This window comes from Rhinolophus sinicus, chromosome 16 (assembly GCF_057876585.1).
Source record: "Rhinolophus sinicus isolate RSI-liver-muscle chromosome 16, RSI-T2T, whole genome shotgun sequence".
Taxonomy (NCBI): Eukaryota; Metazoa; Chordata; class Mammalia; order Chiroptera; family Rhinolophidae; genus Rhinolophus; species Rhinolophus sinicus.
The window spans coordinates 139848765-139992943 of record NC_142516.1 but is presented as its reverse complement, the minus strand read 5'-3'; the positions used below and the strand labels follow the sequence as shown (position 1 = coordinate 139992943).

At 39.9% G+C, this 144179-nt stretch overlaps 1 long non-coding RNA gene across 1 annotated transcript; it reads right to left on the bottom strand.

The window, feature by feature from the left end:
• Positions 1 to 51047: 51047 nt before the first annotated feature.
• Positions 51048 to 142441, bottom strand: LOC141571298 (uncharacterized). Its single transcript, XR_012496059.2, has 3 exons — positions 142232 to 142441; positions 57393 to 57522; positions 51048 to 56027 (listed from the first exon to the last, which is right to left on the bottom strand). It is a non-coding gene; the product is annotated as an uncharacterized LOC141571298 (long non-coding RNA).
• Between the last annotated feature and the right edge of the window lie 1738 nt (positions 142442 to 144179).

Sequence of the window (144179 nt, the reverse complement as noted above, 5' to 3'; positions counted from 1 at the left end):
ATTCATTCTGACAATCTCCGTCTTTTAATAGAATGGTTGGTATGTTTGGTTTTTAGGTCTGGCTTTTTATTACTTGTTTTCTGTTTGTTACCTCTGTTTTTTTGTTTGTTTGTTTTTTGTTTTTATTTCTCCTTTCCTGCCTTTTCTTTTTTAGTTATTTAAACATTTTATGGTGTGCTATTTTAAATTGTATATTATGTTTTTTACTATATTGACATATTTTTCAAGAGGAGAATAGTCTATTATATGTACCCAGATATCTTCCATTTCTGTTTCTCTTCCTTTATTTCTGTTGTTCTGAGTTTTCTCCTCATGTCATTTTCCTCTTGTCTGAAGAACTTCCTTTGGCAATTCTTTTTGATTAGGTCTGCTGGTAACATTTTTGAGTTTTTCTTCATCTGAAAATGTCTTTATTTCATTTTTCCTGAAGGATTTTTTCACTGGACATGGAATTCTGACAGTTCTCTTCTTTCAGCAATTCAAAACTTTATTCACTTCCTCGTCTTCTGGCCTCCATAGTTTCTGATGATAAATTCTCAGTCACTGAAACCATTGTTCCCCTATAGATAATGTGTTTTCTCTGGCTACTTTTAAGATTTCTCACTGTCTTTAATTTTCAGATGACTGATTATGACATATCTGGGTATGGGTTGTGTTCTCTGAGCTTCTTGAATCTGTAGATTTATGTCTTTTTCCTATGGAAAATGTTCATATTTTGGGCAAGTTGTTGATCTGGGTAGGTTCCAGGTTCCAAGTTCCATCTTATCATCTGAGCTTTGTGTTCTAATGTCAAATCAGCTCTTGCAGTACGGCTTGGGTCTGTCCCGTGTGAACGCCACCCTGTGGCCTTGTTGGAGTGTGGGCGGTGTGGTCAGTTCTCAGTCTTTAGCACGTTCCTTAGAGTTAGAGCTTTTCCTGCACAGATAAAAGATGAGGCCAGGAGTTCATAAACAACTTTATAAGATTACATTCTGAACGTCTATCCTCTTCATGATCTTCCCATTACTTTCCAGGTTCCTGATGTTCTTCAGTTTGATGTTTTGTCCCAAAAATGGGGTCTTTACTTATCTCACTCTGCACACACTTCCTGTGACTATAGCTAGGCCTGGGCCAAATGGCAGGAGGACAGGAGCAAATAATAATAATAATAATAATAATAATAATAATAAGCTCCCCACTGGTTTGGTGGTACATCTAAATCATTCCAAGTTTGCCTGCTGCTATTTGCTTTCAGAGTCTCTGATAACTGCTTTATGGTAGGAGAGAGAGGCTGGGGTTTGCTACTCATATTTATTGGAACTGGTACCAACCACAACAGTTATTTAGAAGCATAAATAGAACTAGTTTTGACAGTGTAAGTACGATAGTGATGTACACAAGAGAAGCAAATGATTTGATTTGCTCATTTTGAACAGTTTTCCACTCTCATTTCTAATACTTGAATGTATTATAAGTTACTGGTTTAGTTAACTATTATGCAAGTGCTTTGCTATGTTAATAGATATATGTCGGGTCTTCCCAAACACTTTTTCGTTATAGCTAACTGTACATTAAATAATATACATTGACTTATTTTGGGTACTATCATTTTCAAAATACCAATGCCCTCCAGTCAAACAAATCTCACAGCACCTCACTCATTTATTCTTTCTCATTTCACTATGAAATGCCTCTGTGGATTCTTGATCTTATCTGTCTTCAAAACTCACCTCCTTGGGGCAGCCTGCCATGGAAACCTCCAGCACTCTCAATCCTCCTCTGTTCACTTAACCCTCTCTCACGGCCCTGTCATGCTGGACACACCAGCAAATGTGCCTGCCTGGTAGAACTCCTTTCTGCCGACACCACTCCATCAGTCATCTCTGTGGAACCCAAGGGACAGAGTCTATGGGCTGACCCGAGAAGTTACCTAACGTGAAAGGACAAACTGGGCCAGTCAGGATCCCTCCCTTGGGAGTTTAGATGTGGAAATAACAAGAAAATAAAGCAACTAATGGCATGACCTGAAATTGGAAAATTCCATGAGGTAGAGGCTGGGCCATAGCAGATCGTGGTGAGCTGAAATTAGGAAGGAGCACTGATGAAAGGGAGTAGAAAAACAACCACAAGTAACATGCACAGGAGAAGATGAGAAGCCACAGTGAAGAGACAAAATAGAGCAAACATATTCAGACTCAGAAATACTAAGAAACAAAATCAGGCAGCCAATGAAAGCGGGACCCAGGGGATGGCCACTCACTAGCATTGACTCATTCCTGATGGCTTCATGGCTCAAGTTATTCTGAGGGTCCCTGGGACAAGTGCTATCCTGAGAGCACCATCCTGGCTCAGCCTCTGTGAATATCTCACGTAATGGTCCTCTGAGTTAGCAAGATGACACTCTTTGCTGCATCTGATAGAACTAACTCAACCTATGTTGCAAATAAATATGTTAAAACGGTACTTTATGACTGTCGCCAAACTAGATTTTTAGAACATTTGATTTCCTCTTAAGAGTTTGTGACCTTTTTTATTATTTCTCTAATGTCTATTTCTTAGACAAATTTTAAGAGAAACAGTTCTATGTCAAAATACTGTACAAATAAATTACTCTCACACTGTATAATCTATTTTTTTAAATCTATGTTCTGTCCACTGGTAACAATTAGTAACCTTTGTGGCTTTCAACAGCTCTGTTCAGTGGGAATTCAAAGTCTCTTCGTGGCTCTTCTATAAAAGGTTTTTTATTTTACAATGGCACATGCAAGTATGTATGATAAAAGACCAAAGAAATGAATGTCTCAATTCTGAAAAAGCCGTGCACAGGAAGGGGAAATCAGGCCTGACCAATGGCCAACAACCACCCTGTCTGAGTGCCTGGCCCCTTCCAGGGTCCAGACCCAGCCCTGTCCGGCAGCTCCAGCAGCCATGCCAAGAAGGAAGCCTCCCCCTGGAATATCAGGGAAGCTGAGCTAACCTCATCTCCGCTAGGAGTTACTTCACACATAATCCCCAGAGCCACTGCTTTTCAGCACTCTTGCAGCTGACTTCAGGGTTGCAGCTGGCATGAGACGCTCCCCGGGGGTGCCCATCATCTGAGTCTGCATTTTCCCCAAAGTGCAGGCTTAGAATCACAAATCACACTCTTCGGAGTCTCTGTCTCCCTGGCTGCCTGCAGACATCGTGTGCTAACCTCCATCTTAACACGTTCTTCTAGTGTTGAGGGTGCCATTAATTTTAGTTTTATATGCCTGTAAATCTTTTTTAGATATGTGTTCCCTGGTCACTTGATGTTCATAATTAGCATATTTATGAGCTGAAGCAATCAGAAACGCACATTGCAACGTAACTTAGAGCCGGTGATACCCAGGAAGCCAAACTGAGTCCCAGACGAGGGGTGATTCTCCCTGAATTCATATCATAACATTTGTGGTGATGGCTGCATCGTGGCTTCAGTCATTCATAGTGGATTCTAAACCAACCCAATTATTCAAAAGGCACCAGTGCAGATGGCTTTATGATTTAGAAGTGTGATCTGAAATACCCCAGGTGAAATAGAATTTGCACTTCTGATATGGATTGGGAATATCAATGTGGTCAGGTCCAACTTCTCAGGGCCAATGCCACCGGCACCTTTGATATAAACTAGGGAGGTTCACAATTACTTCACCACCTGCGTGCATACAATAGCTCCAAGGAAGCTTTAAGCATAAACTTTTCTATCACTTGAGATGACTCAGCTCTTGCTTATTATCCAGTTCATGGAAATACTGGACCTCAATCAGGCGGTATTTTGATCTCTAAGTTAAGGAACTTGGGAATTGCTAAGTTAGACTACTAGTGTTGCTCCTTATAACTCAACAATAGGAAATCTGGGAGTTATGTTACTCAGTTTCCTACATTGTTCCCCAAGACATCCTAAGTTTGGACTTGCAATAAATATTATATTTGTGTTTGCATAATACATAAGAGGAAAGTGTTTAGATTATACCCAAAGTAAGAGAACTAAATATATTGAACTTATTATCTCAAAACACATAAAACTAGAGGAAGGCAAATATGAATAAAAAGGCGGCATCACCCAAAATGGGAGTATCTCACTTGTATTTAAAACATAAGTGAATTTTATACGAAATTATTTGCCTACACTTTCAGCAATACGTCTAGTACATAAAGAACATGACACATGGTGGAGAAGAGAAACACAATTGTATGTGGCACTGCTTTGTTGTTCTGCCAATTAATCAGTGCCAAGGAAAGAAAAGTCTTCTATATTAAGGACCACATTTAGATGGTGAGAGACAATTGTTGCTTCAGATGTACAAACACCTAGTTCACAAAGACTGTGAACACAAAGCGGAGAACGGAAACTGAAAGCCAACATCACTTAGGAGAAACCCTTGAATCAACCAACGTCTCTCTCAATAAAGTTGCTCCAGAGACTGTGACACCAACTGCCTTTTGGGACAGGAGCTGTACTTGAGGAGAGACCTTGGTCCCAATGGGATAAGGCTCTCGTGCTACCATCTCTGTGTGGGTGGGTGACACCACCCTGCCCCCTCAGAATCACATCAAAGGGGCTGATACTTTCTGAGATTGCCGTCTTTCCAATATCAGCAGTGAATCAGCAAGCAGAATGTGATCTCTCACTTATTTTCCATTCAGGGCAAAAATGTGTGCTTTATAATTCAAATGGAAAGAATGCACCTATACTGAGCAGACACACCATCCCAGTTGTCAAGCATGAGTTACTGTGAGCTATTTTATCCAAGTCCGTCACATGCAGATGAACTGAGATCACAGATACATCATTTTCACATTTTGCCGGAATTTTTGTGTGACATAATATGATAAACATGAATGAAATAAATTGATTTAAGTTTGCTTCTTGCCTTCAGGTTGATGTAAGGAAGGAAAAAACAGAGACTCTTTGCCTTGCTTTTGACACAGGGGCTGGCCCATGTTGTGCTCCATGAGTGTAGTCAGTTAATTAGCTAATTAACACAACATTCAGGGTGGAAAGATCTTGAAAAAGATGATAGCACGTGTTCTCCCACCACCTCGTGTGCTGGGCTCATCGTGGCAGAAGCAGATGCCATGACTCCATGATGAATGGGCCTTTGATGAGATGGGCACAGCTTTCAGATGTGCCCATGTGTGTCATACAAAGTGCTCTTCTGAGGTGTTCAGTGACGGCATACTTTTCCCATGGGCTTTCAGATACTGGATTTGTATATCAGTAGAATGCAACATTTCAGGTTTCGTATCTTTGATTCCATAGATGCCATATCCTTTCCCCGTTCACTTTCCAGGGTTTTTCTGCCTGACCCTGACAGGTCCTCTCCTCCCTCCACATGGCACACTTCCAGCATGGCAATCTTGCCTTCAGAGAACATTCAACTAAACCCTAAAAAGACGTTAACTACTGTGGGGTTAGGTGCTAGCCTTCCTACTAAAAGTGCATTTTAATGGGAGCTTCTTTGTAACTCAGAAGAATACATCTCTAAGGGAAAATCTCAAGTGAATACAGGAGATACTTCTGAGCAAAGGGACAGTCTTAGCACCCGTACCTCACATCCTGTGGTCAGGTGCCCACTGCCCCTCATTGGAAGCTTGATCTGTCACCATTAATGGAAAAACATGGGGCATTGTCAACCAAGATATCAATGAATAAAGCTCTTATTTTAATTTAAAATTGTTCCAATAACTAGGACATTACTTGGAAAGGTTAGAAAAAATTAACTAGACATGATGTTTAATATACTAATCATAAACAAATCAGGATTTGGGCCGCTAAATGGGTCTCTGGTGGGTTGGAAGGAATTGGAAGAACAGTCTGTTGGTGTGTGTTTACAAAAGAAAGGTTAGCACAGACCTGAAGGCTGTTCTCTTTTTATTGATATATTTGTACCCAGAAACCAATTTACTGACTGTACATTCAGTCCACTCCTTTTAGAAGTTAGTTTTTATTGACTCTTAACAATCAAAACTTAGGAATCTCAGATCTCTACATTGGAGCCTCTCAAAAGGACAGCTGGAAAGTGGGTAACATGTAGCCTATTATATTTCTATTTTTTAAAGGAAACAAAAGGAGTATCCCAGGAATTAAAGGTTGATCAGATTCACTTGGGAACAGGAAAACTGACTGAGGATGTAATTACAGGCCATGAAGCCCAACATTTGCAGCAGTATAATGTGAAATCATCAATGTGCCTGACTTCTTAGGAGAGAAATAAATAACACTGTAAGTTCAATGAGAATTCTCTTGATGAAATGTAAAGAAGAGTGTGTCGTTTCAATTTGCCATGGTCAAATCCATCCCTATAAATTTTCCCCATTTATAATTTCTCTACTTTACAGATCAACTAAGTAAGATTTATGAAAATGTTTCTGATGACAGCAGTGACCACAGCAACCTGGAACAACATGTGATTGATATTGACATTGACATGATATTGACACCTCAGAGTCGAATCTCTGAGCAGGCTCTACTCCATCAGATCCAAGGGCACCTGGCATCAGGGCCATTCAAATATTTCCTACAAAGGACAAAAACTTGTAATTGACTAGGTGTGAAAACATCTACGCTAGGAATATTGTGCTCATGTGGCCCTTCCTGTGTTTACTTGCTGTGGTGTAATGGAAAAAGAATCCAGGCTTTGGCATTACAGGAACAGGACTAGGATTTCCAGATTGGCGTCTTTCTGGCTCTAAGACCTTAAACAGTTCACCTACCTTGCCCCGGCTTAGATTTTTTTCCTCAGCGTGTGTGTGCTTGTTTAATGTGAATAATAATTTCTATTAAGAACAAAAATACAATAGAAGGTATATATTGTAAATATGTAGGATGTGGCATATTTCATATTATTGCTTTTTCTGAAGTTTATATCTTTAAATGAGCACTATACTTGGAAAAAGATATGACCCAGTTCCAGCACCTAGATACATTCTCTTGGTTTCCCTTTTGGTTACATGGATTAATAAATAGGTATATAATATAAACTGGAAGCATTGCAATCAATACATTCACATAGTTGTTATTCATCAAAACACAAAAGGAAAGAAACTGATGGCAACTCAAACAGTGTCAGCAAGACCCCCAGCATCACTGCAGGGTTCCATTAAGATCCCACCTTCTACCCAAATCACCTGGCTCATAAAATCATATGTCACCCCCAGGCGTACACAGCAAGGAGGGCACACTTGCTCATGGGCCATGAGTGATAGCTGATATGTCTTCTGTTATTTATTACAGTCATTTGATTTTTTAAAAGATCTGTATTTTTAAATGTTTTCAGAAACTTCTTATATTTGGCTGATGCTCTGTTTTAGACTCTCCTTGATAAACAATCTTCAACTATATGAAAAGAGTTGTAAATTACCCTCCCTGTGGTGCTCACATTCTTGAATTCACATTCAAGAAAAATGTTAATTTTTCTTTCTTTCTCTTTAGAGCTTACCCTGTCCTTTAAAACAGTAGTCTTCGTGCTGGCATGTGCATTTCCATGAACATTATCCAAGGTGTATGGGGCACAAACAATTTTAAGTTGGCCAATCTCCAGATACCATTTTTCATAGGTGTTCTTTCCCAAAACCTTGCAGCCGTGTATGTTGCTTTTACTTTTCCACCCCCATTTCATAACAGACATTCTTCCACTCCTTAGAAGAGAGCTTTCCATTTCTCCCTTTCTGAATCTCATGATGGTACACTTTCCGGGGCATAAACCCTTCCTCCTCTCAGGTCAGAGAGAGAAGAAGGGAAACAAGCAGTTTGGGCACTGTTTTATGTTGTTCCCTGTCTGATTCATCTTATTTCACTTAAGAATCAAGCATAAACTTACACAGGGGCTATTTCGGCCCATAGTGAGATTTCTGAAGTTTGAAGTGACGTAGAGTAGAATGTGATAAGGATAATTTTGATTACATGGCATAAAGCCTTTTAGCTCTCAAATTTTTGTCTAATTTTTATTCATTTATGGCAGCCTACTGAGAGAATATAACAAAGAGAGTGAGAGGAAGAAATACTGAAGGCAATGGTAACTCATCTCATCTGGGCAAAAAACCTGATATTTAAACAAGATATTTCAGTACTTAAAATTATGAAAATAAAAATTCGGAATTGAATTGATGCTGAGCCTTGTCTCATTCCATCAATACATAACAGTCATCTATGATTACATAAACTAATTGAAAAAAAGCTCCATCCATCTCATCAACAGATACATTTGTAATGAAACTTTACTTTTTATGTTTAATAATGATATACAAGATTTTGTAATATATTTGTTGTTTTGATCAATTTCTACAGTTAATAATTGTAATGAATTCAATTCGAAAGAAAAATGAAGAGCACTGTGGTAATTAGAAATGACTAGGGAATGCAGAGTTTTTCAATTTTCTATACACAGTTTTTGAAAGTAAGTACATAAGCTGATCAATAAACTCTATTACATGAACATAAAATGTTATGGGAAATTACAACTGAGATAAAGAAAAGAGAATAGTGAAAAAATATTCTGTAATGCCTTTTAAATGGATGGTGGTAGATATCAAAGTACTGAGATATTTTAGAGTCCACTGTTGTTTTTTTAATGATGTACGAGTTTGATTTTAAAAAATTAATATGCACTATACACAAAAACATTATAATTTTCTAAACAATTAAAATTTTGAATAAAGTATTTAACTACCATCTTAAAAAGAGTAGGTAGTACAAAGTTTTTCAAACGTCTTTTACGGCTGGCAAAGAAAATTTAAGACTACTGCTTTGGAATATTATATTATAAAAGGGAAGAAATTGAAAATTTGCCAGGTCATAATCTATATCCTTCTCTGTCTGATATATCATATTTTAGCTAAGAAAAATGTATGACCTTATAGTTCTGCACATTGGAGGAGTAAAGCCACAGAACATTTATTTTCTTTCAAAGAGATTCCCAGAGAAGAAGACTTTCATCTCCTCTTGTTGAGATGTAGCCTTGATTTTGGGTCTCAGGATTTTGTGCAGTCTCTGACCCACCCTGTGGAGCCTTTCTTGCCTTCACCTTCCCCAACACCAGAAACTACTCTGCATGTGACTACCTCCTCATACATCCTATAGTCTGTGAGTTTGACTGAAGTTAGCATCAGGAAGTAGGTTTTCTCTTCCCTGAAGGATGTTGGTTCTCAAATTATTTGAGTAAGGTTTTCACTGAAGTAATTTATCCCTTTTATTCAATTTAATTTCGTGCTATTTAATTCACAAGAAAAAAGACATTTCAGGTGTAATGGGCCACCGCAGAGAGGCAAAGACAATATTCAGGAAGAGAACAAACATACACATACATATTATTTGGGAGTTTATTTGTAATGTAACAATCTTTAAAGTACAATAAGAAATTTTGCCAGAAAGCCAACAAATAAAACATAAAGTAAGAAAAGATTTAACTTTGGTTATTAAGCTGAAGAAACTGTTATTGTCTGGAGAGATTTGGCAGACAGTTCTATGCCTTTTAGTGTTTTGATAAAAGTATACTGGAAATCACCTTTCTGAAAGGAGAATGAGTGTTTCAATGATTAAAATTGTAGCTTTTTCTGCAATAGATGTTGACACCTTAAGTAACACAGTTAGGGACAAAAAGATGTTTTAAAACTTCATGCTTATAGAACAGTGGTTTACAGCACAGACTGGAAGTCAGATAAACAGTTCTCCACAGTCATGAACTTGAACACTTGGTGCTGGGCACAGTTCTAAGTTCTTGTTATGTATAAACGCAAATGAAAAGAATGAAATCTTACCATTGAGACAACATGGATGGACCTAGAAGGTATTATGCTAAGTGAAGTCAGTCAGACAGAGAACAATAAATACCATATGATCTCATTTACATGTGGAATCTAAAGAACAAAATAAATGAACAAACAAAACAGAAACAGACTTATAGATACAGAGGAAAAAACCGATGATTGCCAGATGGGAGGAGTTGGGGGTTGAGTGAAAAGGTAAAGGAATTAAGAAGTACAAATTGGTAGTTACAAAATAGTCATTGTGATGTAAAGTACAGTGTAGGGAATACAATCAATAATATTGTAATAACTATGTATAGTGCCAGATGGGTACCAGATTAATAGGGGGATCACTTTGTAGATTATATAAATGCCTAACCACTATGCTACACACCTGAAACTAATGTATAAAATGATATTGAATGTCAACTGAAATTTAAAAAGAAAACTTCCATTTGCATGTTTCTAGAATGGGTACACAAAATTATATAACAATATCATGTGCTGCTAAGTGCTGAAATGAAAGATAAAACAAAGGGACAGAGTGACAGGTGTGTTACCTGAGAAGTGGTCAGGGAGGACTCTTTGACAAGAAAAAGGTAGAAGACCAAAACACAAATGGTGTAGGCATTTTTCCTTGATGTTATTAGCTCAAACAAAGTAAACAGAAGCAGTTTAAAACTGCTGGTAGCTGAAGACAAATGTTATTTAAGGGATAGTAATATCAAGTTTACCTGGAGTCCAAGAGTCATTGAAGATAGTCTGATTCCAAGTTAAGAAGTCATTAAAAAGAATAAACATTGATGGATAGATAGATCAATAGATGTGAGGACATGTGTAGTAAAATGTTTATGGTTGAATCTAAGTATTGAGTGAATGTACAGATGTTTCTTGTAAATTTTTCAACTTTTTTTATAGTCTGAAAGTTTTCAGACTATATTTTAAGGGCATTAAATATTTTAAGGGCATTAAAATAACACATTAGAAAAATTTATTCTTCTCGAGTTTAGAAATAACTTTTAGGTTAGAACAAGCCATAAATAACAATTATTAAAAATAATTACTAAAGTTCACAATATTTGCATTGGTGTTTATTTATTTAAATCCTATTCCATACAGTTATCATCTATTAAACTAATTTGCTATTGTCTGCATTCAGTTTTGTTTTTGTCTTAAGACAGACTATTAAATTAAAAGACAGGCTAATGTTTCTTTCAGTTATAAAACATCTATGGATGATACAAGGATATTGAGACTATGAAAATAACCCATTATCTGTGCACTGGGTAGAAATATATTCTAATTTCATAAAACAAACAATACAAAGTTTTCAGTATTAAATGCTGATAAAAGTGTTAAAAGCTCTCATTCTTAGATATTTAATTAGTTACTTAAATTTAATAAGAGTAAAACAATTTACCAAGTAAACCCTAATCAAAAAACCTAGAGTAGTTATAGTAATATCTGAAAAAGTGAACTTCAGAACAAGAAAAATTACTAAGGATAAAGAAAAAGATCAATTAATCAGAAAGAAATAATAATCCTAAATATGTATTCATCTAATAACAAGTTCCAGAATATATGAAGGAAAAACTGAAAGAAAAAAAAGGACAAATCTGCAATTTTACTTTGAGATGTCAACACTCCTTTTGCAGTGGTTTATCAAACAAGTAGGCAGAAAATTAGCAAGGACATCAAAGACCTGTACAACACCACTGTAGAACATTAACTCATTGACATTATAGACTCCCCATTCAACAAGCAAAACATATATTCTTTTCAAGTGCACGTGGAACATTCATCAAAATAGAACATAGTCAGGGCCATAAAACAAACCTTAATGAAATTAAAAGAATTTAAATCATACAAAGTAATTTCTCTGGCCATATATAACTATAAATAACAGAAACATACTTTAAAAGTGTTCAAATATTAGTAAATTTAGAATCACAGATTTAAATCCTTTGTCATGGAGGAAACTCAAGGGAAATTAGAAAATGTTTTGAAATAAATTTAAAGGAAAATGCAATATATATCGAAATTTGTGGGATGCAGTTAAATTGTAGCTTAGAAAGAAATATATAGAATGAATGTTTATATTAGAAAAGAAAGGTGCCAAATCAATTATCTATGCTCCCACCCAAAGAAATAAAAATAGAAAAGCAAGTTAAATTCAAAGCTAGCAGAAGAAAAACAACAATACTAGGGGGAAAAGAGCAGAAATTATTGAAATAAGAATCATAAAAATATTTGAGAAAAATCACTGAATATGAAAGATAGTTCTTTGTAAAGGTCAATTAAATTAATAAAACTCTAGATAGACTGATCAAGGTAAAAGAGAGGAAACAAAGATTATCAATATCAGAAAGGAAAGAGATTATATTACTTCAGACCTTACAGACATTAAATAGTTAATAAGGAATGCTAGCTACAAGCAACTCTGTCCATAAATTTGACAAGTTACATGAAGTAGACCAACTTCTTTAAAGATTAGAAAAACTCACTCAAGAATAGATAACTTGGGGGGCCGGACTAGTGGCTCAGGTGGTTGGAGCTCGATGCTCCTAACTCCGAAGGCTGCCGGTTCTATTCCCACATGGGCCAGTGGGCTCTCAACCACAAAGTTGCCGGTTCAACTCCCACAAGGGATGGTGGACAGCACCCCCTGCAACTAGCAATGGCAACTGGACCTGGAGCTGAGCTGCATCCTCCACAACTAAGACTGAAAGGACAACAACTTGACTTGGAAAAAAGTCCTGGAGGTACACAGTGTTCCCCCAATAAAGTCCTGTTCCCCTTCCCCAATAAAATAATAAAATAAAATTAAATTAAATTAAATAAGATGAAATAAAATAAAATAGCTTTAAAAAAAAGAATAGATAACTTGGTTAGGCTTATACCTATTAAAGAAATCAGACGCTTAGTAAAAATCTTCCAATAAAGAAAATCCCAAGCTAAGATAGTTTCAATGGTGAATTCTACCAAATATTTAAAGATGAAATAATGCCAATTCCACACAATCCCTTTGGAAAATAGAATAGAACACTCCTTAGCTCATTGTACAAGTATGAGGCAAGCATTACACGATACCAAAAGGAATCACAGATATTATAAGCAAAAAAAACAAAAAACCATAGAACAGTATTCCTCATGAATATAAGAGCAAAAATCTTCAACAAAATATTAACAAACAAATGCAGTGACATATAAAAGGGGTGATGCAACTCTGTGAGTACACTAAAAACCACTGAATTGTACACTTTAAATAGATGAACTTTATGGAATGTAAGGTATCATTCAAAAGTTTTTTGCTTTGGTTTTTAAAGAAAAACCTATGTTTACATAAAACCCAGTGCACAAACATATGTATAGCAGCTTGATTTGTAATTGGCAATAATTGGGGACAACTCAGATATTCTTCAAACGGTAAGTGGCTAAACAAACTGTGGTACATCCATACAACAGAATGCTACTCAGCATAAAACAGAATAAACTCTAGATTTCTATAATAGTATGGATGAATCTTAAATTCATTTTGCTAAGTGAAAGAAACCAGATGCAAAAGGCTACATATTGTTAAATTTTCATTTATAGAACATTCTGGAAAAAGCAAACTGTGGGGATAAAAAATAGGTCAGTTGTTGCCAGAGTTTGGGGATTGGAGAAGGGATTGAGTGAGTATAAAGAGCAGCACAGAGGCAATTCTGGGTGACAGGACTCTTCAGTGTGGCCCTGTAGTGATGTCTACATGACTCCATGCACTCTTCAGAACCCATAGAACTGTACATGGGAAACAAATTTGGCTGTCCATAAATAAAAATTAAATAAAAATATGTTATAATCTATGACATACAGCCAAATTAGGAAATACTTACAGTCTCAAAAATTATGTCAACAGCAATAAAACACAGAAATAAATAAATTCAGCATCTAAGTCAAGGAGTTAACAAAGATTAAAATATATTGAAGGAATCCAGACAAAAGCATAACATAGACTAAGAATAGATCCAATGGAAAAAATAAATAAATACAGTGCCCTGCAATTTCAGTAATACTAATGAACCTCTGGCTATCTCAATCAACGGAATAAAAGGAAGAAGAGGTGATGAAAGTATAAATACAAAATTTTAAATGATTGAAGACAAATAACCCTCAGAACAGAGGACATTTTTTAAGTCAAAAGAAACTATGTATTACTTTGTGCAAACATATTTTAAAGATTAGAAATGTTGGATAAATTACTGAGAAGTCCAAGCAGAGCATAGATGAAATAAAGAAAAATCCCATTCCTAAAAAATCAGGCCTAGAACTCAGGGGAGTTCTACCTAAACTTTAAAGAGCAGGCCATTCCAATAATATTTAAACTGTTCACTGGAAGAGCCTAGAAGCACTGGCTTCTAGTAACAATGACCACCCCAGAGCATACATCTTGGTTCCAAGACATATTCCCAAATAAAAGGGACCAGAGGCCCCACGGAGACTGGCTGCTGCCAGGACTGGAGCTGACAATCCAACCTCCCTCCAACAACTTGCAGCAGAGAACAAGAGCACATTATAGGGTTAATGGAGGGGTGCTGAGGTTGCAGGGGCCAGAATGGAGGGATGGCCATGACCACATGTGGAGCAGTTAGAGCATCAAGAAGCACAGTGACTGAAACTGTAAGGAAAACACTGATTTAATAAATATAAATTAAATCATTGTGGAGAAGGGGGGGAGAGAGAGAGAGAGAGAGAGAGGATTTGCTACTATTGGATTTCGTTGTTATATGCAATGACCACATGTCTGCATTTGCTGGGCCTTCCTGATCTATGTCCGTAATAATTAATAGTGCTTCGTTTCACTTTTCTGAATATTTGAAAAAATATCATAAAAAGTTGGAAAAACAAAAGACTTAAGAGATGAAATAACCAGATGTAAAGCAAAAGTGCTGATGTGGATAGAACAGCTAAAAAGCACATTTGGAGAAACAATTTGGAAAATTTGCATCTGTGCTGAATACTAGAAGATATTAAAAATTGTTACTAACTTGAGGTGTGATAATGCTATATTGGCTAAATAGTAGGATTTCCTAATTTTTTAAGATGGTTTCTAAAGTGTTTTATGGTATAATGTCATAATGTGTGCAATTTACCATAAAAGAGTTCAGCATAAATGTGAAACAATAAACTTGTGAACATAAGGACATGTATTTGTATTTCCTTGATTTACATAAATAAATTCTTGAAAGGATGTACAGAAAATAATAATGGTGACTACCTATGGTAGTTCATTTTATTTTTTTATTTTTATTTTTTTTTAATTAAATTTATTGGGGTGACAATTGTTAGTAAAATTACATAGATTTCAGGTGTACAATTCTGTATTACATCATCTATAAATCCCATTGTGTGTTCATCACCCAGAGTCAGTTCTTCCATCACCATATATTCAATCATTTTATTTTCCATGAGGGGACTGAGGGGGTGGAAAAAGAAAAGATGGAAAGTTTCAAAGATATGCCTGTATATACATTTTTTTAATTCAATAAAGTAAATATCTTTACTATCTAAAAACTTCAGTCTTTAACAGATAAGGAATAAGAAAATAAAATAAATCTTTAGGTGCCTAAATGATTTCATTATAAGGGTAATTGAAATAATATATTTCTAATTTTGTTCCCTATAGAAAAATATATTTTTTTAGGGGGTCCACAGAATATTTATAAAAATTGATTATGCATCAGACCACATATAAAACATATAAAACCCCACTGAATTTCAAAAGGCAGAAATTGTGCAGGCCAAATATTTTGACCACAGTGAAATAAAATTAATCTGTGTTCAAAGACAGATTTATATCCGTAAAAGCTTTTATTATTAAATAAGAAGAAATGAAAATAAATGAAAGTATTCAGTCCAGGAATTTAATATAAGGAAAACAAAGCAGGAGGAAGGAAGTAATTTCTAAAAAAGAAAATTCATGGCAAAAATAGAATAAAACCAGATTTGATATACACATCCAATAGCTCATACTTTGAGAAATAAAAACTAATTAAAATGCCAAACATCTGGCAATCTCTTCAAGGAAAATGAGAAAATATACATATACAAAATAAGGAATGAGAAAATAGCTAGATAGAAGATTAAATTAATAAGATGGTAACCGTGTCATAATAAAGATGGTTAACTCTGATAACAATTTGAAAATCTTGCAGAAATGGATGATTTTTTTAGGGAATGCTAATTTTCCAAAGCCTATTGAAGACTAAGTATATATACCATCTAAATGTATAATGATTATGGAAAAAAAATTGAAGCATTTTTTTATCAAAGCATTATTCCCCAAAAAGGTGCCAAGCCCAGACATTCCGGGCTAAGTTCTTTCCAACTTTCAAGGAACAGATAATTACCATGCTATCTATGTAAACTGCTCTGGAGCAGAGGAAATTACAGGAAGCTTCCCAGTTCGTTTTACAAAGCCAGCACAATTCTGATCCCTAAACCTGACAAAAGTAGCACAAAAAAGATAATGACAGGCTATGAATAGACTTATTAAAATTCTAAATAAAATACTAGCAATTGCATACCACGTCTATATTAAAATGAGAATAGTTCATGATCAAGTAAAATTATTCAAGGAGCACAAGGATATTTTAATATATCCCATTAATAGATTTTTTAAAACCATGTGATCATCTAAAAAGATATCTGAAAAAAAAATACAACATCTATGCTTAGGTGAAAAAAAAAGAGAGAAAAAACAGGAAAAATAATCTTTAGGGAAGCAGAATCCGAAGGTTACTTCACTCATAATGTGTCATCATTTAGACTTTCTCAAATTTTAGCCAGCAAATCACTTACATTACGATTGGCTGTGTGTTTGTTTAAAACGTAGACATATAGTCTTTTCTGTTAAATTATTGCGACAACAATGCTGTGTAACAAACCTCCCCAAGACTCAGTGGCTTAAACCATAAATGTTTATTTAGTCTGTGATCTGTGCATGGGCTGTTGAGGGAGGTGCTTCCTCTGACTGTGGCAGAGTTCTCTAGGTCTAGGGCTCAGTGGCCAGAGAGGGGCAGTGACTGGGGCCCTGGAGCTCTGCTCTACACCCCTCCTCCTGTTCCTGGGGCCAGTACCTGGCCTGGGCAGCTTTGCATGGTGATGGCAGAGAAGCAAGAGACAAATACCAGCACAAAGTCCCCTTTCAGGCCTCCACTGACATTGCATCTTCTAATATCTCATTAGCCAGAGCAAGTCACTCGGGTAAGCCCAGTGTGAAGGGACTGGCAAAGCATCCCCCAGGAGAAGTGCCCTTCAAATTCCAACAGCAAAGGGATAGACAAAGGGGTGAAGAATCAGGCCATATCTGTATTTTCCAAATTTCCTACAATTATCATGTCACTTTTGCAGTCCTTTTTATGAAAAGAATATAGATCACGGATTTGAGAAATCTTAAGTATTTGCCTCTGCAAGAGAGACCCCAACACAGGCCTGATCTTGGGCAGCATGGTCTAATGCCCAGCAGGAGGTAGGGAATTTGAGAATGAATGTGGGGTGTTTTGTTTATCAAAAGGGGAAAGGGACAAGAAAGAAGAATTATGCGTGTGCTCAGATCAGAGGTGTGGGACAGCTTGGGTGGCTGCTTAGAGAAGGATTTTTCAAACTGTAGTTTGCAATTCATTATTGGATTAAGACAACAATTTAGTGGGCTATTAAAAACTTTTTTTTAATGAAGTAGAATAGACTAGAAAATATCAGAGTTGATTGCAGAGCGGATGGAAGTATGCGGGTGGAATATGTACCATGTGGCAATGTAAAATGTCTTTCTTCTCTGGAAGACTTTTTGTAGAGGAGCGTTAAACGTAAGCTCTAGAAAAGGAGACAAAAGGGCACACGTTGGCTGTGCCAGGGAAGATGTGGACAGCATGACCATGTGTCCTAAATTAAACCTGGTGGAATGATAAAAAACACTTTAGTGTTTCAGTTCGGTCAATAATGATATGGTCACCCTAGCGATAGGTGGGTCCAGGCAGCTTTGTCAGGGCCTAAGTGCCCAGAGACAGGGGTAGACTCCTCAAAGCTTTCCCTAGATGGAAGCCCCCAGAGCAGCAGACAGGCCGGGATACTGGTCAGTCTGATGTGTCATCATGGCCAGGCTCTGGTCCCAGTGATTTAAACAAACACTAAACTAGGTGTTGCTGGGGAGGTACTTTACAGATGTGCTTTATGTCTATAATAAACTGACTTTGAGTAAAGTAGATAATGTGGGTAGGTCTCATCCAATCAGCTGAAGGCCTTAAGAGCAAACACTGAGGTTTCCCCAAGATGAAGGAACTCTGCCTCAAAATTATAGCATCAAATCCTGCCTGAGTTTGCCTTGGGGATTGCATACTTGTCAGCCCCATTAAGCAACCCAATTCCTTAAAATAAGTGTATATCCATATCTATGACTCTATTTATCCATCTATAGCTATCTATATAGCTTTGTCTCTGTATATCTTATCTATCTATCTATATCTGTTTAAATATCTACATCTATATTTATTTCCCATTGGTTCTGTTTCTTTGGAGAACCTGGCTGATACAATGGCTGAGAACCAGAACCGAGGCATCAACTAGAAGAATGTCCAATCATGCAGGGAACTGAGTTGAGAGACTCAGCTCAGGTCTGACTGTGTGAAGGGCTGGATTAATTAGACTAGATAGTGGTCATGGGATTCATTAGACAAGATAATGGTCATTAGACCAGATAATGGTCATAGCTAAGGAAAAGTCCTTGGATGAGATAGACACACCAATGGCCAGGCCTACAGCTACTGTTTAACTCTTACAGAGTTAATGGAACTAACAAGGTACAGTGCTGGGTGAGAAAACTCATGGTTTACTTCATGGTTTATTATGGTTTGTATTGTACTCTGCTATTCTCTCATATTACAGTCACAATGTTAAAAAAGCCTGGGTGAACTATATGTGAGAAATAAGGAGTGATAGATAGAGAAACAGAATCAATAGGCAATGGGTGGATGGATGGATGGATGGATGGATGGATGGATGGATGGATAGATAGATAGATGATAGATATTAACAGATATAGACAGATAGATCTATATCCATATATCTATATGATATATGGAGAGAGAGAGAGAGAGAAATGGCAGAAATCCTTCCTCTTTGGGAAACCTCCATGTTTGCTCTTAAGGCCTTCAGCTGATTGCATAAGACCCACCCACATCATTGAGGCTATTCTGCTTTACTTAAAGTCAACGCATTGTAAGTGTTAATCACATCTACAAAATATCTTTACCGCAACATCTAAACTGGTGTTTGACCAAACAACCACCATAGCCTAGCCAAGTTGACACATACATGTAACCATCTCAAAGTCACATAGCTTTGGATGCAGGCAGACCTGGAATGTGTGCACCCAAGCTATGTAACCTGGGCCAGAGCCACTTCTATAAGCTTCAGTTATCCTACTTTTAAAGTAAAAATAAGAAAAATTACATAGAACACCTACTGAAAGAATTGAGTACCTGCTCAATAAGTGGTAGATTTTGTTATTTTGCCCCATTGACCACACTGGGGGATGGCAAATGCTGGTGAAAGATGAGAAAACAGGGACAAGCTGTGAACCTGGTATTCCAGCTCTGGAGGAAACCATTTTCTCTTATAACTCAAGGTGGTGGCAGCACAGACTTCCGGTTTGGAAGATGGGACTCCCACTGAGATGTGCCCCTGGGACCTGTCCCACTTTGTCACAATTCCACAAGCTACTAAACAAGTGCCCGATTACCATCTGAGGTCACCGGCCTCTGCCAGCAAAAGAAGGCTGGCTCTCAATGGAGTCAGTTAAGGCCGCGGGTTGCTCTCCCTTTTGGTACCCCTCTCCCAGCACTCTCACACACAGCCTTGTTGTTATTACCTCATATGCCTGGCAGGAAAGAGTCCTGTTTAAACCCTAATTCCTTTCTAGGAACAACCAGTTGACTGAAACGCAGTGTTTTCCTAGGAAAGTAGGTCTACCGAGCAGATCCTATTACAGCACATCCAGGTCAACGTGAATGAAAACCAAAACAATTCATAAAGCAAATAAAAACTAAAATTCTGCTGCTTTAACTCCCTTGACTAGCATCAAAACACAGGTACTGATGAATTCCTCGGGTGACGCACAGGCTATACGCCTAGAGTGTTATGATGTGTTACTTAAGTCATAGCTGACTGTGTGCCAGGGCTGCAATCGTTAGAGCAAACAAGTCAGCATTAAATTTCTTTGCCGTTATGTAACTGCTTTTACTTAAAGGATTACTTGTACTCATACAAGAATGAGCCATCTACCTTCTTAAAGTACCGAGGCTGTTTCCCGAACTACAGACATACATAGATAGACTTCATATGTACACGTTCGCTCCTTTAATTGATGACAGAAATGGGAAACTAACTTCCCTTTGTGACCACATTCAAAGGCTTCCCTTTGCTTTTAGCTTTCTGGATATTTCATTTGATTATAGAGTAATTCTGAGCCCCTAATAATATCATCAATCAGCAAGATAAAAGGGATAACTATGAAATTGTATGGAGGACTCATTTCAGTGCCCTGACACAGATCTTTCCTCTTCTAGTGAGTTGAAAACAATTCTTGAAAAAACATTTCAAAAAGAAACGTTTTTTTCCCCCCAGAGATTTCAAACAGGATGTTATTACTGCTGGTTCTATTACATTAGAAAACCTTTATTAAAACCACCTTTCTCTGGACTTTTAAATAGAGAGGCATGTAGCAAATTCGGCAAGCACAAAAATACTTGTGTAATGCCAAACAGAAATACATGTGCATTTGTAACATAAAGCAAGCTGTTGTGTTTTTAAAATTCTGGCCTCTTCCTGTACCTTGTTCTCTTGGCTTCATGGAAAAATAAGCTTTTAATCAAATTGAGATTTATCACCAAACTTTGGAATTCATGTAACAAAAGGGAGATTGACTCACCATTAATCAGATAATTTCCACCTTACATTCTTTGTGATTCAGGATCCAAATTTGCTTTATTAAAGCCTACATTTGCTAGTTTGATGGCCAACAAGGACAAACCTAATTAACTAATTTATAAATCAGAATTTCAGACTGTGTAACATGGTTCTTATTAAGCTGAGTGGGGCTATAGAGCAAGCTGGGTATGTGCTCTGAGACGTTGCCTTAATTTATTCATTTATTTTTCAACATTTCTCACTTGTGTTGTGCACATAGCCCGGCCCTTAATGAGTTGCCATTATACTGAGTTAACCTAGTGGATCAGTTATCAGTTATCTAAATGCTGAGTAACAAAAACCTATTGAATTACACAAATAAATGCTTATTTAACTCACAATTCCATGGACTTCAGCAGACGTGGACTTCTCTGGGCTAATCTGTGCTGGGCACACTCTGTGTCTCATGTGTGGTCAGTCTAGAGAATTCTGCTGATGTTGACTATATGTACCACATGTCTGGGGGTCAGCTGCGGGTTGGCTGACCTAGAATGGTCTCAATCATGATGACCATGATGGTAACACATCTCTGCTCCATATGTTCTGACTCCTTTGGAAGACCAGCTCAGACATGTTTTCATGGCCATGGCACAGCAGCCAGGACAAGAGCAGCTCTAACTGCTCAAATGGTTTTCAGGCCTCAGCTTACATCATGTTGCTGCCAAGGGAAGTCACATGGTCAACTGAGAATAAAAGTGGCAGGGGTTTGCAAGGTGAATTGGCAAAAGGCTTGGAAATAAGGAGGAGAGGAGAACTGGAGCCATTTCTATGATCCACCACACTCGGTGCATGAAGACATGCTTAAGTGAAGAACAAAGCAATGTCCAGGCTCAGAGAAACAAGAGATAGAGAACTCTCTGAGTATCAGAGAAGGCTTCCTGGTGGAGGTCACAGAGTCAGACACACATTGTCATATCACAGATGCCATCCTGGGCACTGCTCTCACTCTGAAATAATAAACTGCAGGACGCCCAAAGTCATGCCTCACTCACACTGCACATGGCCTTGGCTTCGTGGGCCTCCCCACCTCCCTGCTCAGTGTTCTTCCTGTCTCTCACCAACCTCTGTGCCCTCAACTGCCTCTCTTCCTTCCTGTCCGTCTGTAGCACATGAGAAGCAAAATTCCAGCTCCGGGTAGATATAACAACCTGCCTCCTGGAGAAAACCCCTAAAATGGGCATGTTGGAGCCGTGAATTATTGTTCCTCTCCAACTTCAGCTTGACGCTCAACCATATTTAATAAACTCTTTACTTATAGGTGGTCCATTCCCTGCCTGCCTCAAGTGATGGTTGCAAACTTTCACTCAACATGGCAAGCTCCCCTTCGTCCCCTAACCACCCCCTTATTCATCTTCTAGACAGGTTTGGAAAAGTGGGGCAGTCTGTCAGCTCCTATAAATTCCTACCCACTGCCTACAAAATTTAGTGGCGTTCCCTCCTTCCTCTTGTCCACCCTTCCCTCCTTCTTCCCTTCCCTTCTTACTTCTGCTTTCCACCTTCCTTTCCCCCTGCCTCATCTCCACTCTCAGAAGCTCAAACCCTTTCCATTTTCAAGGACAACTCTTTTAGCCTCCTGTATCTTCAGAGAAGTTGGTTCATCAATTACCCCATTTCTCTCCTCTATCATCAATTTCATCTTTTATTACCTCTCTCTCCCTTCCCCCCAATCTATGAACTACCTCTCCTGTTAAAAAAATAAATAAATAAATAAATAAACCACAAAAAACAAATAAAGCCCCCATGGACTCAGTGCCTGCTCTCTAGCTACTGCTGTCTTTTTCCTTCTCTCAGCCAAGTGCATTAAAAACCAGTCTACATTTTCTTTCCACTTGCTCACTTCCCGTTCACTCTTCAAGCCCTATAATCTGGTGCACATCATTGAAACTCCTGTTGCAAAGGTCACCAATGACCTCATTATTCCCAAATCCAAGGGATGGCTTTCCATTCTTATCTGTCTGGTCATGTCTGCCGCCTTTAATCCAGGGTACTTAAAATTTCCCTTCTGCTTGAAAACCCAGTCTCCTTCCAATTCACTTTTTCCTCTCATCCCCTCCCTGATTGTTCTTTTCCTGGCTCTTCTGGGATCCCTCTCTGCTGACCCTTTCACTTTTGCAGTTCCCCAGAGAATTCCCTCCACAGCAGACTGTTTTTCCACATTGTTTATGCCTTTCACGGTCAATTGCACATATTTGTAGGAGTGTACTGTCATTTATGTATGGTTGACATTCACGTTGCTATTTCTAGTTCTAAATGCTTCCAAGAGTCATAACTCTATCTCTTCCACTGTGGCTTCCTACGTAGACACCACTGCCTCTAGGTGTGTCACACACCATGTGTGCACAGCTGGATGCTTCATCTCAATTCGAAGCTTCTCTCTTCTTCCTCTTCCTACTTAGCTTCCTTCTCTTGCTGCTTTTTGGCCTCCTTCTTTCCTTTTCTGCAGACATATCTAAAATGCAAATCCCATGTTCCTCTTTTTTCTTTTCTTTTTTTTTTTAAAGATTTTATTGGGGAAGGGGAACAGGACTTTATTGGGGAACACTGTGTACTTCCAGGCCATTTTTTTTCCAAGTCAGGTTGTCCTTTCAATCTCAGTTGTGGAGGGTGCCGTTCAGCTTCAGGTTGTTGTTCTTTCAGTCTTAGTTGTGGAGGGCGCAGCTCAGCTCCAGGTCCAGTCGCCGTTGCTAGTTGCAGGGGGCACAGCCCACCATCCCTTGCAGGAGTCGAACCGGCAACCTTGTGGTTGAGAGGATGCGCTCTAACCAACTGAGCCATCTGGGAACTCAGTGGCAGCTCAGCTCAAGGTGCCGTGTTCAACCTTAGTTGCAGAGGGCAGAGCCCACCATCCCTTGCGGAACTTGAGGAGTTGAACCGGCAACCCTGTGGTTGAGAGACCACTGGCCCATGTGGGAATCGAACCGGCAGCCTTCAGAGTTAGGAGCATGGAGCTCTAACCGCCTAAGCCACCGGGCCGGCCCCCCATGTTCCTCTTTTAATGAATATAATTCCTCTTTCAATGAATATAATTTCATTTCTAAATGGCATGTTTTTTGAATGAAGAAGAAATTTCAATGATTTTGAAAGTGAATCTTCTATCATTGAAATCTTCCATACATCTCTCTAAAGAAATGAATTCCTCATCACTGTTATCATGATTAACTGTCTATGCATCCTGTGCCATGTGTTGCATGAGAACCAGTTAAGGTAAGTCTATTTTCTGTTCACTATAAGCTTATGATGAAAGTGAGACAAACTCATTGCAACTGTATGTAAAATTTAAATGACTATAACATCAACATAAATGGAAAGATTTTCATTATATAATCATTTTTGTGTTATAATGTCCTGTATGGGCAAAAGTATAGGTGAAATTTTATGTTTAGGATTTGTAGCCTCAGCACAGAGAGAGGAAACATTGTTTTTCTGTCATGGGGTCTTAAGGATTTTGAGTAGGTGTGATGGACAGACCCCAAGCTGATGCCCAAGGACCCTGACTTCTGGTCCACACCCTTGTATAATCTCCTCCCCCAGTGTGGGCAGCACCTATGATGTGATTCTAACTAATGAGCATGGTAAGGGTGATGGGCTGTTACTCCTGTGATCATTCAATGTTTGTTATTTTCCATCATATAGGACACTGGGACCAGGGATACTCCTTCTTGGCTGCTCAAGTAGGTAGCCATTTTGTGAGAGGCCTGCATGGCAGGAATTGTGAGTGATCTCTCAGTCCTTTAGCTGCAAGGAACTGAATTCTCCTAACAACCAGTGAACTTGGAAGAGACCTTCAAATTTCACATGAAGTTGCAGCCCTGGTCTACACTTTGATTTTATCTGTGTGAGTTGCTAGACTTTGAGCAGAGACACTGTTAGGTCATGCCCAGATAGATACATTAGGTTGGTGCAAAAGTAATTGCAGTTTAAAAGTTTAAAAATAATTGCAAAAACCGCAATTACCTTTGCATCAAAGGTAATTGCATACATCTATGCATACAGAAATCCATAATCTGTAGTGCAGACTAGCAGACTAAAAACTCAGAAAGGGTTTCTATACTGCAGTCTTGAGGCAGAATTCTGCCTTCTCTGGGAAACTTCAGTTTTCACTCCCAACACCTTCAACTGTTTGGATGAGGCTCACATGATAGAGAGTAATCTCTTTTACTTAAAGTTAACTGATATTAAATGCTAGCCACATCTACAAAATACCTCCACAGAAATACCTAGGTTAGTGTTTGATTGAATAATGGTACTATAGGCTACCCAAGTTACCACATTAAATTAACCATCACAACTATAGACAAATGTCAATTCCAAATTGATAAAAGATTTAAAAGCAAAATACCAATCAAAAAATAATTGTAACAAAACAAGTTAAAGACTTTTTTTCTTGATTTTTCAATGGGGAAGTCTATCTAACTGTGACTTAAACATCAAGGAAACAATTAATTAATTGACCCGACTACAATTTATAAAAGTTTGTGTGGAAAACTCATGCCTTCTTACTCCACAAAACTGCATATGCAAAGACAGACGTCACTTTTGAAATAAATATTTGAGATTTGTATTAGACAAGGCTAATTTTATAAATATATAAAAAGCTCCCACAAGTCAGCGGGAAGAAAGATCAAGAGCACAATGCAGAAATGGAAAAACAATAAGAACAGAGTTTATAGAAAAGAATGAGATTGTACTGAAAATGATCAAAATACACTCAAGTCTATGCATTAAAAAATGGAAACTAAATTTACAGTGAGAAACCATGATTTTTTTTTTAATTATAAGATTAGCAAAGATTTAAAACTTTGATGTCACAATGTGCTGGGAGAAACAGCAACTTTCATGTATGGCAGGTGGCAATGTGAGTGAGGACAATCCTGAGGTGACATGCCACTATCTATTAAAATTATCAAACATAAGCCCTCTGACACTGTCGGGATTTTTTCCTACAAATACAGTCACACAATGTGATGCTTTCCACAGTCAAGTTCTGGGGAACTGTAGAGGAAGGAATGGGGAGATGGGTAGGGATTCTATTTCATACTTCTAGACCTCCTGGCACCAAGAAGAACGTCAATCCTCATTTTCTCCAGGAGAGTGAACAGTAACGATCACTGAGAGAACCACAAAATATGTCACCCCATTGCATTTTCCAAATGGCCCTCCATAAACACAAATGTCACCAATCATTTCTGATCTGTCTCACAGCATGATCCCCATTGATTCTCAGTTCTCTCTGTCAGCCTCTTCTCTGACCCTGAACCCGGATTTTCTAGTTGTGCTTCAAATGACCTCAGTGAAATGGTGACAGTGTCTGTGATCACATTGGGCTTTCTTCACACAAAGACACTTGTGGGTTGAATTGTGTCCCTCAAAAAGATATGTTCAAGTTCTAGGTACTGGTTCCTGGGAATGTGACTTTGCAGATGTAATTAGTTAAGATGAGGTCATACTGAAGTAGGGTGACCCTAATCTAATATGACTGGTGTCCTTCTAAGAAGAACGCAAAGATAGAGAGGAAAAGACCATATGATGACAGGGGTAGAGGTTAGAGTGATGCATCTATAAGCCTACAAACACCAAGGTTTGCTGGCAACACCAGAAGCTGAAGAAAGGCAAGGAAGGAGTCTACCTAGAGTCTAGAGGGAGCAGTGCCATACGGACACCTTCATTTTGGACTTCCAGCCTCCAGAACTGTGAGAGAATATGTTACTTTTGTTTTAAGCCTCCCAGTTTGTGGTGTTTTGTTACAGCAGCTCCAGGAAACTAATCTCTACTCAAAGGAGAGAACTAAACTGCTGTGATGAATAAATTAATGCCTTCTGTGTCAGAGATTTGAGCACCTCTGATAGGTCTAGCCACAACCAGAGCTTATCTCATCTCTCCCTCAGACCCTTTACTCAACCCCAACTCTAAAGACGGAGTCCAGGGTTGGAGAGGGAAGGAACAACTGTGTGAGGAGGAAACGCTGCTTCTGCTCTTTCCATCTCCAGACTGTGCACCCACCCACACGGCTTCTGCCTGAATCATTATCATTCTTTATAACTGTCCACTTCTTCACCTCAGCAAGCCGTTAAATAGGTTGGCACCATATTTAACAATAATAAAGGAAATATGGCAGCTCTATTTTCAGCTTAATATGATGGGTCTCAGGAAAATATATACTTTTTTTTTCTTTTTTTTAGTGTCACCATTCCTTGTATTCCTACACAAATAAAGAAGTTTTGGATTTTTGGGTTTTTTTCCTATGATGGTTACTAAACCCTGATCAATGCAGAGAAGGATCATATATCAATACATTGTACTTAGTCTCGTTTATCATCTGCTCTAAACACTTAAACACAAGTGCCTCCAATGCTTCAAAAAATTTACTCTTGCTTACATTCCCTAGAAGGGAGTAGTCTATAACTTTAATTCCACATACAATATCCTACAGATGTTTCCAGGACATAATTTTAAAATATTACACTTCCTGTATGAAACCTTATTCACAGTCAGCTATCACGCCTTAAAAGTGAAAGATGTTTATGCACATGCATTTGATAACCAGGAAATTAAGTAATACTGTGAGGAATCTGGGTGCCTAAGAAGAGTATAAAGTATTTTCAAAAGTGAAAAAGAGCCTTGGATAACATAACCGTAATACATGGAGTCATTCCATCAGCACACACTCCTCAAAGGAGCAGTCGCAAATTAGAGGATATTTTCCCACCTTCTGTCACTTTCCTGTGCTCTCTACACTGGCTTTAGAAGAAACTGAATGTCTCAAATCCTTTATATTCCACATTCACACCTAATGGTTCAAAAAGAGGCAGAGGATATCTAAGAAGGGGAAAACAGAGTGTTTCACCCCCCACCACCTCAATGCTGGGGAGGCTGATGTGTTCAGGACGTGAGAGTGCCACAGACAAGAGGATCTCACCAAACTCACTGGGCCACGCTCATCCTAGGACTAAAGAGGCAAAAGGAGAATTACAGAGACAAGACCTTAATTAGTGACAGAAATGAAGTGGGCTTTCTCCTCAAGGCTTTAAAAAAACGTAAGTTTTTGAGTCAACTATCCTGAATGCCATCTTTACTCCAAGGTTTTCGAAAATGGAGTTTCTTTCAATTCATCTATGTTGCATGTCAAATATTGAAAGGCCAGGCCCCATGGCTAGGTAAGCAGAGAGCTGAGGCTCTTATCTGGATAATTCAGAAGAGAAAATAAAAACCTCCTTTGCTCCAAATTGCCACAATCATTTAGAAGCAAGAGTAAGGTGTTGTCTGAAATAGCCAGGAAATTGACACGTATTTCCTTCTCCCATTTGCCAGTAAAGATCTGGCGAGACGGGGCCCCTGCAGTCAGTTTTTCATTCTGGATTAAAATAGAACAAATTGACACTAATAGAGGACTGTCTGGGAATGAAGGAAGACGTTGTCTTCTTTGAAGTTGATGGGAAGCAGAGTTCAATAATTGAAACAGCAGAGCTTTGACTCGACCGTCTCTGCTGTTTTGTCAATAAGCAAAGGAAGCACGTGTGCACTTAATCATTTTTTAAAGTATTATTTTGAAGTGCATTATAATCTTTTCTTATCAATGTGTATATTTCTATCACCGTCTCTTCCAATATGGTCCTTCCAAAATGTTATACGTGTGGGTTAATAGTAAACTTTTCTCTGTGATTAGGTTTTCTTCCACTGATCAATCTCTCTGGGTCACTGAGGGTGCTTCCTTCACATAACACAGCCGAGAACTCCTCTCAAAGGTACTTTTTGTTTGTTTTAATTTTCTCATTTGAGTTGTTTCTCCTTAAAACTAAACAGCCCTTGTTATAAATAATACCTTCCATAAAAGGATATTGAAAAATGGTATCACTGACTGCAGCTTAAAATACTAAGAACAGAGATACATCATACAGATTTAGACAAAAATATGAAAAGGTGTCTGGCTGTAAATCGATTTTATAATGTGGCTCTCGGGCCTCTTCGATCAGAAAGAAGCTGAGGTACCAGGTTATCACATACAGCAGGTTGTCACATGGATTCAATTAATCTGATGTGCTCTTTGTCTACACTGCATGCTAAGTGGGCAACAAAGCTATTCTTGTATTCTTGGGACACATGATAAACCTGGGGGGCCATCACATTGTCATGGGTGGGGGGGACAGGGATTCCTACCACGTACGGAAGAAACTCTCATTTATTTTGATATCCAAAACTCAATGGGGGCTGACCCCAGGCAGGAAAGATACACATAAGAGGTGGGTGGTGGAAAGGAGTGGGGTGAGGGCCCTCAGGACAGATTCCAAGAAAAAACAGTGGCCTCCCCCGCTGTGGGAACTCACTGCAGTTCTCCTTTACAAAGAGATGAGGTGAGAAAAAGGAAATGACCAGAAGCTGAAAGTGACTTTAAAATGAGAAGACAAAAACTACTGTTTATAAAGGAAACAACGCCATACTAAAATTACTGATTAATTTTTCTGAAAACATGAATGAAATGTTGGAGCTCACTGCATTGCGCATTTAAGCACAAAGCAAGTCACGCTCGTAAACAAAGAAATTCACTGCACTCCTGATTTTTTTCGTTCACAACTGTATTTGGATCCAGCTCCCAGCACTAACTAAGGAAGCAGCTGGAAAAGCTAGTCAGTAGCAGAGAGCATACCCAGTTGGGCTTTTGGGGGCCATTATGTTACTCTAGAAAAAGAATTTCAAACATGAAGGTGCATTTCCAAATTTACTTAAGCTTGTTTTCTGATATTCTCCTACTGCAAGAGCTAATGCAGCACCGACTAGGCCTTCCTGCTCTATTCTCACCAAGGAGCTCGGGCCTGTGCTGAAAGTTATTTCATCCAGCTTACTGGAATATTTGAGGAACCATCAAAACATAACTCCAAGGGCTTTACGCTGGCCCTGCTGACACGCCTGACATTTCAAATCACAGAACTATAAAAGTCTAAAAGTCATTCTGCAAAGGTGTCAACCAGCTGCGGAAATGTGTGTCCCCCCAGTCGTGTCATTCTTTATTTGATCAGAGATGAAAGCAGCCAGTTTTCAAATGAAAGTGCATTAAAACATCTGATTCCTGGGACATATTAAAGACTGCAGAGTCTAGCAGAGATCAAGGTGAAAGATATAACCAGCCAAGAAGGGGAAAACACTTTGTTTTAGAGGAAAATTCAAGAACAAAATGAATCTGGTGCTGCCTATACAAATCTACTGTGCCGTTTCCAGAGCAGCGAAATACTGTATAATCCCAGGGTTGCAGTGATAAAGAGAACTTAGAGATCATTTTGCTTAAGCCTCTTCTTTACATATTGGAAATATGGCATCCAAAAAGCAAGGGACATAGGCTGTAGATCTTTTAAAAAATACATACATAGGGGAAAAATTAGAAAATGAAAGTTTCTACTTGTCTTGCTCTGAAATACATGTTGTTGTGTCTTTTTTTAATTGTTTCTTTAATGTGTGAGACCCCCTTTTTAGAACCCTTTGATTTGTAATCATTTTGGATACTCAGAAAATCGTTGATATCTGAAGTAACTGTGAATTTACTACTACATCATTAATCTACACAGTGTTCCAGACTTAAAGTTCTTATTTGTGTTTCTCAGTAATTAAAAAGAATGGCTTTCCCTGGTGCATGATTTTAAAATCAATATGTTTTAAAACTCCTAAATAAACAGTTTGGAAGCCCAGATCTGCTTGTGCGATTTAGATACTCAAAGTGCAACTTTTTTTCATGTTATAAAAATGAAAAATTTCCAAGATAACCTATGTATGATTTAGTCATGTCAAATGGGAAGGAATGAAAAGAAAAGGCTTCTTGGGCACATAATACCCAAAAACAATGTTTTTCTACCTGGAACCATTGACATATTGGGTCAGATAAATTACTACTAGATGCCAGTAGCACCCCGTCCTTCTAGTGTGACAACTCAGAATATCCCCAGACATTACCAAAGAAGTGTTCCTTGGTAGCAAGGGGTGAAATCAACCCTGGTTAAAGAATCACTGCCCTCTAGAAACGAATATCTTGAAATTGATGCATTTAAAGCAAGAATTGAAGTGGCAATTTTGAACTATACAGCGTCAGTCATAGGGATCTCATTTCAATTGAAGACTTGGAGTACAAAATTGTAGGCATGATCACTCTATGAGAGAGTGGTGTTATGGTGATTCAATCCTGGAGAACATGTACACTAATAATAAAATATGGATAATAATTGAGTCTCTAACACTCTACCTGAACAGTGTCATTTAATCCTACCAATGGTTCTTTAAGGGGGTAGTATTTTTATCCCCACTTTTCAGATGAGGAATAGCAGTCTTAAAGAAGGCACAAACAACTTCTCACACAGCTAGGAAGTTGGAGATGTAGAACCCAGATTCAAGTCTAATGAACCCTCAGTTCTTTTGTCTTCCCCACCAACTCACTGTCATCTCTAGGTCTCATTGGTGGCCTTCTGGGAGGTCATTAAAAAAAAAAATTCTGACTTAATTGCTCTAAATTATGTTGTTTTGTTGTTATTTTGACCAGCAACAATGATCCAGTCTGTTTTTGTTTTACTGCTGACTCTGTGACTCTAGGGAATTTGAATGTTTTAGCAATTATCATATGGATAAAAGCAATATGAAACAGTCTTCAGGTTGACAAGTAGGATGGCTCCATTTACACAGGTCACAAATAATATCTCTCTAGAACTTCCCCAAATCATTCATTCCAACCACTTCGGCCATGGACAACTGTTATTTTCAAAGGTATGTTTAAAATATTCTTTCTTTTTCACTTTTATTCAAAATGGAAAAGAAATCTAATGCTGGTAAAGTTAGACTTAGATTCCTGAATCACCAAGGCATCCATAGGACATATTCTTTAAATAAAATCTCAGCAAACTGGCAGCATCCAACCCCAAACAGCCTAATGGCTATGAGGAAATCTGAGCATCTGGCAGTTCAGATCCATAACCAGCTTTCAATGGGGCCTCATGACTGATGAATAAACATTAACATTATAAATGAATATCAATAAATATTATGTGTGGGTGATTAATCATATGACAACAAAAATAATTGCAGGGGCACATGTCTAGATCAGACAAATGTTTGGAACTGAAAATAATAAAATATGCCTTGCCTATTAGAAACTGTAGAAACAAAATTTATGTAAAATCTTTCTCTTCTATCTTTTTCATTAATATTCTAGAAATTATGGAGGAGCAGAGTGGTAGACGAAAAAAGTAAAAATACCAAATGCTAACCACATAATAGAAATTAATCAATGAATGTGACTAAAAGGTCACATGACTAAGTCCTAAAACTGGTCATTACTTTAAAAATATTTTTAGGTACATTTTCTGTACCACATAGTGCTTGACACTGAGATGGAAGTGAACGAGTCAAATATGGTCCTTGTACTCATGAAACTGATAATTCAGTGAGACATACAGTCAGTAAACAAGTTAAGTAAGTGAATTTTTGAAACATGAAAGTGTGGCAAGTGTTATGGAGGGAACAAAGAATGACTATAATAAAGGCTAATGGTGGTGGTACGTTTCATGATACAGCCAGGAATAACCTTTCAGGAAGTGAGAGTTAAGATCCAAGATGGCAGAGCAGATAAACACTGTGCCTGCTTCCTTCTGTGAACACATTAAAATCACAACTAGATTATAGAACAATCAACCTGGGGAACCATCTGAAGTCTAACTAAACAGAAATTTTATAACTAAGGATATAAAAGAAGCCAAGCTTGGGAGGAGGGGCAGAGACGCAGAGCAGGCCCCACAGCGGCATGTGGTGGATGAGAATCAGGAGGGACATCTCAGCTGCAGAGATTTCCCCTGGAGTAGCGACGGACCCCAGCCCCACACTGACCTCCTCAGCCCAGAGTACTGGTGCCAAGCAGAGGAGTCCTCACACCATGTGGCTGTGAAAAACAGTGGGGTTTCCAACCATCCAGGTGGGATAAAAGGCTGCAGGAAACCCAGGCATCCCCTTAAACGGCCCGCGGACAGACTCCTTTGCTCGCAGACACTCACCTGGGACTCCAGCGATGGGACAGTGACTCGGGGGTCGTCCAAGGCATCTGGGGAGCAGACTGAGGTATGTGGCTGCAAAGCAAGAGCTGGAGGACGGTTGCCATTTTCTGTGTGGGGTCCTGCTTCCCTGCAGCTAGCAGGCAGGCACCATTATTTCCTGTGTTGAGCCTGCCCTCTACGTTTACGGCCAAAGCTGAATCTGATTGGCCTGGTGAGCTCTGCAGCTCCATTCTGCTGACTCACTGGGACCCCACCCCACCCAGCTCCCTCAATGCCAGAGGCACTTTCTCATAAGCAGCCAGCCCCGCCCTCATTGCACTCTTTCTTGGAAAACTATCAGAGTTTGTGGAACCCAGGTGGGCAACAACTGGCCTCAGTGTGCTCTGAGACTTTTGCAGAGGAGCTCCAGCCTCAGCCCTAGCACCAAACCAGAATTTACATTAGCCTGGTAACCACAACTCTTCCCACTCTAGTGAATCCCTGAGACCCTGCCTAACCCAACTTGTGTACTGAACAAGGTTTTATCAGCGTGGAACCTTACGGAAGCAAGCAGGTTACAGCTGGCTTAGGGGTGTCCTGGCTTTTTGCAGAGCTACCCCAGGTCTGGTAGTGGTGGCAGACATCCTTGGTTTGCAGTATGGCTTCGCCCATGCACCTCCAGATTCAGCATAAGCAGTGAACAACTGCGGATCTTTTTGTAGCTCCTATCAGGTAGTCCCCAGCTGATCACAGGCAGTGAGGGACCTGGGCCTGCACTGGAGCTCCTCCCAAGAGGCCCCAGAATCAACACACTTGGAGGCTGGCTTCAGACCACAGCACAGCACCACCCAATTAGCCCCACAAGTGGCCAGAAGGTATTGGCACAAAATATTCAACATGATGAAGAGCAAGGACATACACCCAAGATTACTCTGCCCAGCAAGGCTATCATTTAAAGCAAAGGACAGATAAAGAGCTTCCCAGACAGAAAAAGCTAGAAGAGTTCATCACCACCAAACCAGTATTACAAGTAATCTTAGAGGGATTTCTTTAAGGCAGGAAAAAAAATCAAAATTATGAATAATAAAATGGCAATAGCTACATATCTATCAACAATTATTTTCAATGTAAATGAATTAAATGCTCCAATCAAAAGATATAGGAGGGATGAATGGATAAGAAAACAAAACCTTTACATAGGCTGCCTGCAAGAGACTCATTTCAGGTTGAAAGGCACACAGAGACAGAAAGTAAACGGATAGAAAAAGATATTTCATGAAAATGGAAATGAAAAGAAAAAAAAAGCTGTGGTAGTAGTAGCAATACTTATATTATACCAGACAAAATAGACTTTAAAACAAAGGCTATAACAAGAGACAAAGAAGGAACCAGTAATCCCACTTGTGGATATTATCTGAAGAAACCCCAATTGCTACTTCGAGGGAATGTGTGCATCCATATGTTCATTGCAGCATTGTTTCCAATAGCCAAGATGTGGAGGCAGCCAGGGTGTCCGTTGATGGAAAAACAGATAAAGAGGAGGTGGTACATATATACAATGGGATACTGCTCGGCCATAGAAGTTATTGGGTTCTTGTCTTCTGCGGTGGCATGAATGGACCTGGAGGGTGTTGTGCTGAGTGGAGTACGTCAGACAGAGAAAGACAGATGCAATGTGATTTTTGCTTATATGTTAAATCTAAAGAACAAATAAATAAACAAAACAGAAACTCATAGATATAGAAAACATTTTGATGGTTGCCAGATGGAAGGGGTATTTGAGGTGTGGTTGAAAAAAGGGGAAGGAATTAAGAAGTACAAATTGGGGGTGGCCAGATGGCTCAGTTGGTTAGAGTGCAAGCTCTTAACAGGGTTGCCAGTTTGATTCCCACATGGGCCAGTGAGCTGCGCCCTCCACAACTAGATTGAAGACAACGAGCTACCGCTGAGCTTCTGGAGGGGCCGCCAGATGGCTCAGTTGGTTAGTGCACGGGCTCTCCACAAGGTTGCTGGTTCAATTCCCACTACGGGATGGTGGTCTGTGCCCCCTGCAACTAAAGATTGAAAACGGTGACTGGACTTGGAGCTGAGCTGCACCCTCCACAACTAGATTGAAGAACAATGACTTGGAGCTGATGGGCCCTGGAGAAACACACCGTTCCCCAATATTCCCCAATAAAATTTATAAAAAAAGATTTTTTTAAAATAATCTGTTACAAGGCTGTTACAAAGAAGAAAGTAGTTATAGGGATATGGATTACAGCAGAAGGATTACAGTCAATAATATTGTAATAACTATGTATGGTGTCAGAGGGGTACTAGATTTGTTGGGGTGATAGATGGGAGGGGTTTGCGGGTAGGGTGAAAAAGATGAAGGGATTAAGAAGTACAAATTGGTAGTTACAAAATAGTCATGGGGATGTAAAGTACAGCCTAGGGAATAGAGTCAATAATATGGCAATAACCACATATAGTGCCGGGTGGGTACTAGACTAATCAGAGGGATCACTTCTTGAAGTACATAAATATCTAACTACTATGCTGTACACCTGAAATTAATATAAAATAATATTGAAAAAAAATAAATAAATAACAGAAAACAAAGAAACATTTTTTCAAAACTGAGAGTTAAGATGAGTACTGCAGCAATACTAAGATCTATCATGGGAAGAGGGAAGCAGAAAACATTCAGGAGGATGAATAGCACGTAAAAGATTCTGGCAGGAAAGAGTTTGCAGGAGCTACAAGAAGACAAGAGTCGTGAACACAGCGGGTGAGGAGCATGCCTTCTGAGGAAGGCAGACAGGAGGCCAGATCATGTTGGGCCTGGAAGGCAACCGAAAGAGCTTGGCTTTTCTTGTAAGTGTGCAGGGAAGCTGTTCAAATGTCCTAAGCAGGGGAGTGACAGAACCCCGTGAGCTTTGAGGATCTGGCTGGTGGCTGTGAGGCAGAAAGGACAGCAGGGTGGATGGGGGAATGGTCAGCAGGGGGATTTAGGAAGCTCTTGGGGTGGCATAGGTAAGACAGAAGAGTGGCTTGGGTGATGGGGTGAAAGAGAGAGAGTGGTTGGAGATGACACATCACTTAGGGGGAGACTTGGAAGCGTTTGCTGATAAGATGGGCCACAGGGACCGTGAAAAGGAAGCAGAGAAAACCATGTAATTCTATCCTGAACAGCCATGTGGATGGTGATTCGTAGAAATGGGACGGACTGAGGGAGAGAGTGGGAATTAGGAAGTCTGTTTTGAATAAATATGAGATATGCATGAGACCTCGAATTAGAGAAGTTCACTAGGAATCTGCACATCGAAGCCTGGATCTCAGGAGAGAGCCAAGGGATGAACATATAAATTGGGAGTGTAGGCTTTGAGTCCATTGGGAAATGAACAGACTCACCTGTGAGGTAGTCCAGGCTGGAACCCTGCAGAGTGCTAACACTGAGCAACTGCAGCGGGAAAGAGGAGCTGAATGAGGAGACAAGAAAGAGTGGGGCGTGAGTTAGGAGAAAAACCCCGAGTGCAGTCTTGCACAAGTCAAGCCACAAAACAACATGTCCTGTTTATTCAACAATATTTTTTGCACACCTATAAAGTCAGGCACTTTTTAAACTGTTGTGATACAATGGTCAACAAGACAGACAGGTTCCTGCCTCCTGGAGTTTCCTCTCTAGGGAGAACTTATGTTCCAAAATGTGTGATTGGTTTGTGTTGAATGATTCTGAGATACGAGGCAAAAGAGGACACAAAAGTATTGTTTGGAGTTCGCTACATGGAGGCCCCTGGTGATGCTGACGCAAGCACATCCAGATTTGTATCTCAATCAGTGGCCAAGTAGTGAGGTGATGCAGGCAATATATGTGGATGGGTCTTTTGACAAATTTAGCTATGTGAGCGGTGTGCACAGGTGAGCAGGTCTAAAGAGTAGGTGATGTGGGGCCATGCAAGTATTTATTTAAAGACAGCAGACCCTAGAGCACATGGAAATGCTGATGGAAATGATTCCATGAAGAAAGAGAAATGAACACAGACAGAAAGGACCAAACCATAGCAACATTCCTCTGAGAGGGTGAATGTGGGTGAAGTCCAGATCATCCTTAAAGAGATGGGCTCCTGCTAGGGAGGAAAACAGGAATAAAGAGAGAATGGGTTGATGCAGGTGGATTTATCACTGCAGAGCTGGGAGGATGAGTGTGTTCTCACCTGATGGCTTCTGACATCCTGGTGAAGTGTGAGAGCAGATCGACCGTCAGAGCAAGAGACAGAAAAGAGGACGTAAGAGAATCAACATGGGAGACATCAAACAGGCATCAGGAAAAGTGGAAAAACATTTTCTAAACACAGAGCAAGCCAGTTGTGACTGGCCATTTGAAGGTTTGTCATTGTGAATCCAGAGTAAGTCCAGGTGCCTGGTTGTGTCATTTTCTCCCATCGTGTTTGCCACTTGAGTGGGAGTGGACAATGGCGGGAGTCATACAAAGTTGGTGTGTGCTGGGTGAGTGCGGCCATGGAAGAGAGGCAGGAAAGTCCCAGAAGTCAATGGAATTTGTAAGGGCTCACTTATAAAAGTGAACCATGCAAGATAAAGGGACAAGATAGGAAGGTAAAGAAAGAACTGGGTGCTAGACAGGAAGCCAAGACTCTGTAGGGCTCCATCAGATTCTAAAGCAGAAACTCCGTCTGTCTCTGAAGGGTTTGACCACACTTTGCCCACGACTCCGGTGGTTACTTATTATTCTGTGCCCATGAGTGTATTGCCCAACAGGGATGATCTCAGGTGTCTAGCTGACTTGTTTCTGCTTGATGCCCCACTCTCATTTTTGTTATCTTGGAATCATCCTACCTTTGAAAGGCAGGCAGGGTTGATGGCTTCCTATTAAGCATGACTGGAGACACTGCCTGCAAATTACCTCCAAACAAGCACACTATCTAATTTACCTGGATTAGTACTTGTTATGTACCATCTAAAACATGAACAATTTAGCTGCAATAAGGCATCTGTTTCCTTGAAGAAAACATACATTAGGATGCTGAGAATATGGTACGTGACTGAGAAAAAAGAGAGTGCTATAGCTGAGAGGAAGAGATTCAATTCAGTTTGTTTGGGGAGACGAGGCCAGGAGAGTATGTCTCTGAACAGCCTGAGTGGAACAGCACTGTAAATAAGGCCAGTAGCAAGGGGGCATGAAAGAATGGATTCCACCAACTTCTTTCATCTTGCAGCTTTGATTGGGTTGACCCCCCCCCCCAATGAAAACTGCTATTTTTCCAAAGCTGCTCTAAAACTGCCACCCAAATGGAAATACTATGTTTCAACATGGCAGAAACTAAGTTCTAAGACTGACATAATGTTCCTGGAAAGTCAGCAATGCTTTCCTAAATGATCTCTTTTATCCTCCTATATGTTCATTTGCAAATAATTAAATGCACACACGCACACACGCACACACACATACACATATGATAGCAACTCAAGGAATATTAATGTCATCGCCAATGAAAGTAATTCACAGGAGGAAATTAAAAGAACCCAATAAGACCCGGGGCTGGGGTGTGGGTGGGGGGTGGGAAATCTAACAGATTTAATCAGGAGAATATTCTCCAGGTCCTCTTACAAACACCCTTGGTGCCGCACCCCGCACCCCCAAAAAAAGTGGCAGAAACGGGACAATTCAAATGGATGTGGGAAGGGGGTGACAGATACACAAGATGAAGTAGGGATGCATCTGAACAGAACTAGTAGCCCCAGCAGCATGGAAATGAGAGATTCAAACCTAAACAAGAGTTGTGCCCAGCGCAGAGGAGCAGCACAAGAGGGAGTAATTGAATCTGTCCACGGCTGTATTGCAGGGAAACTACAAGTCTCCCAGGCAGATCCCGTGACATCAGGCATCTTATTGGAGTTAATTACAGGCTCCTCTCTATTGCCATTGTGCGTGTCTGATACAGAGTCAGGATTCTGGAGCTGTGACAAGCCATTGGCAACGATTAGTCACCTTGTAGATAGGCAAACCCATCTCGGCCTCCTGAGCAGACAGAACTGATCGTTCGTGTAATGCAGAAAGGGATTAGACAATTTGACTTCCCTATTAGAATACTTATCATGCTCAGTGATAGATGGGCTCTTGACACATTGATCATGGCAGCAAGCATTTAGCAATATTATGAATGCCTGTGTTTAGCGAGTAACTTTGTCCTTGAGATATTTATTAGCGCATGCTGTCGACAGCTTCATATTTGATCACCTAATCTACATGGGGAAAGAGAGATGCTGGGGCTCCCTTCTCCTTCAAACATACCCATCAAATGGTGGCGACATTAATGGAGTACCTACTATATCAGTTCTTCACATACATTTTTTCATTCGTCAATAAATGTTATACAGTGTCTTCTCTATGCTGAGCACTAGAGGGAGCCAGGAAGGAGGTAGGTAGGATCCCTGTCCTCAGTGGGCTTGAAGTCTAATCTGTTGGGCAGTCTGCTGACAAAGTCCTGTTCTTTTGACTACTCACTGCCACCTCTTGTGTACATGTAAGGCAGCATTGTTCAATAGAGCCTTCTGCCAGGACAGAAGTGTTCTGTCATTCTGCACTGTCCAATATGGTAGCCACAGGCTGCATGTGGCTATTGGGCACTTCAGCTGTGGCTACTGCAACTCAGAAATTACATTTTCCATGTTATTTCATTTTAAATTTAATTTAAATAGCCACACTGGCTAGTAGCTACTCTATTGAACAGTGTAGAGGGAGACTATTGACCCAAGATATTCTACCCACAGATAATAATTTTAAAGGCAGGGATATTCAGAAGATGGGGAGCTATGGCAACAGCTATTCGGTACCTGCGTGAGAAGTGAGCTGAGGGGAAGGCCTCCTCCACAGCACACTTGCTACTTCTCCCTACAAAACTGACATCATCATTCCCCTGAAATTAGACCATCATTTAATGTTTTAAAATGTCTCAGGCCTTTGAATCCCCAAGCACCATCTTTATTTTATTTTTAAAGTATATGTTTACTGCTTTGTAAGTAGTCCATGTCCATTATTTTTTAAAAAATAGAATATATATATAAAAGGGGGAGACAAAGCACCCATAATCCCATTATCTTGTCTAAACCTCTGTCAACATATTAAAGACATTTTCTGGCCATCTTCCTACAGTACGTATGCTTACTTACATACTCATGTTACCATCTCCATTTGTTTTTTAACTTTCTAAAAATTAGACTACTCTCAACTCTTCCAGGTCCTGCTTTTCTCAATTATCAGCAAGTCATGAATACCTTTCGAAACATATAATTATTTCAAATAGTTTTCCACTTTATAAAATGTATCTAGGAACATACATTTATTTTAAATTTTTACAGAATGTTCTCTTTTCTTGGTGTACCTTAACCTATTTACTCAATTCCCTATTTGGGGAAAGTTGGGTTGCTTCTAATATTTTGCTATCACAAATAAGGGTGCAGTAACTTCTATGTTTATAGGCATTTGACTATTTTCTTTTGAAAAATTTTTCCAAATAAAATTCCTGAGTAAAAAAGGGATATTTTTAAGAATTTTAATTTTTATCACTAAGTTGTCCCCTAAAAAAAAAAGGTATCAATTTATACTCAACTGCAGACAGCTAATCTGAAGGTGTTCCTTGCATCGCGCCTACATGTCTTTCTGTAATTTTTCCCCGCGTTTCTACTCTAAGACTCGCAATCAACTGGAACAAATCTCATAGCTCGTCAATCTGACAGGCTGTGACTGTTTGAAGACAGCTAGCACATCTCCCCAAAGTTTTATCTTTTTAGTCTAAATATTTCACATCCTTTAGACATTCCTCATATGAAATGGTTCTTAATCCAGTTTGTTCATGCCTCCATTAAAGTAGTGCCCGGATTCAAATACAACAAAATCTAGATAACTATAATTAGCATTTAATGAGTACTGACCTCCTGTGAGATCATATTCTAAATGCTTTTAATTTGCTTTGAATCTATGATCCCTGTCGCGGACTAAATTGTGTTACCTCAAAATTTATATGTATAGACCCTAACCGCCAATGTGACTATATTTGGAGATGCGCCTTTAGTAGGCAGTTAAAGGTAAGCAAAGTCATAAGGGTGGGCCCTGAATCCATGGAATTAGTGTCCTTACAAGAAGAGACACCAGAGCTCCCTCTCCTTCTGCCATGTGGGCACAGTGAAAAGGTGGCCATGTGCCTGCCAGGAAGAGAGGTCTCATCAGGAACTAAGTTGACCGGCACCTTGATTTGGGTCTTCCAGCCTCCAAAATTGTAAGAAAATATGTTTCTGTTGTTAAAACTACCCAATCTAGTGTGTTTTGTTATGGCGTCCTGGGCAGACTAAAACAGCCCTGTAATGTTTAAAGCAATCTCAAAAGGTAGTTACTATTATAATTACCATACAGCAGATGGGGAAACTGAGGAACAGAGGGGTTGAGTAAATGACTCAACTGTGTGTGAAGACACAGCTAGGAAGTAGTAGAGGTGGGATTTGAATCCAGGCAAACCAACTCAAGAACCCAAATTCTTAAATTCCATGCTGTGTATACTATCTCTCATCTCTAGACAAAATCTGTCTCGTCAAGATTAAATATGAGCATCTCCCTTGGTCTAAAGCTGATACCTTTATTAATGTAGCTGAAGTTGCGTTAGTCCTTTTAGCAACTACATCACATGATTAACATACTTAACATTTAGTCTGTTAAAACCTCTAAATTCTATTTCACATAAGCTTTAGTTAAGCCACGATTTTCCCATACCTGAAATGCAATTGGGATTTTTGTTAGCAAATGCACTTATCATAATTATATTCTATCCAATTATAGAATTGCCCCACATTTCAACACAATAAGACCTTTTGGGATACTGGTTCAAATCCCCCCTTAAGCTCTGTGCTACTCACAAATTAAGCCTGCTTTTTATAAAGCAAGGTGCCTTGTAACTTCTGAAATGCTATGCATATTTGTCATTGTTATTACATATTTTCATCTGAGTCATTGATTAATGTTTCCATCTCAGGGCCAACAGGGAACCCTGGAATATAAAAGAGAAAACGTCCTTCTCCATAAGTGTTTTCTGCAACTTTTACAACTCATTCTCCCTTTTTAAAAATATTACAATTTTGTGTTCCCCACCTTTCTTTTCCTCCATGAAATATTATTTTTTTCTTTAAAAGAGAAAACTCTTGCTATGTATGTGACATATGATGAATTCCACCATACTTGCATAACACACACTGCATAAAACAAAGATTTTATTGCTCTTTGCTTTCTATTTTTGCATTATGAAAACAGTATGTACATGTTTTGGTTTCCAAATATAACTACTCCATGCACCACCTCCGCCCTGAGATACCAATGTTGCAGCTTAAATGGGGAGTTTCCACCCTTCCTGCCTTCATGCCCCACCCCCACCACCCTGCTGGGCTACTGAGAACCACATTCCTCCTCAAGGTGAGCGAGCACTTTGGGTGAGATAAACACTTTCCTAGGCTGCATGTCATCGGCCCGTGCAGTGTACTGCTAGAATAATACGTGAGAGCTGTCAGCTTCCCTTCAAAATGCCCAGAACCTGACAGAGCTCTGAAGCGTGCTGATCGAGTGGAGTTGGGAAAAGTGGAGTTTGGACACTCTCTTTGGTACATTTGGGATCCTTCTGCTGTTACACTCTCCCTTTCTTTGTCCTCCAGAACCCTCTTGCAACATGCCCACCTCTAGAGCAAGCATGAGGCAGCCCTGTGAGAGAGTGAATCCACAGACAGTAAGGTAGAGGCAGGCGACCTCATGTACTCAGGTCGGCACACATGTACAGCCAAAGCCACAGGATTCCTCAGGGGATGCCTGGCCCTGTCCAGTCCAGGGTTCTGTGTCCTCCTCCGGTCTCAACCTTGGGGTCACATTCCTTCCTTGCTGTCCTCCAGGTTTTTAAGCGAGCAGAATTCTATTATCTCTGAGCCCCAAGTCCACCATTTTGGCTCTGCTGCCCACATCAAAGCCCTTACGTTACATTTCAGCAGATCCCCAGGGTCTGTCCCGTGGCTTTCCTGGCAAGTCTCTCTCTTCTGACATATGAATCTGATTTGGAGCCTTTGCTTAGTCTCCAAATAATATCTTCACATTAATTAATCCAACTCTTTCTTTTTCTTTAAAAGCTTTGAGCCAACGTTGGTTTCCAACAATCCAATCTCCATCACGACCCCCAAAAAGACAGCTCACATCCACCAGGCATAGACTGACTGGTAAGTGTTCATCCAAGGCGCACATTCTGTCCAGGAAGGCACGTCAATCGTGGGTTCCCCAAAGCATAAGGGGACATTGCTGATCCGCTACACATCATTGGATCCCACGTTGATGTGTATTTACAAATGCACATGCCATCTCTGCGAATCCTGACAGGCTGGAAGCACTTTTAAGAAACGTAAAGGTGACAAGCTACACACTGCCCTGCATGGTGGAGAGTCTTGATTTCAGAAGTCACCTCAGCATGTCCTCAGACGCATCCTATCGCCTGTGAGAGTGCATAGTCTTTCCCTAATGTCTCTCGCTCTGTTTTGGTGATTAGCCTTTTACTCTTATTGACTTTTATTGGTTGAGTTGTGTCCCCTTTAAATTCATATATTGAAATCTGAACCTCAGTACCTCAGAATGTGACCATATTTGGACATAGAATCTTTCCAGAGGTGGTCAAGTTAAAATTAGGTCATTGGGACCTAATCCAATATGACTGATGTCCTTATAAGAAGAGGAAATTTGGACACAGATTGATGCATAGAGGAAACACAAGTAGAAGATGGCCATCTACCAGCCAAGGAGAGAGGCCTCAAAAAGAACCAACTCTGTCCACACTTTGATCTGGGACCTTCAGCCTCCAGAACTGTCAGAAAACAAATTCTGTTGTTTAAGCACCCCCATCTGTGGAACTTTGATGTGGCAGCCCAGCAAACTAATGCACCGATGATTTGTGAGCATATTTTTATCTGATGGTGTGATTCGACAGTATACATACTTTAATGCAGACTCTTACACATTCACAGCCCCCAGGCATTTACCAGTTTCAATAGTTACAGGTGGACCCAAGCCTGTTGTCACCTCAGGATCTTTGCTTGTGATCTGAACTTCTTGGTCGAAGAGGCCAAGTAGTTGCAATCTCCTTCACATAAGGATGCCCAGAAAGTGCCCTGGGTGGATGTTTCTCTCTCCTCTCTGCCAGGGAGCCCTCCTCTGACTCTCAGAGAAAAGCCATTTATAACAAAAGCAGGAGACGCAGTGTGATGACTCTTAAATAATGTGCTGGCTGAAAGTCTTTATTCTCTTGCTGCTGTAAGCCTTGTCCCCCAAGAAGAAACTGTGACACACATAAGGTTCAGAAGTAATGTGTTTGGAGGTGACAGGGATCTTGCTGAGTGGAGAAGATGGCCTCTGAGGCCAAGTCTCACAGCTAGAGTTTCCTCCAGCAGTTTTGTTCTGTGCCAGGAAAACATGGATCAATTCAGCCCTACAGTGTCACCTGCCAAGCCTCTGTCATAGGAACATGCAGAGGAAATCTCAGGCTCCCAGCATATGGTCTTATTTCTATATGGAAACTTTTCTTTTCTTTTTTTCCTCCTAAAAATGGTGGATTTTAAAAATCCAAACACTTATTTTCTCAGGAAAAAAATCAGAATGTTAGAAAGAGGTGGGTCCCTGGAAGCTGACTCCAGCATGGAATGTAGCCTGCAGATGTTTACAAGGCGCGCCCTGGGAACAGCACGGGCTGGGCAGGGAAAAGGGGAGCGGCCATGCCAGCGGTGCGGCAGCCTGGGCACCTGGGGCTCGCATGCCCTTCAGGGTGGATCGGAAGTCCTGCTTCCCCATCCTGCCACTATCCGTTATCGGGTGGATGTGGGCATCCCAGGAGCGCAGCAAAGGGTAGACAACCGAGGCCATCTGTCACCAGCACCCCTAGCAGCTGGGGCAGCAAGTGGTCGCTGACCAGGGCCTGGATAACACTTTACAGGGCTCCACACAGGGGAAACTAGCAGTGGATGATTTACATTACAAAGTGTTTACTGCAGGGTTTTTCTAAAAGGTGTAAGTTCTCAAAGTACTTTTCAAGCCTTTGCTCCCTCTGGTCCACAATACAATGAGAGGGAGCTGCCTGAGTGCTATGCCAACCAAGGGTCAGGATGGGGGCAAGAGGAAAAGTGAGAGGGCACCAGCAGCTGGGAGCAAACCCATTTTCTTCTGTTTTCACATATTAGGTTTTTTTTAATGGAGATATAATTGACATATACCATTACATTAATTTCAATTTTACAGCATAATAATTTGATATTTTTATGTATTTTGAAATGATCACCACAGTAAGTCTAGTTAACGTCCATCACCACCCGCAGCTACAATTTGTTTTCTCGTGATGACAAGTTTTAGATCTATTTTCTTAGCAACTTTCAAATATACAGCACAGTATTATTGACTATACTCACCATGCTGTACATTACATCCCCAGGGCTTATTTATGTTATCACTGGAAGTTTGTACCTTTTGCATACTAGGTTTTGGTATAAAATTGTATTTGAAAAACAGGTTCCGCGGTTTTAAAAACATAGTTGAAGAACCACCAAGATTCATTTTATAAAAACGGAAACCAAAGCCCCAAGAATTGAGAAATGACTTCTCCAAGGTCAACAGTGACCCATCCAAGGTTGACGTGGACTTGAACCTGGGACTCATCTTCGGGCTCCATCCAGCACCAAGCCAGGGACCAGCAGAGTCTGAGCCTGGAGGCCTGGCCGCAGAGAAGAGGCTGGTTCAGGATGGGGGCATGGAAAAGAGGTGAGGCTACAAACAAGAAAGACAATGTGGGGGGCCTGGCACCCCTGCTCCCATCCTGGCTCCAAGGGTCATACCTGTGTTTTCATTCTCCCACCCCTTCTGACCCCACTAGCAAGGCGGCAGGAGCTACAGGTGGCAATGACAAAGACACATGGATGTTTTCCAGGCATAGACTGGGCCAATGCTAGTACAAACGTGTGCCTCTGGCCTTCATCTACATACTTTTCTTTGTGGCCTCACTGTTAATGCACCATCCCAAGCACACAGCACCCCCTTTTCTCCCAGGGTGCCCAGAGCCTCATCCTAATCTCTCCTCTGTCAGATAAAGACTGTGCCCCTGAAGTTATCTCTTTAACTTCACTCCACTTTTGAAGTTCCCTCTCTTTAGTCCCTACTTCTTATAAGCAAAATGCAAGTGCAAGACCTCTGATATCTAATTTCAGTGGAAACTGTAAAGACAGTTCAGATTTCTACAACACACACACACACACACACACACACACACACACCCCAACTGCACTACATTTTTCAACTGGAAGTCCTTCCTGTGTCACACCAGGACTGACCTGCTGTCATGAGGTCGGCCCTATAACCACAGACTGCAGGGAAAGCCCTGTCTCAGGGCAAGAGCTAAGGTCCAAACAGGTGCAAGGCATAAAACATAAAACACCCAAGGTGTTTGAATCTTGGATGTTCCCAGAAGCATCAAAGTTATAAAAGCAAGCAGGCAAATAAACAAAGCAAAACCCTCTCAGTGATGCCAGAATCTGGGATGGAGGCGGGCAGCAGTTAACTCAGAACTCAGGAAATTTTCCTCAATTTACAAGTGTTTTCGCAGTATCTCCTTCCGGATGACATTTTTAGCAAAAGCAAAATGTGCTTATTTTTCTTTCCCCAGGGCTTTGATTGGGGGTAAGGGGAGATGAACTGAATCTGATTTAAAATTCTAAAGATATAAATATTGGGAAATGAATTAAGACATTAAGCATAGGGTTGTGACTAAAAATGCCCCTCCTTCAGGAAATGCCAAGATGCGGAGGGAGCAGCATATGTTAAATTTAGTAGATTGTTCTCAAGTTACAAAAATTGGGAAATTAATGAAGATGATACTGGTATGGAGGCTAAGATTTCTTGTACTTTGTCAATAAAAAGACAGCTTATGTAACTGAGTACTGGAGATTTTTACTATTCACAGCCAGAGCTTTTGTGCATGCGAGTATTTGAGAAGTGTTATCCCTGGCTGGGATGGGGATATTCAGATGGCTTTCCCATTTACACTTAGTCCAGCCATGGAAATGACGTGCATTCATCAGCTTGGGGCTGAGCAGAGATTAGACCACAGTTGTAAAAGTCGTAACAGTGTTACGCGTAGTTATAGGTAGGATTGATTGGCATACTGTCTTAAATATTCCTAAGTCAAGGAGACATTTGATTTCTTTAGTCCCTTTAGAATGATAAATTATATAAATTTTAAATTCAACTCCAAGAAAGTATGCAAGTATAATAGGTTGCTAGAGCTGCCATAACAAACACCACCAACTGGGCAGCTCAAACAGCAGAAACTTATTGTCTCCCAGTTCTGGAGGCTGGAAGTCCAAGATCAGTGTGTCAGCAGGGTTGGTTTCTTCTGAGGTTGTGAGGGAAAAACTGTTCCAGGCCTCTCCTAGCTTTTGGTGGTCTGCTGGCGAACTTCGGTGTTCCTTCCTTGACTTGTGGGAGCATCACCCCGATCTCTGCCTCCAGGTTCACATGGCATTCTCCCTGCATGCATCCACATTTCCTCTTTTATGGGGACATCAATCACATTGGGTTAGAGGCCCCCACCCTACTCCAGTGCGACCTCATCTTAATCTAGCTAATTATATCGGCCATGACCCTATTTCTAAGTAAGGTACTGGGAGTTAGTGCTTCAACATATGAATTTGGGGGGTGGGGGACACAATTCAACCCCTAATAGTAAGTAATCCTATAGAATAAACTAGCATAATTTTATTCTTACCTGGCATGAAAGTAACTATTTACAACCTAGAATCTATAGCTTCCAGTCCCATTGTCAATAAAACAGGAAATGGGACCTCCATTCTTTTGAGCACGTAACAAATTCTTAGAGAGGCTTACGATCATTCTTGCAGGAACAATTCTTTTGGAAATGATGTGTGGAGAGGTATAAGCAGAAAAGACTTCTTTTTAAAAAGGAACAGCTATCAGAAACATGTCTCCCTAGTCCAGCCTCTGAAAGCGAGCCAGGCCAATGAGGAGCTGTTCATCAACCACCAAGGGCTCTCGGGGTCCAAATGGAAGCTGTGGAAGCCAGGGCACTGGGGGTGTCTCTTCAATGCTTTTGAGGTTACCCTGCCTGGAATCTTGCTAGGCACATGGGGTTCAGGCTGCAGCTCTGCAGGAACTCAATCCTCTATTTCAATGACACACTTCTGTGCAGTTTTAGAATAGGGCCATCTGAATCTTTAAAGTTCTTTTTGACTTTTTAAATATATTTTCTGAATAAGTCTTGCTAACCCAGTAAATGCAAAATGTCAGAAGCTATTATTCAAAGTCTTGAAAATGCAGAACATTTCAGCTATAGGATATAGTGGTAAAGGCTTAATGAGAAGGCAGTTAATTGAAAATGGAGGCTAATTGGAGCACATTTTATGATATGATGCCGTATAAAATTATCATCTCATTCAGAAAACAATATGAAAATATAACGCAGGGTAATAAAATTATTTTGCACAGAATCTCAAGATAAATATTTGCTAAATTTTTTCATTTCAAGGAAGTCATTGGCAATTTCTCTATAACAGGGAACCTAGTTAATCGACATCTTTCACTTTTAGATAGGGCACTTCCTTATTAAAGGAAACAAAGACGACAATAGATATTAGACTTTTTAAAAACTTTTGTGCAAAAAAGTGGCTTATATTATATTATAGATGCTATAGTTTCTTTTTCTTTATACAAGGCCTTTTTATATTTGGTTTCCTCTCTTTTCATTTTGCTTTTTAATTTTTAAAATTGTTCTATATGCTTTCCTTTGCTTGGGTGGAAAATTGGAAGTCTGAGTTTGTGTGGAGGAAAATGAAAATAACAAAACCAGAAATAATCAGAAAAGTTCAAGATAAATGTGTTGGGGGGCACCCAGTTTCCGCTTGAAGATGTAAAGAGTGGGAACAAATGTTGCTCTCACTCTTATAGGAAGGGAAGTGTGACAAACTGGAAATGAATGACTTCTCTTGAGCATGTAACTGGGGTTACAGAGCAAACAACTAACCTGCAATCTGTGGAGAGAATGGCATCTGTTTAGGGAAACAAGACCCAAGTATTTGCTTACCTGGGGCAGAGACAATGGTGGAGCCATACGAGCCATGGCTATGGACTAAATTGTGTCCCCAATACCCATATGCTGAAATTCTAACCACAAGGGTGATGGTATTTGGAGGTGGGGCATTTGGGAGATAATTAGGTTTAGATGAGGTTATGACGGTGGGTCCTCATGGTGGGATTAGAATGCTTATAAGAAAAAGCCCCCAGAGAGCTTGTTCTCTGACCATACAGCACCCTTACCTCGGACTTCCAGCCTCCATAACCGAAGTGCAGCAGGTAGAAATGTGTGATCTGTCACTGTGAGGAAATTATGCCCAGTCTCTATTCCAAATGATGTCAAGTGTTTACAGGATATTTTAACGTGTAGGCTGGCTGGGATAGAAGTGCCTTATTTTCTAATGTCATCAAGGAAAGTTAACCAAGTGCCATCTCTAAAGCTCATGCCATGGTGCCATACAACAGTGGTGGGGGCAGATTTCTGGGACTGGGTGATCCTAGGACTGCCCATCAATCTGAAACATTCTGCATTTCAACAGAAGAGCTGGTTACGTTAATCCCAGATTTGATGTCTTATAGCCTGAAATAGCATGAGATCTCAAGACATGAAAGACAATGGAGAAGTCCCCTGGTGGTGATCATTCATGAGGAATGTGGCATCAGTGAGGAGTTTTTTAATTTGCATCCAAGTTCCCCAAACTAATAGAATATTCGAGATTAAATTCCTCTCCCACTATGATCTGTGGGTCCGAAAATTTGCAGAAGTGGTTGTACTTTCAGACTTCCTAATGGATGCTATTGTTCTATTCAACATTCACAGATTCACATTGTTTGGTCTATGTACCTGTATGTCAGACTCGCAAACCTTAACATAAAACTGATGTGAGGAAACACTGAACAATGGCAGGACGTTCAGGTTGTGTTATTATTTTACCCTTTTAGCACAGTCTACAGAATTGCAGAGCTTAAATATCAACATTCTTAAAGCACTTCATGCCTTGCTAAAAAGTAGTGAAAAAAAATCTCAGTGAATCTAAACCTATACTTAGCACTTATGTACCAATGTAAATAGGAAGTACTTGGCAAATCGCTAATTTTTGACAGTGTAACTGAAAGGTAGGACAATCCAGAAGAGAAAAGAGTGAGCACACGCTTTGTCCGATAGAAAAAGATTACAGGGTACTAAGTGTAAAACCCTGGTTAGCCATATATCATTCTTTTTTTTTCAGATTTTTTTTTTTTTTTAATTGGGGAAGGGGAACAGGACTTTATTGGGGAACAGTGTGTACTTCCAGGCCTTTTTTTTTCCAAGTCAAGTTGTTGTCCTTTCAATCTTAGTTGTGGAGGGTGCCATTCAGCTTCAAGTTGTTGTCCTTTCAGTCTTATTTGTGTCGGGCGCAGCTCAGTTCCAGGTCCAGTTACCGTTTTGTTTTGTTTTCTAGTTGCAGGGGGCACAGTCCACCATCCCTTGCGGGAGTCGAACCGGCAACCTTGTGGTTGAGAGGACGTGCTCCAAACAACTGAGTCATCCAGGAGGCAGCTCAGCTCAAGGAGCCGTGTTCAATCTTAGTTGCAGGGGGCGGAGCCCACCATCCCTTGCCGGACTCGAGGAGTTGAACTGGCAACCTTGTGGTTGAGAGCCCACTGGCCCACGTAGAAATTGAACCGGCAGCCTTCAGAGCTAGGAGCATGGAGCTCTAACCGCCTGAGCCACCGGGCCGGCCCCCATATATCATTCTTAATCAAAAGATGATCAGTTTGGATCTGAGTCAGACATCAAATTTATACCTAAAGAAAAAAAATCATTTGATTCCACTTTGCCTCCCAGTAAAGTGACCCCTAAATTATCCTCATCAGATGAGATGCTATTATGCTTTAAAATATTTCTAGGATTGGTGGTATCACCACTTCCTGTGCTGGGACCACAGCTCCTGAAAGCAAAGTGCAAAACTGCTGGGGCTCAGTGTTGTCTTTTCACCTCAGTTGCTGGTCACCAGCTGGCAGAAAGTGACGATGCTTCCCTGTCAGTCATTCCCCAGTAGGTTACATGTGTGCAGCAGAATCTGGGATTTATACATGTTGTTCTTGGGGGAAAAAAATCAAGATTTATTCTATTAAAAGTAACCACTAGAAATTTACTCAGCATTTAACATCTGCCCATGATTGTGCTCTATTCTTCTCAGCCATGACCTCATTTACACATCACACCAATATTCTCAGGAGTTATTATCATTACGCTAGTTTTATAAATGAAAAAGCTATGAATTACAAGGTTTATATAAGTTAACCAGAAGCAGAGATAGTCACTTAACTTTTCTGAGTTTCAATTTCCCATTGTGATAAGAATTCTTATAAGACTAAATACTTCCGAGGGTTGTTATAAAGATGAAAGAAAATCATATATTAACCTCTTTCCACAGTAACTGATGCACATTAAGCATTCAACAAAAGACGTTCAAGAAATCAGAATGTTTTATTAACTAGAATATATCCTGGTTCCAAACAGGACACATAAATAGAACTCAAATAATATATGAAAAGAATGTGTTTTAAGGTTATCAACGTCTTTAATTACATTCCTAGGGAAAGGGGAAACTTGCTTTCACAATGCTTTTGACAGCAAAAAACAAAGTGTTTTTTTTATCCCTCTCAACCCACAGTGCTCTGTGTAAGGGAATGATGTCTGAGAGCAAATGCTAAATGAAGGAGGGAATCATTCTGAGCGCCCAGATGGAGACTCATGGGAATAGGCCAAAAGCTTGTCAAAACTTCAACACAGTTTTAAAAAAAAATCACAAAAATCATTTACCACACAATTTTTAAAATAAATTCTGACGATTGCCTTAAATAAGGGCTGTGTCTACAACAGACTCAATCTTAAATATATTTTACGCATTCGATTGTCTAAAATCAACTTCATTCTGCACAGACTACCATATTTTTTCATAGCAAATTATTGTAGAAAACATTTTTATGAAAGCCCACCCATAATATGTTATTTAAGAAATGTTGATACTTTTCCAGAGTTTTATCATTTGTGTCACTCAGTTCATAGAGGCAAACATTCTAATTTAGGGGAAGCAAACAAGTGGCTAGACTCTGTTTATTCTTTCCAGGTATTTCTTCTCAAGCATTTATAACCATTAGAAAGAAACAAACTTTATATTTGCACATTGACAACCAAGCAGAACAAATAAGAAGAAATATTTGTCACAATTCTCCCAATACCCTAAATAGACTCCCAAAAAGAAAAGAAAAGAAAAAGGCACTAAAGGAACTTCTCTAAATACAATCAAATGACAAATTAACATAAAACTCAAATAAGAAAAGAAAGATAACCTTTCTTGCTTCTTTAACACTTCAGTTGAATTGAGACTAATTGAACTTCAGTATAAAAAGGCTTGGGGTGGGGTTTTCTTTGATGGGTAATAGATATGTTCCTTTCACCAGAAATGGTTTTGGCAAATGGCTTACATATCTTCCTGCAAGTGTTCCTATCCACTTCCGGAATGCTAAAAGACGTTAACATGTATCTTCAGCAAACACTACAAGTTCACATTTTGAGGAGTAATCTGAAAAAACTAATAATGCGTTTATCCATTCAACAAGCATTTCAATGCCTCTGATGTACAAGCATTCTGCTAAGTATTTAGGCAAAATAAAGATGACAATGGCAGTGGTGTAGCATCCAGGAACTTGTGATCTAGTTATGAAAAGTATACAAATAACTTAATTATATGCCCCCAAATATAGTAAGTATGGAAAAATGTAAGCGTGGTGAGAGTTCAAGATGTGCAAGGAGTTTTGGGTGAAAGAGGGTCTTTATACCATCTATGGGCTATCAGATCCCCTGGTCAATAAACCTTACCTTCATAGTTCAGGGTTTGTTTTTTTCATCTTTTTTTTTCTTTTCTTAAAATGCCTTCTCCTTTTCCTTAAGTTACATTTGTTGTCTGCTGTCATTTCTGTGAATTATGTGAATGATCTTATGCTATAGATGTTAAAGTTATGAAAGCAATTTTCTGATTCAAAATCAACTGAAAATCTTCATTCAGAAAGAAAATGTTATTTAAAAAGAAATTAAACCTGCTGTTGTAACATCTAGAAGCGTGGTTTGGCAATATATGTAAAAACATTAAAAGTAGGCATACCAAAAACTCAGCAATTCCCCTTTATCTCAGGATTTTACTTAAAGATGTGAACTGAGACTAATGTTCACCAAGTTTTAAATATGCTTACTCAAGTGCTGTTTATAATAGAAAATAATTGGCGGAAGGCTGAGTGTCCAGCAGCTGTGGCATAATTAAATGATTGAGACTTACATTATAGACAGCTCCACAGCCACTAAAAATTACATAAGAGAAAATATGTAAAGCCATGAACAAGTTTTGAAGTTATATTGTTTGGTGCGAAAGCAAATAATAAAGTTGGTTATAATTATATGGATATCTTCAAATCAATAAAGGGAGAGAGAGAGAGAGAGAAATGATTGCAGTGTGTATCTGTAGGTATTGGGATCAAATAGAGATATGGGGCATTTCTACTTATCTGTAGTTTTGTTTTTTTCTCTAGACCATGAACAAGGATTGATTGAAGAAAAAAAAAACTGATCAAGTTAAAATAAAACAGTTAATTACATTCCAAAGTAAAAACAAAATAAAATTAAAAAACAACCAAAGTACAGAAATGTCCATTGCACAAACTCCAGATTAGCCCCGTTACTCCAACCTCATGAAATTCCTTCCTTCATTGTCTCTGAAATATTGTAGTACCTTCATGTTTGTGGCATTACAATCCCATCCTGGAGAAGTCACCAGCTTTTGGGAACTAGAACATCCAACCCCATGACATCTTCCTCACCCCGGGCTAATTCTGAATGACTGAACTTTGAATCAGAAGTAGACCTCAGCCAACTATTCTGGAACATTGTGGGTCTTTCCCACCCACAGAGATGGGGAGCTGGGCTGTTTGGAAGATGCTGGAATCTTCAGAGAAGCAAGCCCTTTTCCTACCCCTCTCCTCCTCTCCAAAGGTGAAGGCTGTACTAGCTTCTCCCAGAGGGTTCTGCCTCACCCAGTTCTGGGGATGGTTCCACTGCCTTCCCCACTCATAAAGTAAATTCAGTTGGAGGCTCAAACACAGACTGGCCGTAACTCTGAAAACTCTTAAGATGGGAAAACTATAAAACATATAATTCACTTGCTTTGACACCTGCTTCTTCTTTTCAGTACTTCACAGTCCATCAGCTTCAATACCGCCCCTAGCTTGCTGCATTCCTAAGAACGCCATAAGGATAACGAGCCAACTAAAAGGAGGTGGATGGCGTACTAGGAAAGCTGAACATGTAGTGGACAGAGTCAATGAATTCCCTATTTACTCCGAGCTATCATAGCACGCCCTTTCCAGTCGCTCCCCTGTTGACTAAAACACACAGATGTCTGAGCCGGCCCTCTGCGGTCCAGGTATGGTATGACCCCCAGAAGATTTGCATTGCCCTCCAGTAAGGATACTCCAGCAAAGTCCATTGGAAGCACTATGAATCATCAACTTACCAATAAGGCAAAAATAAATTAATAATGAGCAATCTAAACATACAAGGACAGCCAGGAATGAACCAAAAAAGAACAAACAATGAGAAGTGTCAATAAAAAAGAAAGCTAAGAAAAGCAAGCAAAGAGAACAAAAGGATTTGCATTTCTTCAGACTTTGCTTATACTGTTTTTGAAAGCTAGCAATATTTTTGAAAGGGGAGTTTGAGGAAATTTATATCTATTCCCCACATTTCAGATGCTTTTTATACCACTCTCCAGCTTAACCCTGCACCATCATTTCCCAGATGAGAAAACTAAGGCTTCAGAAGCCAAACAGCCATAAATGATAGAGCTGGACTGGAATTCACAGACGTCTCCCAGACTTAGAAGCCCCTCTTCTTTCTACTAGATCACACAGAGGTACCTTATATCAGTTAATTGGTTGATGATCAAATATGTTTTCATTTCCATGTGTCCATGGGAAAAGTCTGCAAAGAAACCAGCACTTGGGACCGATGAAATGATTTTGATATTCTTAAAATCACTCTAAGGTGTTTTGTTCATGTCATTATTGCCATTTACACTATTGAAAGCACACACCTTGCTTAATACTCAACAAGATGACTGACATTGTCCTAATTAGCCTTTTTTCTAGTAAGCTATAAGCACATTTAAAATAAAACTTCAAGTCCTTCTTCATTTAGCAGTTGGTGACCTAAAGAAGTTTGTTCTTTACTCATTCAACCAATACCGATTGAGATTTGGGTTTTGTAAGCGATACTGGGCCAAGCTGCTTATGGCATCATTTCTCGCACATTTAGATGTGGAATTTAGTCATGATTTGGCTATGTCAGCATTTAGGATGATTAAAACAAATATTGCTACTGTTTTGCTTTCCAAGATGGCTGGAGTATATGACACATTATGCATATTTCAACGTAATTCCCTTAAGAAGCAACATGGGTAAAATTTAGTTCCATGTTGAAGGGCATCATCAACTCAATGATTCTATTAGTCAAAATGCCACTTTGCAGTCTCTCTGGTTTCTGCTATTCAGTTCTTTGGCTGAGGTAGAAGTCACAGATTTACCCTGCCTTTCAGCACTTTACTTCAGAAATACCTAGAGGCTGACACCTACGCCGTAGGGCCCATCTGTGAAACACGGGGCCATAGGTGGTATCACAGCACACTTTTATTTTAGTCCTCAGTAATAAGAGATATTTGGAGAGGCAAAGAGATGACCTATGGATGGTTGTGAGTATTTCAGCTGGCCCTACCTAAAGAGGCAGCTGAAAGAAATAGTGCCCGGGGATTGGCTTAAGTCCCAAAGCCATGAGACGAGAGCACTTGCTCATTTAGTGTAATCCCCAACTTGTCAACCAATACCTTACCCACATTGGCAGTAGAAGGAAAGCCAATTTTTTATGAAGAAAACATGGGCAGAGGACAACAAGAGACTGTTCCATTCAGAGGCTTGAAAGGGACCAATCAGACAAGTCATTTAGCCTTCCCTTCTGAGTATGCCATCTCTTCTTCGGCTTCTCCATAGCTTGTCCTCCTAGATCTGATCAGCACTTCACCACCATGAGGATGGCGGGATGGATTTCCTCCACACTGATTACACACAGAAAATATCAGTCAGAATTTTCTCAGTGAAAACCAAGTCCATCATATTACTCAGTTCTTCAAGGAATATTCCTGGGTTCCCACCACCTGCAAAAAGTATAAACTCCTGAGCTCAATTTCCAAGATCCTCCATAATCTAACTTCATTTCTCTATCACCCTCTTTTTCCAGCTAGCTATCAAATTTCTTTCAGGAAAGAAGACTTCTCCGATGGACTTCATTGGAAATCCCACATATGAGGATGGGTTTCTTTTTTTGGAGGAGGGTAATAATTTTCTTATTTTTCAATTACAGTTGGCATACAATGTTATATTAGTTTTAGGTGTTCAACACAGTGATTAGACATGAAGTGATCACCCTAGTAAATCTAGTACCCCTCTGACACCATACATAGTTATTATATTATCGACTATATTCCCTATGCTGTACTTTACATCTCCATGACTATTTTGTAACTACCAATTTGTACTTCTTAATCCCTTCAGCTTTTTCACACACACACCCCCAACTTCCGTCCTAGCTGGCAACCATCAAAATGTTCTCTGTATCTATGACTCTGTTTCTGCTTTGTTTGTTCATTTATTTTATTCTTTAGATTCCACATATAAGTGAGATCATATGGCAATTATCTTTCTCTGTCTGACTTACTCCATTAGCACAACACCCTCCAATTCCATCTACGTTGTCACAGATGGCAAGATTTCATTACTTTTTATGGCTGAGTAATATTCCATTGTATAAATATGCCACCTCTTCTTTACAAATTCATCCATTGATGAGCATCCAGGTTGCCTCCATATCTTAGCTGTTTGTAAATAATGCGGCAATAAACATATGGATTGTTTGAAATAGTATTTTGGGTTTCTTCAGATAAATAACCAGAAGTAGTATTACTGGGTCCTTCTTTGTCTCTTGTTAGAGCCTTTGTTTTAAAGTCTATTTTGTGTGGCATAAGTATTGCTACCTCAGCTTTTTTTTTTTTTTTCCCCATGAAATATCTTTTTCCATCACTATACTTTCAGTCTCTGTGTGTCTTTCAAGCTAAAGTGGGGTTCTTTCTAAAAAGCCCTTTCAAGTGCAGGTTTGAGACAGAAGCCGAGTTCTATAACATAACCAACAATGTTCTAGTTTGGGTCTTGGTGCTGTCCAAGAGATTGAAATCTTATGCCAATGACTGATGTTGCTTCGTGAATCTTCTCAGAAGTCCCAGGATTAGTGAATTAGGACAGAAAGAAATCATATTACCATGTATATTTAGGAGCAGACTGTCCAGAGTCTAGAACATAGTGGCTTAAGGATCTTCTGTTTTGTTTGGTTCAATCATAATACATGTGCTATTAACAAAGTACTGTACCTTCTTGTCTGATGCTCAAACAATCCCTGAGAAGCTGGCAGAATACACATGATAGTCCTTATTTTGCAATGTGAAGACCGAGTCTCTGATTCTCAGTCATCTGACCAGTAGGAGACAGAATTCGGGTATCCTGTTCCAAACATAGCACAGATATGGGAAACAGGCAGGTGGAAAATCAGCTCTTTAAGATATATTACCAACACCCATTGCCATTTTTAAGAGCAAGGAAAGACTCCAGGAGACACTATTTAAAAGAGTGTGAATTGACTGCTTTTGTAAATATTTGTCACATAATCTCACTTTCATCCCCACCTCCAGATGAAGACTTGTTATTTTTGCTATTTTGCAACCATTTAAGGTTCTTCTGATAATAATTTCTTTTTCTGGAATCTCAATTCCAGAAAAACTCCCTCTTCTTAATCTCAATTCATGAAATTTCCACTAGAGTTGACCTCAACCCCAATCCTTGGGGTGCAGTGGCTTGTAACGCATTCCTGCCCAATGAGCTCATTGTATCCCTCAGGCCATAGCGCCTGATTCGTGGATGGCCATGACCCATGCAGAGCAAACGAGACTTTTACTAGGACTGTTGAGAAAGGTGGAACTCTCTTTTCTCTGTGAGATTTGAATGTTGATGGAACTGGTGGTAGTCTTTTGCCATTTCATGAAGTCTGAAAATGAAGCTACCACTGTGGAGAATAGAGCCAAGAGGTGTCGAGAAGTTGCATCCCAATAACAGGATTTGGTCTCTGAATCCAGCCATATATAAAGTTAATGTTACCATAAACTTGTTTGTTATAAGAGACAATAATTTCCTTTGTTTTCTTTAATCCAGATCATTTTGAGTTTTTAGTCTCCTGCCAACTTTGATACAGATATTTTGGAAGGAACTACAGTAATACCTAAAGACAGGCATGCTCATCAACCAAAGATACCCCAGGATGACAGTGACAGTACCCTAGCCCACCACACCCAACACAGTTACCACCTCAGCCAATCCCCAAGCCCCAACCACCTGAAATCGGTCCTGCCAGAAAGGCCCCATGCAAAACTCACTATAAAATTCTCAAGGACTTGGAACATATGACTTTATTAAAACATGATTCACATAATTCAGATTCATGTTGGTTCTGAACGAATATATGATCATACAAAGATTGAATTCCCAAAAGTGTTTATTTGAAGAGGCAGAAACCAGAAAGTGGAATATTAAAAATAAAATGAGAGAAAAATGATAACTACTAAAGATCCCTGAAGTCATTTCCACATAAAAAACATTCCAAACCCAATCAAACTCTTTGGGAGAAGCTATTATATGAACAGTGATTTTACCGTGCTGCTTTTTATGATTCTATCTCTTAAGTTATTGTTTATTTATTGTATGGTTCTGTCTTGGTTTCAGGCACATAACAATGAAAACAGTTATTATATCTTAAATATGTGTGGATTGTTTCTAAGGTAACTCTGATTAAGGCTGAAGGCTTTAATTAAATGAACAATTAGCTTTGAGCATGGATGTTTACACAAAAAGAAAATAAGTTAATTAATTTGGATAATTATTTGCTGCTGTGAACATTAGCCTACCCTGGGCTTTGCATGGCACCAGGGGTATTGTGTAGTGCAGTTAAAGACTGAGTGGGGAAACGGCAGGGTCGGGATAGAGTTTCAATTGAGGGAGAGGCTCACGCTTCATTATTCCTAATTGAAAAGGCCTAGACCGTAAGTTAGCAACCTTACTACCGTCTATCCTTCCCACATTGACATCTAACTCCCAACCTGCGGGCTGACCTGCCTCCTCTACTGCAGGCTTTCCCCACTCCACCTCCTTCCATCTGCTGTCTTATTGTACTAGGTGCTGAATTTATGCTTAAGTAGGCAAGGAGAGAGAGAGAAAAAAAACACTGTGGATTTATTCACCAAAGGTAAAACAACATTGAGAAGTAAGGTGACACTTGAGTTTCTCTTCAAAAGACATTACTTACAGAGTGCTAACGTTGACTAGTTTTAAATTTTGCCAGTTCTGAAAGCAAGTAACTAATACTAATTTATTTTCTCCCATATTTGTAGATTAGAGCTTGCTATGTCATCTCTTTAAAAAGTTTACATTTTCTCAATCTATAACTTAGAAGGGAGGGTTTCAAAAAAGGACAGGAATGAAAATTGCAAAAGTAATTTGGACTAGACCATATCTTCCTACTCACATGCTCACATAAACATTTTTACATCCCGGTTTCCCTACAAGTAATGCTCTTAACCTAGCAGGGGCCAGGGAAGCTAATGAGGATTCAAAGTTGATTGCCTCATCATAGGTTCTCAAATCTACTGAATGAATGAGAGAGAGGAATAAATGAGAAGAATGATTGGATGGATGGGTTACAGACATAGTAAATCAACTGGAAGATTCCAGTACTCTGTGTCTCAACAATATACTGTTGGACAAATTATCAATATTTAGTATTACTCAAATAATATAAACAGGAATATTCAAGAGAGAATATGAGAAATGTTCTTGAAGAAATGCAATTAAAACAAAAAAAGTAATGTCATTTTCTCAAAATACAAACATTTAAAATAATAATAGTTGTCTATTTATTATCAATCAGTATGTGATGATCTCATATCTTAACCCCCAGCATACAAATTTACTCAAACTTCTCAAATGCAAATATAATTTGATCAATTAATCTCACTTTCATCGGAATCCATCCTATGAAATAGCTGTTAAATACGGAAAACATTTAAGGCACAAAAATGTTCATTATAGATTCACAATAGCTATCTAATCTTTTCAAATGAGGATTAAGAGGAATGTATATTAATGTAGAAACACGTACATGATATGATATTAGGGGATTTTGTAAGCAGGATCTAATATGAGCAGAATTGTGTACAAGAAACATTCATACAAAAAGAAGACTTCAACAAAACACACAAGGTATTTATGATTGTGTTTGCCTGTAGGTGGCAGGGCCATGTCTGATTTATTTTCCCCTTTTCTCTTTTCTAATTTTCAAATTTCTACACTATGTATGTATTACTTTTGCATGGAAAAATATTTTAATTTAGGGTTTTTGGCATTTTATGCATGGGTAATATCAAGAGCTTCCCAATATTCTCCTCTTCTATGCACTCTTTGGACATTTTCCACATCGCAAATGATGTTAACTATTTACAACACAGATAACATTAGGTAATTCCCCCTAATTAATTAAGAAAATGCTGATGTCTCCCCATTGCTTATCCTACAATCTTCACTCTCCTTAGGCTAATATGGAAGGTCCTTCTCAGTGGGGCTCTGACCGTTAACAGATGAATTCCACTATAACCTACCAATTGTATAAACTAATGCTTCCTGCACTAATGATCCTAGTCAACATGTATTTGCCTTTTACCTCACTTCCCTTATTCATTTTATCCTCTTATCCCTGTGAAGTATTATTATCATTCCAGTTCCCACTTCTTGAACCAAACCTCTGAGCTGTTGGGTGGCAACCCTCTCCCAAAGAGCAAATCATGGACACAACACAGGGCCATCTCATTCCAAACCAATCCATTCTACTGTCTCCATCGTGGGTCTAGAATATGGTGTATACTTTTACTTCTATTTTCGGAATCTATTGTTTCCCTTCCAGGAATGCCCTTGTACTTTCTTTACTACTCAGCAAACCCCTACCTATTCTTCAAGGCGTGGGTCCAACTGCCTTCAGTATCATTGTGTCACCTTTTCAGATCACAAAATAAGCTACTCCTCCTTCATTATTGCACAGCACTTGGATTTTAAATATATTTTATCACTCACTTTGGTCAATTTTTAAAGAAAGTTCTTTATCTTTCTTATTAGTTTGAGAGGGAGGGTTGATTTCTTATTTATTTTTTTCAGCACCCATTAGCTTCTTGTGATATAGACGACATTTGATAAATATTTGTTGAATTAATTCATTAAATAGGAGTTGGTCCAGCTGCTCACTTTGCTTTTCTCTAGTGCTGGCATCATCTGCAAATATGTAACCTACCCACCTGAGTAGGAATGAAACAAACATTAACATGAAAGCAATTTTTCTCAGTGCTTATTAATATTATTGACAATTCTATTAGCCTACATATTTCAGGGTAATTAAACACTTTGATAGTTCAGGGTAATTAAATACTTTCATATTTCAGAGTAATTAAATACCTTCTTTCTTTTAGAGGTCAAAATCAGACTCAAGATGAAAATTAGTGATGAATATCATGGATGTAAAGGAATTTATACCTCATGGCTGAGTAGAGACAAGATTTAAATCTGTACTTCTCCCACTTCTCTATTATAGGATGAGGTGTATTATTTGTGTCTTCAGGATAGGATTCTTTGTTCTGTCAGTGGCCTCCCAGGAGAAGGCTTAGAAAAGATGTTGTCTAGTCTCATTTAGACTGAAGGCACTCTACTGAGAGAAGGTGCTCCATGATCCAGGGGAGGTGAGCTTCTCTGAGAATAAAAACAAACTCAGGATACTGAAGGAGACAGGCATGGGATAGACAAGGTCTGCTGGGGCAATGCCGATCCTGCAAGAGGGGCAGGCAGGCTGCCTAACTCAAGGGAGAACATTTGTGGAAAGAGAGCATAACTTTGTTTCCCAGCTTTAGCTCTGGCACCAAAGAAATGATAATGCAATGAAGGCTGTCCTGAAAGAGTGGTCACCCTCAAAACTGGACAGGTATCCAGAGATCCACAAACAAGGGAATATGTTGAGAAGAACCAGAGAAAAGCTCTTTCCAAATCTGGAAAAACCCAGTTGGAAATACTTTATTAGTAACTTACTTATTTATTTCTTTGTCTACAAAACAGAGTAAAAATGGATTAACTGTTTTTTTTAGCAAATGAGGTCTTTACCTAGGGACTGGAGATCAAAGTTTCCATTTCTGGAAAAACCTTAACCTGAGGACCTAGAACTGAAAGTATTTGTCTAGATGAAGAAAACGTCCTCATTCTGATCCATGTTTCACAAAGTGGGAACCTGTGATGAAGGATCATATAGAACCTAAGAAGAAGGAAGAATTCTTCCTGAGTCTCTAATTATTAAGTGAAACTTGCTGGAGGCCTTAGGACATGAAATGATTTCTTATTCTCTTTTTATGCTTCAGAGTCAAACGTTAGGAGGTAATTATAAATGTAGTGTATAGTACTATATTCACAAAGCAGTAATTTTCTTTCTCAAACCCACCCAGTGAATTGGAACTCATTTTCCATACTTCCCTGACATGTCACTCAAGCTTGGTTAGTCTCCACTCTTCTTATTCACATCCTGGGATCCTGCCCTTGAGTTCAGTCTGTTTTAATTCACATAAAAAGGAAATTTATTGATTAACTTCTGAGCTGATCAAACATGCCATTTTCAGGCAATTTGGGAAACTTCAAAACTCCATGAGATTGACACGTAAAGAAGCAATGGGAATACCTTCATCCTTTAAAGCACTTTTCTTCAAACCTTGTCCTTTGTATAAATATAAAAATGGTTTTACAAAAGGTATAAGTCTATTTGAATTATTTATATAGTAAAATAAAAACCTCATAATGTATAGTTACTTAACAGCTCTTATTATAAAAATCATAGCAAACATAGATGCCATTACACTTAGGATCTTGTCCAAGTGGCTCATGGTGGGTAAATGTCAAATCCCCTTAAGGTTAGTGTGGGACAGAGGATCTTGCCATCCTTCACCAGTTTATTTTTGTATTGTTTCTTAAAATGTAGGTAATAAATATGATGACTTATGCATGACATTCTATGACATATTTAATATATTTTTTGGCATCTAGTCTTACAAAAAGAGAGATAAATGTCCACCAAATTCTCCCACTTGAAAATAGAAAATCAGCAATAGGTGTCTCTGGGACTAAGAGAGACTGGGACTAACTCTGAAGAAGCATTAGGGGACTTTCTGGGGTAGGAGAGGAAATAATCTAACATAAGCTGTAGTCATATACCAAAAGTCAACACATACAGAGGGCGCCAAAAAATATATACAAGTGGACACTTTGGTCAACTGCTCAAGCAGTAGTTCGCTATAATCAGAAGTGCCTGGATGCTGATTGTAACCACTTTGAGCACCTCTTGTAATTGCAGAATTCAAACGTGACTTATATTCATATTTTGTTACCGGTATATATTGAGTATTATAATTTTAATACAGTTCTTCCTTCTTAAAATGTGTATACATTTTTTGGCACCCTCTGTGTATTAAAATTTGTGCATTTCACTGTATGTAAATTTCACATCAAAAGAAAAATCAGTAAACAAATATTGAACTTAGTTGAAGTACAGAGGAAGGAATGTACTAAAATCTAGGATGAATTAGTGAATGGAGATTAGCTAGCTAGATAGATGATGATAGATAGATAGATAGATAGATAGATAGATAGATAGATAGATAGATAGATGTCAAAGAAAGTATAGTCTCATATTAGCAGCAGAATCTAGGTGATGTCTATATAGGTGTTGACTAAAACACTTTCAACTTTACTATGTGTTTGAAAATTTTTATAATAAAATGTTGGAAAAGTTATCCCATTTCATCACACCAGGTTTGAACTTCAGTATGAGCTTCTTCTTAACACAGAAGCTCTGTCCATTGTACTCAAAACAAAATGTATTTATTGCCTAAAACATAATATGAAGTAAGTTTACAGAGCATAGGGATATGTTAGGCTCCAAGAATCATACGGCTGAGTGGAGATGAGATTTAAATCTGTACTTCTCCCTTTAAAAACTAACAACAAACTTTGTGTTTGCAATCTCCTACTGGAGTCTAAAATTTCCAATAATCTTTGTTTCCTGAATGCCAAAATACCCTCAGGGGGAAAACAGGCAAGGTTTACTTAACCACTTAGAGAGAAGTCCACTTGGTGGAATAACTAGCCCTGGGGTTTAGCAAACAAACAGCATTCCCACTCTGCTTGACTCACTCCAAGATATTTGTTCAAAGCATCACCCTGAGTAATGTAATTGGCCATATCACACACTTCAGTAGTTTTTCTACCCTGCATCATTTTTGTACAATAGCCTACTGAGAATTTCTTCCTGACAAATCACCTATTAGATCATACCCTGCCCACCTTCCTTCCACCTCATCTTCTCTCCTCAATGGCTCTGTCATTGACAATATGTGTTTGATGAGTAATTTCAATACAGTTTATATATTTATGGCTTCCTTCTCCTACTTGTTAACTAATTCATAAAATGGCTTCCAGTTAATTAAAGATGAAAGGGCTCCATCTAGCTGTTTGGGAAACAGGCGTGTATTCAAAGATGAAGGCAGGAAGGGAATACGTTTGTTCTCAATGCTCCTCCTTTTCTGATGATATCTGTGGGGAACAATAAACTTCAATCCCTTTCTTAAAGCAATAGGAAATGCAGACATCTACGATCCGCAATAAGTAAATACTAACCCAAGGTATTCTAGAGTAAAACTTGGTAAATGTCCTGAACTTCTTCAGTGCGTCCCAAATTTCAATCATATTTATTCTCTTTCTCTCCCTCTAATCTATTTTAAAAGGAGTATTTGGTATGCTCACCAAAATCTGCAAGGAAAAACAGATGCAAAGTTTGCAAATATTTGAGTTCAATTATACTAATTCCTGATGACTATGTAAAAAGAGAATCAACACTACTTTGCAAAAGAATGTCAAAAGAGCTTAGGTTGGTTTGTGCTGTCACTTTCCACAACTTGTTAGGTTACTCTCACCATTGTCAATTGGTAATCACCCCTGTGGGCTAGCTCCAGAAGGCCATAAATGATCAACTGGGTGTGTTTGTTACAGGGTGCTATGGTAGACAACACAGAAGGCATATAATTGGATGCCCTGCCATTGCAGCGATTGGCTTCAAGTGCAGCTCTGATATGAAATTGACAGTCAGGGACTGGGGTGAAGAGCTGTGATTTCTCAAAGATGTCTTCTGTGGGCACAGAGGCTGCACTGAGGGAAGGAACATCAGCTGAAATGTCCCTGTGCTGCAGGAGGTGAGAGAAAAACAGAAAATTGGCTGGAACATCCCAGTGAGTTTGGAAAATGCTGACTTGAGTCATGTGACACGAGGCTGTTGGACTGTATCGTATCATTCTGTGTCTGGAAATGGTGTGAAGCAGGGACACATGCAGGCATTGGCACACATTCTAAATGTTGTCCTTGAAGGAGAAAAGTAGCTAGAGTCGCCGAGTGGAAATGCCTGTTCAGTAAAGGCTATTTTAGAAGAGGATTTGCAGAAGAGACGCCCAGGAGTTCTAAGAACTCAACATGCATGCTTCACGGCTGCCTCCAGGCACTCATTTCCAAAGAGCGTGGGGCCCAGGCTTCTCTCCAGCCTGGCAATGAGTTAGCTTTTCACCTGAGAAAAAGGTCAGGGTCACATCAGGCCATCTACTCAATGGCTAACAAACAGCCACTGGGCTTCATTTCAATCATGTGCCCCACACCGGACCCCCTGTATTGTAGCAGTCAGCAGGTAGTGGGGGAACGTCCTACAGCTCCAGAGGAATTACAGAATAGCACAGACTAAGGAGAGAAAGTGAAAGGACACCAACTTGCAGTGGACTAGGAATTCAGACATGGGAAAGCCATTGCAGGTGGCAGCAGGACTAAGTAAAATACAATTGATTAATTTTAATCAAAAAGTGCTATGGAATTTTACTTGCTTAAAACAATGATCCCAACGAAACACTCTTCTGTTTTTCTCTGCATGCTTGTCTTACAGCAATATTAGGCAGTTAATTCAGTACGTGCCTCCCCATGCCACAGCACATGGAAGGGACATTGTAGAACAGTCGTTTCAAAGTTAGTTTCAGTGTAGATACATTACTTTGCTGCAGTGAGATAGCTTAGCTGAAGTATATTATTTGACAGATGAAGAAGCTGGGGTGTATGAGCTGACTGACTCGTCAAGGTTACTATTGGTGACAGAATGAGAATCACAACCCTGATGAATTGGTTTGAGTGCCTTCTGAATCAATTCTGAACCAGTGTGCATGGGACACCTCCGACTTATCCCATTTGGGGGGTGAGGGAGTGGAGGTATTTATACTCCAGCTCCTGATAGTGATTGGTTTCGGGGTGATCTGGGGGTGGAGTGGTGGGGGAGCAGTGTCCCAGTACTTCCAACCTATTGTTAGAAGTTGTGGTTAGAAGTACTAGCTCTCACAGCCAGAAAACGCCCCAGGGCAAAGAGATGCAGGTGCTACCAGGTGGAAATTAAAGCATCATGTACTAAACTAATATGAGCCAAAGCAATCCAGGCAGGTATAACTCAACTCCAGTCTGTATTCCATTTTAATCGGTTAGAAATGTGTTACGGCCACAACAAAACCTGCCCCTTTTTTTTGTCCATACCACCTGAAAGGAGGAAGATCCTTTATTCCTCTAATCTACAGTGCACCTGCTTCTCCCCCACACCAAGCTTAGCTCTGATTGCCAGGAGCTCAGAAATACCTGTTTCCCATAAAGAGAGGATGTTGACTAACTCACAGCATCTCCTGAAATTTCCTAAACAATTAAAGGAAGGATAATCATATAGGGAGAACCAAAATGACTTTGGTTTCAGTGTTGTTATAAAATATTCAATTTCCAAATTCCCCAAATATGAGTTGGGGTGTGCGTGTACCATCAAGTACTATAAGAAAAACACACATTGATGCCCTTTTGCAGAACGTTCCATGGAAATTAAATCAGATAAGTCCCCAAGGGATCTGAGCCCTGGGTTCTGTTGTTGTTGTTGGATACAGGAGGAGAGGGAGAAAATGTCCCCTAGACGCCAACGTTGTAAGGTCTTTTAGATCAGTCAGGTCCTGGGGTAAGATCTGTAAACATTTATGCAACGTCAAGTTCCCCAATGCTTAGTAGAAAGAAGAGGTGGCTATTGGGACAAGAAGTAGTATAAATCCTAGAGTTAAAGTGAAGAAAATGGTCCAGAATGATAGAAGAATGAGGGTTTTGTTTAGGTCTTCCAAGCACATAGCAAGGGAGAAATGAAGACTTGAGAGGTTTCTAGGAGAAATTCGAGGACAGTTACTGAAAGGGAGGGATACGGCTGTGAACGTGAGGCAAAATGACCTCAAGATGCCATTTCAGAGAGAACTGTGTGTGGTGTTGACCGTGGGCTGTGACCTTTGTGTAACGGAGATGTTGGAGGTGAGACAGCACACCCAGCACCTGGGATGAAAGCCTGCAGGAAAATGATGCCCAGGCTTTATAGAAAGAGCTGGCCCTCCCAGAGTCTCCGGTCTCATTCAGCAAAGTTTCAACCCATGTAAGTTCTCCTTCTCTCGGCCATGACAGAAAACTTGATTTCCAAGCTTAAGTTTGCATCTGCAGTAAGCTCTGACTCCCACATCCACATTCTTTCAAAATAGCTGCAAGTCCCAGAAGGGGAAAGACTAAGTGCTCAGAAATGATAACACGTAGGTTCAGGCTATTCAGTTCCCTGCACACTCAGATCTCTCAGATTCTGTACAATTTTACTACCGATCTGACAGGAAAAATAATGTTTGTCTGTGTCTATCATTCCTATAAAAGTATGACAGCACAGTTTCCCAAACAATTACCATTCGTACTGCATGTACAAAGTGGAGTATTAAGGCATCATATTTTTGTTCCTCCCAGCATCCATAAAATTCAAAAGCATATCATAACCAGCAAAGTGTTCTCTCCTATCATAATAATTCATTACATTATTAATAGGCTGGTGCTCTCTGTGCAACAAAATGCAGAACGCCAGTCCCCTACATAACACAATCTGAGTTCCCTCGGTCAGAGAATCAATCAATAATGGCAAACTGTCCTTTCTTTATATATCTGCCACAGTGAAGTGGGGCTTTATGGGTATAACACAGAAATTCCACTCATTTTTTCCCATCCAGGACAAAGTTTCCCAATTAGAATTTTCTATTTGTTTGAACACCAGAAGCAGCATTTGTGTGTGTGTGTGTGTGTGTGTGTGTGTGTGTGTGTGTGTGTGTGATTCTACTGTTGGTAAGAGACACAGAACTCATTCCATATCTGGAAAATGTTCTACAAAGACGAGTCTGTCATTTTCCTGAGCACACCATCTCTCCATTTGAAAAGCCCCATGGTCATCCCAACGGGAATACTTTCTTAATTGCCATGACAAGACTAGACAAAGTGATTTGGGCCTGAAATAGCTCAGAACAGGAATGTGAGGGCATGGAGGTCCCAGGTGAAGAATGAAAGTGTGTGTGGCCTCCAGTCCATCTCAAAGGCCCAGTGTGATGGTTGATTTTATGTGTCAATTTGGTTAGGCCATGGTACCCATATTTGACCAGAGACATCTGGATGTTCCTATGAAAGTATTTTTTACATGAAAGTAACATGTAAAATCAGAAGACTTTGAATAAAGCAGATTACTCTCCCTGATGTGGGTGGGCCTTATCCAGTCAGTTGAAGGCCTGAATAAAACAAAAAGACTGACCCTCTCCCAGCACAGCATCTTCTTGGACTGTGCATTTCTGTACATCAGCTAACTCCTAGTGAAGGTAGCCTGGCCACTGAGTCAGGGCAGGGCCCAACTCGTTGCAGTGGCTTCAGGAGATTACAAGGGGCCTGGGAAACAAGTCTGTAAGCAGATGCTCAGAGAAGCACGGTCCTGAGGGTGACCCTGCAGACAGCAGGTTCCCACAGCTGCCACCACAGAAGTCCACATGGGGTTTTCTAAGAGGAAGCAAATCACCGACATGGGAAGCGCCATAGTAATTGCCGACACTGACTGAATGCTGTGCATGGCTCAGGCATGATTTAAAGGCATTTACAGATCACACCTCATTGAATCTTCCCGACCCCCTCTGAGGCACATATTTATTAGGATGTCCACTTTACCTAAGAGAAAAGTGAAGCACAGAATGTTAAGTAACTTCCCCCAGGTCACAAGCAATGAAATGGAGCCCAGAGACCCCCACTCGCAACCACCAGGCCAATAATAGGTGATATTGGAGACCTAAGCAGGTAGTTGAAAACAGGACCACTTGTCAGAGAGTAGGGTTCAGACTCAGTGAACTCACAGACAGTGTCTGTGCTAAAGGAAGACCGGACCTCAGTACTAGGAGTGGTACAATAATAGAGAAACAAGAAAAGGCCCTGCCTCAGAAAGCCAACCCTCAGAGTTGAAGCCAAGAGAAGGCTGGACCTCGTGCTAGATTTAAGTCCCAGGATCCTAACTGTTAGCATTGAGACTTGGAGCAACTCTTAAAACCTCTGTGAGCTTCATCCGAATATCCAGGATCCTACTAACCACTCACATGGCTACTGTGAGGATTAAGTATGAACATTAAATGGTTCTGGGGAAAGTGGGTGCTCAAGATTGTGCCAGGAACAAAATACAAGGTGGTTATGATGACTGTGGCATGTAGTCACAGCCAGGCACACAGTGAACATCACTTGGCTGGATTTCACAACCACACTAAGAGTTCTCAGAGCACCTGAGGTCCAGTTGGCACTGGAGTCAGAATAGGGCAGAACTAGGGCGAGGTGAGGGAGCTGCCTGGATGGGCAAGTCCAGCGTCAGCACCAGAGAGCGGGCATCTCCTGAAATCTCGCTCCCAACACATCTCACTTCCCTCACTCTAACCTGGGTCCTGGACAGAATAGGCCTGGAGTGAGACTTCGTCAGATGGGGAGGGAGGGTACCTTTAGGGAGGAACAATCTATAGAGAAAACAAACTGGAGAAACTGGACCGTGGGCTGATCCAAGGATTCCAACAAGCTTCCTGTGATTTGAGCTGATATATATGGTCAAAATAATTCAGTCATGCCTCAAAGTAGACTTTTTGGCTTAATCATTTGAGTGGTTATCTGTACTGTCTTAATAAATCAGCCAGCCATTCAGATTTATGCTACATTAATAGGTGGACTTGACCTATGAGTTGATCTATTGATATAATAAAGCACAGTATCTTAAAGAGAACATAAGAACAGCCTTTGAGACTTGGATTTCCGTATTATATGTTGACCTGTTGGGTAACTTGCTGACACAAATAAATCTTACATTCACAGGAAACCAATCTAAAATCCACTGATGAGTACAAAACAGACTGTAATTAGCATGCACAGTAAATATTTGTAGTTACATATCCATTAAACGTCACTAAGAAATTTGGTGCTTGAGCACAAACACTCTACACCACATTCTAAATTATTCCCACTCAACTTCCATAGCACTAAATCACTTTAAAACACAAGGAAGTTTTTACTACCAGGAAAATTTTACCAAGCTTTAGTTATAAAGGAGTTGAAATGTCTGAGGTAAATTGGGTTCTATAATGGAACAACTAATAGATCCTAAAATGAGATAGCATTGCCAATCCAAGCCATAATAGTTTCTATTGTAATCATCCTGGACATGCTCTGTAACACCTAATGACTCAACAGCTCCATACTGGCAGCACCTGAAGGAGACTTTCTCTCTGCCAGAAAGACTGTGTATTAAGTATTATGCGTATGTCTGGCCTGGCCAAGGAGATGATGACAAGCCTTTCCTCATTTTTGAGCAAATCAATTTCTTCGGTCTCTGTGTCACACACATACAGTTCACAGAAGCATTGTTTCAAGCCCTCTCTAAATAATTGCTATATGTTGTCTACCAATCCCTCAGCTTTCTGTCTCTAGTTTCTTCCTCCTCCCATCCATTTCCCAACCCCATCTTCGTAAGATAGAATAAATCTCCCATTCATATTCCAGCACCCACTCTTCTCGACTCACTGAAGATTCCCACCCACCAAGTCTCACTTAGATGCAGTGGGTCCATGGGATATGGACATTGGATGACCCTCAAATGAAAATAAAATATCTCAACTGTATTTATTCCAAAAGGGGGCTTAATGCCTATAAGATCCATGTGCTCCTAAACGTCTTCTTGTTCAGACACTGATTTTGCTTTTTAAGTCGTGCATAAGTATTATGCTTATTGAATGTAAAAATTTTAACGACATGGACCAAATAATTAGTATGAAATACATAAAGCCTCTGATTACACATGCCCTGCATCTAGCATGACAAATCAAATCACATGACAAATGGTTGGTTTACACAAGATTGCATAAAAATTGTTAATTTTATTTGTGATTTTTCTAAAATTTACTCTTGAATTTAATAGTGATGAGGTCATACCCAATATGGTTCTCAATGCCTTCTCATGTTACTCAACAAGCATTATTAGAGTTCAATGATATAGAAATGAGGGTCATTCAAATTAGTAGACCAAATAAGGTGAATATAACTTAGTTGCTAAGAATTCTTTCAATGACATATTCTAAATTTCTAATAAAAATTATAACAGTTCAAGACTGATGATATCAACTTTTATCACATTCATTTAAATTATTCTATTATATTAATAATTAGTTAAGAAATCATCACCATTAAATATGGTGAAGAAATTGAGAGTTGAATTATTCTAGCTAATCTTTAAATGCCTTTTCAGACACATACATGAAAACATACTTTAATTTCTTTTTAGTTTTATTTTTTAAGAGCAAATATGGTAAGTTACAATACCTGCATTTTCCACTTCATAACTAACAAGGAATGCCACTTCATAGAACAAAAAAGGAATAATGAAGGCATAGTGAGAAGTCCCAGAACATCCTACTCAACAGCTAATATGCCAGCTACTATTAAGGAAAGAGCAAATGCATAACGGGTAGCACAGGACTCAAGAGTACTTTTTCCTTTCAGAAATAGTGGGTGGAAAGTTCCAGTGAAAAAATTACCAGGGTTACATTATACTGTAACATTTTGTTCTTCTAAGCAGTCTGTTTTAAAAGCATATTCTTATTCCAGGGCTCATTGCTCATGGAATTTCAGACTGATTTGCTGCTTCTCTTTATGCCTGAAATACAGGTAATATTTTGAATTTTTAAAATGCATTTCATTCCTGCATTTTGAGAGGAGGTATTGTATCAGAATCTTTTACACACTTAGTTAATGATCCATAATAAAATTCCATTATCATTCAGGTTTGTCCGTACTCAACTTTATAAACAACTGATAGAAATCTTCGTTAGTAAAAACCTGATACTGGCTTAGTCACTTATAATCCCTGATAAAGGAAGAAGTAGCTAGTCTCAGCCCACAAACAAGGAAATAAAGCTCTAGAAATCCCAAGAAGTATATATGCCATCTGATAGAAGCCATCCATCAACATGGTCTAATTGGGAATTTCTCCAAGGCCTCATGAGAGTTTGTATTCAAGCCTCTCCTTAAGGGCCATAGATCAAAAAGCTACTTGCCAGTTGTTTCCATTGTTAAGTTATTGTGCTTTATCTCCACTTTATTATTTATATGTCAACCCAATATGAGTGGTCTCTGAGGACTTCTGGAATTGGAATGTTGCTCAGAGTAGTGGAGATTGAGATAAAATGGAGATACAGCTACTTCTTACCATGGATGCCTTTGACCATCACTCATTTTCTGCTTCTGCCACCAGTTCAGGTTCTACCATACGGCTAAGATTTGTCCTAAAGATCAAGAGAATACGCCGTTGGTATCAGTTAGAGACCTTTCCTCTTTTAACATTCTGCTAACATTGTTTGAACAGGTTGTCATCCATGGACATCTCACCTTAATGGAGAAACAAAAGAATGAATATGTTTAGAAATGTGAGATAGGTATAAATTCAGAGGGATCTTAAACACGGCAGCACTTTACCAGTCAGTACAAAGACAGCTGTGAAAATCAGTTTATGAATTACTGAAGGGAAAACTGAAAGGTTCTTTTCTGATCTGAAAACCTTGTAACTACATTGTCATACGAACCTGGGACGTTTTTAAGGTAAATTTGGCAGTTTTGGTGGAGGCTGCTTGGTGATAGTCCCTGGTCCCAATTACATGGCTGACAATGGGAGGAAGACATTTAAGAAGTGAATTCAGTAATTCTGACAGAGAATTCAGTTCTGTTCATCCCCATGTGCTAGAAGGGGCTTCCACCCACTTCAGTTATGAGAATTAAAGGCGCAGTGAGTATAAGCTGCCCATCAAAGGACCAACACTCGCCTGGCAGAGGACATGCCAATTAGAAGATCCCTAGGTTCACTAAGGGATCTGAAACCGTTTTCTTGATACGGTTTCTGGTACATCTAGAGCTGTTAATCGCTTGCTTTTGAAAAATAGTCATTTATTTCCATTTTTCCCCTAACCCTTTTATTGTTGTCCCTTAAGAATGCTGAAACTACCTTGATTTGTTGCATCCAAACCTCAAAATAATAGTAACCACACACTCATTTAGCTATTGCTCTGAGGCTGCAGATGTCAAGTCATGTGTATGGGGGCTCCGATTATACTCCTAATATAGAGGATACCTGTTTATAAGGCATCATTTAAAAGCTATTGCCACATCTGGACACCAACATCCTTACAGGCACATTTTTAGGAGCCTCAGAGTAGGTTTTCTATAAGCGAAGAAAAGATATGCTCAACTCTCGCAACACATCGAAGACGTGTGCCTTTAAAATCACTCAAGGATGTTTTCAACAATAGCAACAACAAAATTGCTTAGCAAGTCAGCAGGCAGGTGGTAAGAAGGCATTATGAAACCAATTCATTGGGAACCCACAAAGGACAGTTGAAAAGGAGGGTCTGGTCCAATGTTTAAACGAAAAAGAAATAGGTACTTCCTCTCTTCTCACCATGGATGTTTTATGCACTTGATGCTGATCTGTTTTGCAAAGGTTTAAATTTCCAAGGTTTAAATTACTGCACTCCTCCTCCTCATCAGTACCCTTGCTTAAATCAATAGAAATGTAATTGATCTAAAATGGTTTACTCTCTTCAAAAGCTTGTATTCGTCTTGAATTGCTTTGAACCAGAAAATACCGTGAGGACAGACTGTCCCAATTTTATTCTTCATGTTCAGGAAACAAGCCATTTGAAGGAACAGTTGGGTTCCCCCCCACCCTAAGTAATAAAATATCAACATACTGAGGGAGGTAATGAAAAATGTGACTAACACTCTTTTACTATTAGGGCTATAACCTAGAGGATAATATTCCTGGGGTTATTTGCTTTAAAAGCGAAACACTGGTGTTTTCACAAAACTTAGTAATGGTATTAAAACCAAAAAAATATGTTACAATGCCAACTTAAAACCTATATGGGATAGAAGTGTTTGGGAGGGAGTGTACTTGCTTAAAATAAAGGTAGTTTGGGTCAATCTTTTTTGATCAGTAAAGACTGGAAAATCAGGAACATGATGAAGCCATGACATTCTCCTGATATTGACAATGAAAAGGAAATTACCACCAAGAAAGACCTGGAGAAGAACCAAAATATATCAACATGTCATGCGAGCATTGAGTTTTAATGTACACGGTTGACAATTAAGTCCACAAACTTGTTGCAACAATGTTGTTAACCTTTTTTGATATCAGAGGGATTGCTCATTACAAATTTGTACCAACTGGACAAACAGGTAACCAAGTTTACTATTTGGAAGTGCTAAACATGCATGAAAAGTTAGATGACCTGAACTTTTCACCAACAATTCATGGCTCTTGCATCATGACAATGCACCAGCTCACATGGCACTGTCTGTGAGGGAGTTTTTAGCCAGTAAACAAATAACTGTATTGGAACACCCTCCCTACTCACCTGATCTGGCCCCCAATGACTTCTTTCTTTACCCAAAGATAAAGGAACTATTGAAAGGAAGACATTTTGATAACATTCAGGACACCAGGGATAATATGATGACAGCTCTGATGGTGATTCCAGAAAAAGAGTTCCAAAATTGCTTTGAAGGGTGGACTAGGCACTGGCATCAGTGCATAGCTTCCCGAGGAGAACACTTCAAAGGTGACTGTAGTGATATTCAGCAATGGGGTATGTAGCACTTTTTCTAGGATGAGCTCGTGAACTTAATTGTCTGACCTCATATGCAACAAGTTTATTTAGATAGCAATAACGATCACTCCTCCAAGACTAACAGCCAATGGGTTAAAACATTGTTATGCTTGGAAGTGAACTGGCGTTGGAATTCTCCAAGAAACCTCAGGCTAAAACACCATGTTTTTGTCTCTCAGCACGTGGCTCCTCCAATAGACAACATTTTTCTCAGGCAGTATAGTAGAAGCACATTCAAAAGTTCTGACTGTGGATGATATAATCTCCCACTCCACCAGCAGCACTCTGTAGCAGGTATGTCCTGAATCTCTGATCTATGGTGGCCCATAAGTAGTGGAAAATAGAATTGTTAATCCATAATATGAGTCACTAAATGATGATAGTGCAAAATTCTTTTTCAATCCTTCCTGTGGTTAAACTGATGAGGCAAGTCACAAACAAGTTGCCAAAATGTCTTCTCTTCTTGAATTTTTAGCCACAACTTGAAACATTTTGTGTAGCCCTCTTAATGCAGATAACAAATTCTGATGTTTGGAGTCCTTGAAATCCCCTCCCTCTATTTCATATTTTTAGTGCAAAATGAACACATCTCAGTAGAATCCGTGACAAATTTGAGCCCATAGTAATGGATCAGGAACACATTTTTTAAGGGATTAAATGTAGTCTTCTTTACAACATAAAGCATTCTATCAGCTTAAAGCAGAGAATGTTAAAGGGGAAGAAACCAAATCTCATTGCAACTTTCCTTCCCCTGGTCAGAACTTGCTGGCCCTTTTTCCCAAGTGTCTGCTTGAGGATTTCCTTCCCATAAATAACCTTCTATAGGGCTTGGCGAGTAAGATTACTTGTTCCCTCATTTTAAAAAGGATTAAAATTAAACCTAATCCTCATTTTCATCACTGTATTCAAGACACAGGATTGTTCTTTTTTTTCTACTTTGGTGTTTAGGAGAGCTGAATTGAAGATGACAATCACATACCCATGAATAGTGCCTGAAGGAATATTGCATTTCTTGATTCCTGATGGAGCACCAACCAGCCCTGTTCACAGCTCCCAAAAGGCCACATCATTTGGCCTATTGTAGCGCGCTCTTAGCAGTGTACACTGCTCAAGATATTATGTGAATAACAAATTGACTCTGTGTTGCTTTCCATCAGGACCACACTACAATGGAGAATCTACAACATTTTGGAAATAATACACTGTTTTCCTCACTCAGTGCCATAATCTCTTAGAGGATTAAAGAGGATAAAAATAAGCATAGGTGGCCCCACCTATGACCTCATTTATCTTCATAACAAACTTATGAGATAAATCTAAAAGGCTTGAGAAAAATTAAAAGGCAGCTCTTATTTCTACCCAAAGAATATCCACTATCATCAGGGTAAGCTTTGGAAACTCAAAGTAATAGTAAAAAATGTTGAAAACTCTAACTGGTTGGGATAAACACGCGTCTGTGAAACAATGACCTGGGAAGACAGTTCTAATGTGTAATCATGCAACTGACTGAAATGGGAACCTGCTTTATGATCTTGGCAAATTTGATCCAAAAAAACAAAGTGATATTTTTTGGATTACTAGATGAATGAATGAGCATTTAAATTACTTTAGTAAAATAATATATGTAAAAGTGCTGTGTAAACTATTTTAATAACTAGCTCGTAAATTATACTTATTGTTATAAAAGCTATTTTGTAGAATATTTTAATGCACTTTTATTCTAGAAACTACCAAGGACAGACTGGATGGGGATCTTTCTTAAGGATGGTGGTAAGAACAGTCACCAGTTTTCCTTCTAGCACCCTTTTCCCCATGCCAATATTTGACAGTCTCTTTTTATTATTTTCTCTGAATCTCATCTTCTCTTGTTGCCAACAGAGCCATAAAAATTGTCTCATAATCTTTCCATTCTTCCAGCATGTTGGTCTCTTTCTTCCCATAGACCCTTCACCTTGCTCTTCCCTCTGTCTGGAGTGCTTTTCCTCCAGACTTTTCCATGCCTGGCCATGTATTGTTGTAAATTTCTCAGCCTAAATGTCACCATCTCTGCCCAATCCTGCCTAAAGTCACCACACCCACCCCACAGTCCCAGAAATCCTCTCTTGTACCCCAGTGCTTCCCTTCCTCTTCTTGGTCACAGTTCTTGGAACTTGAAATCATCTTACTTTGTTTCTGCTTCTCCCTACTACATCTTAGCTCCACAATTGTGGGCAGGAGCTTCATCTAGTTTGTATCCCCAAATCCCACAACAGCGCTTGGCACAGTGGAAATGCTCAACAATTATTTATTGGATGAATAAATACATTCTGAACTCCAAAGCTAGTGATCTATTCCCTGCACCACACCCACCCCCCAAATAAGATTTTTCTGACTCTGTATCACGCCTCTCTCAGCTAATAAGAAGCTGCCTACATACAAAAGCTTGTCTCATCTTGGGTCTCAACCACCCCTCTTGTCTTCCTGTATCTCATATGGTCACTGTCTCTTTTATGTCCCAGGAGTATGATGGGAAATGAAATCGAGAGATGTATACTGTAATTGAAAAATAGATTAATATGAAAAGTAGCCCAACATGGCTTACAGACATTTTACCAGAAAAGCTTCACCCTTTCACTTTGCTTCCTAACCTATGAAACAGATCGATATTTCACACTGAAAAAATAAGGCAGAGAACTTGGATTCCCTAAAGTGAGTTTTCCATCTGCTGTTCTATTTATTGGGGTAAGCTGGCCCAGGCTCTCAGGACAGAGAACGAGACCCCTGTTTTGGTTACAGGGCTCTTTGCTTGCTGGGAGGGCTGCCTCTGACAGTGAGTGAGCACAGACTCAGAAACACCTGTTAGACCCTTGTGAGGTGGTCCCTTTCAACATGACGTCAGTCGCACTTTAAACGATTCAAACAGAAGGGCTCCAGCTGGTCATGAGCTATAGGACGCCGTTATTAGGATGTGAGTCATATAAATATAGATGTGTACATAACATAAAGATAGATCCCTCTTACAGCACACTCGAGCTGTATTCTCTGCACAGGGTAAAGAGCTCACTCATTTTAGTAAAAAAGGATTTTGCCCCCAGGATGAGCAACTTTTTTGCAGTTTTAATTACAATTGCAAAGGAAAAGATTTCAAATGAAAAGTTTAAAAAAAAAAGAAAACCACCATCATTTTGTAGGAAACAATGAAATTTAAGGTTAGTGTGTGGTAGCATTCTATGTTTTTCATCCTGTTTTTCTGTTTATTTTGCAACATTCTGTTATTCTTTTTATTTTAACCTAGTGTTTTTAAAATTAATAAAATTAAACTTTCAATGAAATATGAAAATAAAACTAAATGTGAAACAGATCAGAGCACATTACTTTTCATCTGTTTACCTGTCTTGAAAGCAAATGTGGATGGTTAAGAACATCTGGCAGGAGGCCAAGTGATTGCTTACCACAAGTGAGTCCTGAACTTTTTGAATATAAACTATCCAAATCCACAAGCCAGCTTTCTGTTGCTTTGGCCCAATTCCATAAAGCGACTCATTTTCTTGGGACTCCATCAGGAAAAGTTAAACTCACCCCTTTACTTTTTCCACAGCTTTCTATTTTTAGATTACAAAAGTAGTATCTGTTCATTGTAGAAACCTTGGAAAACTCATAAATACACGAAGATATTTTTATAATTATCTGATACACATAATTCCACTTCCCACCATTATAATTACCATTCACATTTTGGTAACATCTTTCTGGTTATTTTTCTGTGTTCATATACACACATCAATTTTTTTCCTCCTTGATGGCATCTTTCCATACACACTGAGTGAAGTCTAGTTTCAACTCAGCAATACCTTATGATGTTTTGCCAAGTTTGAAATACCCTTCTCTGGCTGATGTCTATTGATTATACAGTATCTCTTTGTTTGCATTATTTCTATTTCTCCAAACTCTTAATTTTGAAGTCTTTTGGTTGTTTCGCATGTCATTTATCTATCTATCTATCTATCTATCTATCTATCTATCTATCTATCTATAATACATGCTATATACATTATATGCAGACCACATTTTATTGTATTTTGCTCTATTTTCCTTCACAGATGTTGCATTTTTTACAAACTGAAGGCAAGACTCTCCACCAGCAAAAAGATTTCAAATCGTTGTATTGTGATACTTGCTTTATTGAGGTGGTCTCAAACCAAACTTGCAATATCTCTGAGGTATGCCTGTATATAAATATAATATATAGACCTGACAATTAAGTTCACAAACTCATCCTAGAAAAAGTGTTACACACCTCATTGCTGAATATCACTAGTCACCTTCGAAGTACTCCCCTTGGGTAGCTATGCACCGATGCCAGCATCTAGTCCACCCTTCACAGCAATTTTGGAACTCTTTTTCTGGAATGGCCATCAGAACAGTCATCACTTTACCCTTGATGTCCTGAATGTCATCAAAATGTTTTCCTTTCAGTATTTCCTTTATCTTTGAGTAAGGAAAAAAGTCACTGGGAGCCAGATCAGGTGAGTAGGGAGAGCATTCCAATACAGTTATTTGTTTACTGGCTAAAAACTCCCTCAAAGGCAATGTCGCATGAGCTGATGCATTATTGTGACGTGAGAGCCATGAATTGTTGGTGAAAAGTTCAGGTCATCTAACTTTTTCATGCAGCTTTTTCAGCACTTCCAAATAGTAAACTTGGTTAATTGTTTGTCCAGTTGGTACAAAGTAATAATGAATAATCCCTCTGACGTCAAGAAAGGTTAGCAACAGCATTGCAACAAGTTCGTGAACTTAATTGTCAGACCTTTCATATACATAAAATTCATGTGCAGTCTTTAGTAACTATTGTCAAAGATGCTATTACCTACCTACTCAACATCTATTTTCTCGTCTTCATTGCTAATGTGACTCTGATTTTGTACAATATGGAAATATCCCTGGCTAATTATTTCATGTCCCATATGACAAAGTCTGGTCCATACAGTGTGAGCAAAAGGTGTTGAGTAGTACTTCTGCAACAGCCCTTTGAAGGGGAGCTGATGTGGTTCCCATCATTTCCATGGTCTAGTGCATTTTATTTGTCTGCTTCTATTCTCTTGCCTGGGAAACAGACACAATAAGTTGAGATAAGCAGCCATCTTGGGACCATGACCTGAAAACCACCCACTAAGGAGGGCATGGTTGGAAGCAGGAAGAAGACTGCCTCCCGATGGCTTCATTGGTAATCAACCTAGTCCTGAGCTCCTTACCTCCAAATTTAGTGGTATGTGACAAAAATGGGCTTCTATTTGATGGAAACCATTGCTTTTATTTTTCTTTCTTTCTATCGTTGAAAACAGAACATAAACATCTAACAGAGCTGCTAAGTATGAAATGTTCAAAATGGATTTGTGAAGTCTTGGGGTGTACATCTTTTATAGACTTTAGATTCTTGTTATCAATATGTTTCCCAGAAAGTTTTTATCGACATTGACTCTGAACAGCTATGTCTGAGAATGCTCCTAAGCCATGACCACCGTTGTATACTATCTACCCCCCAATTCCATAGGAATAAATGTACTTTATTGTTGCTTTTATTGCAATTAGTTGGCTTACTGATGAATTCGAGCATGTTTTGGTTCTAAGTGTTTTCTTGAACTTTTATTTCTTTTTCTGTGAATCTGTCATTTTGTATTCTATGCATTTTGCCTCCTATTATTTTTAAATTTAGAATCAGTCTAGGGTTTTCAATTATAAGAATGATTAGAAGATAACATGAAGATAATTACCAAGTTTGACTAGAGGCATGTAACTGCTGGGAATCTCTGTCCTGAGTAAAAGCATGCCAAGCTAAAAACAAGTGGTAGGCAGCTATAGTTGGAGACCCATCCGACGTAAATTCAGCCATCCTGACTGGAAATGCTGGACACTTGCTACAAAGGGAAAGCTCTCACAATCTCTAACCACATCCATGCTGCTGGCGCTCATTTGCTTCTTATGGTCCTTGTTCAGGGGAGTAGGGAAATCTCTGATTTAGAGACAAAGAACAAAATCACCACACTTTTTTTTATTGCCTCATTCCTGAGGTTCCAAATGCTTCTCCTCCCCTCACATTTGTCTTGAAATGTTTGTATCACCTAGCACACGACTGGGACCTTTTTTCCTTCAGAAAAATAGAAATAACTGTGTAGTTTTCCCCCTTACCTTCTGAACGTCCAGAGCAGTTTAGTTAACATCAGCGAAAGATCTTTAGGACCCTTGAAGATCAGAAGGCAAGTGACCATTCCCCAGGGCTTTAATCTAGTATTATTAAAGTATTTTGTGGTACATTTTAGGGCAGCATAAAGGATCATTTGCATTATGTAGATGGAGACAAAATGCCTGTTGCATAACTCAGGTCAACTCAGAGTCAGATTACATTATTTCTCTTACTGTTTTCAACACTGAAGGAACTCATTTATTTGTGTTTTCGATTGTTTGTTTTGGGCAAGAATCCCAAACAAAAGACACCCAAGTGCTCAGGTACGCCATCAGTTATTGAGGGGGTTAGCAAGACACGGGGACGTGGTGGGGATTGCTATTACACCACGTGTGGTGGCTCCTGGGCTGGTGCCTCGCCGTTATTTACGTGGCAATGATCACACTAGCCATTAAGTAGTCTTTCAGCAGCGGCCACTACTCTAGTACACAATGAAAAGGGGTGAAAGCTCTATGACTTCTCAACACCATCAGCTTGAACTAAACACCTACTCTGCGCACAGCGTCAGCCACGTAACGAGCAACAACAGCCTGAGTATGCAGCTTCTGACACACATGTAACAATACTTCTTGGACCTGCTTCTCTTTCCCCCTTCCCAGCCAGGCTTTTGCCATCTCATATATGAATTATTGCAGCATCCCCCTGTCCCCAACCTCAGTGGCAACCATCTTCCTTGTTATTTTCTTTAGCTGTATTTCTGTAATACTGTACCATCCTCATTGGAGGCAGCCCCCTGGAAACAAACAGTCGAAAACACAAATAAATGAGTTCCTAATGCAGAGAAGTGAGGCCACTGGTTTGTTTAATTTTTTCCTTGTTTCACCAACCAATTCTGCTTCTCCCTTCTTTCCAAATTCAGCTAAGGATCCACCTTCAAGAAGACTTTGGAAGTGAAGTCAGCCTAATGTCCGCCATTTCAGAACTACTTATGGGATCTGTTCAAATTGCATTGCTTTAGACTAATTACGTATCAGTCCCTTACAGAGGTTCCTGCTTCTGACAGAGATAATCTCCATCTTCTCTTTTACTCGAGCTCAACAGCTCCAAATCACTATTGATACTTCCTGCATCTTTAACCTTAGCATTTACCTCTAGAATCACAAAAACATGGACTCCTAGATTTGGAAGGACCACAGGGACTGCTAAGGCTGTAGCTCAATACCCTAATGTTACATATTAGAAGCCAACGCCTGGAGGATTGGAGGCCTTGTTCACTATCTCACTGCTAGAGGAGAGAGTTGTCACTGCAGAGACGTTCATAGATTCCATGCCTGGTGCTCTTCTCATTGTATTCCTAGTTTCCTGATTGCCACTATGCTGACACCATGACTCTGCCTCTGTTCCCAAAATGTCCTCGATACCAATTCTTTAAAAATATGACTTTGATTATATTACCTACAATAGCTATTGAAACAGGGTAGAAGTTAAGCCTAAGCTTGGCATTTTAGGTACTATACGATTTGCTCGCAATACGCACCAGAATCTTTTGCACTAGTCAAATCAGTACATTAACCTCGCAGTTTCTCCCCAATTTGCTTTCTTCAGGTCAAGAATGCTTCCCCAGTACTCTCTATCACCCCAATATCCCCCATCCCCCAAGAACTAGCTCACAGCTTTGCACACTTCAAAAAAATCCAACTCTTCTCTCTTTAGAGTACATAGTGCATCTCACTGGGCACTTAGGGCACACACAGCATTTTGATTATAACTGGATTATAAATTCTTGGCAGTCAAAGACCACCTCAGTGTCTTGTAAAGGTTACACATGTAGCAACTATCACTGAATTGCGGTATTGGCTCTATTATAATTCTGCATACTCCATCATTCTCTTCTTTTGCATTGTTCTAGAATGCTTTGTATACAGTGGACTGACAGCCATTTCTCTGAGCACTTCATTTGGAGACTTTTTTTGAATCAGATTTTCATTTCTACCTTTAGAGAATTCAATGAATAAGGTACCTATTGCAGTGATCAAGCAACTCAGACCATTAACTCCCGTTATTGCTGATCGTGATGGTGAGAAGTAGGAACTACTGCAGGGAACAATTGTTGAGTGAGATAATGTCTCAAGAGATCATAGTCCATAGCAGACATATAACCTAGTGCTCAAGGTCTCCCAGCTCATGGTATTTTCTGCTTTCTCAAGACAGTTTCTTTTCTGACTGCTACTTTAATCTCCCACTAGAATCAGTCAGAGATGAAAAAAAAATTGAGTAGTTCTTCTTTCCTGGTGACTTTCTTCATTGAAGAAGTTAAAGGACAATTTTCTTTTAAAAAGAAGTCATGGGATGAAAAAGATGGACCTTTCATTCTCATTCTTTCTAGTTTTCTTGGGATGAGAGAGATGGTCCCCTTCTTCTCATTCTTTCTGTTTTTCCAGCTCTGGGCAGAATGGCCCTCCCCCTTTTCCCAACCCTACCTCTCCCATTCAGGGAGCCACAATTCACTCAACACAATTTATGGAGAATTTAGATGTTACCAGACTTGTGCCAGGCACCAGGGAAATAAATATGAATGAACAAATGACTTCTGCCTTAAAGGAGTCACAGTAATAGAAGCAGAGGTATACACACATTATTGCAATGTTGTGTAGTAAACACCATGAGAAATTTCAGGCCAAATTCCAACATGACCACAAAAGAGAAAAAATAAACTCCCTCTGAGAAAGTAAAGAAATGCTTCTTGGCAGAGCTGAAGCTCAGCCAGGTTTTGAAGGCTGAGCAGGTATTCACACATTAAGCATAAAGGGGAAAGACAGAAAGGAAGGGCGTTTGTAAAGACACAGAACTATGATGAAGGCACTCCAAGCGGGGGCTGTGGGTAGAACATCAGATGCAAATTAGGGCAATGGGGGCCTTGAGTCGGCAAGAGTGTCAGGGTCCAAAGAGCAGGCAAAGGAATCTGGACTTTATCTTGTAGACAAGGAGGAGACATCAAAATACTGCAGGTAGAAGTAAGGCGGTCGTGTTTACATTATTTAAAATCTCCCCAGACACAAGATGAAAGATGATTCAAGGAAGCAGGACTGCAGGCTGGAAGACCACTGTGTGGTCAGAACAAGAACAGGAAGCAGTGGAAACACACACAGAAACATTTATAATTGGAGCCTAGTGGTATTGGGCTGTATCTTAATCTGATATGTTCTTCTGGGTTGATGGAATACTTGGATATAGTGCAAACATTTGCAACAAGGAAATTGAATGAGATTCTAATTTACATTTGTTTTTCCGAGTGTGGTCTCCCTGATCTAAGGGATGGTCTAAGAGATTGTGCTTCTAGGGCAATTGAGAAGCACCTATAAGACCCTCGCCCTTCACTCAGGCATGGGTTTCAGAAGTACGCACTGCTTAAAGAAAGTTTGGATCACGGCAGGGTTGGCCCCAACACTTGGGGATGGAGGAAGGAAGAGTGGTATAAGGTTCCAGAGGGCTTACAATCTGCATTCCTCTCCCACCCAGCAGCCTGAGAAGGGGAAGACCCTCTGATGATGTGTATAGCAGATGGAAAGATTGAAAGAGCCGGAAGAATTATGGCCTCGGGAACTGCAGGGAGAGATCCCCATGCCCATGTCTGATGTTAGAGAAACAGAACCTCCTGCTTCTACTGCATCATGTGAAGTTGGTCATGAGCAACTCAATGGCAACCATGAGGAAACAAGATAAAGACCCTTCTTCTGTTACCAGGCACCATCTCCCTTAACTGTACAATCTTAGTAAGAGACAGAAATGCTCCTCAGCCAAACCAACACGGGTAGCTTTGTTTGGGAACCAGAGTCATATCTTCTCTCTTTCATTTGTTTTTGTTTTCCTAACCCATCAGCAGCCTTCTAACTGTTGGGTGGGATAGAGGGAGAGATTCTGTGAACAGAGAGACATTTAGGGATATCCACAAATGACTTTTTCATCAGTATTTATTTCTCCTTTCTGGATTATCAGTCCTTTGTACTAAGTAATGATGCTTTTACTTTGTTCTACATTTTGGAAACTGCTGAGAAACATTATACATTCTCTAGAGCTCTCACCATAAGCTTTCATGTTCCTGGCTTTTTCTAATGTCCCTTTGGAGAAGGTCAGCCCTGAGGAAGAGAAATGAAAGGTGACATTGTATGGCAGTTAAGCAGGGACTTTAAACCATCTATGTTTGAAACCTGGCTATGCCATTTACTAGTATGTGACCTTAGATAAATTATTTAATCCCTTTTGTGCCAACTTCTTCATGTTTAAAATACTAGTTCCTCCTTCTTGGGCTTGTTGTCATAATAAAACACATAATGCACGATAAGCTCTTAGCCTAATGCCTGACCCATGGCTGTAGGAAATATAAGTGGTTATCAGTAATGAGAGTGCTCTGCCCCACATGGGTGGGGGTCTGCGCCCCCTGCAGTCCCTGGTGCATTGCTCCCCACTGTGGAATAAATTCTACTTCCACTCAGAGAATGGCCTTCATGCAAAACCTGCTGAGAAAAAAGAGAACAAAACCCCACAACGTTTTCAGTTCCCAGATTCCAAGTCCACACAAAGATAGTATCTACAACTAAGACTTTAAGACTCCAAGGAATAGAGTTGATGTAGGGGGCCAGGAAGGTGTGTTGTGTGCTAATTCCAAAATCTATTAGAAACAGAACTCTCAGAGGCACCCATCGCTGATGCAGGGAAACTTGCTTCCTAGTATTACTGCATTTGTTTCTCACTTTGTTTCTCAGAAAAGCTCTGTTTTTCTTTTGTAGTTTATTTTCTTTTTTTGTGGGCCAGAAGCTTTGCCATAGATTTTCTGTGAAGCTAAGTGAATGCTCTTTCTGTCAATCTGAAATTGTTTGGTGGGTGAATTATTTTTTTTTCCCCTTTGCTCCTTTTTTTCTTTATGAAAGCTGACAAATGGGGAAGAAAATGAAAAAGAAAAGAACAAACCCAGGATCACAGGATGCTGGGAAAATAGCTTCTATTTATATCCTGGTACATTTTCAGACATGTAAACACCTCCGTTAATCGCTGCCCTTGCAGCAAGACCCTGGGGATTATTGAACTGCCCTGGAAAGCTGGCAACCATATATGGCAGAGCAGCGAAAGGTTTGACAAGGCTAATTGTGCTCCAAGTTGTTCTCAGAAACAGTGGGAATGAGGTCTCTGTCCCGCCTGCACCCACAGTAGAGCAAAAGGACCCACAGGCCTAGGTCCCTGCTCAGAGAAAGCAGAAACTTGGCACAGAGAAAATTTGGCAGGATGTAACCAAGAATGGCCTGGCCAAAGCACCTCTAACTGGGCAAATGTAGCTGACAATATAATAGCAGAAATTTTCACTTTGAGTGGCAGCTTCACCACACATAGCTGCGTAAAATTGGGCAGCTCCTTTGTCAAGCATGAGAATCAGTTTGCTCATCTATAAACTGGAACAATTACAGCCACTTCAGGAGGTGAGCATGAGAACTAAATAAAAATAGTGGAAGTGGAAAACATCATCCAGACGCCCTATAATGTACTAGCCACAATTTCTGCCATCCAATTCAAAGTTTCTAAACCTAAAAAAGAAAAAAAAAAGTCAAGTAGCACAAACAGACCTCTGAGATGACTCAGAAAAAAGGACTTTAGAAGAACTATTCTAAGTATGCTCAAAACTTAAAGGAAAATAGGGTTATAATAAGTTAACAATTGGAGAATCTTACCAGAGAAATGGAAAGTATAAAAGTGCAAATGCTAGAATGGAAAAGTGCAAACTTTTCCACTGATGGGCTAAACAACAGACTGGATATTGCAGAAGAAATATAAATAAACTTGAAGATAAAGCAATAGAAATTGCCCATTCTGAAAAGAAAAGAACTATGTTTTTAAAGAGTCTTAGGGGCCTACGGGACAATGCAGTTTATCATACATGCAGTCTAACATACATGGGACAACGCTGAAGATAAAAAGACAATCTGAAAATCAGCCAGAGAACAGAGACACATTGCCTACAGGGAAACAATGATATGATTGGTGACAGACTTCTCATTAGGAAAAACCAGAAGCCAGAAGTCAATGGGTGACAACAAAAAGTGTGGAAGGAAAAAAGCATCAACATGGAATTCTATGTCCAGTGAAAATATCTTTCAAAAATAAGATATTTTCAGACAAACAAAAGCTGATAGAACTAATCACCATAAGTCTTGCTTTAGATGGAAGTAGCTCAGGCTGACATCAAGTTAAACCAGATAGAAACAAAGATTCACAGGAAAGAAAGAAGAGCCCAGAAATGTCTCTATAGCTTTTCATCTTTGGAGGTCTACACCCATCTACTCATACATATTCCAACATGTCCTTGACTTCCAGAAATAAGTTTTCTGTAAAAGGCAAAGATACTTAAGACTTGGCTCCTAAATAAATTAATGAACAATCAAACAAAAAAATATCTTGTGCTGGAATGTTCTCTAGCATGGGTGTGTAACAGGTCCCCACCTCTACTTTGAAGGCAAAGCCAGTGGATTCATCACTTTTAAATACTGTCCCGAGAGAGATCAACTTCATTTTTATAGTTTCCATGGTCTCGAAAGGAGAGAGAGAAAAATGCACCTCTGTTTCACAGGCTAAATGGATATTCTATTCTGTGGATGTTGATTGCACTTATCCCAGCCATCGTTAATTGGAAAGAAAAAAAAAATCATCTGCATACCTCTCCTGTGCAAAAAGTAATCGCTCAATATCACTCAGGAATGACAGGGAAATCTCTGTAGCAATCAAGGCTTCAGAATGAATATGGCTTACATGAAGTAAAGTAACCAGTTGTGCATTTATATCATTGGCTAAAGTGTACCATTGGAAATCTTAATCACCACAAAAACACCTCAAACATCATCACAAACATGCCAGATTTCACCTGGAATAGTCTGCCATTGCTATAGTAAGCATGGCTCTCTCTGAACTAGAAAAAGTTCCTCTAAAAAAATAAAAATGACTGTGTAAGTAAAAACACAACACCTGACACATATGTGGTGTTAAGTAAGCCAAATGGACTTAGCATTCTTCCCTTGTGGAGCTTTTTGTGACATACTCTAGAATTTGTCCTTCTAGACAAAACCCAAAAATATTTCTCTACCAAAATACAAAATTTTTAAAATAAAAATTTCCATCAGGTGGAAGCAGGCACCTAATGTCCATTGCCAGGCTCTTCCAGAGAAAGATAATAAGGAAGATACAATCACTGGAGTGAACTGTGGTCCACAGGCTTGGGAAAACTTAGCCTTGGCAGCTGCTTTCCCAGCCAATCTGAATAAGGTTTTGTCCGGGGTTCCGGTCCCTACAGTCATATACCAACACTGGAGAGAAGGAGAACACTTCCTTCACTCATTGATGGCATTGATAATATATTTATTTTGTGCGCTGTGTATGCCAGGAGAACTCAGAGCTCGAGGGACATGCAATGAAGAAGACACAGCCCCAGACACATTGGGAAGATGGCACGCAGAGGGATGGAAAAGTACCCCCAAAACTACATTACAGTGTTTCTGCAGGCTTCCATCCAGACAGCCAGAGTGTTGGGTGATTCCTGGAGAGGCCAGAACCCACCCTAGCATCGAGTGGCCTGGAAAGGCTCTGCAGATAAAGTAACAGCTCAGTGCAGATTTGAAGGACATTTAGGAAGAAACCAAGAGGCCAAAGACATTGTGCTTTCCATCATTTTACTCCCGGGGTAAAATCAAAATATATAGAAATAGCATCTTAGAAATCATACATAATATATTTCTGCTATTCCTTCCAACTGGTGAAAAAAGTTCATCCATTATACTTTTTGAATGCACCAGGGGGAAATATTTGTGCAGCTTTCGACGCTGAGGCCTAAGTGCTATAATGAGTGAACCATAAAATTTCATGAATCCAGAGTTAAAACCACAGTTTTCCAAGCGTTCCTATTTATATGGAAAAAATAAACATTTGTTTAATTTATTTTTGGTCCAAGAAATAAAGACATGATTTACGCATAGATAAATCTACTTAAAAAGAATTACTTTCCCTGGTATTTGCTATGACCAACAGTGACATTAATGGATTCACACTTAAAGTTTCATTGTATAGAACCATGCTTTTATTCTCAGGGCATTGTTCCCGACTTGGTTCCAATCATTCTTTGAAAAATCACTTTTAAAAGTGACGGGACTGAATAGTTGACTCAAGGGCAGTTGGACAACCTCAAAATCTTGCTTTATTTCCTGGCTTCTGCCTAAAAGTTCACATTGTGTTTCTACAATTTATCTTAAGGATTTGACCCTATTAACATGCAATATTTCCAAAAACGAGTAATGCTTTAAAATCCCACATCTTAGTAAAAACAGTTTCAAACAACATACTCCCAAAGTGGGAAGTGAGAGAACAGAACATAAGGATTTCAGTGGGTTAGAACTAAGTTGGATACAGGAAGGTAAAATTGGGGGGTTCAAAAAATGACTTCTGTTATTTTCAACGGTCTCCCTCAGATTAACCTTGCACAGTGGGTGGGGCTTCCAGTCTGGATTTGGATAACGTTATACATATTCCTGCCCCCGACCACCAATATTTTGGGCTTCAAATCATATTTCACCCCCCACTTCATTGTATTCTCATCTCAAAATGTAAATACAACAGTAATAATAGTAATAGTAATAAGGGTGAGAATTAAGCATTATGAAAAAATAATGAATGCCCCAGAATGCCTCACATATTTAAACTACTACAAAGTACTGAAATAAAGAAAACCATAAATAGCTTTATATTCATGACAAGTAACATTGGCATTGCATGATTTAGCCCTGTTCCAATACGTAGACAAAGTATGTAAATGAGTGATTCACGAAAGAGGACCTAACAAACATATAAGAAAATGTTTAACCTCGCGGCACGTTAAAACAATGAGGTAAGTATTGACTTTTTCTTGTAACATCAGAAAAGTTGAAAGAGAAAGAGAGAGATTGTCTACTGCTGGGAACCTATGCAGTTGTGTATGTATCAGATTTGTACAACCACATTTTTAATATGTTTTATACAACTTTGGAAATGTTGTTTATAAGTATCTCCTAGAAATGGGGACATACTTGGTATATGTAAATATATTAAAATACGTGAATAGAGTGAAATACTGGTGGAACATAATAAAATGTTAACCATGGTTGCCTCTGAGCCTTGAAATTATAGATTTTTCCCCTTTTTTGTGCCTCACTCTATTTTTTCAATTTTCTATAAATAACATTATGTTTATAATTAGAGAAAAAAACGAAATGGTCTCAGTGGCATAGTTCTAAATGTTCAAATCTCTTCATTCGCCTGTCCCAGAACTTCTATCGGATACCATCTTTGCGCCTAACCAGAGTGTGTTAATCAATTTTTATGCCTATCAGTGGAACAGTCTGGAAAACATTATCCACAGTTAAAATAATCAAGAGCACTATTTTCTGTTGTATTTTATCAGATAATATTTTCCCCATTGCTTTGTTAACATTTAGAGATTTGGAAAGTATATTTAGGAGGTAAGGCTAACTATTTTTTAATCAAAAATTTTATTGAAATAACTAGAGATTCACATGCCCATGTAATCTTTACCCAGTTCCCCTCAATGGTAACATCTTTCAAAACCACAGCACAATATCACCACCAGGATGTTAACATTCATACAATCTACTCTTTCATTCAGATCCCCCCAGCTTTACTTGTATGGGAACTCGGTTTATACAATGTAATCACATGTGCACCTTTTGTATATCCACTGCCTTAGTCAAGACAGAGCCCCTCCATCACCACAAGAATCCCGCCTTTTGCCCTTTGGCTAACATGTTTTTAACTCTCAAATTGCTGGTTATATAACCTATCATTGTACATTCATCTCTGTGGTTCCTGTTTTACATTATGCATTTGAGCTTCACAGTCAGAGCTCGTATGAATAAGGCCCTGGTGTCCAACATCCTAAAACACTGAAATCACTAATAAAGGAAATACCAGACTGGCAGGGGGTGGAGAGGATAGAGCGATGGGTCGGGGTGGGTCTCCTTCCCACCATGGCTATAAAACTGCATACAGTGGAATAGACCTCGCATTTATGAATTCCTCCATGTACCAAGTGGTGGGACTAGAGAATGATGTTTTAACTCAGGATGTGCTTCCTATCAAAAAAACTGGAAGGCTTTGTACCAGGCCTAGTTTTATTAAATTATCTGAACAGAATAAATAGCCTCTGCTGTGCTCTGAGTGAGTTCAACTAGATGTCTATTTATTCACAACCCAGCCTCAGTAATTCCTGATATGAAAATACTGTTGTCTAGAAAGAAGGAAGAACTAAATCCTTAAGCTCTCTATAAAATTGTAAACCACTTTGGACCAGGAACATGTTGTCCATGGCTATTGGTGATGAGCAGGAAAGTCAGTGATTGGTCATAACTCATAATCCAGAACTTCCTGAGCTACTAATAAGTGGCAGGTGTGCAGTCCCAGGATGGAAAGCTCAAGGGAAGATGCAGGCTTAGAGCAAACATTTTCCAGAAGTCATTAAGCCAGGAGCTAGGCCACACATGTCCCCCTGCTGTGGAGTGCGTTAAGAAGGACACATGTCACTAGAAAGTATCTTCATTATCCAAGGACAGCCGGCCCTGACAGTTCTGGAATTTCTCACTCACCTATAAATCCAAAAACCACTATCCATGTGTCAGATGTGAGCCAGTTAATTGACCATTGTTGACCACAAATATTGTAATGAGCACACATAGCTATAGGGAAAGGCAAACTAGGCCAACTTTAAGAAACAGCTACGCAAACAAAATGTGGTACTAAGTCTTTAGTATATTCCAGGCTAATTATCATTTTTAAAAACAAAATAAAAAATAGTTGTTAAGAATATGAGTACAATATCTAAAACTCAAGAAGGGGTTACTCCCACAGAGGAGCGCTAAGCTGCTGGGTAATACCCCAGTGGGGGAAGCTTAGGGTATCCCTCTGCTGACACCTGTGCCAGAGAGTATAATGGCACTCTGCTCAGGTGATGTATTAGGTGGCTAGAGTTGCCATAACAAAATACCACAGACAAGACAGCTTAAGCAACAGACACTTATTTTCTCACTGTTCCAGAGGCCGGCAGTTCAAGATCAAGGTGGCTGGCAGGGTTGGATTTTAGTGAGAACACTTTTCTGGGCTTGCAGACAGCCACCTTCTTATTGTGTCTATTTCCCACTTTTCCATCAGTTTCTCCTTACGGTTGCTACAGAGTTTCACCCCATCATCCACCCCTGCTCCACAAAACCTATGGACTTTGGGGGAGGCTGACTCTACCCCATGTGTGAGGGTGACCAAGTCAGCACCTTTCCTTCCTCTGGCCATGGTGTCTGGTCATTTCACCCACGCAGTGAATCAGGTTGACTGTAAGGAGTGTTGTTTGGAGCTACAGGATGGAAATGCCCTCGGTCTGCAGGATTGGCCTCTATTTTACCTAGACAACAGGGAACCATCTTTCAGATGAAGCAGGGACTCAGAAGGCAGAGCTCCACCAAAGAGGGTCTTGATGACATTAATGAGCCTCTGAAGCAAACAACTCTGAAATTCTCCCTATTCTGCACGTTCAGCTGCATGGGAGCAAAATAAAAATCATTTTTAATACTCAGCTACTTTGATGGGGCTTATCTGTTATTTGTAAACCTAAGGAGTCCTAACTAATATGCATACTATAGGAGGAAAGTCCTGAAAGATTTAAATCAGTTTGTAAAATATCTTTTGAAAACCTAGTCTTTTGATAGACAGCGGTGTTGAGAGGCCTCAACTTGGAGCTTCTGGACCAGTAAAGAATGGAAAGGACTTGACATTCAAAGGAGTTAATGGTCTGGCACTTATTGTTGGGAAACTAAATCTTAGGATGTTGTTTATTCATTTTGAGCCTCAGATTCGTCAGCTGCAAAACTGGGGGTCTGATAACCGGACTTCTCATGAGGAATCAACCCAACAATGAATGTGGTTGTCTTGGTTAAAGTATAATGTACAAGGTAGATACGTTAGTATATACCTGGGCCAATATTCACTTACATAAGTGAAATAATGGAAGATAAAATCAACTTACCCACTTACATGAAACTGTTGGTATATTTGACAGAGAAATCGATAACTTTGCAAAACTTCTCATATAAGCTGGAGCTGTGACTGGCAGCACAAATTTACTTCTCATTCGTTCAGTACAAGGGTCAAGCTGTGAGACACCCACCATGAGAATCATTTTCAGAAGGGTGGCTGGACAACCTCAGCCTCCACTCTTCCCCCTCTGTGTATGTTTTTAAAATCTCAGATAAATAAAAAAACTCAAATGTATTTTTTAAAATCTCCAAGAAAATCAAATAAATTAAGATTGCAACCACCTTATTCAATCCACCATCTCAGTAAGGTAAGAAATTATGAAAACTTGGAATTCTCCTTTTACGGAGGTATGTTTCCACTTGGTAAACATTTTCAGACATAGTAACCACAGAGTTCATAGAGAAGAATGTGAAACACGTGAGACGCCTCAACTGTGTGTTTTCTGCATTCTTGGCATTCAACATCTCTTGTCTTGAATGTTTGATCTTATTTTGTTACTAATGCCAAACGTTTCACTCAGAAAGATAAGATTCAAGAAGATCATGAGGGCTGCTTTGTTTCCCCACACATGTTCATTTCTTTTTGCTCCAAAGGGGATCACAACATATACTGAAAGGGGAGAATGCACTCCCTGGTGCCCCAAGTAAGATTTCATATACCTAAATCACAAGGACATTAAAGTAATAAATCTTCCTTTGTGTGGAAACCAAACCATCATACGGTTGAGACCCCAAGGGAAGGCAGGGTGAATGGAGGGGAGGAAAGTAGGAAGAAAGGGAGGTGATGCAGAGCATTAATTTTTTTCCCTTACAAAAAAAAAAAAAGAAAAAGTCATAAACCTGCTGTTTCCTCTATGGCTCATTCATTGCTAACCATTAAATTCTATTGCAAAAGTGTGTCCCTTGGGTGAATCTGCCTCAAAACTAAAAATTGCATAGATAAGATAATTCAAATTCAGAGTTTGAATGAAAACAACTCCTGAAATAAGGTCTCAAAAATATTGATGACAATCTCTCACAAAAGTGAAAAAGAAATGGTACAGTTTATATCTTTTTGAAAAGCCAAATGTTTGCTTTCAGGTATTATCATAGAGCAAGGGAACAGTCCTTCTTATAATAGAAAACTACCCACTTCATATCTTTTTCCCAAAAACAGACAGACAATAAATAAATTGAGGTATGAAATTTCCATAACCCAGTGCTGAATATTAACCCCAAATCGAACCATGCCAACATTAAAATATAACATGCCACTTTAAGAGAAAACGATTAGTGCTGGAATGAAAGGCAGCCAGATCTCTCTTAGTACATTTAAAACATCTTTCAACAGATAAAAACAGCAGAGAACAGGATTGTATGCCCCTGGATGCCAGTGCCAACCTGCCCGGGATATCGACAGACCCCAGCTTCATGTGGCATGCATCGGGGGTGTCCCCAAGTATGCCACTCCACACCAAAGGGTTAGTCAGAGGAAATTGTTGCATAATCAAGTCACCAATATTCAATGTTTAGTAAAGCTACAGACCCCTATTGCTAACAAATGTAACTTCTAGGCCACACCCCTCCAGTATTTCCCTGATCCAGTATGCATCCATCCACTCTTCATTCTTGCAAATGCATTTTGATGTTAAATAAAATAAAACACAAATACAAAGCCAATTTATTGCTTCCCCCAAGGACACACTGAAGCCAAAAATGTTCTCTTAATAATTATTCACTTTTTTTATTTTTTATATACAGATAAAGAGAAATTAACGTTTTAAGTATCCTGCCAAAAAAAGGAATGTGTTTAGACTTAAAAAACAAAAGAAATAAAAGGAAAATAAACAGCTAGAGTCTGAGAAGCTGCTGGTGTTCAAGATTAAAAAATATTAGAACCTTGTTTAAAGATAGTGGGATACTCTGGTTTTATGATTTCAAGTCAAATAATTTGACATTGACACTTAGGTATATTAATAGTCACAACATGCCAAGAAATTTGATATATGGTATCCCTTGACAACGCTTAAGAGACCAGATTTTTTATATATAAATTCATTCACATGTAAGCTAGCTGTATATTTAAGGCCACAATAAATTAAACTCAGTGCTTTGATACATGAACCAGATTCATCTGAGCTTTCTAGGAATTGAATTTAAATCAAACATTGCATAAAAAGTGGCAGACTTCCACTTCAAACCCTTCTCTCATCAAGTTTTATTTTTACAAAGTCAAGTGCAAATATTCATCATGTTTTATAAAGTTCAAATGATCTTGAGTAGAGATCAGATAAACAGCTTTATTTACTTCACTCAGGTTCATTCTAAAATTCTAATTCTTTTCAGGGGATATTCAAGTTGGTCAATTAACTGTTTTTTTCATCGAATTTCATTTAAAGTAAAATTTACAATGCTCCAGTTCATGTTTTTCTCCCTGGCATCTGTTGGATTTAGCATTTTAGCACTCTCAAAAGTGTATGGTTTGGAAGATAAACTTACATGGTTACTCTAAAATGCCCATGCGGTGAAAGACAGTGAAAACAAAGGGAGAGAAGCTTGATACAGATGCAAAAGCTCAAAGAATTAGCAGAGCAATACTTGATGAATGCCTGGAGTGTGTCTTCTGAAGTAGGTATTTACATAGCACAGGAAGAGGAAGGGAAGAGGCAAAGCAGGCACCAGCCCCAGGAGGTGTAGGGTGGTTCCATATATTTGAGCAACAGACAAATGGCTTCTTGGTTAACTTCAGTCTCAGCCGTGTTGTGTATTGAGGTCATGCCAAACCCAGATGATGTCACCTTCGGTGTTTCTGCCCATTGATCCACAGAGATGATTCCAAGCCCCTTGAGAAGTTAAGGGCCTCACACAGCTCTAGCCTCTGGGGTCTGACCACACCATGTTCCTGGCCTCTGTTTTCTGGACTCACTAATCCACAGAGAGGGTCCAGGCGCACAGACAATTCAGGGAATTAAGAGAAAATTATAGTGTTCTGGTTAGAGTGATCTGGAGAGTAGTATATGAGAACTGTTACTCAAGGGGACCTGAACTCTCTATATCGAGCCTTTTTCAAGTGTAGACTCAGAATAATTTTTCTAAAAAATATGTAAATAAAATCGATGAGTGAGTATTTAAATCACATTTATCCTCATGTGCACAAACACTGTTCTAAAGAAGTCCAGAAAATAAAAAAGTTCATAGTCTTAAAGGAAATAATAATGGAATTTAAAATAATTGAAGGGAGAACTCTCTGAGGGGACAAATGTAGCATGAGAAAATCAAATTCTTCTCCTGAAAAAAAAAAAAAAAAAATTCTTCTCCTGAAATACATTCCCCTTACGTCAGGATGACCAATTGGCAGGAAGTGCCTGGTTTGATTAGAAAGGGAAACTCAAATAGCAAACCTGAAAAGATGGATCCGTCCAGATCCATTTCTAGCACTCATGTGTGCGAGCACACACACACACACACACACACACACACACACACACACTTCCTGGGTATTAAGCCTCCAAGCCCATTTTGGCTCAAAGTACGTTTGTTCCTTACTAGACACAGGAGTTCTTGATGACTCAGGGTAAATGGAAGCTATCATGGGCAAAAACATTATGCTAGATTTAAAATCAAGGAAATAACACCTCCAGGATCAACCCTACCAATATCCTTCCTTAAGTCATTGGGTGAGTCAAGTGCCGTGTAAATTTTCAAGTGGAGTTGAAAAATAAGTTAGCCAGCCTTCTGTTCAACAAATGAACTACAAAATTCTCCAAGTTGAGTCAAGACTAGCTAAGGGAGCCACACAGCTTCTGTGGCCTTGCAGCTGCATTTCCAAGTTTGAGAGGAGAAGAAAAACTAGTGATCTCCCACTTCTCTCCAGGTCTAGAGTGCCATAAAAAATCAGATTTTCTTAAAATTCTAACTCTACACAGTTGGTAGCTACTCCTCTACATAAATACAAATACATGTGTAGCTCCCATGATCTGTACCTGTTTTAAGAAAAATCTATGAAAGTCTCAATGGGACGGTCTAGTGAGCAGTGCTGAGAATCAGATTCCTTACCTTTCTTAATATTCTTGTTTACAGAATTGTGGAAAGTCAGTGCTCTCTAGGATATTTGGGTTCCACGAGCTCAATTGTACTATTAAAGGGAAACAGACGAGGACGCTTCAGTCAGGGAGGTGACATGCCTTGCCCAATATTGCATAAATGTGAGGGCAGGGGTGGGACTGGTCCAGAGGAGCCCCTGGTGGCTCTTGTCATTTTCAGCATTATCGTCACATGTGTCCAACATGGGTGAAGGGCTCACGATGTGTCAAGCACAGTGCTGAGCACTTTTACCTCAACTATCTCCCTGAACCTCCATGATTAATCCAGGAATTAAGCATTTTATTGGCCCCATTTCACAGAGAAGGAGACAGAGGATAAGACTGGTTCAGATCTTACAGCTACTAGTTTTAGAGACAAGAATTGAGTGGAAGCGGTGTGACTCTCCCACCCAAATGCTGAATCCTTTCTTGGATTTCTTTAGAACACACAGAGAGGTGTTCTTTTCCCACCTTCACTGGGACAAACCAAAGATGAAGGAATTAACACCTTCCAGGCACTCTCAAGCCAAAGGAAGAGATGCCCCCCACCCCCACCCCTCCTTGCCTGAGGAAGCTTTCATTTGCCTGTCTGACTCAGACTGGAACACAACACCTCTGCCTCCACCTCCCAAACAGGCAAATGCAGCTCCCTCCTGGGAACCAGAGGTTCCCTGTGAATCCCTTACCTGGGGGATTACTTGTATCCTTCACCCTTGTCCTTGTAAAGATAGGAAGAGCCCTCAACAGAAACAGAGCTCAGAGGGTTAGGCCAAAGGGAGATTTAGTATGGCTCTAGCAAGTGCTGGAACACTCCCCAGCCCCCACTCCCCCTGGGCTCCTGGATGACACATACACACCCTCCACATGGATGGAAGACGCAGGCCTGACCCTGTTCCCTACTCAGGCTCAATGACTTGGGACTTCCAGAGTCGATTACATCAAGGCTTCTTCTGGCTGGAGGGTGGAATCCATCCCCACAGCATCAGCAACACCTCCAAGAAACATTTCTCCTTAGTGTGGGCAGTCCGCCCCTCAAAGAATAAGCAGGCCTCCTTTCTCGGCCTCCTCAGAGGAGCATGGCAGCCATTGTAAGCCTTCCAAACATTGTGCTTGGGACTGTTGGCTCCTGAACGGCCCTGCAGTCCCAATTTCAGTGTGAGGTCTGGCCTCTTCTCATGGCCTCAAATCTCAGAAATTGCCAGAATAACTAGTCCATTTGCACTTAACCACCCCACCCCACCCTATTCCCATAGACAATTTGAATTTCTTAAAATATGAGCAAGTCATATTAGCTACAGAGGGGGAAATGGGCTACTGCAAACATATTATGTGAATTGTATATGTTTCCAAAATAAAAAAAATTTAAAAAAAGTAAACGTGATTTAAAAACTCACCTCTCTAAAGGCAAATAAAAAACTCAAATTTCCAGGTATAACTCAAATAAGTCGTGGGGATGTAATGTACAGCGTAAGGAATATAATCAATAACATTTTGATAGCATAGTACAGTGTCGGATGGTTGCTGGACTTAGCATGATGATCACTTCTTTAGGTATATAAATGTTGGATAACTATGGTGTACATCTGAAATTAATATAATATTGTATGTCAGCTATATTTTAATAAAATTTTTAACTAAAAAGTAAATAAGTAAAAATTCACCTGTCAATTTGATTTACACGTTATTTAGAAAAATCATTCTGAGTCTACCCTTGTAAAAGTTTCAGTGTAGATATTTCAGGTCTCCTTAGGTAATAATTCTTATCTACTACTCTCCAGATCACTCTGACCAGAACATTATAATTTTCATTCACTCCATTACCTGAATAGTCTGCATGATAAATCATAGAAAACAAATGTGCATTACAACTAAGGCTTCTCCTCTCCCCTGGGTCTCAGTATTTGCCCCAGGTCACAAGTACAGGGGGAGCAAAATGTTAAGGCTCTTCTATTCAGCAGCATTGGGAAACATTTTCAGGAAAGGTAAATCCCACATCTTTCCTGAGGAAAAATATCTTCGGACTCTTTGACTAAAATGAAAAAAGAAAAAAAGGTAAATGGAGCCATCTAGTTAATTCTTACCTTTTTAACAGGATTTTTTAAAAAAACACACAAATTTATCTCTAAGCGTAGTGATCACACACATGTTTTGTATGTTTAAGAAAACTAATTGTAAAACTCTCTTTGTATCCTCTGTCTATGACCCTCCTTGTTAATCATTTTTGTTACATCTGTTGGGAGGGGGGTTCCTTTAAAGTTGTTTAGTCTTTAGAAAAAGCAATTACAGAGGTAAGAGTTAGGGACTTTTTAGAAGGCAATCACGTATCATCTGGTGATTCTTTATTTCTCATCACCAAGCTTACTAGTGGCCTAGCTGGTGCAAAAACAAGAAGTGCCCTCAAACGTAGAGAAGTATAGGGTTCTGAAATTCCAGTGATGTTTTCATTCAACTAGCCCTCACCTCCCCACTTCCACCTCTCTTAGTAAAACACTTTCCAACAGCATTCATTACCATTGGGGAATTTCACTTAGCAGCAAATGCCATTTTCATTATGTGTTAACTTACAGTAAGAACCAAATAGAACTATTTATGTCGGACGAAATCTAACCGAAGATTCACTTAAAATTCTCAACTAGACCTCTACCATTTGAGGGGATTTTTAGACAAAGTAGCTCCTAAAAACATATGACAGTCCCCTCCATCACTTCACAAATTAATGGGACGTTGAAAGTCTGTAACATTTGAGACCTACCCTAAGTTATGTATTTAGATAGCAACTGTGTGATTAATTATGCCCAGGTGACTGCTTCCCCAGTCTCTTGAGCTGAATAATAATCATTTCCAGTGTCATTTTGCCGCCTGTGCTATGCAGTAATTAAACATGCGATGTGTTTGTCACTCATACCTAATACCACGCTTGGTTTCCCTGAGAGTTTCTGGGCCCCAGAGGAAAGAGTAAAAGCAAGTCTAAAAATCTGCTCTGCAAGGACACTCCTTAAATATTCTGATGGGATTCTAGCCTGCCTCCCCCAACCTGAAAACAATGATTGTGGGAAGAATTAATGACTTGGGTTTTCTTGATGAAAGGCTGATTTCATGATTGTTAATTTCAGGATTAGGGAGCTGTGTTACCACCTTTGAGCCAATTACTATGCTGGAACATGGCATGAAAACCACTGCTCTAAAATTGTAAACACAAGCAGAAAAACAGAGCCAACTCAGCCTGAAAGAACTGGCCTGTGAAAACACAGATATCCTGTGGCAGTCCTTTGACTAATCTGTGTGCACTATCCCAAATGCTTCTTTTTGCTGTTCAAAGGGAACCTGTTTGTCTTACTTTTGCATTTCTCTGGTATCGTTCCATGCATAGTTCTTCCCACTACTTTCTAGGAATCCATTAATGACTCTTCAGATTCCCTCCATACCAAAGCACCATGCATTTTATGTAAGGTATCTTTTAAGGAGTAAATAAATTTGAGCACGATAAATTTTTAAACCCGTTTGCAGCTCAGGCAGCTGCACAGATGGAAGGAAGGAGAAACTCAGTTGACCTGTGTCTCATTCACCTGAGCTAACCTCCTGCACCCCTCCCTTGCTTATCACAGAACCGCTAAAGATGTGTGGGGAGGGAAAGAAAGGTTTACCGTGTTGCTGAAAAGCAGTCAGTCAGAATTTAATGCAAACATCACAGAAATGGCTTAGAGGCCCACAAGGCGGACAACACAGGGGGAAATACTGAGAACTGGTGAATTTTTCCTCAGGTCTTCCCACCTTCTCTTCTACCACAACTTCCTTCACTGCCATTCTTCCCCAGAGGCATCAAATCCCCTCTCAGCCCCTGGAATCTGTCTGCCTGGGTGTTCCATTGAATTCCATTCACAGAGGCAAGAGCTTGGATTTCTCAGTTCAAAACTATCTTTTGTTTTTTCAAAGGAAAAGTTCTGAGAATGTCCTTCACTCTCAGGCATTGATGATGGATGAGTACAGTTACAATTTCACAAGATTTATCCAATGCAAGGAACATTTATTGGTCATCTGCTACTTGCCAGGAACAATCTTAGGATTCAAGAATTGATCTTTGAGTGAAATGTCAGGCATCTGTCCTGGGAGAGGGAGTTCAAACAGGCAGGTGGTATTTAAACAACGCTTAGGAGAGAGACCACCTTCCTCCAGCATTTGGTGGCTGCTCACTCATAGGCAGGCTGGATGTCAGGCTTCAGAATTTGTCAGTATTCAAGGGTTAGTCTTCATTTTCACTAATGATATACAAACAGGTCTTTATATTTTAAATAACTGTGTAGATTCTAGACGTAACTTGGCCAACTTCCTTCAACAACACTGTATATACATGTATACAAAAAGTGTTTGTCGGTAAGAGTCATATAAAAGGAAGAATAATGAATCTTATTTTACATATGTGATTAAAATCTTGGCTTAGAGAAACTCACACTTTGAATAAAATAGCTTTCTTAGTAAGCTACCTCCATTTCAGCATTCTAGTTTACCCTATACTAACCTACCATACAAAACATATACTTTGCTACTCATAAAAACAGTTGATTCAAAAATTATTTTTTTCAAAATATGTGTATATATGTAGAAATATTTTTGAGCAATGTTTTATATCATTGTCCCTACAAAATAAAAAAAGAAAGTCCATAGTTTCTTCTCCTCAAGCAGGTAAGCCCTGTTCCACGCCTCCCCCCGCCTCCCCGCAAAAAAATATTCAAACAATCCTTCCAAGAACTCCTGGTCTAACTGAGAAACATTGAAATGTTTTTGCACCATCTAGATTGAAAGTACTAGATGAGCCCTTTCATGTCTTGATGCTAGTTCTAGAAAACATTTGTTATAAATTGAGAGCCTAGATTCTACCTAATACCTACGTTCTTTGTTCAAGTGGCAATGCCCTCAAAACAAAACAAAAAAACAAAAAAAAACTTCTGAAGAGCTAGAAGTGATTGTTGTACTTACTGATCAAATTTCACAAATCAATTTTAATTATCCAAAACTAAACCCCATATATTTTCCAAGGCACAGTCATAATTATCATAAACAATCTTGTTTGTACCATAGTAATTTCTAAAATATCAAATGAACAAAATGTGACTTTTCAAGCCTACTTTCAAAAAAAATTTTATATCTTACTCCCATCCCCTACTTCAGCAATGAAGAGGGTATGTAGGTGGGATAATTAATATACCAACTTCGCCCACTGTGCACACACGTATTCAAGGGTCATTTCTGCAGGCTCTCCACACCAATCATTCAAAGTAGTTTAATTTAAAAGATTGTTGGAGTGCTTTATACTTGTGGCCTTGTAGGAGATTTAAAATAACACACACACACACACACACACACACACACACACACACACATGCATGCGCGCACACACACACACACACACAGAGTCAATAATTCAAGCTTTAGAGACAACCATGCAGACAGAAGTTACACAAGACTACAGGAGATAAAAATCCGGGCCTTCATAACATCTGCTGGAAACAGTGAGTTGTCAATCTGAATTTCTATTTATACCGCCCCGGAGCAACCCGGTCCCTTGCTCCTGGCTTGAATTGAGCTGGTAGCCTCTTCCCTTCTTGTTGAGATCTGTGCTCAGCTTTCTGCTAAAGCCCAGTCACAGCCCTTAAGTGGCCTGACTGCAATTTCCCTTTGTCCTCTTTCCCACTCTATTCCCAATAAATCCATTTGTGCACCAGTAACTGTGGTCTTGCCGATTGAACCATTGAGTCTCTCCCTCTGTGATGCAATGTTACAACAACTTGCCTTACAATGATAATGAGGAGCTTCTAAATGCCTCTCACGTGAAGTGCCAACAATGAGTCCAGAGCTTCAACCTCACCTAATTCGACATTTATTGAAGACTTTTAATATGATATCCTAGGCTCACCGCTATGTATAAGACATGTCCTGTACCCTCAAAGGGGCTCCAGTCCAGTCAGGGGTAGATGGAAATGTGAGTGTTCCTATTGCCCCACATCCTGACCACTATTTATTGTTTGGGGGCTTTTTTAATTACTTTAGAGGATTTGGAGGGGTATCTCAATGGTCTTTTTAATGTGCATTACCTGATTAACAAATGATGTTGAACACTTTTTCTTATATTTACTGGCCATTCATATATCTTTCTCCATGAATTGCGTTTTCAAGCCTTTTGCCCATTTTTATTAGTTTTGTGTATTTGTCTTTTTATTCTTGAGTTATAGACATGCTTTATATATTTATTCTAGATACAAATCCTTTGCCAAGTATATTTATTACCAGTATTTTCTCCTAACATGCAACTTGCCTAATCATTTTCTTAATAGAATGTTTGATAAATAGAGGTTTTTTATTTTGGTGAAGTTCAATTTATTAATTATTTTCTTTCATGGTTAGTGCTTTCTGTGTCCTAAGAAATATTTGCCTAGTCTCAAGATCAGGAAAATGCTCACTTATTTTGTTATGGAAACTTTATAGTTCTTGCTTTTACATTTAGATCTGTAATCCATCTCAAATTATTGATGTACATGGCATTGTATCAGTTTCCGAGAGCTGCCGTAACAAATTGTGACAAACTGGGGGGCTTACAACAATATAAACTCACTCTCTCACAGTTCTGAAGGCCGGAAGTCTGAAATCAGGCTCTAGGGGAGAATCCTTCCTGCTCTTCCAGCTTCTGTTGCTGCTGTTCTTTGGCTTGTGGTGGCATCGCTCATGTTTCTGCTCTGTCTTCTTGTGGCTTTCTTCCCTGTGTGTCTCTATCTGAAGACTTCCTCTCATTTCTCTCATAAGGACACAAGCCTTTGGATTTAGAGTCTTCCCTAAATCCAGGATGATTTCATTTCAATATCTTTCATTACATGTGCAATAAACCTATTTCCAAGTAAAGTCACATTCTGAGGTTCCTGGTGGGTATGAATTTTGGGAGGACACCATTCAACCTACTACAGGTATGAAGCAGAAGTTCAGGTTCATTTTTCTCCATGTGGTTAACTCAGTTTCAGTATCACTGGTGAAAGTGACTTTCTTTCTCCTATAGACTTGTTTTAGAAACCATATGTTGTTTGAAAATGGTATTCAAATAGCCTGTATTCTTCCTAAATTTATGCTCTTCTGGTTGTAACCATCACTGAGAGAAAAGTATTGAAACCACTGGACTCCATTTGTGAATTTGTCTATTTCTCCCTTTAATTATCTCATTTTGCTTCATGCATTTTGAAGGTTTGTTATTAGGTGCAGACACATTATTGGGTGTTCCAGATCAAAGGAGCCTGTTATAATTATGAAATGTCTCTATCTCTGATCTTACACTTTGCCTTGGAGTGTGTTCTGTCTAATGTTAATATAGTCACTATAGCACTTCTCAGGCTACCAGGAAGCTCAGAAGTGAATCAGATAATTAAACATAATAAGATATGCTTATTTGCTTGTCTTTTTTTTTTTTTTTTTAATTGGGGAATAGTGTGTTTCTCCAGGGCCCATCAGCTCCAAGTCATTGTCCTTCAATGTAGTTGTGGAGGGCACAGCTCAGCTCCAAGTCCAGTTGCCATTTTCAATCTTTAGCTGCAGGGGATGCAGCCCACCATCCCATGTGGGAATTGAACCTGCAACCTTGTTGTTGAGAGCTCGAGCTCTAACCAACTGAGCCATCCGGCCACCTCACTTGTCTTTTTTTTTCATTACCTTAATTTTTATTTAATGACGCAGTGTGTAGGCAATGCATCTGATGAAAACCACGAATGCACAAAACCTAATCAATAGAATCAATCCCTTCCGTTTGATTCCTATCATCATTATTTGACTTCACATCCCTGTCTTGTCTTAACTGGTCTCATTGCAACTATCAAATCTTCTTTAACTACACTCTGAATAAATTCAACTGAATGGATGTCTCTCTAACCTTTGCACAAAAGCACTTTGCTCATGTTTCTAACAAAATGAAAACTCTATAAGAGCTCTACGTGCCTTATTCATGTTGTATTTTCTGCAGCGGCCAGCACAATGCCCTCTACATAGTGGGCAGACAGTAAATATTTATTCAATGTGCTGTTGTGACAGGGCAGACTTTAGATTAAAACCCTGGCTTAGTGAGGAAACCACAGTCTCACCAAAATGGCATTCAGTCAACTTGTTCCATTTCAGCACAGTCCTTCCCCTCTGCACAAGGATAGGAAACAGATAAATCAGGGACCTGCTCTGCCATCATGCAACTCAGCCAACAATTTGCAGCAGGGAACTGACCACAGTAAATTATCATAAATATGGCAGCGATATAGTCAAGTGGCTCATGCAAATGTCACTTTTTCCTGAAATTCTGAGCTGGAAATCTAGACCCTGGATTATTGGTATTTGGCTCAGAAGGAATTTGTTAGAGTTGTGAACTATTGTACTTGCCCCTTCTGTATAACCAGGCCATTTTTCTCTTCCAGTGGCAGCCTTTAATTTAGATTCAGGAGTGGTTAAGATACTGGCAGCTCTTTGTTCTCTGAGCTTATAAAACAGCAAGTAATTATGGTAGAGTACATCTGAACAAGGGAGTCTGTTAGTTGATAGTGAAGATATGAGCAAGAAATAGCAGGTATATTTTAGTGTTGTCACAAAAAGACATTCCAAAACTTTCATGCCCGTGTTACACTTCAGGTGCCGTGGAGCTGCTGAACCTCATCCTTAGTTGTGTCAGTCAGCTTCTCCAGAGAAACAGAACCAATAGGAGATGATGATAAATAGACAGACAGACAGATAGATAGATAGATAGATAGAGTTTAAGGAATTTACTCACATGTAGGGCAAAGTTTGTTCCTCTGAGGAAACATCCATTTTTGCTTTTAAGGCCTTCAACTGATTGGATGAGGCCCACCCACATTAGAGAGCAATCTCCTTTGCTTAAAGTCAACTGATTGTAGATGTGAAGCATATCTACAAAAATCCTTTCACAGTAACATTTACATTAGTGTTTAATTAAATAACTGGGGGTTATAACCAAGCCAAGTTGATACACAAAATTAACCATCACAGTAATCTCACAGCCTACAGAAGTAGCAAAAAGGGTAGCACCTAATAAACTAAATCCTAGAACCATTCTATTAAGAAACACCAGGAGACAATATTCACTTTTCACATAGTCAACAGCATTTACTAAAATTGTGAGGCCTGCATGCTAAGAGAATTCAAAGAGAAAAATCCATTTAGGAAGATTCTTCATGGCCAGGAGGTGGCCTTAAACTTCATCTTGAGAAAACTCTAGGATTCAGAGTAAAGTCCTAAGACCCTTCCTTTATGTAAGCTGGAGTCTAGAATTAGGATGGTAACTTAGATCAGGAATAGAGGCTCAGATTTTGAGTCTGTGGGGATAGAAAAAAATTTGTAAAGTATACTGCCTATTCAGCATAATCATTATTCGGAATAGGAGGAAATGGATCATATTTTCTGATTATGATTTTTTATAGCATCTATAAGTACCTTACAAGTTCAATAATGCTTCCAAGCCTATGATTGCTTTTGTTCCTCAAAAAAACCCCTTGTGATAACATAGGCTATATGTCATAATGGCCATTATCTACATGAAAATGTTCCCAGCGTTATACAGAGGACAGAGCAGTAGGGACCTGAAACCATGCCTCTGAGTCTTCATACAGCATTTTCTCGCCTCTGCTTGCACAATGCACAATTAACACTGAAGTTATACTGGACGAAGAACTGCCTAAGCAAGTGTCCATAAAAACAAATTTTAAAGGGATTGGTTTTAAGTTTCATGGCAAGAAATACAAAAGGTCATTAACATATAAAAAAGGCTTAACCTTGCCAGTCATCAAAGAAATGCAAATTAATACAAGATTCCATATTTTACTTTTCAAATTGAGGAGATGCTGTTCTTTGTCTGGTATTTGTAGGCCTAGTAGCTGCCTCAAAAGTCATGTTCACAGACTGCCTATCATTTTTTTCCATAAGAACATTTCATCCAAAGCTTCTTTATACATGTCTTGATGTGGTATCAAACAAGCTTATTCTTGCTTCTAAATTCATCTTAAAAAGCAAGGGAGAGTGAGTGGGATATCAGTCATCTAGAAGGACAAGGAACCAAGTGAAAAGATGAAATTGACTCTCCTCAACTCAGCTAGTAAACATCATCAGAAAACGGCAGTAACTACTGTTCTGGTGCATTCTGAGGACAGGGAGACAAGAACACGAGGATGGCAAGAATGAGTTTCTTTCTCTCACCCTAATTATTTTTAAGGTTCTTATAGTATGACTATTCACAGAAAGAATATATGAAAATGTTAAATTTTACATAAGCTGCAAACATAAATAGCCAGCCTGAAATTTAATCTCACTGGGTCCCTGAGTTGCATTCCTCCACTGACCACTAATTATGCTGCCCAACCTCTTTGGTCTCTGATAATATTAATTTGAGGATCCCAACAAGGTAATTATGTCTTTAGGAAATCAAAAGTCCACATGAACAATGTTCCACTGCACACAACAGGACTATTTTACTTCTTAAAATTGTCATTGGAGAATAAGGAGTGAAAGAAAAAAAGTGAACAATAGATTGTGTCTTTTGCTTTTTGCAAATAACAAAATATGATCAATATAGCAGGAGAAAAAGGTGAGAGAGCAGAATAAAATCAGTATTAAAAATGTTATCTCCCAGAAGTCAGGAAAGAAATGATTATTATATATGATTATATAAACACTTCCCAGCTCCCCCCCAACAAAAAAAAGAAAAACAGCACTTATGTTAAAATAAATGCCATAAATAAATTTAAAAAAACATTTTGCAAAAAATATTTGCAACGCAGAAAATATACCAAGGCCTAATTTCCTTCCTACATAAATCCTTCTCACAAATCAATAAAGAAAAATCTTCAAAAACCCACCATACATAAAAATAGGTACAGTTAAAAATATAGACAGGTAATAAAATACTGCAATATTCAACATCATAATTATTAAAGAAATTTAAATCACAGTGAGAGTTTTATCTACCAGATTTTAAAAAATAAAGAGCTTGATAAACTTAATTTTTAGAAATGCTGGGAATAGACAAACACGCTTATACTTTGGAAAATTAGTGATGATCTCCCTGGAGGGCATTTTAACAGTAGGAATCAATAATTAAAAATGTACATCCCCCAAAAATTCCAGTCAAGATGGCAGAGTAGGTAAACACTGTACTCACCTCCTCTGAGGACCACACCAAAATTACAGCTAAACTACAAAACAACAATCATTGAGAATCACCTGAAATCTTGCTGAACCAAAGACCTACAACTATGGACAAACAGAAGAAGCCACCTTGAGACTAGTAGGAGGGCAGAGACCTGGAATGGGTTGGTCCCACACCCGCATGTGGGAGGGATATCTTGGTTTTGAAGGTGTCGCCCGAAGGAGCAAGGGATCCCAATGCCACACCAGGCTCTCCAGCCAACGGTTCCAGTGCCAGGGAGGGAAGTCCCCATAATTTCTTGTTGTGAAAACCAGTGAAGATTGTGGCTGAGTGGGAATCACTGGCTCTAAGCTCCAGTAATGGGGCAGCAACTGGAGAGGTGACAGGGACATGTGTGTGTGTGGGAGGGGACTGACTAGTCTGGCTTCAGGGTGATGGCTAGAGGGGCAGCTTTCTCGAGGACAGAGGAGCCAGTGGAAGCCATTGTTCCTTTGTTGAGCCTTCCCCCTCCCTGTATGCAGATGCAGACAGATGCCATATTTGAGTATCCATCAACCGGGCCCTGCCCTGAAGATTCCAAGATCCCACCCCACCCAACTTTCAGGCATACCCAAGCCGCTTCCAGTGGTTATTATGTATAAACCGCCTGCCTTGGCTCATGCTGAAGACTTTCCTAGGGTATCTCAAAAGATTGCAGAACCGAAACAAGCAGCATCTCACTTGAATGTGTTCCATATCTCTGGTTGAGCAGCCCTAAGCACAGCACTAGTGGCAGCTGGCATTTGTTTGCACCTTGGCCTCTCAAGGCACGTCCAAGCACGGTGCTGGCAGTGGCCATATGCAGATTGCTTTGTGGCTCCTGCTGGGTGGCCCCTGGTAAAACACAGACTGTGGCTGAACTTGGCCTCCAGTGAGTCCCCCCCCAGGTGGCCCTGGGGCTGGTGTGTCCAGCTGCCAGCTTTCAAACAAGCTGGAGCATCACCCAGCCACCTCTAAGGATGACATACCCAAGGGGTGGACTGGACAGGCACCAGAGCCCTGCTGAGGCAGATCCTGCTCTGGAGGGTCAGCCCCTGTACCACAAATTCTCCACTGTAGTCACGGCCAGTTATCATAACCAATGAGCCTGAGGCACAATCCCTCACATTGACGTGCAAACAGCAACCAAGGCTCAACTACAAGAGGAGGGCACACACAATCCACACAAGGGACACACCGGGAATGCATGGCTCAAGTGACCAGGAAGACTGTGCCACTGAGCCCCACAGCACACCTACTACATAAGGCCACTCTACAAAGACTAGGATACATAGCAGTCCTACCTAATACATAGAAACAAACACAGGGAGGCAGCCAAAAGGGGGGACAAAGAAACATGTTCCAAACAAAAGAACAGAACAAAGCTCCAGAAAAAGAACTAAATAAGATGGAGACAAGCAACCTACCAGGCACAGAGTCCCAAACACTGGTTATAAGGATGATCAACAATCTCAGGGAGAACTTCAACAAAGAGATAGGAAACATAAAAATGGGGCTAGAAAACATAAAAAAAATAAAACAGTCAGAAATAAAGAATACAATAATGGAAATGAAGAATACATTACAGGGAATCCACAGTAGATTAGATGAAGCAGAGGATCGAATCGGTGATTTAGAAGATAACATAGCAGAAAACACCCAATCAGAATAGGGGAAAAAAAAAAATCCAAAAAACTGAGGAGATTTAAGGGGTTTCTGGGACAACATCGAGCATATCAACACTCTCATTATAGGGGTATCAGAAGGAAAAGAGAGAGAGCAAGAAATGAAAACCTATTTGAAGAAATAATGATGAAAAACTTCCCTAACCTGGTGAAGGAAATAGATATATAAGCCCAGGAAGCACAGAGTCCCAAATAAGATGAACCCAAAGAGGCCCACACCAAGACAAATCATAATTAAAATGTCAATGGATAAAGACAAAATCTTAAAAGCAGCAAGAGAAAAGCAGCTAATTATCTACAATGGAGCTCCCATAAGATTGTCAGCTGATTTTTCAACAGAAACTTTGCAGACCAGAAGGGATTGGCAGGAAATATTCAAAGTGACAAAAAGCAAGGACCTACAACCAAGATTACTCAACCCAGCAAAGCTATCATTTAGAAGTGAAGGACAGATAAAAAGCTTCCAAGACAAAAATAAATAAATAAAATAAAAGCTAAAGGAGTTCATCTCCCCCAAACCAGTATTACAAGGAATCTTAGAGGGACTTCTTTAAGATGGAAAAAAAAAAAGAATAATAAAATGGCAATAATTATTAGATTGGTGCAAAAGTAATTGCGGTTTTTGCAGTGGTTTTTAAACTTTTAAACCTCAATTACTTTCACACCAGCCTAATACATACCTATCAACAATTACTTTCAATGTAAATGGATTAAATGCTGCAATCAAAAGATAGGGGAGCTGAATGGATAAGAAAACAAGACCCTTACATATGCTGTCTGCAAGAGACTCTCTTCAGATCGAAAGGCACACATAGACTTAAAGCAAAAGAATGAAAAAAGACATTTCATGAAAATGGAAGCAAACAAATAAACAAAAAACTGAAGTAGCAATACTTACATCAGACAAAATAGACTTTAAAACAAAGACTATAATAAGAGACAAAGAAGGACCTAGTAATTCCACTTCTGGGTATTTATCTGAAGAAACCCAAGACACTACTTCAAGGGGACATGCTCATTCATATTTTCATTGTAGCACTGTTTACAATAGCCAAGATATGAAGGCAACCTGAGTGTCCCTGAATGTATGAATGGGTAAAGAAGAGGTATATATATATAATGGAATATTACTCATCCAAAAAAGAATGAAATCTTGCCATCTGCAACAACATAATGGACCTATAGGGTATTGTTTTGAGTGCAGTAAGTCAGACAACAAAAGACAAATGTTATATGACTTCTTTTATAAGTGGAATCTAAAGAACAAATAAACAAACAAATGAAACAGAAATAAACTCATAGATACAGAGAACATTTTGGTTGTTGCCAGATGGAAGGAGGGTTGGGGGTGGATGTAAAGGGGAAAGGGATTTAAAAATGCAAGTTGGTAGTTATGAAATAGTCATGGAGATGTAAAGTATAGGAAATAAAGTCAATAATATGGTAATAACTATGTATAATGCCAGGTGGGTACTAGACTAGTCAGGGGGAATCACTTCTTAAATTATATAAATATCTAACCACTATGCTTTACACCTGAAATTAATATAAAATCATATTGAGTGTCAACTATAATTGAAAATTTTAAAACGGAGGGGGAAGATGAAGGGGAATAAGAGGTTGAAAGTTCCAGGTATAAAACAAATACATTTTGCCATGTATAATTGTGCACTTTTTTGCCCAAATTTATGAGGGAAAAATAAGGATGTGAATTATACATGGGTAGCATTAATTCTGTATCTGTGAAAATGTTTTAATTCTTTTATTTATGCTTATGAGTTAAAAGTGTAACTCTAGAAATCAATAATGATATCCATATGCAAAACAATACCCTGGCATGAGATAATCGGTTTTGTTGAACTTATAACGAAGAGTTCTTGGCCTTCTATGATGCATAAATATCATAAATTTGTTACCAGTACATAAAATTTCTCATACCTTGTATCTGTCCTTGTGTTTTGTAATTATTTGTTACATAAAATTTCTTGTACCTTAATATGTTAAAAAAATAAATGCTAAAACTCCATTATAATACAAAAAACAAGCAAACAAATAAAAATTTGAATTAAAAAATTAAAACAAAAGCTTTTTCCCCTGAGAGTTTCGGTTAAAAATGTGGGTGCACCTTATATACAGCAAAATACATAAGTCTTGGGGGTGTGATGTACAGCATAGGGAATATAGTCAATAATATTGTGATAACATGGTACGGTGTCAGATGGTTGCTGGACTTAGAGTGATCAGTTCTTTGGCATAGGAATAGAATCAATAACATGGTAGTAACTATGATGTACACCTGAAACTCATACAATATTTTATGTTAGCTGTATTTTAATAAAAATCTTTTTTAAAAATAAATAAATAAAAAAGCACATCCCCTTTGTCCCAGAAATTTCACTTCCAAAAATGTATCCACAACTCGAAACAGTATACAGATCCATGTTTCACAATATTCTTTGAAACTGGGGAAACAATTGGACAAAGCTAAGCTCTCATTAATAGATGTCTCTTAGATTTATTCTAGAACATTGTCCCAAACAATATCATGAAGTATTTAGAAAGAATGAAATGTGGAGAATAGTCTAACTGATACTAAATGGGAGGAAAAAAGCAAATTGCAGAAGAAAATGTGTGGGACAGTAGTATTTGAGTAAAATTTCTGGAAGGATGAACACATATAGGGGTTGCAAAAAGAAGAAATTATACTCTTTTACTTGGTGCCATTCATTAACATTTGAAATTTTGCCCACTAGAAGCATGCCTACATTACTTTTATAATAAGAATTTAGCTTAAAAATTAGAAAAATTAAATTTAAACAAGATAATCCTTATATACTTGATATAGTTTAACAGCTCTAAATTTAAAGAAATGTCTTGGCTTGGAAAAGATAGAGGGTCAAAGAGCCCCTTTAATATGATAACTTTAGTAGGGACTCTTGTTAAATGGGATACCCGCACACTTAATTAGGATATAAAGCTAAAGCATGATCTTCCTCTAAAATGCTGCATTATGTCACATTAGTCAATCTTTGTTTTCACATAAGAGCACTCACTCCACTACTGAAGGATCTCTGTCATAGTTATGTATTGACAATAAATTACCAAGAATTTATATTACCATCCTACCTTAAATTTGACATTACTGTTCCCTCTTCTAAAAAATTACGTATCTTCACCTCACTTTCAGTTTGCCAAATTTAAGCCTTTTGTCCAAAGTGAGGTTAAAAGATAAAGTTGATTTTTCTTTTTGTGCAAAGCATGTTCAGACGCTTTGGGCAGCTGTCTTGTAGATTTCTTGATGAGAAGCTAGTTCCTTGCTCCTGGAAATAAATGTCTGTTCCTAAGCTAGCCAGTGCATGACACTGTATTAATAAATCAGATGCTTTCACGTGGTGACTGTGGTTCTTTAAGGAATATAAGAAGAGCAATATCTCTTTCAGACACTTGCCTTCTCTTGCATTTCCTGCTTATAGCCAGGGTTCAATCAGCAATCCACCCCACAACTTCCAAATCAGGAGTCATTAATTTCTTTCTTCAGTGAATCATTTTTTTATTTCGTCTACTCCAATTCCCACTCCCACCCCACCCAAAAAAAGAGTTTGAAATGGAGTAGATGGAAAATGGGAAAAATATCCCCACCTCTAACCCAACTCACTTTTTATAAGAAATCAATTATAAAGTATTTTAGGCAATTCAAAACAGAAAACATTATTTTGGAAGAATACATCAGCCAGGACTGGTTTGCCAACTTTTACTGAAGATTGAAGAGACTGGAGAATATTCATTGTGAGCTCATTCAAATGCCCCCTATCCTATCCTGAGGGAGAAACAATTTTCTGGAAAGGAGACTCTGAAAGGGCCCACTGACCTACCCCACTCCTGCTTCCATGCTGAGAACCACAATTATAAGCAGCAGAATATGAGTAACATTTATTTTAAAAGGTGCAGATAGCTCATAAAATAGTTTTAAATATGGGCTTTAAAAAGATTTTTTGGACTTATTTTTTTTCTCCCGTGATTTGGAAAAAATGAAAATAGAAGTTTTCTTCTTTGTCAGAGTTATCATAGAAGAACTCATAGTGTGAAATAAGGTGTACATGCTTTAAGATTTGAGATTGTATTTGCTTAGAATGACATAAATGAGGAAAGAAATACCTGATTACGTGTTCCACATCTAAACAAACAGGTTCGATTAAGACGAAGTATCTACTGACTCTGAGAGACGTTGTGGGGTGTCCTCAATTACCAGTTTCTATTGATCTGAAACCCAAGAGAGATGAGGTGAGACATGTCCTTTCCCAATTCCCCACAGCATTGAAAATGTTTATTTTTTATAAGGAAAGATGCCTCAACCTACATTAAATTGGCAAGTGTTTCACAACATTAAAGAAATGCTAGTGAAAGCCACGCGCATTTTTGTTATAACTCAGTGACACTGAGTGCATAGGCAAGCTTATCCATTTATGTCAGTACTTGTTCTATCTCAACTACCTTCCACATTAATTTCTTACTCTCCTTTAGTCCTTATAAGCTATTATTGTGGCCTGTAGTGATTGCTTTCTTGGTAACTAAAATTCTTTGAAAACAACAGTGAAAGAAATCTATTTTTCTCTCTCTGGTAACCTCGCAGGGCTCTGCCTTTCCAGTAGGCTTGACTGTTTCTCATTCCCTAATCCTTCCATTCTCTTCCAGCACCACCTTTTCCCTTCTGTAGTTCAGAGTCCCTGAAAGAGTGTACAGAAGCCTTCAGCGTCCTTGTTTAATAAGAACCAGCCCTGGACAGCCTACAGAGGTGGTTCAGGACCACGACCAGTTACTCACATGACTACAGCAGCCCCTTCCCAAACACCACTTCTTGCTCCTATACGTGTGCCAGTGAAAGCATGTTTCTGAGGTGTGGTCCCTCAGAACCCGAAACCCTGAGATGCTCCCCAACAAGAAGTACTTTAAAACTTGAACAGGTTGGGAGACATTGCACTTTACATCTACCACATTTATACATAAGTTCTAAAAAGTCCTGCAAGAGAGTAACCTGCAATGTTTCACTTTCCCTCAAGTTGACTTCAAGAGTCTTTTTTATATAGCACCTACGAGCATTCCTAGAATTACAGTTTTGGAATATACACGTTACAAATAATTCTGCATAAGATTCCATCACAATTAAGCAATCTGCTGCTTGTGGGCTAATAGCACAATAAAAAGCCAAAAAGTAGAAAAAGCAGGCTATGGCATTTTAATGACCCATGTGCCTTTCATGCAAACAAAATGTCACCAGGTTGACTCTCACCAAAACACAACTGTCATCAGCTTAAACTCCTAAGTCTGCTAGAATCCATGGTGGGGTAAAAGGCTATTTTCAGATCAAAAGGGCAGTCAAGGAACGGGGTATTACCTTAACAAATAAGCACTAACCACCTGAGAGAGCTTAGGTGTTGGTGGCTGTTACATATTAGAGCGAATGAGCCCATCAGGTAACCCTCCTTACGCTGCCGATCAACCTTAGTGATTTGGAGATGTCTTCATTAGAGAAGTTAGAAAAGCAGAAAACTCTAGGTGTTCCTATGGCAGTGGGTAACAGAGCCTCACAGAAGCAGCAATAGAAGGGTTTAGTCCCAGCATTCTGCTGGGGAGGAGGCAATGATGACACTATAATGTAGAGAGATACCACAGAGCCAAAATCAATAGATAATATTTTTTAAGTGCATAGTGTACACTTGACCCTGTTTAGGTTTCACATTTATTAACCCATTAATTACTTACAATAATCCCAAATGGAGGAAAGATTACCTCCATTTTACAGATAAGGAAACTGAGGCAGAGGGAAGTTGAGCATCCTGCCTTTCACTACACAACGAGTAAGTGGTGTGGTTGGGATTCGAATCCAAGCTGTCTGATTCCAGAATCTATGCCTTTTACCACAGGACACATGCAGGCTATATCATGTGGATTGTCCCTTCCCAGTGGAGAGTCAGAGATACATGCCAAGGAGACGGCATCTCAGAAAAGATGGTAGTGAAGATCAAATGGAACCACATATTTTCTCCTTTTCCTTCTGCTAATGCTATGAGCCTATTAAAACAAGTTCTCGCTGCCCTTCAGAGAAGTGTAGACTGCAGGATGTCCCAACGAAAGTAGAAAAACTGGAGGTTCCCAAATCTAAACCCATGAGAGTCATGCATGAGACCCCAGAGTCGGGGAGCATGCCAGGAGTACCTGGAAGTTGGACTTCCCAGATTGCACAGACGTTTGTGCAGGCGAGTTTATATGAGGGTACCCAAGGAACTCCTCAGTTCCCCCAAAGCAGTGGCTCCAATGAGAGCAACGTCGGCTCTGAGAGGCTGCAACAGGGATGCTGTACCTTGAGCGGGCATCAGAATCACCTAGAACACACAGGTTATTAGGCCCCGGGAGTTTCTGCTTCAGGGTGTGGCCTGACAGTCTGCATTTCTTATAAGTTCCCAGGATGCTGATGCTGCTAGTCTGGGGGCCTTATGTTGCGTGCCACTGGTAGGCGCCCCTGGGGACTCAGTAGCCACTCATGTCGTTCCATGTGCCATGATCACTCACCTCCAGGCCTGGAATTTGCTCAACTCTACTCCATCCCTTCTCTTCCCCTTAATTTGCTCTCACTACCCTTTTCTGGGATCAGTGCAAATGCTCTTTCCTGGAAAGCCTTTCCTGATACCACAAGTCTGGGGTGAGGAACCCTCTTTTATGTTGCTGGAAAATACACTTCTCCTCCCAGAGCACTGGTCACAGGGGTGGGTCCACCTGCTTACTTGGCAGTTAGACCACACCTAGCCACTCACCATAGTATCCCCAGATCTTGGCAGTTGTCTGCCACATATGACAGATTTAATAAATATTTGTTGAATCACCGAACAGGTTTGCATAGCTTGAGGCCATCCCTTAGAAGAGGATGTTTGGGGAAAACTTCTGGATGGAGTTGGCTCACTTTACGGTTTTATGGCTTTTCCAGTCTTGCTACTAGGGTTCCTTCCAAGACTCACAACCTAGATCCCCTTTCTGTGCTGCCCTTCAAAGCTCACAATTCAGCTAAATATAGACAGTGTATCATCTCGCAAAGGCCCATATCCTAATACCATCACCTTGGGCATTAGATCTTCAACATATAAATTTGACAGGATGCAAGCGTTCAGACCATAGCAGTCGGGAAATGAGGGCCAAATCAGGGACTTCAATAGTCCTAAGGGCTCCTCCCAAATGTGCTGCTGGTGTGAAGATGACCGAGTCAGGGTGCCACTGGAAATGGAGTGTGGGAAACCTGGGTCTTATGTCACAATAAAGGGTCGACAGAGGCTTGAGAGCCTGGATTTCCAGTGGGAGCAAAGTAGTGGCAGCTGGGCTCTGGGCAGAGAAAGAAAATGAACCCCACCTATTTCAACATGCTGTCTAGGCACCTACACAGAAATAGGCAAGCTACTCTCTTTGTCTGTTTCTTCCTCGGCATGGAATAGCCTCTATTCCCAGATCCTAGCGCTTAGATTGGAACCATTCAAATACACTTTGAAAAACACCCCAGGGACAAAATCATTTATTACCTTGTTTGTCTGAGCAAATCTGTTCCACATTCCAAACAACTGACTTGCACATGAACTATGGGACATACCCCTTTGCTAGATTGGAGCTGACTGGAAAATAGAGTACGAATCTCACCCCAGTAAGAAAACAACCTGGTCTAGTTCTTTGCTGATGGTGATGGGAATTGTTAGTGTTTTAAAGCAGACAGGAATAAGAAGGACTGTATTTAAGACTTTAGAGGAAGACACTCTTTTTCAAGAGAACAACCATCATATGTGCAATAATACGTGTTCCTTACTGATCATTCAATGAAAGAAAAAAAATAAAGACTAAGAAAGGCAGCCCAAAGTTGCCAAGAAAAACTAATTATAAAGATTTTAAGCAGATGAACTCTAGATCAAAGCCCAGAATTCTCTGATAAGATCGTGTACTCATTAATAGAACACAGTGTCATCAACTTATTTTTAGCTCAGGAACCTGCATACTCTCAGCATCACATGATCGTAGTGTGACACAGGTGGCCCGTAATTAGGGCAGGTTTTGTTTTTCTCTCCTTGGGAGCAAAGTGCTAGGTTTGTTTGTGAAAAATAAGAACGCCTCCTATTTAGCAACAATTTCTTTTTTCTCCCAACTCTGAGACCATATTTTGTTTATTGTATATAGACTGTTGTATGTGATTAAACAGGACCCTTCTGAGATTAAGAGTAAATACAATTCCTCCGTACATGTATTCAAACATCAACATGAACACTACAATATCACCACACTATGTGTTTAAAATGCCACTTAGTTTTCTATTGCTATTGTAACAAAATTACCACAAACTTGGTAATTTGTTCGGCAATACAAATGTGTTATGCTACAGTTCTGGAGATCAGAAGTTTCAAGTGGGTCTCCCTGGGCTCAAATCAAGGTGTTGGCAGAACTTGGTTCCATCTAAAGGCTCTAGGAGAGAATTTGTCTTTGCCTTTTTCAGTTTCTAGAGGCCCCATGTTCCCTGGCTTGTGCGCCCCTTCCTCCTTCTTCTGCATCGCAGCCCAGTACCAGCAGGTCCCGTCCTCCTCACTGAGTCTCTGGTTCTCTGCTGGAGGGTGGGGGGTGGGGGGTCTGGAACCTTACGGAATCCTGGGCCCACCCAGTAATCCAGAATAATCCTCATCTCAAGGTCCTTTAACCTTAAGCATACCTGCAAAGCCCTTTTGTTCCATACTCACAGGTTCCAAGGATTAGAATGTACCTATTTGGGGGGGAGGTATTCTGCCTACTGCTGCCACTATAAAATTTCTACTAATTTCCCTCTCCCCACTCTAAAACTGGCATGTGTTTTCTTTCATATTAAGGAAATGGTCAAGTAGTCTATGAACTACACTGTGGGAGGAAAAACTACCCTACGTCTAATCCCACTATTGCTCCGTTTTTAACGGAAAGGATAAGGAAGAGTACTTGCTCGCAGAACCTTCGAGCTGACAAGCACTAAGAAGGAATCCAAACGCCTGCGCTGGTGTGTGTGCCTGCTGCACTAGCTCACACTGGCCATCCCTGTCCTGTCAGCCAGGCACGCCTGTTGAATCTTGGCCTCCTAACTTCCATGGCATGAGCCCTTCTCCTATCTCTTTCAGACTCTGCCTATTTTCCTTCTATCTTTTTCGGCTCTTTAGCTGATGCATTATCTAATGCTTTCTGGAAGACAGCACTTAGTCCCATTCAGTCTTGGGCATTTATTTCCCTAGGTGATCCTTCCACCATGATTTCAACTACCATTGACATAGCGATGGCACAGCTGTCTTGATCTGTAACTCGTATTCTCCCACATCGCTCTTGCTCATGTCCATTAGCCATATACTACGGACCCTGATATCCTTCAGGAATGCAATTTGAGCACAACTACAGAGTCATAAATGCCGTTGCCATACGATTTCTGCCATCCAATCACCTGAGAACTTGGACTTTGTGGAGGTTTTTTTGGCTTTGTTTTGTTTTTGCAAAAATATATTTACCCATAAGGCATTTGAAATTGCTCAGTGGACACAACTCTCTGCTTTCACAAACCATCATGTATTTTTGTAGCCATCCAAATATTAAATGTCATTAGGCATTTAGCATTTTGGTCACGAAATCACTTTTTGCTCCCTGAACATGAAATTGTGCATATAAAGCTTTGGCTCCCGCTCCGTACACTGTGCTACAACTCCATTAGCATTTCCGTTTGTGTTCCTAGAACCATCCTTGGTCTGGCAACCCATTTTATTGACATCAGCTTGAATTTGCTACAGTTAGACTTTTTATAACCTGATGTAAACTGGCCACAGTAGTCTCTTCAACATTGAAAAACACCCAAGAATGTCTCATTATTTAAGACAGATTCTGATATGTTCTGTATGTATCTCACACAAATTGATAGTTGCTACTTCATCAACTATTAGTTATCTTATTGCATTCATTTCAGCATATTGAGTAACCTGATAAAATATGGATTTCACTCTAAAGCTTTGTAATATTTTGTTCTTTACCTAATCTTTATTTCATTTTGAATTGGCATGGTTTTATAGATATTACTTTGAAAGATCTTACAATCTAATTCTCAAGATTCCCCAAAATTGTGATTATTTGCTGATGAACTAGATTGTCCCTGTCTTCCTAATGATATTTTTCCAATAAGTAAAAAATTTCCATCTATATATTTCATTGTTTACTATTTTTTCCAACCTGTTTTGAGGTTTATCAGCAACTTTTCTCCACAAAATATTGCAAAGCTAAGGCGGCTTTGAATGCATTTTAATTTATTTTTTAAAGTCAAAGCTTTTTTTACAATCAGGAATGTCTTATATTTTAAATTACACTTCTCCAGTATGAAATATTCAAAAATTAATTCATTTTAACCATAATAATAATGTATTCATATGGTTTTAAAAAGTGCACATTTTTATCTTTCATTTCTCTTATATTATAATTTTTCTATTATAATTTTTAAACAACACATTTAACTCTATTGCTTTAGGCAATGTCAATTGAATCACCCTTTGATGTTAAATTAGGCTTATATTAGCGTATAACAATTACATTCTACTCTGTATCCTTCGATAAATCATCCACACGTTATCTAAAGGACTATCTTAAAATTAAAATACTATAAACAGCATTCACAATGTTAGGATTATAAAATATTGCCTTTGCAGAAATGAATGGTGTGATCAGACTCTTGGAGCAGGAAACATCACCATATATCACTGAATCAATATCACTTGCCAGAGAATGGCCCATTCATCAAACTTTTGGGGCACTATCATTTAAATAAGCTTATGCTCTTGTCTGTTCAGTTTTTTTGTTTCTGTTTTTTTCTTTTGTTTTTGCTTCTTTTGAGGCATCCTCAGCTATCACTATTTCTTATGTTCCAGGTCACGTGCTCTCCTGGATTCCTGGTCCATATTCCTCGTCCACTTTACTCATCCATATAGATCCTTGTGTATGTTTTTATATGTATGTGTGTGGATGAAAGACTTCCCAAGTGTGGGCACGTGTAAAATCATGGTCTTCTTTTGCCCTAACACTGCGTTGAGCATTGGCTCAGCATGAAATTCTAGTTTCAAAACATTTTCCTCAGAGCTTGGATAAACAAGCTCCTGTTGCAGGGGCCTGTGTGCTGGTAGTTGTTGCTGCCCAGAAGGTCCTTCTTCCAGAAGCTGCATGCCCACCTCCTTCCATCTTTGGGATCTGTACTCCAAAGCAACTTCTGAGGGAGGCTTTGTCTGGATACCTTATCTACACTGCCACCTCCCTCCCCAGTCAACATTTCATAGCACTTTACCTGCTTCTGTTTTCTCTCTTAAGCTTTTAACACAATCTAACACTGAATATACTTTACTCATCCATCTGTGCATTGTCATCTCCCCCCATTAGAATGTAAGCTTTATGAAGGCGGGGATGTGAATCTAGAACAGTGTTTGGCATACAGAAAATACTAATATTTTTAAATGAGTACATAAACTGAGAAGCCAATTTCCTGCTGTCTTCTAGCTCCTCTAAAACAAAGTCGTGTTGAAGTCATCTCGGTTCCTTTCTATTAGGTTGGTGCAAAAGTAATTGCGGTTTAAAAGGTTAAAAAAATTGCAAAAGCCGCAATTACTTTTGCACCAACCTAATAGACAACCTGGGGTGTATTTGTGCTTTATTCACTCCATAAGCTTTTAGAGTTATCGTTTCATCCTTGCTCTTCAAAAATGATGTTATGTTTCCAAGAATGGCTTTTTATTTGTAAATTATCCTTCTTGGCTATTTCCATCAAAAACTTAAATCTTGTTCAGTTCAAGGACATTTTTCTCTATCATTTAATTGATCTACTCTTCCCTTCCATGAGCTTCACTCTCCTCTCTGAAAGTCCTGAATCTCTTTCCCACGTCTCTAAGCTTATCTCTTAGTTTCTCTACTTTTGTTTTCTGAGCTGAAATTTTTTCAAAATTTTTTCCCAGATCATGGTCGTCTCATCAATCGAATCCATCACATCCTTGAGCCCATCCATAACTCTTTAATTTCAACAACCCTGTTTAATAGGAATGCTTTTTAGTTTTCTAGTAGCTCTGCTTTCAAAACAATGTATTCATGTTTTATGAAGGAATTATCTTCGCATTGCTCACTAAACACTAATTAGAAAGCTTTACATTCGTTTCTGTTCTGTGAAGTATCTGTTTCCTCAAGGGTCAACTGTGTTGCTTGATGGTCTGCATTGCTTGATTTCATGCTCTTGAACATCTTCACGTATCTGATCTTTGGGGTTTTTGTTTACATTTTGCATGAAGTGTGTGCCAGCCAGTATAGGTAGTTGACATGCATTTCTTTTGCAGTTGTACGGTCTCATTCCTCCATGGATGCCTGGCCCCTCTGCAAATCCTGATAGGCAAGTTCCTTGGAAGGATGGTGAGTCAGTAATGACCAGGGAACCCACAATGGCCATCCTAAAATACAGCTTCCTCTGAGACTTACTGGTTTAATCTATTTCTGTCTTGAAAGGAGCTGCTTGTCTTTTTGGTTTTTTTCCTCTCCTCTCTGTCTTCTGTAGAGAACTGGGCTGATTGTTGTAAGTTCCATTATACCCCTCAGGGACCTTGATAAGCATGGGGTCTGCTTTCTCTAGACAGTTTTCAGGCTTTAGCTAAATATTTTGAGAAGAGCAAACCTCCAAGAGCAGCTGTGCAAAGCATTTTAAACTAATTACTCCAATTATTTGCATATTTAATTCCCACCTTGAAACTTCTCCAAGGCACTCCTGTGAGAAACTGCCATCTTCTGCTGTCCTGAGTTGTAGTTTTCTCTGCTGTAGGTCCCCCATCCCTCTAACCCCCACAGATTTCTCTCTTTCAGGAAGTCCTCAATATTTCTTGCCTATTGAAGATCTTCTGTCTTATTTCCTAGCACACTGTTAGGGTTTAATTCGTTTTTAGCAGTATTTTTTTCTGTCATTTGAATTGGGTATCGATGAGAACAGAAGGTAGCCAACTTCCTCCATTATTGAACATTTATTAGTAGAAAAAAAAATAGCCAGCAGAACAAATGTCATGGTCTTAATATTCCAGCCATCAAAAACTTGTCACAAGGAAGTTTAAAACTTTATAATTACCCTTAAATTATTTAAATTTTATTTTGATATATTTTTCAGCTCTTCAGAGCCATCTATGTACATATACAGGATTTCAGACTGTAAGTACATCATTCTTTACATATCCCAGCAGCAGATGCTCAGTGATTAATGACATATAATGATGACTTACTCAGTCAGACTACACAGTCACAACCAATACCATTGCTTGACTTTTAAGTGAACGCTTAGTTTTTTTATTGTTGTTGTTTAAAAAGGAAATAAAAGAATTCGTTTTGACTTTATTTCTGAATCACAAGAAGACACCCATAACAATTACAGTAGAAATAGCAAAAGACAAAAGAGTGAGAAACGTGCCTTCCAAATGATGCAAAGTTATTCAAGAACTGATATCAACAACAAGTTAAGGGAAGAACATCAGCCAGAGAGAAAGGATGTCATTGCCAAACAAGTTATATCAAGGCTCTTTTAAAAGAATGGAAACATGATTTCTATTTCTCAACTGAAATATTTGTATTTTTTGATAGGTAAAGCATATTTGCAAGAGTGATTTTATTGCTCCAAAAAGTTGCGTCCTCTCTCCAAACCTTTCCTCAACCCCCCAATTTTTAATTATTTGCTTCACTTCATCCTATCCAGACAGCTAACCATCTTTTTTCTATGCTAATGCATTCAAGTATTTTATTTGAACTACGAAATTTTAAAGCAAGTAGTTGCCCTTTAGATTACTAGTTAAAAATCATTCCTTTGATCTACTCTGGATGTTTCTTTTACTAAAGTAATATTTAGAAACACACAGATGCCCTTTTTACTGAACTAACAACATCATGAGGAGTTAGTTCGTGGCTTGAGAATAAGTTTTAGAAATCTCAGATGGAGGTTTCCTATTTAAAGATTTATACTTTCTTTTGTGCCCATTTTAAGCTTGAGACACCAAAAGTAAGTCACTTTACCCTCATGTTCCAGGAAATTTCCCTCAGAAAATTTTAATTTTAACTCAGTAAAATATACCATCTTTTAAGTCGTACCTCTCATGCTTCCAAAAAGATGATAAGGCTCAAAGTCCATAAAACTGGTTAGAACAAAGGAAAAGAAAGAAGGCAAGGATTGACCCCCTGCTGGGAACATTGCCCAGGGTCAGATAAAGAAGGAAATCTCTAACAGATATTTCAGATCAAATCTATTGTTTTTTGTTGATCATACAAATGTATCTGTGCTTTAGAAATCCAATAATAAAAATATTTTTATGAAAACAAACAAAAATTTAAGATGTGTGAGACTTCTAGTTTATTGGATTATAAATCTCTAATTACTTAAAAACAAGTGTAGAATTTCTAGAATCTTTAGAATACTCTAATAAAAATATTGTCCTAAAATATTATGAACTTCATAGTCTTTAGTAGAAACTGAATTTTGGGAGATCCTTGTTCAGAGCTTATAAAGACACAAAGGAAGGAAAATAATGTACCTTCAGGGCCCTACGACCTGCTGAAAATACCACAGAAAACCCAGTGCCCCTTCTGTTCTGTGTCTTACCATTCATGCCCGTCACTGTGGCTCCTGCCTTTGTCTTCACCCTTGACAACTCAATTCCAAAAAGCCAAGTCAGACCCTGAAATTATTTAGGGAAGAATAAATGTTGCAGGAAAATCCAGGCACATCACAATCCTCCGTGCAGGAAAACCACAAGATCAGTGTCTAATCTTTATCTGAACTCAGGTAGGATTTACATCCGTCTAACAGGGCGAATTTAATTCAGCCATTTTTCATTCTGTCGCTCCTGGCCTCTTGCGTGCTTTAAAAGAACTATTATTACTTTGTCAAAGATGGCAAGAGATGAATCCTAAAGGGCTGGCTCTCTCTAAGCCCTAGAGATTCAAGGGAAACCTTTGGAAAGTTCCAGTAGTTTTTAAGGCATTGGGTTGAGGCTTCAAGCCCTAAATGCCCTGATGCTGATCCAGTTGTGGAGAAAGCAGCTTCCACGCGGCCCTCCCCATTTCCTGGCCTTTCTTGTTCAACCTGACACTCCACAAAACTCCATCCCAGCACCCCTCCTTAGGACCCTTCACACCTGCCCAATGAGAAGGGGGGGCATTGCAGGCACTGCCCACTTGCTCCTGAGGGGTCCTCCAGTGGGCCCTGCCTCCGGGACTGCAAAGAATATAAGGACACCTTCAGAACGGTAGGAGGGGATAACTCTTCTATAAAAAGAAAGTAATGCATTTTAGAAAGCAGGACATAGGAATTTTACATGCTTTGCGCATAGGAAGTAGCCCGCAAATAGACCCTGTCAACGCATGTCTGCGTAAGAATTTCAAACACTGAGATGGAATGGACTCAACTGAAAAGATTAAGGGTTCAAAGAGACCCAAAGAAGCAAATGTATGGATATCAAAGCCTGTGTGCCTGTGTTTGTAACAGCTGTTCACCATCCATTCACGTTTGTCAAGTGGTACTGTAGGTACAGAAACATTAGAAAGAATGAAAAGATAATGATTCTATTAAAAGAAAAAGAAACACCCATAGCCTCTTTTCCTCGGATAGTTTATAAGGCTTCCATGGTAGAATTTCCACTGAAACCATCAGAGAAAATTAGAATTCTAACAGGCTAAAACAAATCGCTTCTAAATAGAATCTTGACCCTTTCACCCAAGTTGTTTCAATTCCTTTTCTCCCCATTCACCAGGATCCCTGTAGAGTTCCAAATCTGTACCTTTCTCATGACATAAAGAAACACATATCAAAATGAATATGATATCTGGTATCTATTCTCCAGACTTTCAGAGAAATCAACAAAAGGTAGATCCACTTAGTCTATGATGAGGGAGTATAGTATTTTCTTTTTTATTTTTCTAGGTATGGTAAGTAACCACATTTTTATGATAATACTTTATGGTTTAATTTTAGACATACTAAAATTTTGAATCTCGTGTGTATTGGCTGCAGATCTGATTTTTACAAAGTTCTCCTTTTGTGTTTGTGTTAAACAAGTAATACATGTTCACTTGGGTAGAAAATAATAATTAAAAACACAGAGATGAGCCACTGTTACCATTTCATGTACGGCTGAGTGTGTGTGTGTGTGTGTGAATGGTTTGAGGTGTTTGTGTGTGTATGACCCTGTGTTTGTATATGTTTATGTATATGCTCCCCTTGAATTTGAATGTCCATGTGCCTGTATATTTTCTCTCTTCATTTCTAGTTCTATAATAACTTGAGTCTTTTACCTGTAAAACTAGCTTCTGAGTCATTTTTTCCCTCACTGGATGCTTCACCATTTACTGTCTCCTACCTATGTAACATTTCTGCTGTTTCTTCCCCCTCAGACACTAGGACAGCCATGGGAAATTTGTGCTAATGGGCTGAATCAGTCTTCCAAAGGATGGAGCAGGTACCAACAGGAACTTGATCTCTCTAATTGTGAAGACAACCTGATTTTAAAAGTCTCTATTACCAGTGTCCCAGAAGACACAAGATGGGGGTGACATACCATTATGCATTATGTTGACTGAGTGTACCCCAGGTGTCTGGGTCCACACAAGTATCTGTGTGCCTGTCTGCTTAGACATTTCTTTGCCTCTGCTTGTCCCTTTGTGCTTCTCTACATTTGCCTACCTTTCTTTCTTTCTTTTATACTTTTTTTTTTCCATTGATCGATCATATTCTATAACTACAATATATTTTTATTAATTTTTGCCTGGTCTTTGTTCCCTATCCTTAATTTAAATTTGTGATGACGAGAACACTTAATTTGCTTTTTAAAAAGCAAGCAAAGGGAAGTAGCTTTTTATTACAAGCACTAAGTGGTTTTTCCTGCAGTGTGCTCAGTAGACAAGCAGCTCCCCTGTCCCTCACATGTGGCCTGTGATGAAGACAGCTTGGCCCTACTGTCTCTCCTATCTCTGCACAACCTGACTGAGCACGCCTTTCCTAAGGAGAGCCCCTGGTGACACACCAAGGCATAGGGTCTTCTGGTGAATGAGGGAACTGATACCATCGTCCAGGTAACGTGCAGGAACACAGATAGTCTGGATTTGTAAAGAAAATAGAAGGAGACCCAGGGAATCCTGGTCTCTGCTGTTGTGATTTTTCAGAGTTCTGTGTGCAAAAAGAGTCATCGTTTTCAGTGGCATAAAAAAAAAAAAAAATACAAGGCAGTGTAATAGGATACCCAAAGATGATTGGCAACACTGGGAGATTAAAAATCAACAGATTTCATTGTGATGATACATCTTCTAAGCATCTCATTACAAATAAACTCAGACAAAAATTCACAATGTGTTCACCTGGTAACAGCTACTAGAGTATTTGGCCTTATTTAACAATCTATCATAATGTTTTCAAATAGGAGGCTTACTCAAAAAAACAGTTGTTGGTATACTCCAAAGGAAGGAGGAAGCAAAAACATGATTTCACTGTGGGTTTTAACTTCTGTTTAGCAGAAAATTGCATGACCCTTAAACTAGTGGCTGGTAATGGGGCATATGATACTTTGATGCCATAAGATAAGCATGGGGCAGCTTTGCGAAGCATCTGAGGGAAAACTTTATTTTACATTTTAAAAACCTGGAGGTGTTTTGCCTTACAATATACCATTCACATTACATGATAAAGCCTAAGATTGCAAACGAAGTCTCGGTTTACAGCAAGGTGGTTCGGGTGGTGGCGCCAGTTCTCTGGATGCCCCTCACCTCTACCATGAACACTGCTGGGGACGCTACTGCTCTCCTCCTCCCCTGTCTCACATCAACACCAGTCCTCTTGACCTGTCGTGAGCTTGATATGTTTCCTTTCAGCTACTCTTTATTTACCTCTCTCCACCTTATAACGAAACCATTGAATCTCTGAACTGGAAAGGATCATAGATATCATTGTCTGATGCTTTCACTTAAAGGTAGAGAAATAAACCTGAATATCTGGAAGGTAAAATGGCCCAATCAAGGCCACACAGCTAGTTAATGCAGAGAAGTGTCAATAGTTAAATGTCCTAATCCTCATCACTCAAATGCTTCTTCTGAGATGGTTTCCAGAAAGGCTCAAATGCTCCACTAACTCACAAGAAATCCATGTACCTATCACCCACTTTTGGAAGATATATATCGAAGAAATGAGATGGGAGGGGGGTGGAGATGAGGGAGAGGGTGAGGGGATTAGACAGCACAATTGGTAACCACAAGATTCCCACGGGGATACAAAAGACAGTTTGGGGAATGTAATCAATAATGTTGTAAAGATTTTGTAGGGTATCCGATGGACACTTGTTTTATTAGGGAGACCACCTCAGGGACAGTGTAGATGCCTGATTACTACGCTGTACACCTGAAGCTGAATAATAATGAATGTCAACTATAATTGTATATATATGTATGTATGTATGTATGTATGTATGAGTATATATATACAGTCACAAGAAGTGGAGTACAGCATTAGGAATAGAGACAGTAGAAATGTAATGGCTGTACGCGATGTCAGAGGGGTAGTAGATTGGGGGAGGGAGATTATCACTTTGTGAGGGGTATAAATGTCTAACTATTACATTGTTTTGTACACCTGATACTAATTTTTTTTTAAAAGAGGAGCTATTTCAGGTAATACCAATACTGTACTAGCAACATTAGACAAGTTCCCAGAAACAAACCTTTCACGTGGATAAGTGGTTCCTTTCCCCTGAAGAAACCTGGTGCAACTAACATGACACCAAATGAGAAACTACCTAATTCAAGAGCCAAGCCAGGGAGTTTGATGTGTCTGATCAGTTCACTACTTCAAAGATCAGAGACCAAATTGTCCTTCTCTAGGTCTGCCAGAATGGGCACTCTTTGATGCTCTGTTCTATTTATTCATTTAGTTTTTCATTCAATAAGTATATCCTGGAAGGTGATCGTATCTCTGTCTTTGGAGGGCAGTGAACCATCAGGTTTTGCCCCTTTGGATGGGGTCCCAGCGGACTGTACATCAACAACCTAGACGCCTGCTTTCCTGCGATGGGATTTCAGCTATCTGGCCTTCCCCGTCAAGTCACCATCCCAGAGCATGATGTCCAGGTAAATAGCCCTTGTTCACGTCCTCCAGGAATAACGTAATCAAAGGGATTTGATCTTGTTGGTAGCAGACTCTTAACTGGTTATTTATGGATCAGACACTTTGTGGATTTTCCATGGAGAGCTCCTTTGCTTCTTCACTCAGCATGGTTCTGGGTCTTTCTCCCTTGCTATCTATGCTCAGGAGACTTGCGTGACCATAACTTACATGCTTACTTATGTTGCAGGATTATCAAGCATTATTTGTTGTGCTTTCCATTAATAAAATAGGTTTAATCCTCAAATGAGACACTGCAATTCACTGATGTGTCACTTTGGTGTGTCCTCATGGGATCTTATGTGTCTTTTGTGATGTAAAGTGTGCCCACTATAAGGAAAATTTCTTTCCTTTTCATTTGTAATGCTGATAATTAATAAATTCTAAATACAGGCAAAAATACTTTTAAAAATAATATAATAACTATGAAATTGATGTATGTATATACAAAAAAATGATAAAATGCAGTCACTAGTTTTCTTTTTAGGTATTTCCAATTGGCCATTTTTTAAAACGTTCCAGGACAGCTTAATATTCGGTAGAATTTATCTCCTTGGAACATATATCATAAAATTTGTTGGATTTTATGATAAGAAGGTGTTTGGTTTTATAAGAAACCACCAAATTGTCTTCCAAAGTGACAGTATAATTTGCATTCCCATCAGCAAAATGACTAAGAGGTCCTATTTGTCCACATCTTCACAGTATTTGGTGTGTCCTCACCTCTCTCCACACTTCAGTTTCCCCATCAATGAAAGAGCTGATTGAAACAAAACATCTCTAAGGCCAAGTGATAGCATCTGTGAGCCTATATTCTGTAGCATTGGTCACGTTAGACTGCTTCATGGTGTGTCGCCTAATACCAGTCAATGCCCCCTTGTCATGTGTTTGCTGAGAGTTGGAGATAGCAAGGGTGGCTTGGGGACTGCTATGGGCTGAATTATGTCCCCACCAAATTCGTATGTTGACGTCCTCACCCCCAGCACCTCAGAATGCAGCTGCATTAAGAGATAGGGCCTTCAAGAGGCAATTAAAGGAAAATGAAGTCATATGGGTTGGCCTTAGTCCTGTATGACCAGTTTCCTAATAAGAAGAGGTTAGGACACAGTCACAAACAGAAGGAAGACCACGTGAGGACTCAGGGAGAAGACAGCTATCTGCCAGCCAAGGAGAGAGGCCTCGGAGGGAAGCAACCCTGCCTACCGCTTGGCGTGGGACTCCCAGCTGAGGAGACGATGTTGGATTCAAGGCTGCCGTTAGCTGACCTCTGGCTCCCATGGTCAATCAGTCCTTTCTCTTGTGGGAGGACTAGTGAATCCTGCCCTTCTGCCAGCCCCAAATCCTCGGAGCTGGTTGAGATTACACAATGCTTTGTCCCTTGAGCCCTTCGCAAGGCCAGCCAGGTCTGTTTGAAATGGTAAACAAACCTCAGCCCCACACAATAGTGACATTTACCTCCCTCATGTTCACTCTCAGAATCTTCCACCACACTCGGAATGTATTAGTCAGAGCCCTTTGAAAGCTGATGCAATGTAGGCCTGGAACTCTCAGAAACAAGGCGTGATTGTGCTGGAACTGGACCGCAGCTCCTGAAGGCTGAGAGCCAGTCACCTGCACGGTGGGCTGCTGACCTGAGGACAGCAGGCTGCCATTCTCTCTCACGCCTGCCCTTGTCAGCTAAGCATCGGGATCTCACCGCATGCACAGCTGCTATGCCCTGCACTCACTTTCACTTCCCATCGTCTCTGGTGTGTGCTTTCTGATCACTCTTTCTGCTCCGTCCCTGGGTCTGGAGACTGGGGCTTACATTCAGAATTGGGCACCCGCAGATCGATTGGCACCATGAATGGAAGCTGATCTCGTAGCTTTATGGGCGTCCGGATGTTTGGAGTTTGGTTGCGTCCTCACAAAGCCCCAGGCAGTCAGTGAATGGAGAGACTGAGAGAAGACAATCCAACGCACACAACTCAGGACATCGTCCTGTGCTGGTCTGCTAGAATGCTTATTTTTTCCAACCCGTGGGATTTGATAAATAGCTTAGAAGCTCCATTGCCTCTCTGTAAAACCCCAGGCTCAGAATGGGCAGGTGGACGGAGAGCTCTCCCACCGAGAGAGGAGGCTTTCAGAGCCAGGATGCCCAGGGCTGGGAGCCTCACTGACATTGTATCCTTCAGCTTTGTGCCACGCGTCCTGTCCCCATCTACCCTCCTTTCCTCTCGTGCACACACTGTCACTGTATTGAGACTTCTCATTTCCTAACATCTTATGAAAATTTTCAGACATCAGAAAAATGGAAAGAATTATGCAATGGACCCTCATATACTCACCACCTGGAAGCCACAATCCATAATTTCTCGTTCATCTATCTGTCTATTCATTTCTCTATCAATGTGTCAATCTATCTTATTTTTTATGTATTTTGAAGTGGTAAACATAATCACACGTTACCCCTAAACACTTTAACATGCATATCATTAACTAGAATTCACTGTTGGTTTATGGTTGTCTTTTTCAAACCCTACCATTCAAATTTAATAATGTGCGTGATGATTTTTTTTTTCTGTAGAATTTCACAATACTTCTAAGAACTGGAAGTGTTTCTGCGAAGAGCAAAACCAGTGCTGGAAACTCCGGTCTTTCTAGGCAGGAATCTGTTTCTTTTCTTCATTTACAGAAATCAGAGTTGGAACTGAATTAGATACATTGGGTTCAACTCATTATACATGAAAAAAGGAAAACAGAGGTTCTGTCCAGGAAGTCCAGGGGACTAGCTCAGGGCACAGAGGAAGCTCACTGCAGAGTTGGGGGCTCGAACCCATGTATCCCGACTTCAACTCCTTTAAAGTTTCTCTCTCTCTCTCTCTCTCTCTCTCTCTCTCTCTCTCTCTCTCTTTCTCTCTCCTCCCCCCTCCCTCGAACCCTCCTCTTTCCCACTCTTGCTTTCCCTCTTAGGCCCTCACTCCCACCCTCACAAGCATGACCAACAGGCAGAGCAGTCCTATTCTGTATTGCCCTGCCCGATCTCGGACGGGCTGCTTCAGCCCAGCCACAACTAAAAGCAGGGTAGATGACCCGTTCTGAGTTCGAGGCCCCGCTCTGCCTCCCAAACCACCCCAACCTGCCTGCCTGTATGGGGAGAGTGGCATTCCTCTGATAAAGTTGTTTCAAAAATTAAATGAGATAGCATTGAAAGTGAATAAAATTCATAAATAATGAAAAATAAGCCTTGTATAAATAATGTATCTTACAGAGTGACGTTGCAAGCCCTTGTTATTTTACAAAGAAAAAAAGTTGGTCATATATACACGAGACAACTTTTTAAAAACCGAAGCAAATGAAACAATCCAGTTCTAAGACACAATGAAACAAAAGAAGATATACCCAAGCCCCAAATAATTAATAACTTTAAGGGGCCTGGGGGATGTCTTAAAAGTGGGTCACAGTTATGATCCCATTTCCCCGAATCCTGTCTATCAAAAATAAGAGAAATGATCCTCATACTGTGGAGAAAGAGGGTGAGGTTGCTTCCTGTACAAACCCTTTACGGTGAAGGTTGCTGTTCACACACCTTCCTCTAGAGAATAAGCCAGTGTGAGTTCCTCCAGGTGCTGGATGAATATTGTGTGGTCACCGCAATGTCCCCAGCCCTTGTATTGACTTTGACGCCTCAACAGTAATGTAAAACCAGGAGGAACAAAACAGAACAGGGAGAGTGGAGAATTCCCGCAAATAATGGTCTGCTTTGAGCTTTCTGGTTATTTTAACTCCACATAATTTGGGGATATCTGTGCAAATTTAAAATTGGCACTGGAAACAATAAAATCTATAAAAGTGACTTCACTAGATACTAATTTTGCTTCAGGAAAACCACAACAACAAAAGAGCTAGACCTTGTAAAATCTGTTTTCTGCTTCACAAGACCTTCTTGCAAAGGGTTGCATGGTTACAACCTCACGTTAAGATGCTAAGAAGACTAAGAAAAGAGAAGACAAAGTACACCTCTTTATCTTATGCGTTCACCGTACCTGAGAGAAGAACATCATTACTAACACGTATGTTATTCTTGGAAAACCTTAGTATTAAGCTACATAAAACCTCTCATTTTTTCACATAGGAGATCAAATCTTCAGGAGAATCATTATGAATGCTCTGGCTTCTGGATTGCATCTAGAGCATCCTCTGGTACCAAGAGTGGGGTCCAATGATCCCACCTTTCTAGCACAAACTGTGCATGATCTGCCCAGAGGCATTGAGTGTTTCCCTCTTGCAGGTCACTTTTTCTCAAAGCGCCACCCTTCCAAGCTCAGGATGGAGGGGCAGTTGGGGGTAGGGGCAGGGAAAGTTGGCAAAGCAGATCCAGACCCCTCCCAAGTTTTACTGAATCAGACTATCTGGGAGTGACCACTAGACTCTTTAAAGGAACCAGGGACATGAATAGGAACATCTGAATCTATATATAAATAGCAAAGAGAACACATGCACTTATTATCAATATCTTTCCTCCTTTACTAATTAATGACTGAGTTAGAAAAACATCATCATTATAAAGCATTGAAGGAGCTATAGATCCACGCTTTTCAAAGTATCTACAGTAAAGGATAATTGATATATTTATAAGTTTCCAAGTTTCATAGACCAATATACTTCCAGGCCACTAAACAGCTCATGTCATATTCAACCTATCACACAAATTCAACAATAACTAACTCGATGTACATTGCTTGGACCAATGGTTCATGTGCTAGGATGGTCGGTGATGTCAGATTACTGAAAATGTTTCTAAATGCTTACTCTCAATTTCTGTACTTGTATCTTGTTGTAGAAAGACTGCAAAGAGTTCAAGAATCCACACAGGTCCACACACCCCACGTTGAGAAGCACCTCTATAGATGTCTTACATGCAAATGAAGAAACTCCCACAGCACTGAGCCAAGAGATGGGGCTGAGAAATAGGGATGGTGGCACTCAGGAGATGCCCACATTTGCATCAGCACCAGACAGGACAGAGCTCCCACCAACCTCTGTAGCAGCCACAGCCATCAGCAAGACTGGAAATAACTGACCAGTGAGGTAATAGATCCCATCACCATCGTATCACATGTGGTGGATGGCTCACCCTTTAGATATTATACCAGTGTAAGTCATATGACTCATGCCTGACTCAAAACTGTTCTATAAAAGTGCTTCCCTTTATTACCCCAAACCCTTCCCTGGCATGCTTTGGTAACTTTTCTATGGAACACAATCTCCCTTATAATCTTAACCAAAGATCGGTATGTCCCCTTCTGTCCCTGAAGAACCAGCTATCTGGAACTCTGACAAGAGATTGCTGCCCCCTTTCCCTCACACTTCAGGCTGGATGTACAGACTGTGTTTTCATGCATCCTCTTCCTGGAAGCTCTGTGAATATAGCCTGTCCAGTCTCTGGGAAGAGTCCATGTGCCCTTGAAATTCATGCCTCTTTGATCCCATCACCCTCACCACTACTGTTTATCCATTATTCTCATTCATTGAAGCACTGAACGGTTGACCTTCATTGAGCTGGATTGGACATGGTCTCCATCTCAGGTACTGCTGGGCTTGGAGTAACTTCAACTCCGTCACAAACGTGCCATCCATCACCTCAGCCACTGCAATGCCTCATCTCTACTCACCTCACTCTACTCTTCTCCTTCTTATGTCATCGCCACAGTTAAGCCACTACAATCACCCAGGATGTCGCACCTCTAATATCATAAATTAAAACTTGCCTTCCTGATCATAATCTATTCTTCTAGGTCATTACCTTTATTGTTCCTAGTTCTTCGACTTTCTCTGAATGTCCCATCCATAAATGCTCTTCTTCCTTACTATCGAGTAGCCTATCTAGAGTCACTTCTCTTCTTGAGTCCATGACCAGACCTGCTCCCCACCTCCCCAACTATGCCTCTCTTCCCTGCGTCCTTGTATATCTGTGCCAACTGCTTCACAAAAATCCTAACAAGCTCAGTTCTCTGGCTTCTTGGTATTTTTATACTGTAGATTATGCCAGACCAGGCAAGAGCATCAAAAATTCACAGTCACCAGCATGGACTGGAATCCCAAATGTGATGAACAGCTCAAGAGTTGAAAGGTTTGAGAAGATGGGGAAGAGGTTACATCACAGCAACACAAACCACTTGAGCTGGGCGTTAGAATCCCTTGTTATTAAATGCCCTTTGGCACTTCACCTTGGTGCCCTTCCTAGCAGAGTTTAGTGCCCATTCCTGCTCACTTCTTCTACAGAGCAGCTAACCATCCCCTGCTCTGTAGTCTTCCTATAGTGCTTTCACTTGGTAAGCCCTCAGGGGCTTGCTTTCACCTTAAAACGGACTATCTACTTGGCTCCTAAATCAAGCAAAGATCATTGCCCCTGTAAGAAACAATTCTGCAGGCATTAAAATGTATTTTTTAAATCCTACTATACCTGCTGATATCTGTCTAACCACTAGACTAAGCTCTAGGGGTGGGTGGAGAAGTGAGGGTAGACTTCCATGTCTGCCTCACCTACAACTTACCTCTAGCATGGTGCTTAGATCTAGCAGGCACTCACGAAAAATTCATTGGATAAATGGAGAGATGGACAGATAGATGCACAAACAAGTAAGTGATGGAGTAAATGTGACATTCCATGGAGGCTGCAGTGGTTTCAAACTATGCGTACAGATTCTTCAATGCCCCTCCCTTCAAAAGGAAAACCTGATTCGTTCCCCTTGAATGTGGACTGCCGGGAAGGACTCACTTCTGACAGATAGGATGTGATAGGAGCCACGATGTGTGACTCTTGAGATTGAGACGTAAAAGGCCATAGCTTTTTCCTTCCTCTCTTGTTTGGATCGCTCACCTTGGAGGAAGCCACATCTGAGGACACTCAAGTAACCCTAGAGAAAGACCCATGGGGCCAGGAACTGAGGCGCCCTGCCAACAGCCATGGGAGTGAGCCCCAGCAAGCCTTCAGATGACCTCGGCCTTCCCTGCAACCTCATGAGCAACCCTGAGCCAGAACCACTTGGCTAAGCTATTCCCAAATTCTGACCCACAGAAAATGTGAGATAATAATTGTTTGTTGGGCAAGCTGCTAATTTGGGGGTAATTTGTTTTGCAGAAACCAATTACTAATACAGAATCTAAGTGCAGAAACCAAGAAAGGATGATGCAGAGAACACAGGAGGAACAGGCCAGGACCAAGAACAGGACCTTGCCTCAATCACTAGTGGCTAGGAAATGTTACCAGCCCCCGGGGCAGTGGGGCTTGTCCTGGATTACACACTGTCCACAAGCACGAAGCAGGTTGTGCGCCATCATTGCTCCATGGTATTAATATATTTCACCACAGTGGTGCTCTGGTACTTCACAGTCCTTTTATTCTTATTTTGCCGAGTTTCAAGTTAAAGAACCCCATTCAGAAGCTATTAATTTGGAACATCTGCCAAGCTCCATTCTGCACAGTCAGGATCCAAAGGAAAACTGTCCTTGGCTTGGATATTTCCTGGGAAACTAACTCCTATCTGCACATTTCTTGTTTTTTCCCAAATAAAATGAGTAAGTACATCTTTTGTGATGGGAGAACTTAAGACAGAATGGTAGAAAGAAAAAAAAAAATCACTGACAGACTTAGAATACCTTCAATCACACATGTTCCTCCCCGAGTGTCATCCTTTCCTCTCCATGCCTGCTCTTGGGACATAGGTGTGCATACAGGTATGTGTCCTTGTCTACCTAGCTGGTTATTTCCTGGCCAGAGAAGACAGAAGTGGTTTGGTTGTGGTTTTGATCGTTTCTCTCCTCTAAGTCTTCTGGCAGTATCTGGAAAGCTGGGTAATCAGGGCTCCTTTGTGGGGGCAGCTGTCCCTGTGGGTGCTTTGCAGTCCCAACAATCAGAAATTAACAGATGGTCTTACTATCTTATCAGCATGGATGCCCCCATCACAGAGGGCTTTGATCTCCAGGCCCCTACGGAGGAAGCCTGAGGCATCCCCTTGCACGGCTGCTTTGTGTCAGAGCAGTTTCTGCAAGTTTCAGGGTCAAGGGCTGATAATTGAAAACCTCTATATTCTCTCTCTCTCTGTGTCTCCATCCTTCGCTCCCTCCCTCCCTAATTTCTCACATTCCTTCATTCACACTACATTTTAAATTTTACTTTCCTTTTATCTGTTAATCGAATATCCCTCAGCCAATGATTACAAAGAGCGTTGCGATCATAATTAACTGTTGGTTCATAACTACCCTAATAAAATTAACCTATCTGGGGAAATTAATTTTGCCTAAGCCTGACATCTCCAAATTGGCACAACTATAGACAGTTCCACAGAAGAACCTCAGAGATGACTAAGGTTTTCTGAGGAGAAATTAGACAGCAAGATTAAACTATTTAGTCTGGAAATAATGTTATGAGGCTGTTTAATATCTTCAAGCATCATGAAACCTTATATCTCGGTTTCCATGGAAGACAGACACAAGGAAATGAGCTGATGTGTTAGTCTGATGGGAATAATAATAATAGCCGTTGAGAGGATAGTGGTGGTAAGAGAAAGGGCAGTACCCAGAGAAATGTTGTGAGTTCTCTCTGCGTAATTTTTTGGCTTTCATTTCTTTTCACTGGGGGGTTGTTTTTAAATTATTAAATTAATTCACACTCACGTTGTATATTTTCCAGACACAAACTAATGTGTTTACATGTATACTCATGTTATCTCCTTTTACAAATACAAATAGAATTACATTTGGTAGATTGTTGTGCAATTTCTTTTTTCCTTGAACAACAGATCTTAAGCATCTTTATAGACTAGGTTCCTCATTGTTAGAAAGCTTAGACTTTCATTGTATGTATGTGCCATCAGTGATTTCACCATTGTTCTGTTAGAAAGATCTTCATGATATTTCCATTGTTTATAAAACTCATGCCCACATCTTTGGGCACTTATATGACTGTGTCCATAGAATAAATTCCTAGAAACAGAATAGCTGAATAAGACAAGTTTATGTTTAACCCTTTATAGCTTTGAATAAATATTTATCTCTTCACACTGATGTTTAAATAAACCAGGGGTTCTCACATGTGAGCGTACCGCCCAACTTCCTGGAGGGCTAGTTAAACATGGATTGTTGGCTCCCCCCTCAGAGTTGCCTGGGCCCCTAGAATCTATGTCCAGAATATGGTCCTGGGTGATGCTCTTGCTTCTGGTCCTTTGTGAACCACTGAATTAAGCCATCTGCTTGCTCTCGGGAGAGGGGACATAACAACATCTGATCTCTGGAAGCCAGAATTGGTGTCCCCTTTCATCCGAATGCACTGGGACCATGCATTTCAGAGTCTGCACGTCAAGCTTCCTTCCCCGCTCCCTGCAAGGAGAAGTGAGAAAACAGGTCCCTGGCCAGGGGGCAGCCAGGCCACTGCCCGTTGCACTGTACCCCAGCACTCTTGCATTTCCAGCCACACTACTCAGGCCTGGTCCTTTTTGGAGGATAGCCTCCATGCCATCTGCAGTGGTATTTAACATGCTCTCTGTGAATTTCTCTTCCCACCTTTTTAATGGTGCCTAAGATGCATAACCACCACCACCACCAAAAGTCTTGCATCCCTGACACACAGTTCCCATGCCATTTTAGAGAGAAATCTTTCCCCACGATATGGCAGGAAAACTTTATACAGTGCCCCCTTCGACTCTGTACTAAAAGCTACCTCGGGCCCTACCAAGAGTATCATCACTATGAGAACAGCCCTACTATTTACTAGCTTGTTTTCTTTTCCTAAATGTCTTATTTTAAACTACAGGAGTCACGGTGCAGGAGAAATGTGAGGCAGTCTCCTGGGACCCACGCTATTTGGTCTCTTGAACACTCACTAAGTGAGATCGGTGGACATTGACTCAAAGTAACTCCATGAGAAAGGGGCACAGCTGTTCACTGGGATGTTTAAATAAGAACGAGCCACTAGAATTCAGGCCCTAAGTCCCAGGTTCTCGGCCAGGCTCTGCTCCTCGTTACGACCTAACCTGGAAGTCATCCGTGTGATCTTTCCTCAGCGTCTCCGTTTAGGCACCATTGAGGAGCCTTACGCTGGGTAAAGCTTAATAGACTTAGAAGGACGTCAGCATATGTGGTCTCATTCGCTCTATGTCTCAAGAATATACAGACCTAGAATTTTTTTTCTTTTATTATTTTAACCAACACTGGAATAGCATTTCCAGGTCTTATCACTCATTGAAACCTCATGGTACCTTGGGAGGGAGTGTCACTGTTATTCCATTTTAGAGATGCAATGACTCAAGTTGGAAGTTAGATAACTTTTTCTGAGAAACTCAGAAACTAGAACTAGAAAGTGGAAGAATCCAATCTTTAACTTAAGTTCTTGGTGTTTCTATCATTTTGTCCTATTAGCTGGCTTTATTTCTGTTAATGAGTGTGATTATTAATAAGTAACCAACATTTATTTAGTGCTTCTCTGTGCCAGGTACTATGGTAAGAAATTTTACATGGATTACCTCTGGGTACCAATTTATAAGACAAGTTCTACTAGTATGTCCATTTCACAGATGATCAAACTGAGACCTTGGATGGGTTCCCTGACTTGCCTATTACCACAAAGCTGGTAGGTGAAGGAGCCAAAATTCTAAACTCAGCAGTCTGTCTTCAAAGCCCCCATTTTACTGCCAATTTCAGGTCCAATAGCTTTATGGTAGCAAGCTCTTCTCGCTTGACTATCAGCTCCTTTCATTCTTTCCATACAAAAGGCCAGCTTTTTAGAGGAAACAGCATTAATTACTGACACATTATATTCGAGCAGGTCAATGTATTTGTTGCCCTTCTTACAGAACTTGGTGGTTGATCTCTCCACTACAACAATAGCTGTAACAAGTATTTTACAAGCTCATCAGAGAGGAGACACCTACGTTATAAAGATGCCTAGGTAAGACGAAAGTGTGGAAATGCCAGGTGGAAAGCCTGTAAGAGCCACCCAGGGGAAAAGATTGAAGGTTGAAGACTGAAAATAACAGTGTTTGCTTGTAGATGTTCGATGAGGTACAGGACAGCTGGGTGTTCACATAGGATAGGAGGAGCTTTATTCCCAATGCCTAATGTTGGGAGGGAGCCTGGATCATGTGGGCTCAACTTTATGGGATGGTGCAGACTCCATCAATGAGTATCATTGATGGTACATCTTCAAGAGGTCACACTGACTCTGAGAACTGTCTTTGAATTACAGGGCACAGAGAGGCAGGACTGGGTTGCTGACCACACTCTTAGAGCGTAAGATTCTTGGTGCTCTGAGGCAAAGTGTTGCAATGGGCTCCACGGCCTGGGTCAGCTCCAGAGCTCCAGGCAGTTAGCTCCTAGAAAAGAGGCAGAGTGGCTCCATTGCAGGGTCTGTCAGCCCTGCAGAAGGAATATCAAATGTCTGAGGGTCCCTGAGAAATTGGAACTGAGCAGACCCCAAAATAGGACTGCCATGCCTGAGCAGCTGGAAACCAGGTGAGGTGCTGGGACTGCCCCAAAGGAAACTTCCAGCCAGCTCAGAAATGTCCTCAGGACCCAAGGAGCAGGCAGTGGGTAGCCCTCCAAGACTGTGTTTCTTTCATTTATATCATTTATTGTGGTATTATTGAAGCTGAGACAGTAGGTATTATATCCCTCATTTTCCAAGTGAGGGTTGTAAGGCCCAGAACATTTCATCACTACACACACGTGGCACTGCTGGGCTAGACCCGAGGCCTTTCTTCCAATGCCAGCCCTTTACTCTCCAAGCGGTGCCCAGATTTATAAGGATTTTACACGCATCTCCTGTCTCCAGGATTCACTTGTGGCCCTGCACTAAGGATCACTTTGTCATAGGACCGGCAGCCACCCAAGACGTCCCTGTAAGGATTGGGATCGGGAGCCTCCTGTGTCAGATGCCCATGGCCACATGCTTCGGGCATTTGCAGGTTCAAAGTGTGGTGCCAAATTCCCTGATTGAGTGGTTGGCATTTCAGGCATCCCTGGTTACTCTCTGTGGACGCAGGGTGAGTCACCAAAGAGGGCGTCCCCGCTGTGAATGTCAGGATTATGGTTTGGGGGGGTGGGGAGGGGCAGGGGTGCAGTGTGCCTTAGGGACACAGCCCCTTATATAGACCTGGTGTGTGGGCTCAAGGCAGGCAGATCACGTCAGCACCCCCACGTCACTCTGACCAGCTGGAGCCCTCTGGGCTGGGGATTACCCGGGAAAGCAAAATACACTCTCCTGTCATTTAATATGCTGAGGAGTCATTAACGAGATGGTAGCAAACAGTTAAGACTAACCCAAGGGCCAGGAAGCCAGAGCTGCCATTTCACTGACCTTCAGAACTAGCGAGAGCAGAGTGACCTCAGGGAGGTGCTGTGTGTGTCTGTGAGTGTGTGAGCCTGTGAGCACGTACATGTGCATGCTTCTGCGGTGTGAGCTTGTGAGCGTGCATTCACGTGTGTGAGTGCATACTGGGGAGGGCCTTAGTCGGTTCAGGCTGCTATCACAAAATACCACAGACTGGGTAACTTATAAACAGAAATTCATTGCTCACAGTTCTGGAGGCTGCAAGTCCAGGATCGAGATGCCAGCCTGGGTGGGTGAAGGGCTTCTTCTGGTTGCAGATTTTTCACTCTGTCGTCGCCTGGAGGAACGGACAAGAGAGCTCTGTGGAGTCTCTTTTATAGGGACGCTAATCCTATCATGACTCCATCTGATCAAAGGCTCCACCTCTTAATACAATCACATTGTAGGTGAGGATTTTCAACATGTAAATTCTGGAGGGGGGAGGGTAGCACAAGCATTCAGGTCATTACACTGTGTTTGTGTATGAATGTGTGTGCATGTATGTGTCTGTGCATGAGGCAGTGTGTGAGTGTGTATGTGGGTGCACATGTGTTTATCCATGTCCAACACTCTGGGGCGGGGCATGGGGGGCAGTAGCACGGCAGGATGACCGAGCAGCGACAGGCCGAGAGATGAGGCAGGGCAGTGACCTGGCCTTACCTCTGCAGAGCCATCCTCCTGGGAAAGGGCATTTCTTTGGCTAGGACTCTGCCCTGCTTTCCGCGGAGTGTGCTGCCACCTAGAGGAAGGGGCGGCGCTGGAGAACGACGTGCTTCCTGTGCGCGCTTGTGCATTCAGGCCCTGGCTGTCAGTTGGCTTTGGTCGGAGTGTTTTGTCTCTGGACTTGGACAAGGAAGGAAGGCTTAGTGAGGGCGGAAGGTTGGCAGGAGGTCCCCGAGTCCACTCAGAAGTGCCCCTGCTGTGTCATCCATCCCCAAACCATCAGACCTAGTCCCACCCCCGTGAGTGACGGGCTTGCTGGTTTAGTGCACTCAGCGGGCAAAGGGGACAGTAAGACCCATCTCCCTTGCTCTCTTTCGCTTCATACATCCACTGGTCCTCACTGGAGATTAATCCTCCAGCAATGTGAGCAGTCGTGAAGAATCAAGCAAATCCTCTGAATATAAATGAAACTTCATTTTGTTGTTTTGTCTGAAGCTGCCATGTTACATCTCCATGCCCTACAAATATGCCTTGGAAATTACTGGAGCCTTTTATAGGAAAAAGGAAAGCCACGAAGCATCTTCCTGGTAGATCTGGGTCCCCTCAGGGTCTTGGGACTGTGTCTGAGAGACAAGTTCTCCAACCTCTGGAATCACTAATCCGCACATTTCTATCTTGCTCCAATTCCAAGAATATGGCATGGTATTATTTTTAAATCTAATCAATTCTAAAAGCATATTTCTCCCTGCCTCCTCCAAGAGTGCTTACAACATCAACTGAATAACTTACTATTATTCTTTGTTTTAAAACAGTCTGTTCAGATTTGTTTTTCTTACATAGTATAATACAGGTTTTAAGAAATCATTAGAAGTATGCACGGGTTATACCTTCGGAAGACCATGATATGAATATGTGGACTGTTATTGCTGAGTAATTCTGCTTTGCATGGGTGGCTCCGTGGTCATCATAAAACCATTCCCGTTTCTAAGCTCAGTCCTGCATGCGGGGGATAAGGCCCCTGTCACCCTGTTCTTTCTTCTATGGAGACAAACAGCTGACCTCATCCCTGTCCTCCACAGAGGAGCGAATCCCATCAGACACATGACAAAGTCTGGTGCAAAACTAATTGCAGTTTAAAAGGTTACAAATAATTACAAACACCACAGTTACTTTTGCATCAACCTAGTAAATCAACCCCAAGCCTTTTCCTTCCAAGCACAATAAACCCCAGTTTCATGCTTCTCCTGCCAGGTCTAATTTCCCTAATCTCTAAGCTTTTACACAAATGGAATGTCCCCCAGCTTTTAGCCCTTGGGTCAGGTCTTCTGATATCATTAAACTAAATAAGCAAGGCAAAAGCCACAGGAAAGGAGAAAGTCACAGGTGTTTTGGACTCTTCAAACAGTGGGGAAAATAAGGTAAGAAAGGAGACACTTGTTAATACTAGATCTTTCTTAGGATGGCCCTCCCAGGGAAAATAAACACTGCCAAAA